Below are 133176 nucleotides of genomic sequence, written 5' to 3'. Positions count from 1 at the left end.
CTCGGTAATGAACATGGGCAGCAGCCCATGAACGCAAGTATCCCGAGTTTCCTCACTGCCCAACTCTCCTCCCTCCCCTGTCAATCTAGTCCGTTTATAATCCGTTAAGTCTGTCCCCTTTTATGAGTATGTTAATTCTGGTTGGTAAATATAACGGTAGGTCATGAGAACTTGACCTCGGCTGATGCTGTTTTGGTCTGGCAGAGCCTTATAATAAAACATTAGGAGCAGCACCCGATGCTCTCGTGCCGCCAGGCTCGAACGTCATTTTCCCATGTGTTTCACGTCCTGAGTTGATGTAGTAATGTTTTGTACCACCCAATTCGATATTTGTTAAAACCAAGTTTTACGAGTAATAAAACCTAGATCTGAGTTGTGCTCAGACTCCCAAATGAACTGTGTGATTCGTGAGCTGCTTGCCCACTGACTACTTAGACTGCTCGCTACCAGGAACGTTTGTGTGTGCGGATGTGAGACGACGCTGTTGTGATGGTGATGTTGGTGCTATAGTTATTGGGAAATCGTACGGACATAGACACACATCCCAGAGAGACACGAGTATACATAGGCACACAGACAAGCATATAAGTGATATATTCTTCGCCACGTTGGTGGTTATAAATCATATCACAGAGGACACACACACGACTTTTCGCCACAGTATTTAAAAAAGCCCTTTGGAAAACTATGATTAATTTCACAGAGATCAACTTTTCATTTTAGGATGTTCTACATTGGAAAGAACAAAACTGATTTAATGAATATGAAGAGAAGGCATAATGAGTGCACATTGTACTGAAACACAGACTTAAGAAATTTAAGTACCAAACAGAAAACTTCACTATCTTGGTCTTTTTTTCACAAATAAAAATTTCTCATAGTAACTATCATTTCACAAAATAAATCGGTCTTGTTTTATCCAGCTTTTTTAAGGTTTTTTAAGCTTTTTTTTTAGAAAATAATAAAATACTTTAAAAACAATATTAAAAATTTAGCGAATTCATAGTTACTATAACATTATTTAATGGACTTTGATGTGACATAATATTTTTGTAAATGTCAGAGCATCTTGTATGTTCAATTTGCCTAAAACTTTCTTTGCAATTATTGTTCACGATGATTGGCAAATATTGCAATTTTAAAGTTAGTTTTGTTCAATTATTGGAAGGACTTTTTTGAAGCATTTACATTAAAATGAATTGAATTCAGCGTATTTGTTTCACAATATTCATATCTTAAATGATTTCTTCCTAAAAACACAACATTGAATTTTTAGCATACACTGGAAAGAAACGTAGTAAGCTGCTCTCTTAGTAGCCTTGTTGCCCATGCTCTTAATTGCAGCAAGTCAATAACAGATGTGATTTTTGTATTTTAAAATGTTCTTTCTTTTTAAAGCTGAAGGTTAGCTGATATTTCTTTTAAATCAGTTACTAAAATGTTACATAAAGTTTGTAAACTCGTGCATTTGTGAACTACACCACCCCCTTCCCCTCCAGGATATCAAAATCATGAAAGGTTTACACCATGCACTTTTTAGGCAGAGGCATAGGATAAGAGACCAGACTCATTCATCTGTATTCTTTTCACTTGTGCAGGAAACCCAAGCTGGCTGAAACAGCAGAGTCCTTGATGGCAGTAGAGGACACACTTCTCCAGTTGGTGGAGTGTGCCTCTACTGCTGCTTCAAAGGATAAGGTGTCTGTCATGCTTTCTTGAAGCCTAACTGACATCCGCCACCTGCAGGACTCTCTGTCCTGTGTGATCCGCAAAGGTACTTGAAAGTCATATGCTATGTTGCCTTTGCAACTATTAGGATTGATCACTTTCCCTTGAAGTTATTTTTCATTTTGAAGATGTAGATATGACATGTTACCATACTGGCTTTTTTTTCTGGGGGGGGGGGGGGCATGGAGGCAGACTGACTGTAAAGCACTCTTGCCCCATAAGGAATTATCTTTATCAAATACAGCATATCATTTCATATTTTGGTTTAATTTCCAATGATATGAATGTTGAGCATAGATTTGGATTAATACCTTCTAATACATTTAATGCTACAGATCCTGATGGTGATGCACAAAGAACCTGGGGTCTTGGTTATAGTTTCCCCTTGCTGACAAAGTCGGGGGGGGGGGGGGGGGGGGGGGGGGCTATAATAACATTGCTCTTTGTCCTCCCATCCGTACCAAACTGGTTTCAATTCAGAAACTTTAGTAATGTTTTGACGGATTTAAAAAGACCTAGCATGAGGGGTTACAGCTCAGTTTTGTTGTTACACATTTCAATTTTTTCTCTTTTTTGTTTTTGTTTCACAGAACTTAGAAGTGTTTGCCACATGTTAAACCAATATTTTTCTTATTCATTTATTTATCATCTTTTTTTCTTCTTTTTTTGCGGGCGGGGGGGGGGGGCACAGTTGTTATTCCTGTGGAATTTTTTCTGTGTGTAACAGTACAAGTAAAGGCATTGTTTCAATGTTGGGGCTCATATTCAAAAAAAAAAATATGAGAAATGTGTTATGAAACTTACATTACTGTTCATGATGTTTCTCATTTTTTTCATTCATTCTTAGGAAAATTCATCTTGCTGCATTAGAGGGTGGGCACTTCAGATCAAGCAAGATACTTCTCCTTGCTCTCCGCACAGGAGAGTTCAATGTAGAAACAGTCAAAGAAAAAATACAGGAGGAGCTGCAGTCCCCCGACACCTTCATCCTCCTGGATTCAGGAAATAAGGAGGTAGTGGACTCTGCTGCAACTCGAGGTACAATTATGGTTCATGATTTCTTGGGGTTTATTAGATGGAATCAAGGCATTGATATTTGTTGCGTTCACAATTGCAATGCTTCTAGTACCTTGATTAACATTCCGCCGACCAATCACCTCCACTTTTGGACATGACCACTCGCGTGACCAAAGCGTCTCCTGAATTAGCACTGTCACTTCTCCTCATGTTCGCATGTTTTAGGAGCTCATCACATTGCAATTACGTACCACTCTCATTCAGTTCTCGTTCTGTTCAGTGGGTATACCTTTGAAGATTTGAACTTTAATTCATCTGTCCTCAATCTCGAGTTCATTTCACATACAACATTCTTTGGTTTACAGGAAGAGTTCCTTAACGCAGCTATCAACTCTGCATACAAGGCTAATATCACACAAACAAGAAGAGAAGTAGGAGGAGAACAGGTTGTAGTGTGTGGGGATGGGAGATGCAATTCTCCTGGCTATAATGCCAAGTACTGCAGTTACACCCTAATGGAGCAAAAAACCCACAAAATTTTGGCGATGAACCTTGTCCAAGTCTCAGAAACAACAAGTTCAAACGCCATGGAGAAACTAGGGTTTCAGAGGGCGATGGAGGACCTGAGGGAAGCCGGGATAAATGTCAGCACAGTCGCCACTGATCGCCATATGGGCATCAGAAAGCTCGTCAGGGAAGAGTTTCCCGAAGTGGAACACCAGTTTAATGTATGGCACGTAGCAAAATCGATCAAAAAAAGATTGCAGGCAAAGAGTAAGAAGAAAGAATGTGAAGAACTCGGGCCTTTCCCGTTTCCTAATTTCAAGCCATGTTCGTGATCAGGCTTCTATTATGAATCACGGTGCATAGGTAGTCAAGACCAAACATACAAACTGCTTTGCCATTGTATTCCTGGGTACTCCATTCTAGAGCTGTCACCTGATGAAAAGGATATGCTTCTACTTGGGATGATCTCTACTTCGATTACAGACAAAGCGCAAGAAGCATATGACCAAGCAGCGGAAGCCGACCAAAATCTGTTGGTTCTTTTATGAAGATAAAGGAGTCTGCAGAGATACCTTCCTCTACTTGCTGAGCATTTCCAAGGACAAGTTGACAGCTGTAAAATCTTGGTACTTGGAGCATGGACTTATTCCCTGCAAGAGGAAATCTGGAAAGTAGACGTTTCTCAGTGTGATTACTACTTCCTTCACACAAATAAGAGGAAAATATGCCACGCCATCCATGATTTTTCTGTCCTGTCTCTGTATATTACTTGCAAACATTGTCTTGCTTTGCAAGGTAAATGCTCACAAATGAGACAGATGCAGAGTTTGCTTGTGTAACAAAATTGGCCTTTGGCCTGATCATGAGAGGGCAGCAGATAGTTAGAAATCCCCTGTACTGTGTAAAACCAATGGGAGGATAGACACACACATGTGTAAATGAATGCTAGTGTGTCCAGGGGGCTAGCACCCCTTGCCACTTGGCCTAGGGTATAAAAGGCCACGTGTGTGCAGTGAAAGTTCAGTTTAGAAGAGTTCTGGAGTACAGTGGCTAGCTAGTAGTCGTGCAGTGGAAGGTGGGGGCTCCGCTGCATGTGGTGCGGCTAGCAGATGAGCTGCTGTGCCTGCTAGGAATGGGGCACACGGTCCACTGTTGGTTAGGGAGGCAGACCTGACAGGCAGCCTCCAGCTTCAAATACAAGTGTGACTGCTCTTCTTGTACAAAGTATGTTACCGCTTCGATTGCTACCACCGAATAAAGACGTTTGAGACGGTATGTACTAGTTGCTTCTGGTGCACATTATTATCGTGAAGCTTTCTCATCTGATCACGCTGATGATTCTATGACGTGTGCCATGCCAGATTGCAGAGTTCTCTGCATGTGAATGAAGAGTGTATTTGCCAACAGCGATGAACTGCCTATTAGATGAGGTGAAGTGCGTGTGTGAAAGGGATTATGAGTGCTGAGTTGGAGCCTCCTAATTACCCCAGCAACAAATAGCACATCATAAACATCAAACATCAAATACCTAAAATCGCTACACTATATTGTCTCCCTCTCTTTTGACTTTATTACATTATAATAGCACTAGGTCATCAAAGTTAAATATTTCTGTCACCTGAGTGATATTCTTATTACTTCAGCGTGAGAAAAGTCTGTCATTATATTATGTGTACGTGTGTAATTCTAATTCCCTTATGCTTATTGCATATTTGATATATCTATTTTTCTGAAAGTAGGAGGATGACATGGGACAGGACCCCTGACATACGAGCAAATCCGCATGGTTGCAACGTTCATCATGAACTATACAGCAGACCATAGCATCCCACTCCCAGGAAGAATTCCCGGACTAATCATCCGATGTGAAACTGCTGCCAACATGCGTCACCAAGGCACAGGTTTGGCGCTCGAATCCAGAATCATCCTTTTAGCTCTTCAACTTACATGCACATCAGATGATATCACATCCGTCTTTCAAGCTATCCTCGTGTTGTGACTTTATGATCTGTTCTACAGTGTCTGCATACCAAGTTATTTTCCAGCTTTTATCCTTCTCAGATATCACAGTGCCTTCTGACATTCACCTTCAGGATCATTGCTACAATTCCAGTTTGGTCCCATTCGTCTATCTCCAGAAGCATTTCCCTTATCAACTCATTACAAAAAGGAAAGAGACAATTACCTACCGCAGAAGTGGAAGTGTCTCAAGGCCAAAAAATTCCTTTCATTGTGCAAAGCATCCATTGGATGCATTCGCTCACCAGGCAAATGCAATCCTACAAAGTGAAGACGACAAAGAGGCTACATATAAAGGAGCCATGCCCTTTCAGAAGCCTGGAGAGAGCAGCACCCAAGCACTACTAAGAGCAGCCAATAAACTATTCACCAAGGCCATGAGCGGAGACAACATGGGTCTTGAAACCTACCTCCATGATAAAGGGATTGCTGGCATGTTTGCCATGTTGGGAAGGAAAAAGATTCAATATTCTTGAGAAAATTCTATTCTTGATATGTGCAGAACTGCTTACAAATTCATATAAGGGAACAAAGGAGTCTCAACAAATCCACCTTCACTCTGAGTGAGTCAGACATCCAAGGTTTCTTCAGTGCAGTTCGCTCATATCATGTGAAAGCCTACAATTACATCTTCAAAACCTTGCCACTAGATGATAAATTAGCCAAGCTCAGGTGCTGAATGTTAAGCCACACCAAGAAGTGGGGTTTGACTGTGCGGAGTTTTTCACTAAGAAATTCCTCTGTCTGTTGGGTGATGGTGGTAGTGACAATGACAGTCTTGAGAGTGAATTTGCTCACTGCCGGTCAAAAAGTCTACCTTCTACGATCGTTTGTTTTGACATTACACATTACAGTCTTAATCTCCAGCTCAGTATATTCAAATGGATATTCAGGTCCCTTCAAACTATATAGACATCTTTCTCCAGTTCAGTATGTTCAAACATGAAATTTGGGGTCCCTTGCATTTTTTTAATTTTTTGTATACAAAGCTCATTTTGGCATTGACAAACTTTTCCTTTACCCCCCTTTCACCAAACCACATGCAGGTCACCCAAACAACAACCCAACTCATCCAGAATATATACCGAGCATCTTCACTCACACCAAAACTTCGAACAGTGCTGAGAAGGTGAAACGTTTCAACAGTGCACAGAGGAGACGCAAGATGACATTTAAAAATGCCAAAGGGGAAGCCACTGTCAACCGCATGTGATGAGTGTGGCACAGCTGGTACACCATTAAAACCATTAGTCCATGCATGGTTAGATAATACGGACAGCTCTACACACGGCCCTAGTACAGTAGCAGCCCCATCTGAAAACAAAGTGGAAATCAACATGCCTTCAGCATCATTTGCAACACCAGTCATGGACAGTGAACGAAAAATGCTGTATGATGAGATGGATGCCCTCACAACAGAGAGAGATGTTGCACTCAAGAGGGCGTCGGAACTGGAAGAGAAACTTAAGAAGACATCATTCACAGCGGCCTCTGTGGAAGGAAATGATGTGAAATGTAGAGTGAACACTGGTTTGTCTTGGGTACTTTTTATCGCCACATTTAATTTTTTGAACCAATCTATCGCTGACACACGACGTAAGGGTGTGGAACGTGTGAACTTGCAGAGAACTGGTTCGGTAACATAAAAAAAGACTTCCTTCATGGAAATAATCGCCAACATCTCCTTGCTGGACAATTCATCAGGAAAGCGTACACAAATGTCGTCGGAACATTCAAGGAGCTTAGAATGAGACAGCACAACAGAGGTAAACCAAGGAAGAGGAAAATCAAAAAGAGCAGATACTTCTCTCCACCGAGAAAAATCCCAACTCCAAAGAAGAGACCTGGGGTAAATGAGAGAGTAAAGCATGCCAAGCCAAAAACAACCAACTCAACAGACAAAGGCACAAGGAAGAGAAGGCACAAGGACAGTGAAAACCCAACAGAAAACTGGCACAAACGAAAAAGAAATGGAGAAAATGTGACTGACACCACATTCCAGAGGAAATTGAAAGAAATACGAAAAGGGAAGACAGCACAGAAGTCTACACTCGAACCATCACCTTTACAACAGAGGTCCTTTGGGGAAGAAGAAAACAACGCCAAACAGCACACAGCCCACAAAATGGCTGAAGGTACAGAACTGTCATGCAGAATGGACAAGGGAAAAAACACCAAACCAAGCAATGACAAAAGCACAAACCGAAGAAAGCACAAGAGGAAGTCGATAGTCCAGAAAAAAAAAGAAAGAAACTGAACAAGTCACAAATGAAACCTACATGTGCTTTCAAGAAAACCTCAGACTATTCCTAAATGGGGTGGGTGAGTGAAGTACAAGGAAAAGTACTACCACCTCCAAAATACATGAACCATTTACAACATGCTGCTCATTATCTCAAGCCTGGTGCATTCGCATGTGAAGGTTGCAGACTTCATCCGCCAGCATGGCAATGCCACATGCCAGCTATTTCTAAAAATCCTTCAACTCTGCAATAATGGGAAATGGGCGATTGCCAAATTCAAGTGGTTGCGGGATATTCATCATGTGCACCTAACAACTGACAGATAGCAATCAGTTAATGCGTTCGGATCGGAACACAATTTATTCGTGCGCCACATGGAAATGTTTCAATCTAACACGCAAATAACGACATGCAGCAATGCTGAGTGCCTCACAAGAAAGAGGAAAGTCTCCAGCGGAACAGTTGAATTGGGGTATGTATATAAATCAATAAATTGCTCAATGTTTATTGTTTTCAATTCATAGAACAAATTAAGAAGAGCAGATACTCCTCTCCACCAAGGAAAATCCCAACTCCAAAGTATAGGCCCTTTAAGGAAAGAGTACAAGATGCAAGGCAGAATATGGAACATGTAACTGTGAACAACACAGAACTAACAAATGGAAGGTGAAAGTCAAAAACAACCAACTCAACAGACAAAGGCACAAGGAAGAGAAGGCACAAGGACAGTGAAAACCCAACACAGAACTGGCACAAACGAAAGAGAAATGGAGAAAAAGTGACTGCAATAAAGGGATTGCCCTCAAGTTTGCCATGTTGGGTAAGGAAAAAGATTAAACATTCTTGAGAAAATTGGACTCCAGTCCAAACCCAACAAACTGGCAACGAGTGGGTCTTCAAACATTGAAATTTGAATTTAAGTGGTATCAGGAAACTACTAGAGGAAGAATGGCGAGTGCAAACGTGTTTTTACAACCGTTAAACGCGAATTATGATGGTCACAAAGATTGGGGCTGCTACATTGAACGATTTGAATTGCATCTCGTAGCAAACAAGTTCACTGAACCATAGCCTGCTGACACTGTATTTAGCTATAGCAGACGAGAGGGGCAGAACAGGGAAAAGCAAGTTACTGCCATGTCTCTACAAGTGATTGGGGCACACTTCTACGGCCTTGTTAGGGGTCTGGTTCCTCCAGAGGAACCATAGGTGAAAAGTTACAAGCAACAGAAGGCTATTTTGCGCAAGCCATCTGATACAAACATCCACTCACCTGATAGGTAACTCGATCACTTTGCCACTTTCAAATATTCAACACATTCTTCATTAGGTACTGTGCGAAAGCTGTTTTACCAGACGACTTCCTCACACTTGATGAAACATTCCATCGAGTATGGACCAACACTGCATTCAAACGGTACAACTAGCAGAAAATGGCAAAATATGGAGCCCTCCTAAAATCTATCAATGCAAGCAGGTATCCATATACATTTACTTCTTTCTTCTTAACCTTTCTGACCCCAGCACTGATTGACATAGGGCAGACATCAACACTTTCCCCCAAACATAAGGTCTCTGAAAAAATTATGTTAATGTTGCTCATTGTGAACATGAGGCTTTGAAGAAGAGCACTAGTCATAAGATGACGACTGTGATGAGAGAGCAGTGTCCTGACTCACAAATATTGTTAAACGGATTTCATAGTACTTAATTGATACAACTGTAAGTCTAATCCATTTTCATGTAGTAAACTTGTTTGAGTTGTGAGCATTTGACTTCGACATAAGTTTGACATTTGGACAATAATGTTTGATTTATCAGCTAGAACAGCTGCTTAAAGATGCAGACTTCTCGGGAATCAGCGAGCTAGGACTGGACTACTCCGTCCCCAATTCTTGATGGATCATCCAGCAGGATCTCATGGAAAGAATCCTGAAAATTGGAGCCACTGGAAAGGTGCAAGTATTGCATGTACGTGGGGAGGTTGTGAACCAGCAATGCAGGGAACGTATGCAGAAGCACTGTCTGCCGAACACACGGATCCACTTGCATTGTTGCACCGGTTCCACCGCTCAGGTTCGACAGTGGATGGAGGCATTCCTGGAGTGCTATTTCAGGTAAACCATGGCCATTACCCCAATGGGATTCCAGGCCAAGCAAGCACTACGGACTGCTCGCCTCCGGCAGTTGCTTCTGGAGACAGATGCCCCCCATCTGAGACCACCCTCTGCGACTCATTGCAATGCGCCTTCCTATATCGGAGAGGTAGTGGAAGCAGTTGCTGTGATCCGAGGGGAGTTGGTGGAGCTGATCTGTGAGGCTGCCACAGAGAATGCCTGCAGACTTTACAGAAAGTGAGCATTCTCTGGAGCCAGGTTTAAGAGAAGAGACGAAGAAGAGACCTCGTGTCTCCTCTTCGAAGGAAAGACAAAGAAGATATAGATCACATAGCAATGTCATATCGGTCTCCTCAGAAACTGCCAAAACACTAAGGGCAATCGGAGAAGAGAATGAGATAACAAGCCTGCACGGGGTCATATCCCTTCTGATTTTGAGGTAAGTAACATAATAAGCCTGGGCCCTAATTAGTGTCTGTGAAGTGTGATCTACCCCGTCTAGTGACGTGACTAGTACCAGTGCAGTAGTAATTTTTACATAGGCTCTAGTAGACTAGCTGGATCATGGATGGACACTGTCATGTACACTAAAAACTCTAACATTGTCACAGTACTGTCGTCAAGTCATTATTTATTGTACACTAATAATGTACTGCAAGTGCAAGACATTGATGCCATGCATCGCTGATTTCTATTTTTGTTTCTCTAGGCACCTATGAACCATGCTAACTATAAACAACAACCAACTTGTTAGAGAAGTGTGAAAGTAACAAGGTTAGATCCAATCTATCTGTGCAAATACAGCTCCAACCCTCCATAGATTAGATACACACGTTATAAAGGTTACAGGTAGGCAGATATTTGCAGTCATTTTTGTTCTCAGTGACAGTGTGCAGTAAAATTTACTTATTATTTACAACTATTGATTCTAGAAAATCGAACAGTTTAGTATCCGAGGAAAACCCCGACCTCTCAAGAGATAGAACCTGACCCCATTCCAATTCCTAACCGCGACACTGGTTTTACAGAAGTTTCACGAAAGAGACAACGGCCAAATTCCCAACCCTACTCCGATGACGAGTCTGGGGGGCATTTCATAAAGCACTTGTCGCAGTGACAAATGGCTATTCGACACATATTGTGACCGGGAAATGGTGAAGGAATACAGATTCACCAGAGAAGGGGTAATTTCTGCAATAGATCTTCTGAAGGATGACGTGGAACCAAACACAAAGAGAAACAGAGCCCTGCCTGCATCACTGCAAGTCTTTGTAGCTTTGCGATTTTATGCTACTGGCTCAGTTCTAGATGCAACTTCTACAATACATGGAATCTCAAATGCAACAGCATCTCGAACCATTAGGAGGGTTACCCAAGCATTGGTTCACAAGAGAAATAAGGTGAGTTTTTTTTTTTCTTTTTGTTACTATTCTTTATTGATGTTAACAGTGTCATGCTATCATTGGCCCTTTAACCTTTCCTACTATGTGCGGTGGTTGTACACACTACAGTCATAAATGTACACTGTATTAGTGAGCGCTAGCCGCTAGCCTGCACACTGACTGTGGAGACTGTGTATACATACGTACATTGTAGGGGAGAGCGGGGCAATAACGGACGTGGGTTAATAACGGACACTAGTACTTCACCATCTTGCCGGTAGGTGGCGTGATCCAGACTCCGCCCATATTTCGCTAGACGAATAACGTAGACATGTGCAAAGTGTCAGCTCCACTCGTACTTTATTGGCGAAATTATCACAATTAACGGTAAGTAAACCCATCAAAATAAGATATTAAGCATTATATAATCGATCATAAGTATATATTGTTATCGATAATGAGTGATGACCCTATGTTCGAAAGATTTGGTGTGGATTGGGATTGTTGTCAATGAGATGTGAGCAAATATTTCCGTGATTGTTTTAGTGTAGCCAGGGATTATTAGTCGAACGTCACTTGGGGCAATGACGGACATATGTCCGTTATTACCCCAATATGTCCGCTATTACCCCCTAATTTTTTTCTCTTGAAGTTTTCTCAATCAAATCATTTCATGTGATGATTAAAATACCTATTACTGTTTTTCAGATGGTGAGAAAGTATAAAGCCACAGGGAAGAGAAAGTCGTGGACGTCCCAGGATCTTCGAGCCGCATTACGGCAAATCGAACTAGGAGAATCCGTGCGCCGAGTGGCTGAGCGATCGGGCATCCCAAAGTCCACACTCCATGATGCAAAAAGTGGGAAAAACAAGCATGCAAGACGACAGCAAGATGAATGTCACCTCGGAAAGTACAGCGTTTTTACGGCCGAACAAGAAGCAGAGCTTGCAAATTATGCAATGGAGGTTTGCCGTTCATTCTTTGGACTCTGTCCCGAGCAAATACGACACATGGCGTATGAATACGCCGAAAGAAACAAAATCAAACACCCTTTCAATCCTGTGACGAAGTTGGCTGGGAAGGATTGGTTTGCGGGGTTCCTTCGTCGAAACGCACAGCTTGCTTTGAGAACCCCAGAAGCCACTAGTTTTGCCAGGGCAATTGGGTTCAATAAAACAGCAGTTGGGAGGTTTTTTGACAATGTCAACTCTGTTCTGAGTGAGAACAACATCAGCCCTTCGCGGATCTATAATGTCGATGAGACTGGACTGTCAACATCGCCCAACATAGCAAAATCTGACAAAGTTGTGGCTGGAAAGGGACAAAAACAAGTCGGAAAGCTGACCAGTGCAGAAAAGGGGCAAACTATAACGGCGGTTGGCTGCATCAGTGCATGTGGCACATATGTTCCACCCATGTTGATATTTCCGAGGAAGAATTACACTGAAGCACTCATGAATGGATGTCCTCCGGGATCTACAGGGAAGGCCTCTGAATCGGGTTGGATCAACAGTGAGCTATTTGTCGATTGGTTGAAACATTTCATTTCGTTTGTTGGTGCTACTCCAGAGAATAAAGTCCTCCTCATCCTCGACAACCATACTTCTCATGCTACACTGGGTGCATGGAAAACCTGCCGCGACAATGGTGTCGTGATGGTCTCGATACCTCCACACACATCACACAAACTGCAGCCCCTTGATCGAACAGTATATGGCCCCCTAAAAAATGCGTTTGCCAGACAGAGCTCCAACTTCGTAAAAACATTCAAACGCAGGATCACTCCTTACGATGTTGCAAACATATTCAACAAGGCATACTCCAAGATTGCGACTGTAGACAAAGCAGTCTCTGGATTCCGATGCACTGGCATATGGCCAATAAACCCTGATGTCTTTGATGATGAAGAGTATGCACCGGCAGATACACTTATGCCTCCAGAACCTCTGCCCGTGAATACGGCTCCTCAGGTCACAGCTCCTTCCCGGACGAATGACGTTACTTCGGTCACAGCTCCTTCCGGGACAAATGACGTTACTCCAGTCACGACTCCTTCAGGGACAGACAAAGCTGCTCCGGTTACAACTCCTTCGGGAACAGACGAAGCTGCTGCAGTCACGACTCCTTCAGGGACAGACGAAACTGCTCCAGTCACGACTCCTTCAGGGACAGACGATACTGCTCCAATCATGACTCCTTCAGGGACAGACGAAGCTCCCTCAAGGATGAATCTGCATGCAAATGAAGCTGCAAACCTCAATGCTACCCCACCTGATCTCCACCAGAATGAAGAGGATACAGAATCAGATTGTTCTGTAGGCGAAGGTACAGCTGAAGTCAGCATGGATACCAGTGATGATAGTCAATCCTTTTACGAGCTCTTTCCTTTGCCTAAAGGGCAAGGGAAACCATCGAGTAGGCCAAGAAAGCGTAAGGCGGGACAATCCGAAATCATCACATCCACGCCAGTTAAAATAGTTCTCATGGCAAAACAATCAAGAAAGGACAAAGTACAACAAAAGAAACAAAATCAGGCTAAGTCAAACAAACAAAAAGGAAAGATACGCCACCAGACAAACAAACAAACTGTGAAGAAACAAAAGGCGAGCGTCAAAAAAGCTGGAAAGAAGAACATGAAACCAGCAAAAAGATGGTTCTGCATCTTCTGCAAAGAGGAGTATCTTGACCCCCCTACGGAGGATTGGATTCGATGTGTCCGCTGCAACAATTGGGCCCATGAGCATTGTACAGACTACGGGTCAGGTGCAGGTTCTGGTGGATATCTTTGTGACTTATGTCGCTGATCAATCCACTCGGTACTGTTTCGGAAGAAATTTAGATCAAAATAAGTAAATCTAATTACTTTCCGGCTCTGCTGAGATGCAATGTGAACATTGATTGAGTATGTCCAGTACAGAACGATATGATTTCATAATTTCAGTTGTACTAGGTGTTTCAAAAAACATTTCCCACTTTTGATTCTTAATAATTCAAAAACTATATAACAGATAACACTGTCATTGATATGAGTGATAGCTGAATAGTTTACAATTTGGTTGAAGGTGGTTTAAATATGAAAGCATAAATAAGTTTCATGAAATCCACGATTAATTTCACAGTTAGGTTCCAGACTTTGCTCTATTTTCAACCCTCTGTACAAAATTTCACTTTGCACAGGGGTCAATGGGTGTGTATGGGAGTGTGTGGTTAACACCCTGACAATGGTCCTGAACAATGGCCAGGGTTTGAATGCTTCATTATTCATTCATGAGAAATTCCACTATCACAGCTAGTCTTTATTCAGCCCCTGGCAGTGTCTGTGTAAAGTCAAACGCCTGTCGATACTGTCGTTGAGTCGCGTCAGTGCTCTCCCTACTTCTGAAAAACAAAATTACAATGAATACCTTCTGTTCTATCGTAAACGTGGTGACAGGAAGTAAAGAAAATCAATTAGAGTATATATACACTCGTGTATATGGAGCCTTAAATAAATCTACTCTGAAACAAATCGCCCCAATGATAAATGCTGCCGAACTCCAAAAATGATCTCTTTTTATCGACAAAGCGAAAGATTTGTCAGACTATTTAATTAGTAGACAGTTGTATTAAAATGAGGAACTTTAGATCATTTATGTTATTTATATCCCAAATTTAGTGATATGTGAAGCAAAATTTGAAAATGATTTCCAGCTGGAATGAAATGTGGTGTTTGCAAGCACTTTACCGTGCATGAATTCAGACTAGCAGTGCCCAGGGCAATCCACATGAATGATTGATTAAGCATTCATGTGACAGGGAGCGCCGGACTGACGCCTAGTCAACAGGTGGTTCAGGCATGTCCATTGTTCAGGGCCATTGTCAGCACACACTCACATACACATCATTGGTTCCTGTGCGAAGTTCAATTTTTGTACAGAGGGTTAAAATTTGACCAAAATCTGAAACCTTACTTCAAAATCAATCTTAGATTTAATGAAACTGATTTATGCTTTCACGTGCAAATTACGTCCAACCAAATTGTACATTATCCAGCTATTACTCATATCAATGACAGTTTTATCGAATGAATAGTTTATGAAATATTTATGATCAAAAGTGGGAAATGTTTTTTGAAACACCTAGTATTTCGAGGCAAATAACTAATTATGTGCTCACCTCTCATTCATTATTTATGAACTGCATGCATAATTAGACATATTTTTTTAATAATCAGTTTGACTGTTAGGCCTATTCGTCATTAAAGGTAGTGGATCTCATTTGCAGCCCCCCAAAAAATGATACTGAATAAATATCCTGGTAGGAAGAAGCAAACACCATTTAGAAACTCACCTGAGAAAATCAGAACTGGAAACTAACTCTAAGTTGAATTATTATCAATAAATGTGATTTTTTAATCAGTATGAGTTATACTTTGTCTCCCATTGCGCGTGTGTTAAAATCAGTAAAAAACTACTTCAGATTTTTATATCGCATTTAAATGTTTTACAACCTACAACTTTGAAAATTCATACATTTTATCAGAATAGTACTTTCTTCATTCATGCCAAATTTCAAGATGTTTAGAGCTGGCTTGCAAATGAGATCCACTACCTTTAACAAGCCTTAAAATTTATGCTTTTAAAATAATTGTTGTCATTTTCAAACTTATCATTTATCCTATCCACAAATTCGAGGTAGGAGGGGGTGGGTGGTTACATCCCCAAATTAGGGGTATGAAGTTGAATTTGTTATTGTGTTGGGTTGTTTAAAGTTGTATTTTACCTTTCCGATACTATTCGTAATGTAGTTCAGCAATTTTATATCAGTTGCTTACACTTGAAATATGAATAAGAGTAAAATAGTGTAGAAAAGTGTGGAATTTTACAACTATGGCCGAATAGTTCATAATGTTTAAAACAAGCGAAATATTTGCATATAGTGTTCCCGACCCATTTTCAGAATTTCTATCATCTTGAAATGACTGTAGCCTGTAGGTGTACTGAAATTAAAAATTTTTAGGAGTCGTCTCATAATTAAGTGTACAAAATAATGTAGTTTGAATTTAAAATGATTTTGAGATGAAAAAAAAATGCCCGTCTTGACCATTACACAAACTAAAAGAATGAGTCAGAGACTTGGAGATGGAGGAGTGGGGGGGGGGGGGGGGGGGCAGTGGCGTAGAAAGAGGGGGGGGGAGGCGTGTCCCTTTTTCTCCCACCCCATTATTGATCATTACGTCGGAAAAAATAATTTAAGACCTGCAGCCGTGTTACGTTCTACTTAGTCGGTAATTTTGCCAGTTCATAAATAATATGCCACCCCCTCCCCTATGGAATTCCTAGCTACGCCACTGTGGTTGGGTTTCTTAGATATAAGTTACACACATTAGAATAGTACTTGTATTTTACCATTTTTGAGTTCAGATGTGGATTAAATGCAGTTATCAACAGCTAAAAACAATACAAGGGTAAGCGTCCGTTATTCCCCTTTGTGTCCGCTATTCCCCTCATAGCTGTCCGTTATTCCCCAAAGAGGATGGGGTAATAGCGGACAATGGCAATTTCTTTCAACAAAGGTAACTCAAAATTAAATGAGCAGTTTCATCGGTTGTACATGTCACACCATGCGTATACCTAATATGTATATCCCACAAAAGAATAAAGAGTGAGGGCCCTTTTGTTGGCTCAGAATGGGAATTTTAAAAATTTGTCCGTTATTGCCCCGCTCTCCCCTAGTTGTTCAGTGCATTGACTCGTGATAATGACAAAAAAAACAACTAGGCCTATACTCAGACAATACCTTTTTTTTTACTATTCAGTCCGGTGAAATGAAAAATGTATATCTCAGTGTTTAAAACGATGTCCAAATAATGATGGCAAAGTCACTGTTTTAATCCAAACAATTCATAAAGTTTGATTGTTCTTCCGAGAAGAGAAGAGTTCGGTACATGAAAACTTGTACCTGGTGCTACATCGTAATTTACACCAACTTGCCAACTGCAGCATACAACTTAGCCAAAGTAAAGTTACTTACAAGGCTAAGGTACTCTTTCAAGAGTTGCAACAGCAACTGCTGCAAACCATCAATCCTTCTTGTTTCAGGTTTCTCTCGCGGATTTTGTTTTCACAGATGAATTTTTTCAAAGAATTGATTTCGTAAGAGGTGACGTTCAGGACGGTTCGTCCCTCTGAACGCTGAATGACTCTCCAGCCCCCATACCCAGCTCAATTCACAGTTACCTTTTCTATTCTTCTGTACTAACGTGTCGGTGTGGTTGTTTTTTGCTTTGGAACATTGCCCACAAAGGGCCCCCTCTCTTGTTACAATCAACTTAATGCCATGATAAAAACATGTGATATAATGTGACATAAATTCAGCTTTGAACTTTTTTGGCGAGATTTTCATAAACCACTTTATTCAACAATTATTTCTTTTTTTCATACTCTTAACAGGTTCAAAAAAATTATCATCAGAAAAAAAATTTTGAAGCTCAAACTCCATCAAAACCGAAACTGTAACACCTCTTTAAGAACTGACAAGTATGGCCTAACGGTCAGTGAGTTTATCCTAGTTTCCTTTGTGTATATTGGTTTATATCGTTCACATTTGACAATGTTGGTGTTGGAGAAAATAAAGTTGATATGTTAAGGAAGAATATTCATTTTCCTCACAGTTTCGTGGGAAGAATGAAGTGGTACCTATAATTTCAAATCAATATGAATAAATAAATATAGACTACCTACATCATGATCATCAAGGAAATTAGCATATTTCTACCATGTTAAAATAGAAAGTTGGCTTCAACTGAAATTCAAATTTGTTTATGTATTTCACAAATTGCTGTAAAGATAATGTCATTACTACAGCAAAGTAAAAGTTTCCAGTAAAGTCAAAATGAACATGCAAAAAGACAGAAAGTGAGAAATTACTTTTTGTTTGTATCTTCATCTCTCCAACTTTATGTCTTTCTATGACAGACTTTTATAAGGTCGCTTTGTAATACACAGTTCCACTGTAAAATATTTTTTTCATCAGTGCAAACGATCTACATTTATCATTTTCGTCAACTGACTTGTTCAACATTGCCCCAAATACATGACAAGCTGGAAATGCTTCTTTTGATCTACTATCCGAAGAGTTATAAAGGACTTAATCTAAAAAAGAAATATGTATTAGAATTGTGAAAAAACATGATTCTTTGTTTAAAAAATGTCTTTTCATGGCAGATATTGGCTACCCTACTGTATAAAATTTCCTATCTCTGTCATTTTCATTATAAAAACAGCACATCCAGTTCCCCCAAACAGCAGAAGAGGTGAGGGAATCTCAGATGCAATTTTACGAGATTGCAGGTTTCCTTCAAGTTGTCGGAACAGTTGACTGCACACACGTCCACATCATGGTGTTCACCTAGGACAAGCTGAACATTTCTACATCAAAAGGAAAGGGTTCCATAGTCTAAACGTGCAACTCATCTGTGACTCCAGATTCATGATCACTAATGTGTCTGCCTGTTGGCCAGGTAGTACACATGACAGCAGAGGGACAACCTTCACCGGATCGTGGTAACCTGAAAAGGACGGTGGCCGACGGGGACCGGATCGCCCGTCTGAGACAAGGCAGATCAGAAAAGTTGAAGGTGAGTTTAGCTACAATCTACATGAAAATGAATTTAGGACGTCTGTACATCAGTAAATACTGTAGGGCACATTCATTCATTAATGCTGTTTGTTTTTTTTCGCTCTCGACACCCTTCTGTATACCTGTAGTGAGAAACAGGACTATGCACCTCCAACGTACGGCTTATGTTAGTCCCTATATTATCGATTGAAAATGAAAAAAACAAACAAACAAACAAAGGAAAAACCAAAGAGCAACCATCCATCCTGCATGAGCTGGTAACCACCCACCTCCAGCCCAAGCAGGATCCAGCCATCCCACACAAGCCGGTGTACAGCCACCTCCAGCTCAACAAGCAACAGGCCGTCCTCCACGAGCTGACCCATCGCCGCCTGTAATAGCTCTGGGCCCAAGCTCAGAAGGGCTAGGGGCGGCCAAGATAGCAAGAGGTACTTAAGCGCAAACACAAACGAAAAGGTCATCCAGAGCGAGATGGGCGTTGATGCGTTGAGTGTTGATGGAATAAAGTGATATAAAAATGCATGGTAATTGGTATTAATCATATTGGAAGTCCTTTTAACCACTGCTATTTTTTTTTTTGTCCAGTGACATTAGATATCCATGACCGAACTTAATATGAGACAGGTTCCAACTTTGCGTTTGTCAACTGCCTGGAAGATGAAAGATGCGTTGAGGAAAAACGTGGCATCTTGTGCACTTGTCATTCAGGCTGAGCTACAGTTTCCAGGACAAACGACAGGAAGCAAATTCACAACAGAGCTCACAGATGCGGTAAATGCAAAGTGCAGGAAGAGTGCGTTCAAGCTTGGGAGGCAGTGACTGTGGCCTTGGACTGATGACTATCTGACCTGCTGTAAAGAACTTTATTCGTTCTTACGTGGACGTCACATGGAAAGCCCAGCTTGAACTAATCGCGTATAAACTTCGACTGATTTATTAAGCACCAAACATTCATATGCCTCACAATGTTGTAATGTAGTGTTGAAAGCTTTGTAAGTTAAACTTTTTTTCCCCGTACCCAATACGGGAGCATGGATTCCCATGAAAGTTCTGAATCATCACCAACATTGACCAATTGTTTAGTCGTTATATAGTGGCAATGTGAAGTGCAAGAATCCTCATGAGGCCCACTCTCTGAGATTGTCTCGAGTGCTTAGGTCTGCTCAAGGATCAGGGACCTCTCTTGAGCAGATTTCCTGGATGTTATAAATTTCTGAGGCTCTTTTTGCTACAAGACATAACTGTAATAAATTACCCTACACATGTGTAAGTTGCTTTTATGGGCTGCAGATGAGCAACAGCTTGAGAGAATTCCAGTCTTTGTTTGGCCTTAGAAGTTCGGGACAAGGCCGGGGACGAGACCAAGGCTGAAGCAGTATTACTAGAGGTTGTGGTTCACACTCAGGTTAGTTGTAAACACAGTATTACAGAAGTATTGGGGGGTGGGGGGGGGGGAGGGATCTGACACTTTTTTTTTTTTGCATCTTCTAATTTTTTTTTTTCAAGAAATTAGCATGATGGGGTAGGGGTAGTAACACTATGTAAATGACTGTCCACTGAGCTGTCAAGCAAAAACAACCAAAAAAGTGATTCCATCACATGCCGTAATTACTGATATGGGGGTTCATTTGTGCCATTCCTGACCGAGGAGGCTAGAAAATACAAAAGATCACACATTTTCCTTCAGTTTTTTTTTTTTGATTTTTGCCTAGAATTAATTTTTAAGTATGTATTATGTATACGTACTGTTTAAAGCCAAACAGATTCTATCCTCACTCAACAATAGAGCCTAACGAGCCTTAGGTGGCTATCACTGCACAAAGCGGTATGCTGGTTACTGGAGAGTTGGGATGCACTGGAAGAGTTCTTCAAAAATGAAAATGCAACTAAATCCAAGAGAAAGGCAGAAGGGTGTGTGGAAACTTCCACAAACAAGAAACAGAAGATGACAGTAACAGTTCCAAGACTTCATCATCTGCATCTACCTTGCTCAAGAAACCTGAAACTGTTGCTGATCTGAAAGCTGATGTAACAGAGTTACGCGCAAAATGCCAGTGCATATACAGTATATGCATTCAGTTCTGACAGGGCACAGGTAGGAGAGTTTGTCAGTATACTTTTTGCTGTTCTTGAAGTACACATAAGAGTCATGATATCTCCTGTTTACAAATCATTTTGAGAACAAGTTGACTTTTAATATTTCAGATATGTTGTATTTTTCTGTCTTTTTCCCCCAGCCTTTGTCCGCCAGATTTTTCCTGGTTATTCAACTGCCAGCTTCAACCAACATGGCAGGGAGAAGCTTTCAAACTTGCAGAGAGGAAAGAAAAAAGCTGTGGAGTAGAAAATATCACATTTACACATACTTTTACTGTTTGAGTAGTAGCTCTTAGTTTCCATAAAGTCAGAGTGGGCATGGGTGAGGGAGGGTTGATGGGCGGCAGTTATTGTTTTTGTTTTTGTTTTTGTTTTTTTTAAACACCAAATGTCAAATGTATTAATAACAGAAAATATGTGGATGTCTGTTGGATCTCCCTGAAGGAATTTTTAAATCTATGTGTGTGTCTGTTATTTTTTTTTTTGTTTAATACATTATTTCTGTATCCGTGTATATACATTGTATTTGCATGTTTTTAGGAATATTTTATTGTATATACTATATGTGCTTTGTAAGAAGCGAATAAAGAGTATAACAATAATAATAAAGTACAAAGTTTTTTTTACAATATTTTCTCCTGTTCAGTGCATTTGTGAACTCACTGAATACTGTAAAACGAGGAATTTTCGTGTGCATTTTAATTTCGCGAATTTCGCGAGCGCCGAAATTCGCGAAATTAAAATACACGCGAAAGTTTTTGTCTACACTACATGCATTGAACGCCAGTGGCAATTCGCGAAAATTTCATGCCACGAAAAAGGCTGTCGGCTCCAATTCGCGAAAATTTCATGCCGCGAATATATCATGTTTTACAGTATATGTTTGTGGATTCCTACGTATGCAAGTGTGCCATCAGTTCAGTAGTAAGTATTGCCATAGTTTTGTCTCTATACCCTTTTCACATACTTGCCATCTTTCTTCTAGATATATCATAATTTCTTACATTTTGGTTCTAAGACATTGGCAAAGAAAAATCCTGTTTCAGCATTGCCTGTGTGCAAGACCAAACACACAAACATGTACATGTACCGAACGAGACAGAAAGACATTCAAGATCATAGCTTGAAATGAAGATGAAATGAGTCTGGTAAATATTTCCACTGGATCATCTTAGTTGCTGGAACCTAGAATATTTTTCGAGTGCAATTCTCAGTGAACTTCTGTGAAACTTGTATTTTTATTTTTCCTCTTTTTTTTAAGCTCACCTGAGCCAAAGACTTATTGAGCTCTTGTGCTCATTGATCATCCCAAGTCCAGTGTGTGTCATTTTCTGTCTTTCATTTGTAAGCTATGATATGTAAATGTAACTGTAACAGGGAAGATTAAGTTATTGAATATGCTGAAATACATAAAATTGTAAATGATCTTACGGGTATCATGGTGAGTTTGACCTACTAGAACCCCAAACTAACTTGCCCTGCATTCCCTATGTACAGTTTTCCAAGATAGGGCAATTGATTGTTTGGCCCATGCCATATTTTAAAGAGGCCCATCAGGGCAACAGAATATAACATGAGTGAGTATGATGAAAAAATATGGTAATGGTAGGGGTATTTTGGCATGTTTGAACTACTAGAACCCCATGGGCCACCCCAAACTAACTTGCCCTGCATTTCCTACAAACAGTTTGTAAAGAAAGGATAGATTCAGCAAGGGTAGCACATCTAGCAACACAGCACCAGATATCAACAGGGCCAGCAATGCCCTTGTGGAGAACTGGTTCGGGAACATCAAAAAAGACTTTTTTCATGGAAATAATCGCCAATTCTCTGCGCTGGAAAGTTCATAAGGAAAGCATATGTAAATGTCATGGGAAGGATCAAGAAGCTTCGACTGCAACAACACTATCAATGAATAGTGTTCAGTGATTTCGATTTAGAAAAAAAATGCTCTAGCAATTGTAATTTTCACAAAATGCTCAGATTTCTTGTAAGGTCTTGGCTGCTAGACTTGGTATTGGACAGACGTAGAAACCTTGTCTCCCTCAAACCAGCCATTGGCCGCAGGAGCCAAATACTCAGTGATTCACCCATTGACTGAGTGTTTGTATATAGATTACCGTTGGTCTAGCCACCTTGAAACAGCAAACTACTTCACATCTATTTTCTTACCTTTTCCCTACACATTTACAGGATCTCATCAGACGAAAAGAAAAAAAAAGTGAAAATTTCTTCCCAAAGTTCCAAATACGACGGAAGAATGATTTTTAAAGGTAAAACAACAACCAAAATAAAACAAAAAGCCAGCATGACCAAAACTCGACTAACGTCTCTTGCGCTTCTCCATATTCACTACCACAAAGTGATCAACCTGGAAGAGGTGGTTGATATCTTCAGCAACACAAATCCAAGAAGGATGATGCTGAACTTGGTATAGATAATAGGTATAAGAACAATTCAGTATATAGGCACGAAGATGATCAGAGACTTTTCTTCATGGCTGATACATGTGTCAAACCGAACTAATAAAGGTGAAGAATTGATTACACAAGTTTCTAATTTTGAAAATAAAACCCTCCCAGAGTGAGACCCTATCCCGCTTGGTTCCTTAACTCCCTCAGAAAAGTCCACTATTTCCAATTTTGAACCCCCCCCCCCCCCATAAAAATCCTAGTTTCACGCCTGCATAATGATCCCATTACAAATGGAACCAGCCAGCTTCTCAGGAACATAGAAGAGATTGCAACACCTGCTACAGTCTGCCATGGACTTGCAGCAATGTTTGCAGCTTTCTATGTTTATGGGATAGAGTATCCTCAAGGAGGAAAGAACTTCTACTTCTTTCTGACAACCCAATGTGTGCCCACTAGTCACCATTCCAGCATGTCGCTGAAACTTCAGCATTTCATTAATAAGATTGAGATGACAAATATCACTTTTACCTTTACAACAATATGATGTTAATGCTTAGTGTTTTTTATTTGAATATTTTAAAATCATAAAGACTATATTGAACATGCTTTCAGAATGATACTTCATGAGAATATTTCTATCTTATCAGTATTAAAACCTTTCACTAATTTTTACCTTTAGCGGCAACCTTCCATTAAGTTATTGGAAGTAGACTGGAAAGGTTGATTACTAATACACCCTAATTACTGAATTTCTAGACATTTTAACATAATCTAAAACTTATAAGGCCGATTATCTTACTTTTTTTATGCCGTACGGTAAAACTTGTGCATGTATCATGAAATTTTTCACATTCTGCTTAAGGCAATGAAGTTTGCAATGTTTAATTCCATGTAATCAAACATTAGATAGTGTTACGTATCACATGTTTAACTCATTTCTACAGCCTGCATACCATTAAAAGTTAATGTTATTAGCTTACAAGTCTGTGACACAATAAAGAACATATCAATATTGATCACATGTGCATACGTGTAGCTAGCTGCAGTAGCATCACTAGATCTGTTGTAAAGACAGTTTATTATTGTATAATAATGCACAACACATTGGTGGATCAAGTCTAAAGTCTCAAGTCTCAAGTCATGCACTATGTATCCATTAGAAGCTGTGTGCAAATTTTTGCTGAATATTACTGACAGATGTACGGTCCACGTGCAGCAACACAAAAAATTGACAAGGGTGTACTTCATAATACAGTGAATCATTCATCCAACAACAGCAACGTGTGGTATGCAAGAAGGATGTATCTCTGGATACACCCTTTTGTCGCATTTGTGAATCAAAATCAACCATAGCAATATGACAAAAGGTTGTACCTTGAACCTGCATGAGGGCTGAGTTGGGAATACTGAAGTACTTTACAATGGTTGGTGTGCTACAGGAGACTCAGGACGACATTTGTCCACTAACTGAGGGAGGAAAATTGTCCACTAATTAAGGGAGGACATTCGTCCACTAATTGAGGATGGACACTGGTCTTCAGGACACACATGACATTGCCCAGATAATTAAAGACAAAGACTGCCTGGAAATCTTATTCATGGATCTCAACAGTTTTAGCTGACATGATCGATTGATTGATCATAATCTGCTCCTGCGTAAGCTTTAACTTTACCCACGAAATAATGTGGTTTCAAAGAGAAAGGATACATAAAATAAGGCACACATTCAAATAAGGGACCTCATACGCTTCTTGAGGAGTTGTTATGTCACAATGAATTTTACAAGATCTATCTATGACATCACTAGGTCCCAGATTTGACTGGAGACTGCAATCCTAAGCACCTTATTCTCATTGCCTGGTACATTGGAGGGACCTGAAAGCCATCACTACTCAAGGTTGCTTGCTGTACTTAAAGTATCTACCACTTCCTTAGCATTCATGCCATAGTTTGATATCAATTGAAATTAAGCAACAATGACTTGGATTTTTTGTTCTAAAGCCAAGTCTAGCCATCTTAATCTTATATTACTCATTTGTGGAGCTTGTAAGATGCACTGGAGGAATCCAGGTAGGATGTCATCTGGAGGTGGAATCCTTGGTGGCCTTGAGCACAAAGTTCCTGGGAGACATGCTTGAATCAAAGATGGGTACCAACTTGCTGTCAATGCCTGGAATAATGCGGAAAATGACAAGAAAGTAGTACCATCACTTGTACAATTGCAGAGATCATAGAGTGTGGTGTTTACCCTCTTTTTAAGACTGAAAAAGACCTTGATTTCACAATGATAATATAGGAGTTAGATTCGGTTTGTAGATCAGGGAATTTTCCTGGTATCGCGTAGCAGTTTGCTATGCATTTTTGTATGACTGCTATGCAAAATATAATTTGCATAGCAATTTCATTGCATAGGCTTGTATACCATTTTGTTCAAAATGTATCACTATCAACTAAAATTGCTATTCAATTTTGAGAAGGAAAATTATTCCCTGGTAGATGCAAAAGAAACAGCTCAAAAAAAAAGATATACTCAAAACCATTGATCAATATGAGGTTGATACTCATATATCCTTGCAATACTCAAATATCCTTGCTACTTCATAAACATTTAACCAGGTTCCTTCACCTTAAAACTTAATATTAAAGGGTATACCTAATTGACTAATCAAAAGTCAATACTATAGCAAAATTTAGCTTCAATTGAAAACAAAATTAAATGCCTGTGACCTAATTTTTCAAGTCATCTACTAGTAGCTGGTATTAATGTTATCAAGAGTGTACTTTTTATATCTTTAATTTCTGTTTTGCATTACATAAATTCTTCCGACATAGAAATTGTCTGCTTGGTCAAAGAAGGTGTGAACTGCAATAATTCTGTTCAATAACATTGAGTTAGGTTTGCTGAAATAAATGGGGCTTGCACAAATACTTCACAAAGCATTGTGCCAATTTTGGCATATATATATAAAATAGAAGGCTTGACATTACATGTGTACATGTTCTGGAATATGTATCTGCATTATGAAATTTGGCAACATTTATCTTTAAAAGCTTCATTCTGTTTGGAGATCTGTTAGCAGAGGTTTCATTTGCATTCTGGAACTTGCCTTGCTCATAAAGGAATAAGACTCTGTCTGTAAGGACCAAGCTCTCGATGATCGGACCCATCAGACTGCGTAAGACATGGAAGGTTACCACGTCGTTCCACTGTGGCTGGAATTGTTCTTGCAGTTCTGCAAGCCCGCCCTCTGTGTATGGTACGCCAAGACTGCTGAGAGCGGTGGCAGCATACCTAAATTAAAGTGTTCACAGGTTGCATAGGGAAATGTAAATGCTGATGAAGTAACTGTCTAGGGACATTTTCTTGAGATGCAACAGAAGATCTGATAAGTATCTGCCAAAAGCAACAAAATCTAATTATCAAGAGGTTTGGTGACTTCAGAGCAAATTTATTTGCATATTTCCAGAAAGAGTATATTCTTAAAAATCATGAGAATGATTTGCCAGATTGTGCATGAAGGAAACACTTACATTCAAGTCCATTTTCAGGAGGTTGGTAATAAAGACGCTACATGTATGTTCTGAAAGTAACTCCTTTCTCGGCTGATGACTCTATTTGTAATCACTCATTCATTTACATTCACTTTTAAATGCCCATAAATACTCTTTAGTGTAATTTACGGTAAGTATTTTAAAGCCAGTCCATTCAGCTTTAAATATAACATAAATATAACATAAAAAGATCAGATGGAAGGGTTTCCTGTCATACAATGTTTCTTGATAAAGATTTCCCTCATCTTCTCTTCAGTAATGATTAGATTCACAAAAGGCAGGCAAACATGTGAAGAAATCAATTAGATAGTTCTGGTGATAGATAAACAAAGCATAGTCCTGCAGTCAAATTTGTAATACCAACTATACAAATCCTGAAGTACCTCCACACCTTGTATCTGTGAATAACAATCAATGAAAGCTAACAAAAGCACTGACACAACACAGGGGGCTCACTCTTTGAATGACTTGAGGTGTGGCTTTCTAATGCTGGCTACAGCCTTCTTGATTCTGCAAATGCTCTCATGTGACTGGGTCAAGGCTGGGTCGTGACCTTGGATGAGGAGCTCTAGAGTAGCACGGTATCCATGCAGGACCAGGTTTGGATGTCCATCTGACAAATCAAAGATTAACACAAGAAATAAAGAGAATATTCTATACATTGACTGCCTTTACCCCTTCCTTACACAGGTTCCTGTGGTGTCAACTGCTATTATGAGAACCTGGCATACCCGGTTCCCAAAATGTAGACAAGAATGTCTGCATTCGTGGCCTAACTTCATGCTTATTTGCATTATGCTGCCCAGAAAAAAAAAAAAATCCTTCGAGAGAAAACAGAGTTTCAATCAATATATTTTTTCTTCCTGTAAGAAAATTGCAGGTATTGCACTATTATTTGCATTTTTCCAATGTAATGAATATAACTCGCAAGTCTGCTTGAGCACTTTTTTTTTTGTAATATAACGATAGATTTCTCAGAGCCCAGAGGAACATATCATAAGGATTACATGCTCAACCAGGTGTGTCTCCAAAGGTGTAGCTATGACCAGTAAAGAATGAATTGCATGCATCAACTGTAAAAATGGTTCGATAGTTTGTTCAGTGCCTCAAATACAGCTGTTTTTTTTTTTTTTTTGGGGGGGGGGGGGCTCACAATTAATATCTGATGGATTCTCTCTATCAAGCTCATATAAACTTGTATCAATTATCTATCAAGGCAAATCACTTCTTGTCAGAAGAAAGACTGAGGCAAATTGTTGGCCTGGAAGTAAAACTACAATGCCATCAACATGAGCATGAAATTGATATGTACCTTTTAATCTTTGCTTGTAGCTGGCCAAGGAATGACATGCAAGCTCCAAGGCTTCAAACTGAATTTCACTGTCTCCAAGACTGCTCAGACACTTGCTCATGGGAAATCCCCTTGAAGTGATAGTCTCAGAACTAGTCATCCCATTGCTACTGCAACAAAGCTCATCTCCTCTTGTAGAATTGCCTCCAACAATCTCCTGATCGTTCCCACAATTTTGATCAACCTGTTGGAAGGACTGGGTGTCTGTTTGAAACTTTTTGTCTGAAGAGGATACCCCAGTCTGCGTGTCTCCGCCAATCAAACTTCCACCGTGTGCTGAAGGCAGGGCAGACTCCATTTTCATGTAGCAGCACGCTACGGATGCCAGCGCCCGTGCCTGCTCGCACTTGGCGAAGACGCGGAGCATGGTCGGGGCCAGGTCCCCGCAGGTATGGAGTCCAACCAGTGCAAATGTTCCTGCATCCTCCCTTGGAGTCATCATCAGATTTTCATTACGATTCTGTGCAACTTCACTCATTTTCTGGTCTGTCCTCATTTCTGAAATGTTGGAAAATTTGTAATTTTCAGATCTTTGACCTGACAAAGTCGTATCTGATTTGTCGTCCTTGACGTATTTCTGTTTTATGTCTGCATACTCGGGAGACTGCACGTCAGAGCTCCTCTTGGCCGAATGATGATGCATAGACATTCCTTTTTCCATATTTCTTTCTTCATTTTGTCCCTCACTAGAATGCGCAGAGTGGAATCCCTCCTCCACAGTGAATATAGACTTGTCCTGCTCCACACTGGCGCAACCTGATTGGTTGTTGATGACACCGAGGAATTCTTCCACTGTGATCCCAGGGTGGATAGTGCTCTCAACGTGTTGAGGTAGTGTGTGAAGAATACCATCAGCAGGTTGAGATTCCAGCCGGTTAATCTATGGAGAGAAAGTAGCAAAATATCTCATCCGATGATGAACAGTGCATTAGAGCCTTGTTATAATGAGGTCAGATAAAGAGAGATACCCGATGAGGTAATTTTGCAGGTCCCAGTCCCAATATATTCTTTTGTTTTTTTATCCCTGGTAAAATGAGCTACTGATATAATTAAATAGGTATTGATTAAATTATTTTTGTCATCATCACTGCGATCATAATTACACTGTATTAGATCATCAAAATAATTATCATTGTAGTGTATTACATACATTTCTGCAAAGTGAGTTATTCTACATTACACTGTACATGTATACACACACATATACACTGCCATAGCCAATGCTACGCACAAAGGTGTACAGACAAACAACTGCCGCAAGTATTTTTTAAGGTAGATACTCACCCTTTTCTGGATGATGGTCTTGATTTTCCTGTGAAATAAAATGAGAAAGGGATAGGTACAGCTATTGTGCAGTGTGTCTTCTCAAATTCTTGCTGCATATCTACCAGCAGAAAATCACTTTTCCTCATAAAACAAAGAATGGCATGAACTGAAATTATCTACAAAACACTGAATGGCATGAATTAAAATTGTCTTCAATTTGTGTTCCAGAAATCATGCAATCTGGGAACCACAAACCAAAACTACATAAATTGTAGTTGTGCCTTTATCATCCTGTATACACACTGCATATCAGAAACACCTTCAATCAAGATACAAAGATCAAAACCAGTGTCTATTGGAACCTGGTAGGTCCTGTGTGAAAATTTGACACTCTTTGAATATGAATTAAAGGTAAAACAGTTCTGGCACGCCTGCAGAATTGTCAAATTTCGCTTCAAAATGTACACATATGCCTAAGAAATGTGTGGAATAATGCTGTAACGACAAGATATTTGTTGGGTAACGATGAAAATGCAAAATATTAATCAAAAACTTTTGCCGGAGTTGCAATCTCAGAACAGGGTCAGGCTAACCCAGACTCGCTTTGATGGCAGGGCCAAGTTGTCCCTTTGGATTGTACAGTATTGTACTATGGGAGCACTTCGCGTTCTGGCTGGTTGTAGTTATGGGCCGAGTTGATTCAAAATGAATGTGCGCCTATAGAATATGGTGATCACAAACTGTGTGTAAATTCTCTGAAATTGGGCCAATTTGTCCTGAGACCTAGTTAGCCTGGATCCTTCTGGAATAAAAGTTAATACACCGACTTTTATTTTTGATATCAAAATACTCCAAAACAATTCATCATCTTGGCAAAATCACGTCAGCCAGTTAAGTTTCTTGGTTGACTCTTTTGATATATTGCAAGCAAATATTAAACGGTGCAAGACGGGTTCTCAAACCCTTACCACAACTATGTTTTCACTTTAAATCCATCTGCTGCACACTCATGATATGATCTGAAATTTGCCAATACACTCACGTGTCCACTTTTGCTGCCCCAGTCAAATGGCAACCAACAGCCTCGATACTTGTGACAGGAAGGCCGTAGCCAAAGGAGAGCAGCCGCGACAGGTGACCTTGACCGGAACCAACGTCCACTACTCTCTCAGCACCACTGGCACGGCATGTGGCGTTTATCACCTATCAAGGGGGCAAAGATATGTGCTGGGATAATGTACATGTAGTGACAGAATATATCACAGTGGACTCCCATTATAACGAAGTCCATGGGACCGGCAATTTTCTTTTGTTATTTTATACCGAAATTTTGTTATAACTGAACAAATAAATAATGAAAAACACAGAAAGGATAACGTTGCGACCTGAAGTTTTATTTTGTTGTAATCAGAATTTCTTACAACCATGTTCAATATAAGGGAGTGCACTGTACTGAAGCGCCCATTTGAACAAATTGAGATCCTATCCATCTGAAGGCTTGCTACCTGCGAAGGTTGGTGAAAATCCACGATAGGGTTTTCAAGGAGCCAAAAATCTGAAAATTGGGCTCCAATTGCCCCCCCCCCCCCCCAGACAACCCATGCCATGCCAGATGATGAATACAGTGCACTCCTGTTATTCCTGTTAATGAACATGATTAAAAAAAGAAGTAAAAATTCAGGCTGCAACATTATGCACTCTATGTATTTTTGTTGTCTATTTGTTCAGTTATAACGAAAGGAAATTGCTGGTCCCGAGGACTTCATCAAAATGGGAGTCCACTGTTATCGCAATAGCTCATTCAAGCCTTTAGTTTGGGGTGCTGAAAACAAGCTGCAATTGGATCGGATAGCCATTTTCTCCTGCATTATTGACAAGACGTGACTCAAGCATCTTAAGTCAGAAGCCCTACAGTTCAACCAACCCTGTGTCTGTTAGAGAATGGTGTCTTGCTTCACTACAACAAAAGAATTACTATATGATCATTTCTGATTTCTTGCTTACATTACTTCTTTCAAAGATGCCCAGATATCTCCTTCATGGCAGACGGCTGTGCCATACATTTTGTGGGGGTTCTATTTTCGTAAATTTTGCAAGTCAAGTGCCATTAACAAATTTAACAACATGTTACAAATGTCAATTCTGGTCCTGATATGAATGCAACATGCACACTTAAATTTCTCCATTCATTCCTGTATTCCAAGATCACAAATTTTACCACTCCTGAAATTGTTTCGAAAGACTGATTCATTAAAAAATTAGACTTGCTATTAATATGGCATATATTGTTATAACAATAATGACTGAAAAGCACCCAAGCTAACAACAGAGACTCCAACCCAAAGCACCTTCTGATCGGGAGATTCCCCCTCCTGAAACCCCTAGCAAACGGGAGACTCCAATTTGATGTGTGCGAAGCGCGAAGTTCCTTGTGGCCAGGGTCCACGGCCTGGAAGCTCTAGGGTTCTAGACGCTCTCTCGTACTATCTTTAAGGCTTATTTTTCAACATACAATGATATTAAGTGAGAAATCATTTCAAGCGGGAGACACAGAGCCAGGGCAGGAGAAATTAAATCTCAAGCCGGAGAACGGGAGATTTGCAAAAATTGGCTTTTGGCGGGAGATCTCCCGTCGAAAACGGGAGAGTTGGAGTCTCTGTAACAACCAAAGGAATACTGTAAAACACGATATTTTCGCGGCATGAAATTTTTGGCGAATTGGAACTGACAACCTTTTTTGCGGTGTAAAATTTGTACGAATTGCCTCTAACATTCAACGCGTATAGTGTAGACAAGAACTTTCATGAGCATTTTAATTTTGCGAATCTTGGCTCTCCCGAAATTTGTGAAATTAAAATGCAATGCTGCATGCGAACATTCCTTGGTTTACAGTATGGTACCTTTGCCATCCTGAGGATTTCATGGCGTTTCTTGGCCTTGACGTGTAGCCTGCAGAGAAGGTCTATTGGCCTCAGGGTTGGATCCTCCTGAACTCTGTTGCATTGGTCTTCCCTTGGGGTGGGGTCTAGGGCAAGTCCGTGTGCGGCAGCACGATAGCAGAGTAAGGACAGGGGCCATACTGATGGATATCTACAAGGAACAAACAAAAACCAATCAGACTTTTGCTACAGTTATGAAGTACAATAGGACAGAGCAGGCATTACCCCAGATCATGAGTGAGGCTATAAGCTAATAAGATACAGTACAAATAAAGACATTTCAATCCCTCCATATATACATACATGTATGTATGATAATAATAATAATAATAATAATAATAATAATAATAATAATAATAATATACATCTAATATAAATGTATATATATATATATATATATATATATATATATTAGATTCATCTTAAATCTCAGATCTAATGCAAGCTGCCCATAATTTGACCAAAACATTGTCCATTTTGACCACCTGCTACACATGGAAACCTATGCTTTTGCACACGGTCGAACCTTGGTGCGGGTGTCAATACACAAATTCATAAATGTCAATACTATGTTTGAAGAAGAGTTTCTTGAAACACTGTTATTGCATGTTGAGATAACTTAAGACTTCACATAATCTCTCTCTCTCTCTCTCTCTCTCCCTCTCTAAAACTCACCTCTCTGGAGCTTTTTCATCGAGGAGAAACCTCACCACTTCTTGATGTGAAAGACCCCTTAGTGCCACATGCCACGACTTTGGTAACAGATCCCAGTGGTTCTTCACAAAAAATTCCTGAATCATGAGAAAAAGGGCAACACAGTCAAATATCTTTGCTACACATTGGATCTGTTGTATTTTTCACTTATAAATATGCTCTTATTGTTTTTGAACTATGGGTACCTCTTGTAGCAGTCCTGTTCACAATAAGTGATGACAAATAGGGCCTACAATTTTCAAAAATGCTTTCATCACAACACACTCTTTTGTGGAGTAAATAACCTCACTCCACAACTTCTTACAGTAACGTGGCCTTAAAATCTTTGTGTAACGACCTGATGATACACAATATGATTTGACTTGAAACCTCACCAATGATACAATCCATATGTACACGTCACAATACTTCATCATAGACTATATTTTACAATGTGGGTGATTTGTAAACAAAATAAAAAGCCTTCCTTTGAAATCAATCTGAAATGAATACAAAGCAGAACTAAGAGGCTCAGAGGTCTTGTTTTGAAAATCCTTGTTAAAGGTGCATAGTCCCGGTAGTGTAGAGGGCGCTGTTGATGTTACTGCCGATCACCGTTAGCATTGATACGAAGATTACCGAAGTTGAGCTGAGTAAAGTGCGTACGTGTTGCTAAGTAATGTTGCCTTCATTGTCTTCTCTGCGCATTGCGCAGTCTGTAGTAATGCCAGGGTGCGTGCATATGTGCTTCTTATTATGACTTCACAAAAGAAGGTTGTTAAAGATAATAAAAAGTTTTGGTACCTCAAAAGCTTCCCTGAATTTCCTTGTCTTGGTTTGTGTTTCCCGTTAAAGTACGTTGTCTGTGAGAATTACTCGCCCCAAAGTGCTCTCATGTCTTAGTAATCATGCAATAATGGTTTCGTACCAGAGCCGACGCTGACCAGCGTCGATAAATATTGTACGAAACCACTGACTGCGACCAGCAGCGTGCAGCCCATTGTACGCATAGCTAACTGCGACCAGCAGCCCCATACGCAGAGCGTAATGGGGCTTCGCATTGTAGCATTCAGGATCATGACAGATTTAGTATCGCGGGTAAATGTCAACTTAAAATCCAAAAATTTCTTCGATTTGAAGACTTACCAATTAAGTTGAAGTATTGAAAACAGGCTTCGAACAACGTTTGGTTCTGCCAATAGTCCCTTTCTGTTCGAATTGATGACTGAATGTGACTCGGTCGAGAGGACCTTGGGAGAGCTACATACACTGGATACTATGGCCAGCGCATGCGCACACAAACATCTTATCCGTTCATGGATTTGAAATTTGTGTGCGGACTGCATATGATGTGTTCGCAGGCACTGGCTGTAATATTCAGTGTACTGTATGTAGCTCTCCTAAGGTCCTGTCGACCGAGTCACATTCAGTCATCAATTCGAACAGAAAGGGACTATAGGCAGAACCAAACGTTGCCCGAAGCCTGTTTTCAATACTTCAACTTAATTGGTAAGTCTTCAAATTGAAGAATTTATGGGATTTGAAGTTGACATTTACCCTGCGATACTAAATCTGTCATGATCCTGAATGCTACAATGCGAAGCCCGATTACGCTATGCGTATGGGACTGCTGGTCGCTATGCGTATGGGGCTGCTGGTCGCAGTTAATTGCATGATTACTAAGACATGAGAGCACTTTGGGGCGAGCAAGTCTCACAGTGTTAGTTATATGAAAGGTACTTTAACCTGAAACACAAACTAAGGCAAGGAAATTCAAGGACACTTTTGAGGTACCAAAACTTTTTATTATCATTAAAGCTGTCATTCCTCTTATTCGAATCATGAGCCGAACTGTGATCCGACCACTGACTACAGTGGATCGGACTTCTTCGGACTCGGGGAAGTGGGCCAAAGCGTAAGCGCTAAAGAGGAGTCGATAGCATAGGTCTCTATAGGAAACTTGCGCCGTGCGCCCGCATACGCATTTGACTACAACACCGGGACCATGCACCTTTAAAAGAAAAGTTTCTCATTAGACAGTTTAGAGACTTCTTATCTCCCTGCTACTTGCACTGTACATGATGTTCAAATCTTGCATGCCACCTAAAACCACACGTAGACCAATGAAATTTCACCAGCTCATTTATGGCTGCAATTGCAGTCTAGGGTGCCCATAACAAGCACAACTTCGTACCACAACATACGAGTCAGTCAGCCCCTTGTAATGTCTTGCGAGGGTATGGAGCTGGTGTACATAGACCCGGAGTTGAGACACCGTCTCCGTTGAGCAGGCGACCTCTGTAGGCATTCTGATTTCCAACAGATTGTCTACACTCAGCACATCACTCTAGGCTAGCAGACGCAGTAGAAACTAGCATGTCTAAGGAAGCAGATCATAAGAAGATGCAAATGAAGATGAATTGAACTCGAAGAAGTCTGGTATGGTGTGACTGCGACCAGCAGCCCCAAACGTGTAGCGTAGTAGTTAGTATGATGGGGCTGCGGACTGTAGCATTCAGGATCATGACAGGGGTAGTATCACGGATAAATATCAACTTAAAATTGAAAAATTTCTTAAATTTGAAGACTTACTACGTGTACAGGTAAAGTTAAAGTGTTGACAACAGGTAACGTGCAATGTTTGGTTCTGCCGATAGTCCCTCTCTGTTCGAATTGGAATGATGACTTAATGTGACTCAGTCGAGAGGAACCTGGGAGAGCTTTATCCGGTCAATGGATTTGAAATTTGTGCGCATGTGATGTGTGCGCATGCGCTGGCCGTCAATTTAGTGTACATAGCTGTCCCAGCCAGGTTCCTCTCGACCAGGTCACATTAAATAAGTCATCAATTCGAACAGAGAGGGACTTATTGGCAGAACCAAACATTGCACATTTAATACCTGTTGCCAACACTTCAAATTTACTTGTAATGGTAAGTCTTCAAATTGAAGGAATTTTTCGATTTTAAGTTGAAATCTATCCGTGATACTAGTTCATTACTACCCCTGTCATGATCCTGAATGCTAGTCCACAGCCCCATTAGGTCAAATTAGGTGTGCAGTTAGGTGTGGTGCCACTGTGGTGCTCTGCCTCTGATTTTATAACACTAACAGTCAACACTCACAGGGCAACTCACCATGCAGCACTCATCCTCACTATCTCAGTAACACTAGAGCTCTAACAGTTCATGAGTTACACATTCCAAATGAATATTTCTCATAATTTACATTGAAGTTTGAACTATAGAACCCTACAATTTAGACATTAAAAGGAATGCCAACGGAGCCAGGGCAGAAGACTCTACTAGATCTAGACTATTCCCTTTAATAAATACAATATTATTAATGAATATTGTAGTAGTAGCGCCCCCTAGCGGTTTCACCCTAACCCCCCTGTCTACACAGGGGAGGTATAAAAGGGATTGCCTGTACGCGCATCCCTCAGTTGTGACCTGGAACCTGATTGAAAGACATACTGACTGAGCTACAAGACAAGTTACAGTTGCAACTCGCCAGTAGTGCCGGTAAGTACTACCGTTACTACAACAGTGGCGTCACGGACAATTGTCCTACTTCCTGTGCCATTGTTTTCGTGGACATAGAGCCGCATTTTAGGCTGACTCCGCTGCCGCTATTATTTTCGCCAACAGGCGTTGCACTCCTATACCGCACCGATACGCGAAGGGTGGAGCACATGCGACGGAGCCGAGGCGAGAGCTCTTGGCAGCGCGAGGGAGCTTGGCGGTGTCCACGTTTGTCGATTGTTCCTGTAGTGTAACTCGTTTTGTGCTTGTCTTGGTGTAATCGTTTTCATTGGTAATTTTGCTTGTTGGGGAGGAGGAGTGTGTTGATTGTTTGAGTGACAGTGCGTGATTTGTAACATCTTGCACTAGACCAGGCCCACCTGTATTCAGGGAGCTCCAAATTCATTGAAATATCATCTTTTCTGATTGTTCTAGTTGCAAGCGTGTTTCGTTTGTTAGTTTGATTGTCGATGGTGTTTGCTGAAATTATTCTTCGGCGTGATTTCAGCTTGTGAGTGCGATTGTCATTGTTTGCGTGGTGCGTTTTTCTTTTTAAACGTGGTCCAGGTCTAGATCTCGGTCTAGCCCTGTATACGCGTTACGTGTATTTGCGTGGTGGTCGTCTGCGTGCTAGATCTACAGTTGTCATAATTATTTCACGTGTTTCGTTCCACACGTGTGTCTCGGTGGCTTGGGTAGGTGGACCTCCCTTGCCCCATTCGTTGCGTGATATCACTGTATTCGTTGCGTGTTGTATCCCTGTGTATACCTGTGTGTCCCAGTTCAGGCGAGTTTTAACTTGCCTGATATTTCGCGCGATAGCGTTGACGGATAGCTCGTGTGTGCGGGGTGTATTCACTGCACTCGCTAGCCGTTCCGTCAAAGCTTCCAGTGTGTTCAGGCTCTGGCGTGCACAGTTCTCCACGTCCATCGTGTGTAAGGAGGGAGGGTATTTCCCTGCGGTGAGCTGCGCGCCTGTTGTGCTGGACCTCTCCGGCATCGCGTTCCCCTTTCAGTGTGTATTCGTATAGCGCGGCTATTCGTGTTCTTCTGTTTTCTCTGTCGCGCTCTCTCCTACTTTTCGCAACCTGCGAGATTCGAAGCGTGATCACCTTCCTTTCTCGATCGCGTTTTCTATTGTCGCGCTCATTCTCTCTTTGTTTGTTGCGTCGACATTTTCACTTTCTGTTGTCATTCTGACTGTTCTTGCTACCTCTATTCTGCCCTTTCCAGTGCTCTCCTCTCTCTCTCTCAAGCTGTTAATTGTGGAACGTTCGTGTTTTTCTATTTTCGCGGGAGTATTTTGCCCCGCGATTAGTTAGCGGCAGCGGAAGTCTGTGCATTTCCCCACTTTTTGTGGGAGGTATCCCCCTCTACGTACGTGAGGGAGTGCTACGTCCTCCTTTTCGATTGGGAAGGAGGGAGGAAGTTGGTGGGCACCATTCACTCCTCTTGGTGAGGAGGGCCTGTCATTATTTTCTCCTTACTTAATAGGAGGATTGGATTGCATTTCTCCTTTTGCTGTGCGGAATTGCAACCGTTTATACAATAATTTTTAATTGTTTGTGTGACTGTCCTTTGCCTGACTGGTGCTACAACTTGGCTCATTCATTCTGCATCATTTTGCGGTGCTGAAGGACATCATTCCGGTGAGTACACTGTATCTGATACATTACTTAGTTAACTTTTGATTTGTTTATCCGGATAACTATTTGTTTTGAATATCGGTAGTGTATAAACCTTCATGCTTTTACTGTCATTTTGGATTGTTTTGCAGATACAAAAATAGTTCTGTATCCGTAACCACATTTGACTTGGGCCTAGTTTCTACTGCTTATGACGTGTGCTGTATTGCTGCTGTGCGTTGGATGTGTCCCATGATACATTTATTGCGTGTTGTCCTTTTCACTTGTGCTGGTGGTAAAGTTAATTGTGACTGATTGTTTTGCTTCTGCCTTTGTGTTTGTACGGTAACTTTTAGCGTAAAGAGATTGTGTTTTCATAAATATATGTTTTTCTGCAAGCACAGATTTATTTCTCTAGCATTGCCATATTCTATTTTGGTTTTATATTTGTAGGTCCTAGACTCCTGACTCTTACCCAAGTTGAGTTGTTACTGTGACCTCCCTATTTTTTTGATAAGGGAGGAGTGAGATCGGAACAGCTGTGATTATTTTTCAAGTGACATCAGGCAAAAGAAACGAATTGTAATTTCCCATTTTAGGTTCGTAATTAGTAGCCATATATGTTTACAATTGTATCTGGTGTTTGTTTTGAATAGTATTTTGTGAGTGTTTGAGTAGTAAAAACTAAAGTGAGTAATAGTTTGTGTGTCAAATGATGTGTTGCTGATTATGATAATTACAGATTGGGGTAATTGGCATATCATTGGTCAGTATTAGTGAGTATATGTTTAAGATCCTTTCTTCATTAGTACATGTTGATTTAGTCTAGTTATTGGTACCTGTTTTAAACATATTCGCTGAGTGAATAGGTTGTTTGCATGGGTGCTAGTCATGGCGATGCCCATTAATTATTTATCCCGTAGTGAGTTTGTACGTCTTGGATTGTCGTCAATCCAAGTCAATGACATTTTGAAGCTCCGGAATGAGCATGGGAATGTCACTCAGGACGTGTTGGAGTCCTCTGACATTCCAGGGATCGAGGATCTCATCCCGAAATTTGTGTTCTGTCCGCAGTTAGAGCCTGAAGAGTCTTTACCTTCAGACACTGCGACTGCTGATCCCATTGAGACATCAAGGGGAGGAGTCCAATCTCGGGGGACTTCCCCGTACCCCCATGATGCATATCCTCCCCCCAGGGAGGATCAAACAGGGAAGACCCCATCTTCCCATGCAGGGCAGTTGCGTCACTGCTCAGTGCAGCAAGATAGATCCCGACAAGACACCCTATGTGGGAAGTCATATGGAGGTGCTTTCGATCATGACACCTCTGCCTCCGACTCCCAAGAATTTGAGGGTGTAGCAATCGGACAGAAAAGGTTTCAGCGACGTGGAGCTCCCAGAGGGAGGAGTTGGAATGATAGGGAGTACTCCCGAGATAGGGAGAATATTCACTCCCTACCCAAAGAGCATTCATACACACGTATGGGTGGCAGGGCATCGCAATGGGATTACAATGAAACCCAGTGGGGTAGGCAGGAGGGGTACCCTCCTAGCTCTGCCAGGAGAAGTGATTCCCATGACTTCTCCAATGATAGGCCTGGGATGGACCCACCACACCACTGGGGTTACGAATACCTCCCAAAGACTGTTACCTTCGATGGAACAGGTAATTGGAGGGCGTTTTGCCGCAAATTTGAGGCTTTCGCAAATGCGAGAAACTGGAGCCCGGCCCAGCGTTTGGATCAATTATGCTGGTGCCTATTGGGCAAGGCTAGCAATTTCTTTGAGTTCCTGATTAGTCGCGAGCCGGAGCTCAAATATTGTGAAGTCGTGTACCGCTTTGCAAAACGGTTCGATCGTCAGGAGCCAGCGGAGGCCGCGCAATTAGAGTTCAGCACTGCCAGTCAAAGCGCGGAGGAATCTCTTTGCGAATGGGCGGATCGTTTGAACGAACTTGCTAGTCGCGCATTTCCAGAAGTCCCAGAGAGAGCGGTGCAGCAACAGCTGGTACTCCGTCTATGCCAGGGGTGTACTGACAAGGAGGCAGGGTGGTATGCCCTTGACCGACACCCCCTGAATGTAGACGACGCAGTGGAAGCCTTACGGTGGTATCAACACTCCCGTATAGCAGTGTATGGCAGGCCACGCCAAGTCAAGACCATGGCCCTCAACCCAGAAGATGAGGGAGAAGCCCAGGACTGTAGGGTGGAAAATGCCCCCTTCCATTCAGGTCAAGGAGGTACACGAAATGGCCAACCTTTGCCCACAATGGAGCGCCGATTATCAAATTTAGAAGGCTCTGTTGAGCGACTGAGTAAGAGGTTGGATCGCCTAGCATCCATGGAAAACATACTGGGATCCATGGGAAGGAAGCTAGACAACTTGTCCTCCTTAGGAAAACAGTTGAATCAACAAGTGGAGAGACAGAACCCCCGTAATTCTGGGGGAGCTCCAAACTCTCCAGGACAGCAACCCCTTTGCGTCCACTGTGGAAAGGAAGGGCATGTTGAAAGGAACTGCCCAAATATGTCCAGACCTAACAACAAGAAGGTGCCACTCAGGAAAACCGAGGAGTCAAACTCCTCGGGGTCGGAGGATTAGGCCCTGCTCCGACCTGCACAACTGAGGGCCAACCTTCCACTGATATCCAGTACAGTGCTGGAGATGAGGATGGCAGTAGCCAGCCTGAATTTATCCCAGTATTTCCTATATTGTCACCAGACAGAGAGGGAGTAAAGCAGGTAGGCGATGCACCCTCTAGTCAGAAAGGAAATACAGGTCAGTCAAGAGATGGAGATAAATCCTGTGGGGTGAGTCCCTTGAGGGAGTTGGACCCTCAAACACCCCTAGATGAGGTGGCTGTATGCAAGGTGAGATCAATTCCCTTGTTTGCAGTACCTATAAAGGTAGGTAACCACTCTCTAAAGGCAGTGGTGGACACTGCGGCGGAAATATCAATCATATCCCACAAGGTGTATGAAAAGTTACAACCTTGTCCACAAAAGATCAGGGATGTGTTTATTTCCGCAGATGGCCGTGATTTGAGGATGCCAGGTATGATTGTAGACCCCATTCGGATCAAGCTAGGGGGTTGTGAGTTCTTAACGGAGGTTTATGTGGCCCCTATTGAAGGTGAAATGCTGTTGGGGTTAGATCTCCTCCGTAAGTATAGAATTATACTGCACCTACAACATTCACGGCTAGAAATTGGGAATGTTCGCATCCCAATGATGCATGGTGAACAGTCACCATATGGACGAGCTTCTTGCGTGTGCTTGTTGAAACGCGCAATCATCCCTCCAAACACCTTGAAGAGGATTACTGGTGTGATACACCAGCCAGAGAAAGATCTTGGGATTAAGTTTACCCAGGGTATGCTTGGTAGTATCCCACGCTACTTATGCAGTAAGGTGAAAGGGATGGGATATGCATAGATATCAGGGCCACCCCCCTGTAAGGTGTTAACAGAGGTGTAACAAACCACCTCTATGCTTTCTCCTGTGATTGTGGAAGGTGGATTTATCACACCTTCCAGGTAGGGGTTTACCCTGCATAGCTCCCCAGCATGCTGGGCGAGTAGCTTCCCTGGTGGTTAGGACACTAGGCGATGAGGAAGATCCCATCACCTTTCTTGGGTGTAAGAAGTACACCCATGCCCGTTTGGAGCTGATACAGCCCAATACCTGTAAAGAGAGTGGTGGCTGCCACCACTAGATATTAGTTTTATAACCTAATGGGAGGATCAGACCCCCACGCAAGGATAAAGTATAGTTTGTATAGGATTTTGTAGGATAAGAAAGATTTGGTTAGGTATCTGTTTGAAAAAAAAAATTAAAGTATTTTCGGTTTATTAGTTTTATTTTTTAAAACAGATGCTAGGCTAGGGAAGTGTTTAATTCATTTTGGTCACACATTAAGGTTTTATGAGAGTTTTGGTGGCCAAAACAACATATTTGTTATGGTTCGCCAACTAAGCTTCTGCTGCATTCTATGCACGTCTTTGTTTTAAGAAGGTTTTCTTTGGCGGTTTTTATTTGTATATTGGTGTTCCTTGTAATAGGAACAGTCTTATATTTTGGGACTTAGGTCATCCCATGAGAGGGGTGTTTCCCCTATTTTAAGGTGTTGTTTTTAATGCTAGTTGGGGCTATAGGGTCTTTATTCCCTCCCAACATCAACGGTCCCTTGCACCTCCACTCAGTACATGAGTGACCTAGGCGGTGGCCCGCTGAACTGCCCTCGGCAGACCCCCGAGGGCTGGTCAGATTGTGCATTCCCATGGGTGGGGCTCTGCGAGATCCCCGGTTGTGCGGGATTTGGGGGTTATAGTTGGGTCTTTATTTTGGCCGGGGCTGTTTTTTTTTCCTATTATGCCCCTTGTTTTATAAAACGGGGGGGAATGTAGTAGTAGCGCCCCCTAGCGGTTTCACCCTAACCCCCCTGTCTACACAGGGGAGGTATAAAAGGGATTGCCTGTACGCGCATCCCTCAGTTGTGACCTGGAACCTGATTGAAAGACATACTGACTGAGCTACAAGACAAGTTACAGTTGCAACTCGCCAGTAGTGCCGGTAAGTACTACCGTTACTACAACAATATGGATGACCATTGTTGTGATGGAGCAGTCTAATTCTGAATTCAGCAAGAAATCAACCAATAATAGCTGTAGACGTCTAAAGGAGAACATGAGCAGACTCTACAGAAGGCGGAGATAGTCACCATGCGTTCATATATCATCAGAGCAAGATAATCAGTTCCAGCATACAGGATCTTTGGTTCCAGGAAAGCGAAAGTCAGGTACAAATACAACACGTGGGTTCCCCGGGCTCCGCTCCCTCATCTCTCATCTCGGCCTCCCCACCCAGCCCCCGGGCCCGCGCCTCGCGGCTCGCGCCGCATCATCAAGATCCGCACGTTCAGCAAAACGAGAACGAATTTGAGGAACGGCCAGCGTGTTTTTTTTAGACGGCACAGATTGGGGAAACTAAAAATCTATCGGGGACCCTATCCCTAAACCTAACCCTAATCCTAATCCTAACCCTAACCATCAAACCCTATAACCCTAACCCTAACCCTAACCCCAACCCTAACCCTAACCCTAACCATAACCATAACCAAAAACCCTAACCCAACGTTTTTCCCATAGGTTTAACACGCGCCATGCCCCAATCTGTGCCGTCTTAAAAAAAAACGCGGCCAGCGCACACGGAATTATGGGCCGCCAAATGTCGCATGGTCTGTTTCTTTACGAAATCAGTCATTTCGTTGCGAAATGATTTATAAGTAATATTCGTTACGAAATGCGAAACCGTTCTAGTTTTCGGAGAAACGAACCTTCAGAATACCGATCCTTAAACACTACATTTAACTTTCGAATCAACAAACCTTCGAAATAACGTAACTTTGAATTGCTTTTTTCTCTTTCATTTTTGGAATAACAAACCTTCGATAAACTAGGGCCCTGTTTAACCCTCGGATATAAACCAGCTTTCAAAGTGACGAACAGTAAAACAGCATTATTTTCGGGGAATTCAAATGAAAAAAATGTAGAATCATGCCGTTTGCTTAAAATCCTGCCAGTGGTTTTGCCCGGGGTCTTCAACTTGAGCTAGCTTTGAAACAGTTTTTCCCCGTTCATTCACCAGGCCCCAAACTGTTTATGACCACCAGGAATGCGCATGCATGTCACAATACCCCCTTCCCAAAGTCTAGCACCTTGTCATCGTGGATTTTTTTCTCTTTGTTTTGTTCTGTTTTTGTAAAAATGATGTTCCCATGCACTCATGTACCTTCTCTAGCCTTATACCAACATGCTCTGGACTATATGTTTATAAGTCATATCCCTTTTGTGTCTGAATTGATACTAATTGCAATACAACATTGATCACATCATTTTGTTACGAAAGTGACCATTTCATCAGCAAAATCATTTCGTTGATGAAATGTTCATGACAACATGAAATCATTTTGCAATGAAATACAGTCATTTTCACAACGAAAAACAGGCATTTCATAACAAAATGTTCATTTCGTCAATGATACTCGTTCGTAATGGAATAAACATTTCATTGACGAAATGATCATTTCTTTATGAAATATAATTGTATAGGCCCTAAATATCTCATCATGGAATTAAGATATTTCATTAACGAAATGATTATTTTTATATCAAAACAAAGTCATTTCATAAGAAAATAAACATATTCGTCAATGAAATGGCCATTTCATAAAGAAATTCAAATACTTTGCAACAAAATGAACATTTCGCCAAAGAACTGATTATTTCATAATGAAATACAGTCATTTCAAAATACATTATTTCAAAAGGAAATGAACATTATGTAACCATATAATATTTCATTGACGAAATGGCCATATCATAAAGTCAAAGTTATTTCATAACAAAATAAACGTTTTGTTGACGAAATGGCCATTTCATAAAGAAATATGAATATTTCGTAACAAAATGGACATTTCGTCAAAGAAGAACGAATTACTTCATAATAAAATAGTCATTTCAAAAAGAAATAACATTTCGTTACGAAATGATTTTTAACAAAATACATACCGGTAGTACAGTCATTTCGAAAACGGCCATTTCGTCGACGAAAATCCGTGACTGATTTCGTAACGAAACAGACCATGCGACACTTGGCGCCCCATAAGGGCAGCTGTCGGAAAGGGGGCCGGGGGCGTGTTTTTTTTTAGACGGCGCAGATTGGGGACCCCAAAAATCTATTGGGGACCCTATCCCTAAACCTAACCCTAATCCTAATCCTAACCCTAACCATCAAACCCTAACCCTAACCCTAACCCTAACCCCAACCCTAACCCTAACCCTAACCAAAAACCCTAACCCAACGTTTTTCCCATAGGTTTAACACGCACCATGCCCCAATCTGTGCCGTCTTAAAAAAAACGCGGCGGGGGGGGGGGGGGGGGGGGGGGGGGGGGGGTGGGGACCACGGTGGGGACTGCATGCAGTGTGGAACGTAACGTACATTGTACAGTAGACCTCGCCTAAGTCGACATCGCATAAGTCGACAACTCGCTTAAGTCGACACAATAAAAAAGTCCCGATTTTTGCCTTTGTTATTCCTTGAAAATTTCCTCGTCTTAGTCGACATTTATAAGTCGACAACTCGCGTAAGTCGACCTGATTTTTCAGTGCCAACTGAGCTGAAATACGTGTTAATTCCCTCGTCTAAGTCGACATAATTTTTCGCTCAAAGTCTTATCGCCATTCTCTGAAAAAGAATTGTTTTCCCGCTCCGATTCGCCGCATTTCTACTCGGTAATTCGCTAGTGTACGGCGCGGTAGCGTTCGCGCCATGCGTCCATTGCCTTGTATGCCAGAATAGAAAGGGCATAGACTCATTTACACTGGAGTATTTAGTACCCAAGGCAGTTCACTTTACCCCTTTTCTCCCTCTCGTTTTTCTCAAAACGCAAAAATTTTGTACACTTAACTATGTCCCAGTAGGTATTCATTATCCGAACATGAAATGTTTTTGTAAATCCGAATATTCTGACGTTAATTATTCCGAAGCGGTATTAAAACCTGGGCCCTTTCTAGAAAATTAATAATGCAACTAAAAAAAATCAAATGCAGGTGTATCAAATCACACGCAACTTTTGCATTTAAGCGCAAGTGCGTTGCTGAAAAGACTTGCGTCTGATAATCATATGAAACTAGAAAATAATACACGAACCTGAAACTCAATTGCGTTTAAACGCAACTCTAAAAATCAAATGCAAGTCCATCAAATCACACGCAACGGTGAATTTAAACGCAAGAGCGTTGCAGAGAAGACTTGCGGTTTTGTACGAAACTAGAAACTGCGTTTAAAAACATCTCTATACATCTACGGAAGTGGGTTATTGTTGAAAAGACTTGCATTACTTTTTTATTTCGTAAGCAAAATTAGAAATAAGACGCAACTCTGAAAATCCAATGCAAGTCCATCAAATCACACGGAAAGCTGAAAGACGTGCGTTTGATAATCATACGAAACTAGAAAATTGTAGGGAACTTTTTTTAACTCAATTGCGTTTAAACGCAACTCTAAAAAACAAATGCAAGTCCATCAAATCACACGTAACGCTGTATTTAAACGCAAGAGCGGTGCAGAGAAGACTTGCGGTTTTTGTACGGAACTATAAGAAACTGCGTTTAAACGCATCGCTAAACATCTACGGAGTTGTATTATTGTTTAAAAGACTTGCATTTTTTTTAATTTCGTAAGCAATATAAGAAATCAAATGCAAGTCCATCAAATCACACGGAGCGCTGAAAAGACTTGCGTTTGATAATCATACGAAACTAGAAAATTGTAGGGAACTTTTTAAAATTCAATTGCGTTTAAACGCAACTCTAAAAATCAAATGCAAGTCCATCAAATCACACATAACCCTGTATTCAAACGCAAGAGCGTTGCAGAAAAGACTTGCGGTTTTTGTACGAAACTATAAGAAACTGCGTTTAAACGCATCTCTAAACATCTGCGGACGTGTGTTATTGTTTAACAGACTTGCATTATTTTTCATTTCGTAAGCAAAATTAAAAATCAAACGCAATTCTGAAAATCAAATGCAAGTCCATCAAATCACACGGAACGCTGAAAAGACTTGCGTTTGATAATCATACAAAACTAGAAAATTGTATGAAATTTAAAGTCAATTGCGTTTAAACGCAACTCTAAAAATCAAATGCAAGTCCGTCAAATCACAAGCAACGCTGTATTTAAAAAGCAAGAGCGTTGCAGAAAAGACTTGCAGGTTTTGTCCGAAACCAGAAACTGCGTTTAAGCGCATAAACATTTACGGAAGTGCGTTATGGTAGAAAAGGCTCGCATTATTTTTTATTTCGTAACGGAACTTTCGCCGTGACCGAACTTAGTCTGCACTTGCAGGGGAAAGACATCACAACATTCACACGTTTCAAACTGCCGAAACGCATGCTGCTTCACAAAATGTCAATGAAAAAATGACAACGAATTATTGTTAAAGTTCGCTATGCCGAAGGTTTAAATCTCAGTCCAAAGTCAAATTAGTCCGACATAGGAAAGAGGTTTGTTTTTACGAAGGTTATAGTAGTCCGAAAGATGTCTTTTTCAAACAAACTTTTCTTCTTTTTATTTCAGACGGGTTCCGCGCCGTACAGAGCGGTAATGTTGCGAATCGGAGCGCGAGAACAATTCATTTTCAGAGTATGGCAATACAAATTTAAACAGAACAAATATGGCGACACATATTTCAACTCAGTCGGCACTGAAAAATTATCTCGACAGAATCATGCGAAATCACACGCACATCTTCGGAGCAACGCACTTGAATTTAATTCGCAAAGTTTAATGCAATTTGGGGGAATTTGCGTTTGATATTTCAAATCAAGTTTAAAACGTAAAGTGTCTAGAAACGGGCCTAGGTTTCCGATCCCGTTCTCTCAAAATCTCTCTAGAGATTTGGGAATTGTGCGTTGTCGTTACTAACCCGCGCGAGATTTATGCATGAACTAAAACATTATTGTTGCTGATGTCAGTAGGCATGTTTTGGCGGCAAAAGGAGTAAGATTTGGGTAGCGATCCGCATCATGATCAAAATCTTACTCTGTACAGGGGAAATTAGTTTTCATTTATAAGTCGACAAAATGTCGACTTACGCGTAAGTCGACATTCGCGTAAGTCGACGTGTTTTGCTCAGTCCCGATTATGTCGACTTACGCGAGGTTGACTGTATTTATAAACGCGGGCTCTTCGAACGAACGGATGTGTTCTCGGTGTGGGTTTCCACTGCTGAATCTGTCGTGTAAGTAACAAGCAATGAAACTCGATTTGCACTTTTGTAAATGTGCCATTAAAGCTTCATATTTTTTCTACTTGGATATTCAACTTTCTTCTGAAACGGTTGTCAATACTGTTGTAAGTAGAGGCTAGAGCTCATAATTAGTGCAGTGTAGTGATAGCCGGCCTCGCCTCGTATGCAGGCCTACCAAGCCTTGCCGTAGTCTAGCCTGACCAGACACTGTGCTGCGCACAGGGTCTGACATGTGTTAGCCTTTTGTCAAGGCCCTCTCGCTGTATGGTGAAGAGAGCCCAGCTGAGTGGGGTTGCGCGAGGGCCTTTTGAGATCTGCTTCGCATCCTTTTGTTAGCCCTTTGAATTACCGAGTTTTGCTCCCCGATTTCGGGAGCAAAAGTCGGACCAATCAGCGTGTCTGTCTGCTCGAACCCGATTTGAATGGAGCGAATGCACGCCGCAGACCACACAGAACTCTACACACACAGAGTGTGTAGAGTTCTGTGGCAGACCTCTGCGGGTGGTCAGTGATGCATGCGAACAGACATGACAACACGTCCAAGACTGAGGATTCGGGGAGCGCGCCATTCCATTGGTTGACCGGAACCCGATAAAATGAGTATTCAGAGGGTTCACGTGTCATGAATAATAATGTGTGAAGCAGATCTCAAAAGGCCCTCGCGCTGGCGCGCTCGGCTGGGCTCGCTTCGCTCGCCCATTACAGCGAGAGGGCCTTGACAAAAGGCTAGACATGTGTTAGTGTTTCAACGTTGTAAACGACCGTCACTATTGACGGCAAAATCACATAAAATACCTTTTATTTTGTATGATTTTAAGAGTAATATAATTTGCAACACTTACCTACAGCGTATTTTCCTGATGGTTGAGTTGAATTCGGCGTTTTGTTGGTATCCAGACCTTATTGTTGAATTTTTCGGAGTAGATCGTGCGGTGGCATCTTTTCCTTCGAGAGCTTCACAAAAGCAACAAACTACCACGCATGCGCATTCAGAAGTGGTTGCTTTTTACGTACGCCCGTGCGCCCGTGCGTTTCATGTGTTACGTAAAGCTTGTAGTAGATCCGCGCGTGCTGCACCGGCAATGATTTGAACTTTTTTAGTCGGGGTCATCCGACTATCTCATCACTTCCGCCCCGACTACCTACGTTGTAGTATACGAGAGTGAATGCCATTCATATAACACGCAGATGAGGAGTGAAGCAGTAAGGACGTTTACAGACCTGATTTCAGCCATAGATTTCGGTAAGTTTTAGACGTAATTAAAAAAAAAATCGCATACCGGTTATTGAATGATGGTCATAGATTACGATAATTCCTTGTATTTTAGTTTTCCACGATTAATAAAGATATTCATGAAGGAAACAGTGAACGATAACAACGTCCGCGAAGGAATAGAGGTGCAGCGCTGTCGCCAGCGCTGCGTGTAGTTAGCCGTAGTCCTACTCGTAGCGTGCTGCGTACTGTTTAAACACTAACACTAGAGATTTCGGGGCCGGGGTGCGTTTTCACACTTCACTAGCACTCACCGCAGCATGAGCAGTGCAGTGACTAGAAGTAGAATTTCTAAAGTTTACAGTAGTCTAGAATGATACTAGATAGAAGAACCTTAACTATCACAGCCCTGTCGCTGTACACAACGCCTCACAATGATCTTGCCTTGGGGCCGAGGCTTAGACTACATAGAAGAGTTCTAGCTAACACTTTTTGCAGGCCTAACACATTGTAAAATCATTTGTTTGAGAATAGAGTCGGTCGTACGTAGGCCCTGGCCATAGCATCAGACAACAGTTAAACTAGATCATGTAGAACTAACGTTAAGATGGGGTTCCCAAATGCGAAACACAGCCCAAACGCAGAATGCTCCCACAGACAGTGACAGTGTCAGTGGGCTGGGCCACACCGCACTGGCACCGGCACGGCACATAACCATACACATGGATTCTCTCTGGAACTACAGAATTCCAATAGTACAGTAGCCTGACTAGTAACCGCTCACCCCTTTAATAGCGCACGAGTGTAGTTGATGATGACCGTGAATATCTGCCCTACATTCTCGAATACGCACTGTACGCTCCGCAGTACGCGTGTGCGCAATGCTTAGAATTCGATGCTCAAACAAATTGCAATATTCAAAGTATTCACGATTATTTTATGATGTTTAAATGCAATTAGCCACATCTGGAGATTCCCGATGGCCGGAAAGGTCTCGTCTACTGAAGTTAGTGAGTAGGCCGTGATTTTTTTCGTTAAAATCCCGCAAAGTTGAGATAAGTCGTACGAATAGGCGCTAGTCGTCGACCTGACAACTGTCGGCAAATAACTGAACGATAGTAGTGTACGTATTTACGTGGAATTGCGCACGCGAACAAAAAAAGTTCGAAACTCGTACAGAGATGGCTCTTGACTAGTAACCGCTCACCCCCCCCCCCACTAATTACGTGTGTACAGTATGTGGCGCGTGCGCTTTCAGACCACTGATTTATTACCTTCCCCCCCCCCCCCCCCCCCCGCTAACTATCCTCTTGGATTTCCGACGAAGTGGGAGGCCCCCGAAAATTCAGATTTTGAATTATAATCAAAGCAATTGACATTTAATGCATTCCTCTATTGTGACATTGCTATAAATAAATGTATAATTATATACATACATATAATTATACATTATGTAATACATGTATATATACGGTTAGAACTCGATCGTTATTCGTAAGGTTCGTTAGTCCCAAAATGAAATTAAAGGTTTCAAATAAAAATGTCCCCGTCTCTCGAACATTATATCGAGTTTCCCGAAGTACACGTTCCAGGAAGTCAAAAAAGGAAATTGCAGCTACTGAAGCAATATCAGGAGATGATTTCATAACTCACATGAAATCCAAACAGAAAAGAGAGTTGAAGAAAAGAAAGGAAGAGAAAGAGAAACAAAGAAAAAAAAGAAGAAGGCACAAAGACATTGAGATAGAAGAGGGAAGATCTAAAGAAGAAGATAGAAGAGATGAAGTTGGGTACAGGAAATAGAAAGAAAGATCACAGAGACGGGATTGTGACGAGGATAGAAGAAATGAACCATATATTAGAAGAAATAAAACAGAAGGAAGAAATGAAGGTGGAAGAATCTGAGTGCAAAAAAAAAAGAGAGAGAAGTGAGTTTTGAAGAAGAAATGTAAAACAAGAGAGAAGAAAACAAAGAAGATGACTCTACGAAGGAGAATAGCGTAGAAGGAAAGGAAAAAAAAGAAGAGGAACAAAAAGGAAGGAATTGAATTAGATGATGTTAGTTACTTATGTCCAGCATGCAGGAAAGAAGAAGCCGTAGAAGATCAATGGGTTTCTTGTGATTTTTGTGACACATGGTTGCACTTGGAATGCAGTGAATACGAAAAAATAAGGTTGAAGAAGACATGTATTGGTGTCCTTTCTGCTGAACTGAAGTGGGAGCATGATCGCAGTCTCTCTCTTTTCCCTTCTTCCTTTTGGATAACCTTATACGTACCAGTGAAAAAAATGATATTGTTTATATTGTATTTAAATGGAATTTTCAAAATGATATTTTGAATAACTGTATATTCAAAATAGTGTTGAGGTGTGTGTAGATTATATTGACTTTTTCTTTTCTCAGAAGTAATATGTGCGTCGACATTATAAAATAAATAATACGTATGAGCGAGCGGCTGAGAAATACAGGTATCTCACAGGATTCAAAAGTGATATTGCTGTTATGACTATATCCCATATAATATTTTTGCTGTATATATACCAAAAAACATGTATATACTTATACCACTGAAGTTTGTTTTTATGCATCTTTATTTCAGACATATTTAACGAAAATTAGTAATATGACCGAAATTTTAAGCACAAACATACTCTTGCATTCGTAAGATTTATTATCATAAGTATTACATGTTTGAAGGTATACAATGTTTGAAAAGATCGCCAGCCTTGCTGTAGATTTGCCTGTTTATGAAATGTTTGCAGATACTTTTTTTATGATAACATTTTTCTAAGTGCTCATAACTGGTATGTTTTTATTCTTTTTCTGCATTCCCTAAATTCACCAGAATGTCTGGGGGACTTTCCATTTAATACATTTTAGATATAGAATTAAAAGCTTGTGTGGTGAACTGTATAAATATGTATACTTCTAGTCCTTTTTCATACTTATAATTAATTCCATGGAAATTGGGATGCAATGATCAACAAGAGATTATATCAATGTGTGATCATAAAGGTACGAGGCAACCCCCACCTATTATACGCTTTTAATGGATGTGTGATATAATGATGTTTATAACGAAAGCTTTGTTGGAAAAGTTGTGAGACATTGGTATTATAATGAATGGATTTCTTTGTAAAGTTCCTTGTTTGCCAAATTTGTACAACTTGAAATGATCTTAGAAAAAAATGGAAGAAACAGAAAGCAAAAAAAGAAAAAGAAAAAAGAAAAGGAATATTAGGATAAAACAGCGGAGGGCATATAATGCATGTGAATTTATTTGCATTGGATCTATTCTGCGTTTTAAATGTTTTAATTGATCGCTATACATCAAAGACCTCATGAATCATTCAGTTCAGTACATTATGAATAATGGCTATTTCATAACTTGTATACAGGGGAATCCTGTTCTAACGAGATCGGATACAACGAGAATCCGCTTATAACGAGATAAATCGTCCGGTCCCAAATAAATTTGCATGTTAGCCTCAATGGAGATTTGGAGTTCCGGCTATTGCGAGATAATTTTCGGGCCTAAAAACAGAGAAAAACAAAGATGAATTTGTGCGGATCTTTATACAACGACAACTTATTCTCTTTTAAGCCGAACTTAACAATGGGCAAAATCACGCTTTATTTCATAACCAGAAAAGGTTAATTCTCCGTAAATTATTTGAACTATCGTTTCGTGCAAACAGACTAACATAATTATGCCAGTGCCAAACAGAAGCAATCAAGGTGATAACAGCGCCACAAGTTCATAAAGTCTCTTTCCGAGGGCCGTGATGGAACAGCATCGGAATATTTAGAAGCTATAGCCTTCGCTATTTATGCCGAAATGTTATCACAAACGCTACAATTCGAATTAACGTTATCTAATGGCTTAAACAAGAAAAAAAAATATGGTGTACAGTATATGTTTACGTATCCGAAATGTGTCCAAAGATATACGTAACGGGAATATCTGTGAGCTGCGAACACAGCGATTTGTATGTTTTGGGAGCTTTGAACATGTTCAAAAATCCTTTGCGATAAGAAAGAACTGCTTGTTAAAATTATAACAAGAGACCCGCGGGTCTAGCGCTCACCTGAGTATCGCAAGTTCACCTTTCACGCAGTCACTAATCTAAATTATTCACAGCTCTACCAAAATTTGACCAGGCACTCTCAAGTAGAAGATGAAAATGTACAATAAGGTCCCATTTTTTTAAAGATTCCTTAATTTGGGGGGATTGGGGCCCCCTGGGGCCCTCTGGGTGGGGCATGGTGCTCATTTTGATAAATTGTGATCCTGATCCCCTAGGGATGCTACTTGCCAAGTTTGACGAAAATCCATCATGAGGTTTTCAGGAAGAAGATGAAAATGTACAATTTAGGCCCCCATTTGGACCTTCCCAACCACCCCCCCCCCCTCCCCGAGGGGCACCCCTGGATCTCCTATGAACAAACTTGAAACTACAGTCATTAATGTACTCACTCATAGTATTATCTTAGCTCTATAACTTCTGATACTAGAGAAGATTTTAAAAGATTCCTTCATTTTGGGGGTGTGGGCCCCCCGGGGGCCCCCTGGGTGGGGCATGGTGCCCATTTTAACAAATTGAGATCCTAACCCCTTAGGGATGCTACCTGCCAAGTTTGGTGAAAATGGGTCATGGGGTTCTCAAGAAGATAAAAATGTACAATTTAGGCCCCATTAGGATCCCTCCTCACCCCCCTCCCCTGGGTCCCAAGGGGGGCACCCCTGATTCTGCCATGAACAAACTTGAAACTACAGTCATTAATGTACAAACTCATAGTATTAACTTAGCTCTATCACTTATGGTTCTAGAGAAGACGATTTTTACAGATTCCTTAATTAAGGGGGGTTTGGGCCCCCTGGGGCCCCCTGGGTGGGGCATGGTGCCCATTTTAACAAATTGGGTTCCTAACCCCCTAGGGATGCTAGCTGCCAAGTTTGGTGAAAATGGGTCATGGGATTCTTAAGAAGAAGATGAAAATGTACAATATAGGCCCCATTAGAACCCCTCCCCACCCCCCTCCCCTGGGTCCCAAGGGGGGCACCCCTGATTCTGCCATGAACAAACTTGAAACTACAGTCATCAATGTACTAACTCATAGTATTAACTTAGCTCTATCACTTCTGGTTCTAGAGAAGAAGATTTTTACAGATTCCTTAATTTTGGGGGGTTTGGGCCCCCTGGGGCCCCCTGGGTGGGGCATGGTGCCCATTTTAACAAATTGGGTTCCTAACCCCCTAGGGATGCTAGCTGCCAAGTTTGGTGAAAATGGGTCATGGGATTCTTAAGAAGAAGATGAAAATGTACAATATAGGCCCCATTAGAACCCCTCCCCACCCCCCCTCCCCTGGGTCCCAAGGGGGGCACCCCTGATTCTGCCATGAACAAACTTGAAACTACAGTCATCAATGTACTAACTCATAGTATTAACTTAGCTCTATCACTTCTGGTTCTAGAGAAGAAGATTTTTACAGATTCCTTAATTTTGGGGGGTTTGGGCCCCCCTGGGGGCCCCCTGGGTGGGGCATGGTGCCCATTTTAACAAATTGAGTTCCTAACCCCCTAGGGATGCTACCTGCCAAGTTTGATGAAAATCGGTCTTGGGGTTTTCAAGAAGAAGATGAAAATGTAAAAAGTTTACGCACGACGCACGACGGACGACGCACGACGCACGACGCACGACGCACGACGGACGCCGGACGAAGGGCGATCGCAATAGCTCACTTGAGCCTTTGGCTCAGGTGAGCTAAAAACTGTTCTTGAGTTTGATCGCAACCGTTACCGAGCCCTGACGAAAGTTAGAATCTGCCATTATTCGCTGCTTTCGCAAACATTTGCCGCTCATATACCCATTTACGTAACTTTGATAAGATTAATTGAATTAAATGTCAAAATTAAAATACGATGGGATCGTATGCTAAAATTTTTATTAAGTCAACTATAGCCTATCGAAATACAAGTACTATTTCACTCGATTTTGCAATCCACAGTTAGCCGGTATCTATACGTGGTTTTCGTTTTCTTATAAAACGGCATTGACCCATCAAAGTCGTCGGGTAAAACATTCACGCAAAGCACGCATTCAACATCATGCATCACAACCGGGCCAGGAAGCTGTTTCCCTGGAAGGAATAAAAGATGAGAGAGTAAACTGTGGTGTAAACTTTCACCATAGTACACGTGATTTATATCAGTATTGTCATAGAATGAAGGATACGTTTGGATTTTACTCACAGCTTTCATTCACGCGAGTTACGCTAAACGCATGCAGCGTTGATACTTTACCTGCATGTAGTTGCATAAATTTTGCTTCATCTCTCTCTCTCTCTTCTCAGATGTGCAGATTGATCAGCATAGGGCTAACAAAAGGAAGGCCCCATATACGATATGATTATATGATTTGTCAAATCTGAAATATTTGATAACATGTGTCTAGAACAAAAATAATTGTAATTATCGCGAGAATGCTCTCTCATTTTCCTGTCGCATTTCTTGTTTTTCTGTTCATCAATATGACGTCGTCATAATAAAATGCAGGTAGCCCAATTTTAATAGAGCATTTTATACATAAAGTGTAAATTCCACAAGCGTTCGGATACAACGAGAATCCGGATATGACGAGCAAAATCACCCGCAACCGACGATCTCGTTATAACGGGATTCCCATGTATATCTATAACATTCTATTTTCGCAACTATAAATAAGCAGACCCGTCTTCCACATAATAATAAATACGACACTTAATGTCACGTCCAATGCAGCATACTTACACAATAAAGAAAATGAAAAACAACAAACCGAACATTAATGTGATATTAGATTATTCGAATTCGGACATGGAAATTGAATACAATTATATAGAATATCCACCACACCGTATGCTGCCAAAAATTTATGTTTATCTCAGCCTCGGCACACGTGTTGGCAGACTTGCCCTTTGCTAGTTAGTTAGCATCCTTCAGAGCCTTGTAATGTGCGGCGCGCGCGCCATGTATTATAGTGAGCGGCTACTAGTCAGGGGTGAGCGGCTACTAGTACAGGATGTAACGACGGAGGTATCGCGCGTTTATTCCGTTATAGGACTCCGTGAGCAGATGATCGTAATATACATAAGAAAGAACAATATCGCCAACCACATTTCACAAGGTTGGATCGGGAAGAAGATAATTTGGTAAAGTTATTCACAATAAAGTATCAAAGTGAGGGGTTACTAGTCAGGCTACTGTACTAGTACTAGATACTATCTAGACCCAGAGAATGTAGCTCCTGGACCATGGTAATTGGTATAAGTTTAAGTTTAATTGTGTACAAGGACCAAGGAGTGCCCCAGGGACGTAGGGAGTAGAGACATAGAATTTGTTATGAACAAATGTGACGTGTTTAGAGTCTAGTAAATTTAACGTAAAATAACTCTAACATTAAAGTCTAATCCTGTTGTGTTGTGTAGTGTTGACAACAACTGAGTGTTGCACTGATTGCACTACCAATAATCAATATCGCAATAGATAAAACGTGTAGAACTAACATTAGAATCTAGTTTAGAGAGGTGTAAATCTAAAATCCGATTATTAATTTTTACCTCCACCAGGCCTAACAGTTAAATTAAATCAATTTGTTTGAGAATAGGCCCATTTACTATTTAGGGTTTGTTATAGACATGTATAATCCTGTTTTGCAGATTGCCATGGCATAGTCAAAATCCAATTTTACCTCCGCCAGCTAATGTTGTTAATACGATAGGGAGGCTGGAGGAGGTTTACAGCAGCATGGGTTTGTCTGTTGTGTTAGCAATATAACTCAAAAAGTTGTGAACAGATTTGAAATTTTCAGGAAAACTAGATAATGATACAAAGAACTGGTGATCACATTTTTGTAGTGATCCAGGAATTTTTTATATGAATATTTGAATGATTTTGGGAATGTTTTCTATATCTTTTGGCATATACCACCTTTACCAGGTCAATGAACTTTGGAGTTCAAGCTGCACATACTGGAGGCTTTACTTCATACATGCACTAGTGCATGCTCTGCTCTGCATGCTTCATCGGATAAAATGGCCTTCAAACTTTGCTCACATGCAAAAAGCAGCACTCGCATTCAAACTGTTGAACGTGGGAGTTTGTAACTATCCTTTAGTGAGATCGCATATCGTAATAAGGGGCCATCAAACAAGAGGCAGATTTATCGGTTTAGGAATTGTTTAAGTAATTTGGCCGAGATCTAGGCCCTATTTCAAATGTTTGTCTAGACTAGCTAGAGAGTTTAAAGGCATAACTTGCCATAAAAAACTCAGGCTTAATGCTTTAAAATAGTTCTAAAATGTGAGCTAGGGATAGAAACAATCACTGTAAAAATTTGAATCCATGTAATCGATGCTAAGTATTGTTAAATACACAAAATGTGAACAATAGTTATGATGAAAATGTTTCCAGACTAAACCATCCGTTACATACAGTTTATTGAGAAAAGTAATTCTTATTCTTCTTTTTCTTGGTTACTGTCCAACACCCCTTAGTAGGGGCCAAGTGGACAGGGGTGCGCTGGTGTTATATTGCGTGGAGAGAGAAGTGTGGGATCTAGTTGCTTTGCTCCTGGATGTACTGAAGGATTGCTGCTTTGAAGGAGTCTTTGTTTGTGATGTCGGTAACTGTCAATGGGAGTGTGTTCCAGTCTGTGATCGTTCCTGGGATGAACTAGTATTTATAGCAGTTTTTGTTTGTGGCGATTGGGATGAAACTTGTAGAAGATGATTTCTGGAGAACCCTTCGGACCAGACGCACGTCTTTTCGAACTGGGATGGATAGGCGACCCGCAAGCGCTTCACAGAATGTGGTAATGCGTCCTACTCTGCGTCAATGTTTCAGCAGTTCCCAGCTGAGCTCACACTTCATATTTGTTACACTACTGTGCCTAGAGTAGCCACCTCTAACAAATTGCGCTGATCTGTTCTGCACAGCTTCCAGCCTGTCTATCAAAGTCTGAGTGTTACTGAGATTTAATAATATCTCCTCATATGTTAGGCTTTATTGCAAAAAATTTATATGGTACAATGCTTTGTGATACAACAGACCTACACATCATATGCATCAAATATGATATCTTGAACATTTTTTAAATCACTGTTCCCAAAGGTAAACAGGACCTTTATTTTTATAATTTCAGCTGGGTTACCTATCATCAGCTGCAAAGGAAGCAATCGCAATGGCCAGTGGAGACTTTCAGTCAGTCAGTCAGAGGATGGAAGATATTTCTCAGTCCTTGGCGTCAGATCAGGGCAAAGGAGCTTCGCAAACGTTGCAGGAGAACATTCAAACCTTTGCAAAGTATGCCACTTTTTCTTCTGTATTGTTTTTGTCTCTTATACTCTGCACTTAAAATTGACTTCGTATTGATAAATTCACGGAGATGACATGTTTGCTGTTGTATAGCACAAATTATGTACAATATTACAAACACCTATGGAATTGTTCACTTTGCAAAGGAATACACCTTTTTGTTAAAACAAAGAAATAACCTCTTTTCAAAAACTGATTTTGCTTATATGCTTATCATCTTATGAGGGTTTGAATAGAAATTTCAGCATGAGTAGTTACTTTCCGGTACTGCAGGATTGATGTTTGTATCAAGCAACTTTGGCAATATGTTAACGGATTGTAACATAATTTTAAGGAGGATTGAACCTCCAACTACAATTGTATCATTGTGGTCCAATTGTTGTTTTGACTATGTGTGTGTACATGATATAATTTCCAGAATGGGCCCAATCAATGCACATCCACAGGCAATTTCCAAATGCACCGCAAGTTATGATATACACTGTATGCAATATTTTCTTGACTGTAAATTGTCTGCAATAAGGGTAGGGTACAACTCTTAAATCTTTGACTCACAGTGATATAATTTGATGCCACCCAGTTATGGTTCAAATTTAGGAGGACTGGTTGAATAATGTTATCTGAAAATTGTGGTTTTCCCCTGAGGTGCAATGGTTGGCTTCAAACGTTGCAACAGATGCAAAGAGGAGCAATACGAGTGTCTGCAGACAATAATTCTAGTACAAGTGAAAATGACCAGGCAGAAGATCTAAACAGCAAGTAAGTATTTACTACCTTAACCCTATAGATACATAATTTTATGTCTGTTCATATTATCATTCATGATGTTGATGTAACAAAGCATTTCATTCACCTGCTCCCTCAAAGTTAAGTTCCTTGGTCAGGAATTCGCTTAATTGTTGCTAGATGGAGCAAGCCTCTGGCAAGCGTAGTGGTTGTGTGATACAGGATAAACGCACTCACAGAGTAAAGAGTTACATAAACTCTACTCACTGTCTAGAAAATACATGCATGTTGATACAAATGATCTAAAAAATAAACAATCATCTTTATGAGACTCACCCTGGCTACCTAGCCTGTGCCCATAAGGAATGTACAGTAACTGGCGACTGAATGTGTAGTTACAGAATTACGAGAATTCTGCTGGCTCCATGTTTGCAGAACCTTGCAAATTAATAACACAGCTTGAAATCATAAACATTTGGTAAAATTGCAAGTGGCAAAGGACATCAAAACTTTTACTGAAATCACATGCAACACAATACCACTGTTTTGGAGATTATATGTTGTAAACCAAATAAGTCGTTAAAGGGATCAAACAGTTTTGGTTGAGACCTAATTTCAGGTTTCTAACATTTTTTGGTGAGATAATGAGAAGCCTCTTATAAAATATGAAAGAGCATGTAATTCTGTGAGGAATTCAACATTTATTTGATGAAAATTGGTTTTGAAATAGCTGAGATATCCAAAAAAGAGCGATTGTAATAAGTGTGGGGCCCACACTTTATTACGATCGCTTTGTTGTCCCTGCCGAACGAGTTCGAGCAGGGGACTATGAAACGGGCTCCGTACGTGTGTGTGTGTCCGTGTGTCCGTCTGTGCGTCCGTGTGTCCGTCCGTCTGTGCGTCAGTGTGTGATCAAAATGTTCAATTTGCTACTTCTCTGTCAAATATGAGCCAATTTTGATTCTGTTTGCTTTATATGATAGCACTACTGTACATGGGAGCTTTGAAAATTCTACGCAGAATTTCAGTTGTGACCTTTGACCTTGACCTTTGACCTATATTGTACATTTTGCTTCAAAATGCTACTCCTTCGCCATTGCTAACCCGATTTCGATTCCGTTTGCTTTAAATGATGCCACTAGGTGAGGGCTTCAAAACTTGTACACAGAATTTTGACCTTTGACTTCTTTGACCTTTGACCTTGATTTTTGACCTATATTGTACATTGGCTACAAAATGCTACTCCTTCGCCATTTATAACCCGATTTCGATTCCATTTGCTTTATGTGATGGCACTAGGTGAGGGCTTCAAAACTTCTACACAGAATTTTGACCTTGGACTTCTTTGACCTTTGACCTTGATTTTTTACCTATATTGTACATTTTGCTACAAAATGCTACTCCTTCACCATTTCTAACCCGATTTTGATTCCGTTTGCTTTATGTGATGGCACTAGGTGAGGGCTTCAAAACTTCTACACAGAATTTTGACCTTTGACTTCTTTGACCTTTGACCTTGATTTTTGACCTATATTGTACATTGGCTACAAAATGCTACTCCTTCGCCATTTCTAACCCGATTTTGATTCCGTTTGCTTTATGTGATGGCACTACAAATGTAGGTGAGGGCTTCAAAACTTCTACACAGAATTTTGACCTTTGACTTCTTGACCTTTGACCTTGATCTTTTTACCTAGATATTGTACATTTTGCTACTAAATGCTACTTCCGGCGGGGACATATATTACGCACCGCGTAATTTCTACTTTTCCTTGTTTTACTTTCTTTTTGGATGTTTCAGTCATTCCAAACCCGATTTTTATCAAATAAACTTTGAATTCCTCTTAAAATGGTATGCTCTGTACTATATCATAAGTGTTTTCTTGGTATCTTGCAAAAAGTTAAATGCCCAATTCTCATCTCCACCAATGTACCATCCCTTGAAACAATTCAGTTTGACAGAAGGATACACAATAGCATTAATTTAAGAAATGCTACAAAAAGCCATGAATCCAAATTCATGCTAATTCTTTGACTAGAAATCATGCATCTTGAAATTGCTTCATGAATACATGAATGGCTAATCTTATCCTATACTCCTACTAAATGACTGATAATATACAACAAAGGTACATGTGGAATCTAAAACACTAAATGAAATTGGCAAACTAATATCCAAGAGAGTATTAACATCACCCAGGGAGGTGGCACCTCCTTGCATTGCCTGTCCACAACTCTTGGGAGTGTACTGTACTGATTTAGGTAAGGATTCATGTTTTGAACATTCCCAAGTGAGATAATGAGAAACCTTTTACGAAATATGAAAGAGCATGTAATTTTAAGAAGGATTTAGTGTTACTCATTTGATGAAAATTGGTTTTCAAATGGCTGAGATATCCAAAAAAGTGATAATAATAAAAGGTGACAGGCCACACCTTTTATTAGGATCTCTTTGTTTCTCATTGTTTTTGGATATCTCAGCCATTTCAAAACCAATTTTCATCAAATAAACTTTTGATACCCCTTTGAATTGCATGCTCTTTGACATCTCATAGAGTGGTTTCTGAATATCTCACCAAACGTTAAAAGCTAAATCCTCACCTCAACCAGAACTGTACACACCATTTAAACATAGCACACCCCTTCCTTTGCTCTACTGAGTCTTATCTTGTTGCCATAGTAACAAGAGGGACTGGTCAGAGAGAGTAGGTACACAAAGTCACTGCACTCTGCACTACTATGCCCTATTACCTTCACAAATACTGTATCTACAACGCCTTCCCACACACACTGAGGTAACCAATCTCTCTCTCTCTTCCTCTCTCTCTCATCCTGTCTCTCCATCTCTCTACCAGCTTGCACTCTCCACACACATCCAAGCTTCCACCTAATCTGCATATACTTCTCCCTAATTTGCATAAGCTTCCATGTAGTAATCAGTAGGCCTACACATATAGCCCTATGAGGCAAAACATATACACACTCTCTTTCATACACACAGATACACACAGCTTAGCATCAAGCACAAACAATCCTTTGTTCTTGCATCTCAAAGTTCCCTGCAACTTAGCATGGTGTACCCTATGGGACAACTCTTTAAACTCTTCAAAAGTTTCATCAACTACATACACATACTCTACTAGCTACAAATATATATCGCATTGGCATACATTATTGTACTACTATGTAACACACTAATATATATGACTAACACACATATTCAATTTTGTTCGCTTATACTCTAGTCATATAACACATAACTATACACAGGTTATGCAGCACATCACTCAAACTTGCATGAGTTGGAAACTTTCATCATTCATACTTGAAATGTTAAGTTGAACAAGTATACAACTTTCAGTATTCATACTCTGTTAATGGAACTGACAGAAAATTAATAAAAAGATACAGAAGCATACCTTCGGGCTGCAGATTTTCTGGGCAATTTTCGAGTTTGAGGAGATGCTCAGTGGGAGATGTTCACCTTGGTAGAGCAGCTAGAACAATGGCAAATTTGGGGTCTTTGTGCACCCACAAAGAACTCTCTAGCAGCTCTTGGCTATCTTGGGATTAAATATGCAAATTAAGCTACTTGCAGACTGCTCCACTCTTGATGATGGGGGGAGGGGGTTACTTATCAGAAGGGGGCATCTGCAGGGTCAAATATACTGGGGACAACTTACAGCTGCACTTTTGCAATGATACAGTTGTTATGGGCAACTTTGTGAACAAGGCATGCATAGAATTTGAATACATTACAGAAACAGTCTACTTACCATGCTGCCTTTTAGAAAATGACTTTCAAACCTTGTTCATTCTGTTTTGTTATTTGTGATTTTTATTTTCCAGCAAACATGTTTGTACTATATATTTTAATTGTTACAGGTAGCCCCCTCTCCTTAAAGCCCTTTATGTTGTATTACCTCACTCACTGGAATCAGGCCTGTATTTCACCCAGTCTGCCACTTTGTAGTAAGATTGTACTAAATCTAATCACAATAGATGTTCAAATTCCAACTGAATGTCCACTGGTTAACGAAGCTAGAATTAAGTAATTGCAGACAGATTGTGTCATTTTTAAGGTGCAAGGGTTTGAATCTTGCACTTACTTTTCAAAAGCACAGCCGGGAACCTTTTGAACCACAACAGGTCTTATTGTAATCAAAATAAAGTCAAACCTGTCTAGAGAGGCCACTCTTTTTATTTCTATTTGATGGCTGCTATAGACAGGTTTGACTGTAAATCTGTCACAAATTAACCCATCCATTACAGAAATCTACTAGACCCTTGAAAAGCCGGTAGACATTTTAGAATCTTGTTCATGACAGCTTAAAAGTAGATGTTGTGCATTGCTGAATGACAAGCTCATAGTACGAAGGGAGCTGCTGGAGATTTGCCAAGGCAAGAGGTCACTACTAATCTACCAGGTTGCAAATTTTAAGCCTCTGGTCTCTGTGTCTATTGTTTGGAATGCTCAGGCTGGTAGCCCTTGAAGAGGAACTCCTTACTGCATCCATGAATCATGGAGTCAAGCAGCAGATTATCACAAGGTGAGATGAGATGCAGAGTACAGTGGAACCTGGTTATAAAGAGGTTTGATACAACAAAACCCTCTTTACAATAAAGTGATTTTGCAGGTGACAAGTCAGTATATTCCTCTGTTTTTGTACCTTCATGTTATTATTATATTATATTCGTATGTTTATGTAATACTGTGTATGTATATTTCTCATTTTCGTAAAATCATTTGTGACCGTGCATCACAAAACGAACAAAAAGTCGCATGTACTGATAATGTGTGAGGACTGAAAATAGGTGAAATGGGGCAGGTCTTCTTCTACACTATGGTAAAATTTGGGACCATATAACGAACAGGAAAGTGTGTTTTTTAGCAGTTTGTCTTGACCATTTTTTGATAGATTAGTGTGATTAGGTGTGTCTGTAGAATCCCCTTTTCATTTCTTAAAAACCTTGTACACACTCTTCGTTTCAAACTCTAATAACTTTTGAAATAATGATGCTATTGCGTTGAAAGTTGGCATTAATCATGCACAGAATGTGTTAATGAAGCATTTATAATTTCAACTGAATCTAATAATCCCTTCATTGTTGTTGCTCTGGTGGTCAACATCCTGTTTTTTGTTCCATTTATAGCACAGCCAGCACAGCTTGGTACAGATTATGCGCTTGAATACACTCTGTACTTCAGAGACTCTTTTCTCAGTTCACACTTTTCCTGAGTGTGTGCTTTCTTTCCAATATTTAGATAGGTTAGGAGAGTCCATTTGATTTGAGTTAAACATCATTTTAAAGCTTAGAATCTGATCTTTCAGTATCTGTCCTTAACTAAAAATCCATGTCTGGCGACTTTTTGTTTGTTTTGTGGTGCAGGGTCACATTTGTAATTCAGCTTCTGGCTGCAATCAATGATTTGTTGAATAAAGATACCATTAATATATATTATTATGATTATGATAATAATAATAATAGTAATAATAATAATAATAATAATAATAATAATAATAATGATAATAATAATAATTATAATGATGATAATAATAATAATAGTTGTCGTCGTCGTTATTATTATTATTATCATTATTATTATTATCATTGTCATCATTATTATTTATATGGCTTCAATTAGAAATATCAACCTTACGTAATACAAAATGAGAACATACAATGGAGAGGTAAGTGTGTGCCAAGTTGGGCAGCCCAGGTCTGGAAGGAGTGAAATAAACCACTTGGGCCCTCAGGCCATCCTAATGTAGTGAGAATCCCGATAGTATGAGGTAATTGTCATAGTTTTTTAGGTCCTCATTATAACGAGTATCCCCTGTACGAACAAAGTGGCCAAATCCACAAACAGTTTAAAGGTGCTATCATGGAAACTGCACTTTATCATATACCGCAATTCTTTTGCTACACACTCTATAAGAAGTTGGACTCTCAAGAACATGATTTTGATCAAGATGGATGCAAAAACCTCGTGTTAAGTTGAAAGGATGTTATGAAATTCTGTATAGATGCAAAATGAAATGCAAATCGCAATTTAAAATGTGGGTTCCTTGTCCATGCCTGTCATGCCTTTTCTTTATTTTTGTTTGCCTTTTTTTCAGCGCCCAGCTCTGCAGCAGACTTTTGGAGTTGTTATTTCCACCAGCCGATGCCGATGCTGCTCCTGATGTCGAGGATGGTGCTAAAGCTGAAGAGAAGGAGAAGAGAGCGTGGGCAGGAGAGCTGGTAGATCGACAGAGGACTCTGGCTTCAGACATCCTGGCCCACCACGAGTGCTGCCAAACACTTCAGGACAAGATCGACCAAAAGAAGAAAGAAATCAGAGGTGTGTGTGTATATTTGTCTGTCTGTCTGTCTTTCTACACATACATGTATGTGTATCCATATGTGTGTGGGTATGGGTGTGTTTCTGCTTTCCAGCAGTGTTTCTATGCAGTGGTGGATCCAGAGGGGGCGCGCACCAGGTGCGCGCCCCCTCTTTAGTTTTGGTTAAAACAAAAGAAATGCAAAGAAAAAAATAGGGGGGGGGGGTGTGCTCCTCTTTTAATTTTGCAAAGGTGCCTCCCCTTTATGGAATTCCTGGATCTGCCCCTGTTATGTGTGTATACGTGTGTGCGTGAGGGTACCAGTGTTTTGTAACACTTCAAAAATCCATCGGGAAGGTTAGAATTTCTGAAGTTTGTTCGCATAGCATTGATGCACTTAAAGCCAATTCTTTAACATTTGGGAGGTTAGGGCAAAGGGAAGGTGACAGATTTCTTTGTTCCTGCATGTCATAATGATGGAATATGTTTGTCGGTGCATTTTTGCATTTTTTTGAATAAAAATTGAGGAGCCCAAACGTTTTCCTGGTGTTTCTCATCTGCACATTTATTTTGTAGTTGACATGGTAATAGTTAAATGTAGCAAAAAAACTGCTTAAAATTTCTTATCCAATGAAGGCGAGCCAATGGAGTAAAATGGAGTCAAAAGGGGCCTGAGCTTTCGATCCTTGCAGAATCTTTGTCAGAGGCAAAATGACAAACAAGCAGGGAAAGCAATCACATTTATTATAAGGACTTAACACAACAAGAACAGACAGGGACAGGCTGGGTACACAGAACAAAGAAAACAAAGGAGAGGGTGGGAGGTCATGGGCAAGGAGCCCAACAGGTAAAGGGAGGGGGATTAGAGCAGGAGGGTGGACAGACAAAAGGTAGAGGAGAGCAGACAGACAAAAGGCAGAGGAGGGTCAATAATGATCATGAGGATCAAAGGGGCAGCCATTGAAGGAAAGGGTGAATAGGGAGGCAACATCAAAGAAGAAAAGGAACACCAGAGGGCTAAAGAAAGGGAAAGAGTGAAAAAGGCAACAGCAAGGGGAAGGGGGGCCTAGCAAACTAGCATCCATTATGTTGTTATTTCCTTCTTTGTCATTCACTTTGTGTTTGTTGAAACACCTTTTGGTGACTATGGTATCTTACGTGTATTGTTCTTTTAGATTGTATATTCCAACTGATGTTTATTATATCACATTTTATGTATCCTTTGTATCCTTTTAAGGATTATGTGGAAATAAAGTTGAATTGAATTGAATTGAAAACAGTGAGCCCTGAAAGGTGTACCAGGAGTAGGCAACAAAGGAAGTAATCAAACATATCAAATTCAAGTATATACACACACAGAGTAATGATAATAATGACAGTGAAATAATAATAATGAAAAAGATATTTAGCAAGACTTGCTTCATTTTCTACCAGTTTGTCAAGATGCCACTTCATGATAATCTCAACCTTTACAGACTTGCAGGCTTCAAATGTGGAGTTGATGACAAGATTACAGAGTATAGAGAAACAGCAGCAGGACGGTGGAAGTGGCACGTCTAGCCGGTCCTTACAAGAACAGTAAGTTTTCTTCTGTGGTGTGATGTTCATGGTTTAGATTAAATGTTTTTTGGTTGAAGTTTGTGGAAAGTTTTGATGATTGTGTTCCTGAGGAGATATTGATATTAGCCTTGGTCTAATTGTGCAATTTTACACAATGGTTCTAAGGTCACATCTTTTTGTGGAGTTAGTTTAGGCCAGTGGCTTTCTACTACACTGTGGATTAGGTTCAGGTAGTGATCCAGGTTGAACTGAAGTTCACAATGAAATAATCTCTATCAAGATCTTTGACAAGGTTGGCTTTCATGATTTCAAAGACATCTTGCCATTACTCCTGACAAATAACCGTTTCTATTCATTTCCTATTTCGTGTTTCAAAATAGCCTGTTTCATGGACAAGTATTCTCATATCACACCATCAATTCATTCAATCGAGTGTGAATGTTGAAACACCTAGTGTACTGCTGACCAATAGGCTTGTCTTTAGCATATCCATATTAGTCTTGCATCAAGAATTTGCTGCACATCGGCAGAGGTGAATACACATACCTCCAAATGCCAGCCAGATGACAAGTCTAGGACTCAAAATGTCTCCTATTCTCCTGACCCCATTACCCTTACAAAAAAGAACCATGGCTTTACCATGGTAATACCATGGTATGGTAATGAACCATGGAAACCTGGTAATTTTGCCCTGGTAAAACCATGGTACATTACCATGGTATTACCATGGCAAAATACCATGGTATTACTGCTCTTACCATGTACCATGGTATTACTGTGCTTACCAAATACCATGGTACCGGTACCATGGTACAATACCATGGTATTTCTGAGGTGATTTTACCATGGTATTACCATGGTATTACCATGGTATTACCATGGTTAAATTACCATGGTATTTACAATTTGAAAAGAAAAATAACATTAATGGTTGTGTATTTACAGCATGCAGTACTAGTATGTTACCTATATAACCTGGCCTCGAATCACATACACCTGTTTCTACACTATTGTACAAGACCTACATTCTAATCTATACAGGTCTACCTATCTGTATACCTAGAGTATACTTCCTATTCCTAGATACATTGCTAGTGTATCAGTTCTTTATATATGGGCTGATATCTGAAAAGGTTTAAGGCATGGTTACTAACTACATGTCATGCATAATATTAGTCCTATCAAAATATGAATATGCATTGTCATAACACAAGTTAAAATAGTTGGTAACAAAAGAGAAATTTCCCAACATACTTCAAAGTTTAAACCCAGAATATATACTGTGGGTTTTTATGTCTTTTATCTATTTTCTCACCTTTTGCATGTTAGATGCTCTCTCATGAATATTCATGAGCGATACAGAAACCAAGTCAAAACATGGTTCGTGCAACTTGAATCAACTTGTGTTACATTTTCCAGTTGGGTTGATGAGGTTTAAACTGCATGGGAAGAAGTCAGTTCTTGGTACCATGGATATATTAGTACTAACCGGGTGTTTGCACTCACCCACACCCCCCCCCCCACACACACACAAGCACACACATACACACATACACACACTACACACATTCACACATATACTAAATACAGGCTGTAGTATATTTATTACATGAACGTACCGGTATAATATTTTGGGTCGTACTTGGAATTTGTATGAGATGACACGCAATGTGAATTAGTTCCAAAACTTTGCTTATCTTTAACGGGCCAGGCTTATTTGGCTATAAATGCTAAAAATTGCATTTTGGGAGGGAATTTCGCCTCCCCCCCCCCCCCCTCCACAAGATCTCGACCATTAGTATTACGATCGTAACGAAATTTGGCCCAAGTTACAACCACATTGTAATCTACAAAATTATGTGTTATATGTCTTATAAGATTTTTTTTTATTGTCAATTTCTAATTTTAATTCATCAATTAATTATTTGTGCAAATTAGGCCCAACATCTTATTTTAGCCTAATTAAAAGCATTAAGAGTCTATTTCTTAATCATTTGTAAGTCTGTTTTTACATGTTTAAAGACCATGCATCAGACATTAAAGGACTTCCAAAAGCCATTTTTTTATGTATATTTTTTTTGTTTCAAATGTACTTCTTTGTTTTTTTATTGTTTCCTTTGTTTTCTTATGATTGCGGAAGTGGCACCATGACAGATCCCTCCCCCACCCCCTCTCCCCCCCCCCCCCCCCCCCACCCCATTTACGGAATTCCTGGATCTGCTCCGATAAAGAATAGTCAGATTTTTAAAGAGTTTCTTTGTTGCTGTTTTCAATCAATCTTTGCGTCGATTTTTTTTTTCAATCGGAGAAGGGACCGTACTTCACAAGCTTTGTCTTTTCAGTGGGTCCCTCCTTTTTTCACACAATGCATATTTCATTTATTTCACTTTTGTTACCTCAGCAACCACTGCATTGTACCCCTACTTTAGGTTTTCAATTATTGCTTTCTCTGTACAAATTACATGCATTATACTTTCATTGAAGAAAGCGAGATTTATGTTCACCAAATAGATTATTTTGCTGTGGAAAAAACAACAATGAATTTGAAGTTGAACTTGAAAAAAAGTCAGGAAAATGTCTCATGACATGGTCTCTTCCATCGCAGACTCGAAACATCGAGGGTGGATTCCGCCCTTCCCTCTCCTGCCACGTCCCTTCAGAGTTTAAGGGGTTTACCTTTAGAATCGGTTGATATATATTTTGATTTTTCCCATTCGTTGCAAGTATACTCATAATGGTCCAATAGTTTTGACTGTAATGTACATTGTATTGGTACGTTTATAATCGTTTAAAAAGTGGAATCAACTGGTAAAACTGCCAGATTTGATGAACTGGTATGAACTTCCCCAGTCATGCCAGTTTGATACATTACCCGGCTGGGTTCTACTAGCTGTTACAGCCTAAACTTTATCAAAGTGCATGTAGGTTAAATCTGCATTGCTTTCAAGTTGAATAAATCTATCAGTTGTGTCAAGTCATTTGCAACAGGTATACAAGAGCCTGGTTCAAAAAAAGTTGAATCTGCTGGAATCATGGAGTTGATGTTTTAGTATGCCAGTTGTGTCCAGTCGATTCAACCTGCACCAAATTGGTCCAATTTTTTCGGGGTCATCCCACAAGTCATACGGCCCACAAGCTCGACATTGCATCATGGGGCTTATTGTAAAAGTGTCGTGGGCCTTATTTACCTAGTGTCGCAGTCATATGGGCCTTGTTCGCTAGGTGTCAAATTCATGGGTTGTTTGATTTGTTGGCTGTATGATTTGTGGGTGTCGAACTCGAATGTGCACTCATTGTTTCTACTGGAATCAACTGGTTGTTGTATGCCATTTCACACAATTTCTTTCAAGTGGATCATCAACTGAAAAATCTGCTTGTTGTGTCCAGTTGATCCCACTTTGTCTAAGGGCATACTTTGGTCTATTTCTTCCTACTGGAATCAACCAATAGGCTTTAATGTTCCAGTTTACACAATAGATCTAATTTTTTTAATCTGTCATTTTCATTAGAACAGTTCAACTGTTAGTGGTATGGCAGGGCCCTGTGGTATAGAGCAGCGACAACACTGGAGAGGCTCTCCTGGATAAGACCTTATTATTATTATTATTATTATTATTATTATTATTATTATTATTATTATCATTATTATCATCATCATCATTATTATTATCACCAGTACCACTATGCTACTACTATTAGGTATGTTGTTATTACACACATGTAACTCACTCATCACAGTTTGATCCATTTGTTCAAACTGGAGTCATCTATGTTTTCTCAGTGTACCAGTCCATTCCATCGCTTTCAAGTGGAATCAACTGGTAAATCTGCCAGTTGTGTCTAGTCAATTTCAATACAATTATTGTATCTATACAGGAATCGAGTAGTTGATATTTCAGTATGACACTTTATTCCGTTTCTTGCAATTGGAATCCAGTGGTGAATCTGTAGGTTATGTCAATGAATTCTAATTGGTAGACAATTGCCTAGTTTATTTCATTTGTTTCAGTCTGTCAGTTGAAATGAAATGTTAGTTTGGAGTCAACTTGTCTAAGTGGAGTCAACTAGTGAGTCTGCCAGTTGAACGACATGTTTTCCAGTTGGTACAAATAAAACTTCATAATCAATGATTTAGAGCCAGGCCATAATATTCAGCTGGAATTGATTGGTTTTTTTTTTTCAGAGTGTGCCAGCTCATTCAATTTAGTGTCAGCTGGAATGGCGTGAGTTGGTATTAATTTTCATCTTTAATTGTATGGTAATTCACACCATGGTAATGTGAACGAGTATCGGCCTACTTCCAGTTTGCAACTATTTGAACAAGTTGGGTCAAACGGATAGCTATAATGGGACCATTTTTTCCTTGTGATACCAGTAGAGAATGTACCTTTTTTCATCATTATTTGACATTTAAAAGGAGTATACAGTACTGGATGAGATGAGGATTCAGCTTGTAACATTTTGCGAGATATTTAGAAACCACTCTTTGAAATGATAAAGAGCAGAAGAGGACTCAAACGTTTATTTAATGAAAACAGGCTGAGAAATGACTGAGATATCTAAAAACAAAGAGCTCCTAATGAAAGATGGGGCCTGTCAATTTCATTTTGATTTTTTTTTTTTTTTTGGGGGGGGGGTTGGTAATCTCAGCCATTTCAAGACGAATTTTCTTCAAAACGTTGAATCCTTCTTGAAATTACAGCTGTATATGCTCTTTCATATTTCATGAGAGGTTTATCATCTAACAGAAAAAAATAAGTTGTAAATCTGAATCCTCATCTCAACCAGTACCTACTGTACAGTCCCTTTCAGCTGTAAGAATATCATAATGACTATGGTTATTATGCTGCGGTACAATTAAAGACCCTGTGGTTGTAGTACATGGTATGATGGTTATTATATGGTATCTCCGTGGTTATTCTATGGTACAAGTAGGCCTAGTAGTGCCAGAACCGTGCCATGGTATGATGGTTATTACATGGTATATCCATGGTTAATTAGTGCAGCGAAACTGAGGAAATTCCTTATATACCATGGCTATTTTATGGTACAAGTGGTAATACCGTGGTGATGCCATGGTATGATGGCCATAACCCGGCATCACCATAGTTATTTTATTGTACCTGTATAGTTATACCAGGCAAATACAGTAGATGGCATGGTTTTTCCATGGTACTGGTAGTAATACCATGGTAGTGCTATGGTATAAAAATTATAACATACTATTTCCATGGTTATTTTGTGGCGCCTATGGTAAAACCATGGAAATACCATAGACTTCACAGTTATTCTGTAGTATATGTATCAGTACCATGGTCGTGTCATGGTAATGATAGTTTACCATGGTTTTTCTGTGGTATCACCGTGCATCACCATGGTTTTCCTGTGGTACTCGTAGCAATACCATCGATACCATGGTTTTACTATGGCAATTGAGGTTTTACCATGGTTTTTCTGTGGTATCACCATGCATCACCATGGTTTTTCTGTGGTACTCGTAGTAATACCATCGATACCACGGTTTTACTATGGCAATTGAGGTTTTACCATGGTAATACCTTAAATTTCATGGTTATTTTTTGTAAGGGTAGTGCAACCCTAACTCCCAGCTCACCATTGCCCTTTGACTGTCACTATTTGCCTTCCTTACACTCTCCCCTTGTCACTTTTCTCCCTCACTCTCCTCTTTCTAGGGTCCTCTTTTACCATACAACAGTCTTTGCTGAGGCTACATACACATGTCAATCTCTATTTTCTTCCTTCAACTGCATCTTGCACTCACACCTGCAACTGCACTGCACCCACCTGATCACTTTCCTCCAAGAGAGTTGTGTCATTGGATAGTCCTTTTATGAGGCCTCCATCTGTTTCAGGCTTAATCGCTTATGATGGTGGTCTCCTGCATTCAATGATCTCTGTTGTTTACTGAAAAATACTGTATATTTTGTTTTATGTTTCTGTGTATCTACATTGCTCAATGCAATCACCTATGTGTATCTATTTAGTAGGGGCTACTATGTAATCCCGTGAGATTTTTGTGCCAAAATTGATTTTTTTGGCTAACTGTGTCAATTTGGGGGTGCTGAATCCAAAAAACTTTGGTTCCATTTTTTCTGACCACGTCTTCAGTCGCCATTTTGAATTTCAAAATGGCCGCCATAGCAAACTGTATTTTTATCCATATCTCATTAAGTGAGCATTGTAGAAGCTTCAAATTTGGTGCAAAATGCATGGTTGTGATGTCAGACACTCTGGTATATCTTTTTCTGATATTGTGGATTGTTTTGATACAATTTGTAGGCTGCCATCTTGAATTTCAAAATGGCCGCCATAGCAAACAGTATTTTGAACCACATCTCATACACGAGCATTGTAGAAGCTTCATATTTGGTGCAAAATGCATGGTAGTGATGTCAGACACTCCGATATATCATTTTGTGATATTATGGATTGTTTTGATACAATTACTAGGCTGCCATCTTGAAATTCAAAATGGCCGCCGTAGCGTTTTTATGCATATGTCATGTTGCAATTACTGTAGGAGCATCAAATTTTCAGTAATGCACATGCTTGTGGTGTCTAACGTTCCAGTACAGCTGTTTCCTATTGTAGATCGTTAGATAGGCCACCATCTTGAAATTCAAGATGGTGGCCAAAGAAATGTAATACTGTAACTGTGGTAAGAGCCATAGATGAATTTGCCAAAATTGACCTAGTTAGACCGAATTCATTTTCAGGTCACGCAGAACGACAGCCATTTCTTAATTCAAAATGGCCGCCATAAATTCAGACTGTAAGGACGAGGTTCCAGTGACGTCATCAAGCCATCCTGAAGGGCAAAGACTGCGTAAGGAGGGGGAGGGGGGGGGAGGGGAAGGGTCCCATACCACTTCCCATAAGTGTTGGCAAGTGTGTAAGCGTTACATCCCTCGTCCCACAATAGCCAAGCGGGTATGTGGTTCGCGTACACGTGATTTGTTTTGCCTCTCAGGCAAGACATTATTTGTTGTCATGGAACCTCATTGATATTTATTTTTAATCCCAGTTATTAAATAGTTGAACAAAAGCAGGCATTGATGCGATTAAAGGTGATCTTCAAAAACTTGATACCGCCTCGAGAGAATAAAGACAAACAAGGAAAAGTCTCGCAATGGCAAAAAATGCCATAGTCACCCTACCAGGCATCCCACTCACAAGCGTGTTTGTTGACCACAAAATGAAACAACTCATCAGGGAGCTCATAATTGCTGGATGTATTTCTGGAATAACACAGAATGAATAAGGAATGCCAATGAGTAGATTTTACCTGATCGCCCTTGTGTGGGTCATCCTCAATTATCAAGACTTCCAAGATGATTACTGATGTACCGCCAATGATTCTAAAACTACAAAGGAGCAATAATAGCTCAGTTCTGTTGCACTTTGGATGCATCAGAATTCCTCAACAATTTAGAACACAATCTCACGAGGGCAATCTCAAAAATTTTCACTGCATTGAAGCTGATGAATATGGTGCTTGGCAATCAGATATCGGAAACATTCAAGGAGGATATTCTAGAAAGCGATGAAAAGGGAAGTTTTCATGTTCTGTACAAAGAATTTGTATCTGAAAGAATTTAAACAAGAAAAAAAAAAACCTGTCTGGGATAATATGAGAAAAGATCTGTCTGGGATAATATGAGAGAGGCCAGACATTCAGCTCTTGCAATTGAAATACATTGTGTACGATTGGATCAAAAAGTCATTAAGCTTAAGAGGACCACTATCTTCTTATAACGCTTCTACCGGTACAACAATCTGATAGACTTGTCATTATCGAGTCATTACTGGACGATACAATTATCGGAAGTTATATGAGTTCTACTGTTCTAAGTAATTCCACAGTGACTCTTCATCTAACAATTCCATGGCCTTCTCTTCCATCTGACACAGAACGGGGGAAAAAAGAAACAAAGGGTTCATCAAAGATACCATTGGAGTTGTCACCCGTCACAACGAGGAAGCTGATATCCTCATTCCATTGCATATATTAGATGCTACTTCAAGAGCAACAGAGAATTTCAGAGATATTGATGATTATTACGTATTAGACACTGACATTTTCATTCTCCTAATGGATCTTTGCTTTACTTTTAATACTGCATCGCATGTTGTCTGCTCCATCACTGGAAAAGGAGATGATAAAGTACAATTGACACTGTTGAGAGATTATGTTCTGCAAATTGTTGCGAAAAACAAAGGTCTGCTCGGTCATGCCTTTCATGGCACAGGCTGAAGTTGAAAATTTGAGGATGTCTCAAAGAGCAGATGGATCAAGAATTCTTTAAGCCTGGAATCATGCAGAATGTGCAATGAAACAGTCCATGCTTTCCAGAAGTTGGGCGTGGATGACTTCAACCTGGACAATTTGCTCTCGTAGAATCTTGACACAACACATCCAGAGAACAAAACTCGTAAACCTCCACAACCTAATTTGTGCCTCTACTTCAGGGGAATATAATATGGTACATTGTACATTGTCATTATTTCCAGCGGATATACATAAACTGCGCAATTAAATTCTTTGAGCTCCCTACACCAACGGTATATAGCCACAGAATTCATTATCTTGTTCATATGGCAAGAAATGTAAAAGTCATTGTTTCTGGAAGAATTTAGAACCAATTCTCCCCTGTGTACAGCCCTATACAAGTGCTGTGACTTCAAAAACACATGCAGGGAATGAGCCTAGAAGACATTAACTAAGTAAATTTCCGATAAATTTTCGAGTATACCCACACTGCTAATATTGTTTATTTGAACTCCACAACCAAATCGTCTGAATGGGGGCATTTAGTCACTCAGACACAGTATTTTATTGAGGCACTTTTGAAAGTCATTTGCTTTGACACCAGAATCACATGATTTCCCATTCACAAGTTTTACCCAAATGCAATGCTCTTGAAGGATTGTTTCCCATGGCAGCCATTTTGCATTTCAACGTGGCAGTGTACCTGCAGGAAACAATCCCGTCTATGCAATGATAATACTATTTATTGAAGTGATTGACTTCCACATATTTGTAGGTCCTATACATGAAAGTGCTCCAGCATGCTTGAGTTTGCAGGATAAAGATCTTACAGCACAAAATATGGGTAGAAATCTATCTTGAATTTCAAGATTGGCAGCCAAAGCGAATAATCCATTATAACAGAATGTATAATTATGTGTGTGTATGTTTGTAAAAGAATGTACAATGTACACCTTCATAAACTTGATATGCCTAAAAGCTGCTTGTAACCACAGATATTAGCTGAAAAGCAGCCATTTTGAAAGATAAAATGGCAGCCTAAAAAATGATCTGCAATTTTAGGGAGGGGATCAAAGTGCATCTGAATGTTCAACATCATGAGCCAGGTTTATGCCCGGAATGTGAACTTTCTGTATTGTTTACAACATGAAATATGGGTCAAAATATGCATTCTGGTATGGCGGCCATTTTGAATTTCAAGATGGCCACCTACTAGTATGATATCAAAATGGACAGAAAAAGATGTTTCAGAAAGTCTGATAGCATACGCATGCTCTTTGCCCCTAGTTAGAACCTTACACACTGCATACGATATGAGATATAGGCCCAATTACATATGCTATGGTGGCCATTTTGAATTTCAAGATGGCCGCTAACCAAAATGATCCATCATTTAAAACAAAAATGTATGTGTTAGCATGTCTGACATCATAAGCATGCTTTTTGCCTCAAATTTATACTTTCCATAATGCTTACAACCTGAGATACAGGTAAAAACACAGTTAGCTATGGCGGCCATTTTGAATTTCAAGATGGCAGCCCTCAAATTGTATTAAACACTCTACAATATCAGGAAATGGTGTATCAGAATGTCTGATGTCATAAACATGCTTTTTGCGTCAAATTTGAACCTTCATTGATGCTCACATTATGAGAACTGGGTCAAAATACAGTGTGCTATGGCGGCCATTTTGAAATTCAAAATGGCGGATGAAGACGTGGTCGAAAAAAATGGAACCAAAGTTTTTTGGATTCAGCACCCCAAAATTGACAACGTTAGCTAAAAAAATCAATTTTGGCACGAAAATCTCACGGGATCCAATATTTCGACATAGCAGACCGTACTAATTTGTGTACTGTTATCGATTTATTTCACTGCACTTGCTGTTCTTTGTCTTTGTACTTTCTGAAATTTGTATTCAAATTGTATCTGATTGAATGCAGAAATAAAAACAAACAAACAACATGTTACAGCAAATCTCTCTTCCTCAGTTTACATCACTCTGCAAACTTTTACACGACACAAGTGGAGCCCTTTCAGATGATAGAAAATTGCTGTTGTAATTATGTACCTGATATGTGATTGTAATCTTGATAGGAGTTTGGGGGTTACAAGATTCCTGATATGTCAATCAAACTCACAAAGCATGCACCAGCTACTACAAAGCAGGCAAATTGCATTACATTTCATGTGGTCTGTCAATGGGATCGAGCTAAGCTCTACCTCCCCAATCATGTTTTGAAATGCAAATGACGTCACGTCAGGTAATGTAGTTCCACAATTTGACTGGCTGCCAGTGGGGCAAGAATAGAATGATGTGTATTTATGCAGGCCATATGATATAACAAATATTACCTTGTCTATCATAGTTATTATAATACTTGACACTCAGTCTCTAGGTGTTATATTTTCCCCTCAAGACAATATTTTCCCTCAGCTGTGAGTGCTTCAGGGAAATATATTTTCTTGGAGAAAGTACAAATCCTAGCGGGTGTCAAGTTTGATATTACACCTCTTTAACAGGCAAACGCTGTACAGTGGACTCCCATTATAACGAAGTCCTCAGGACTGGCAGTTTTTTTCATTATATCAAAATTTTATTACAATCGAACAAATAAGCCATAAAAGACAAAGAACAGATAATGTTACGGCCTGAATTTTTATTTCGTTGTAACCAGAAATTTCTTATAACCTTGTTCGTTGTAGTGGTAGTTCAATGTATGATGTTTCTCTCCAACGATTCCCTTACTCCCCAGACAGGAGAAGCTTGACAACCTCATCTCCCACATCACCATGGAGAGGGGCATCCTCCAGGGATTGGTCATCGGGAGTGGTGTCAACTGGGCAAAGGACGAGCACCTCCGAAAAGTTGTCATAGGCCTCGGAAAACCACTTCAGTTGGATTGAAGATTAGCTTCCATAGACTGTCCTTTCAGAAGGCAGTCAGCCAAAAACACTATGTATTGCAGAAACTGGATTCCCTGTGGTATCTTTATGTGTACATGGCACACCGTGCTCAAATGTGTAATGGACTTAAAATTCATGCAGGAATAGGAGGCTTGTGGAGGGACAGACAGTTGGACTACCATTTACCAGAGATGTGGTCAAATGATTTGATGAACCGCAGGAAGTGGTCGAGGATTCATTGCTGAAGTGTTGTGGGAGGATTTTTTTCTATGTAAAGTGTGGTTACGGATTCATCCCAGAATTGCTGAGGGAGGATCTTTTGATATAAAGTGTGCTGATGCAGTAATGTACAAAACCTTTGTGATGTGGACAATTTGGAGAATAAAAAGATGAGATAACGGTCAGAGGAAGTGATGTTTTGGCCTGCAAGAGAGTCGTATTGTAAAATGAGTACAGTGTAACCTTGTTATAAAGAGGTCAGATATAACAAACCCTCTTATTGCAGGGTGATTTTGCAGGTCCCAACCATATATTTTCTCTTTTTGTACTCTAATACAGTGAAAAGCCTAATAAAACAAAGTATTTATCATGTTTTTAAGGTCAGTATAACAAAGTTCTCCTGCCGTTAATAAAAAACAAACTGAAAAATGTACAAGAAATGGGACTTGCGAAATTGCCATGCCTTATCATACTTCCAACCTAGTTATGACAAAGTTCCAGTGTAGTTAGCATGTAGCAAAGTCATTACCAAGGCACACACACACACACACACACACACACACACACACATGCACACACACTCATTCATACTCGACCACACACACACATGCATGAACACACACACCTAGGCACAACATTCACAGTTCTGTTGACATGAGTAACTCTTCAATAGGAAACAAACATACTTGCAATATGTTTGAATATATTCTTTATAATCAATGAAACATAAATACATTGTATCAGAACTGAGAAAAATAAACACCAGCAAAGTCATATATTGAAAGCAAAAATATGCACAAGAATATGTCCACCCTATTTTGTATATAAAAACATTTATATAAACTTGTATAAAATATGCTATCTATGACTGAAAAATAAAGCTACCAAATTGTTCATGAATCCAAGCATGAGATTTTGGCCTCAGTTGATATACTGTAAAGAGCTATATGCATGCTTAACTGTTTTCACTCATGTATCAACTACACTTTCTTTTGTTTCTGAAAACAGAGGTCTGTCCATTAAACCCCAGATTTAGCTGAATTACGAGACATTTCCATTGACTTTTGCAATTTACGTTTAACATTTCACATTCTCTCAGCATGTAGGAATTTAAAGGGATCGTATAGTTTTGGTTCAGACCTAATTTCAGGTTTCTAACATTTTTGGTGAGATAATGAGAAACCTCGTATGAAATATGAAAGAGCATATACATGTAATTCTATGAAGAATTCAACGTCTATTTGATGAAAATTGGTTTTGAAATGGCTGAGATATCCAAAAGAGAATGACTCTAATAAAGTGTGGAACCCACACTTTATTACGATCGCTTTGTTTTACTTTGTTTTTGGATGTTACAGTCATTCCAAACCCGATTTTCATCAAATAAACTTTGAATTCCTCTTAAAATGGTATGCTCTGTACTACATCATAAGTGTTTTCTTGGTATCTCGCAAAAAAGTTAAAAGCCCAATTCTCATCTCCACCAATACTGTACCATCTCTGTAATGTATATTGCTGGCACTACGTCATGTGTTCTTTTTACCTGAAACGCCAATTAAAACAATGAGAAAGTGGGAAGCGGCGTATTGCACACAAGCACATATAAGAATACAAAAGACAATGTCACTTCTAGAATCTACAGTTAAAAAGCCAAAATATAAATGTGGATTGAGTGAAGGTGGCACTATTTGTAGAACACATCAGAGAAAGTTTGAGAAAAATTGGACAATCCATTCAAAAGTTATGGATTTTAAATTTTCAGTTCCATCATTGGTGAATATGGAGACTACACTTAATGACATCATTTTGGACAATATACAGAAAATATAAGGAGAATTCCTCAAAATTTCATTTTTCATGTAAAGTACACATTCAATTGACTAGTTACGGACATACACTGTATGTTAAAATTAAGGGTAATATTCCCCCTGCTTTCTTAAACAGGTAAGCCAAGTGCTCTTTCATTATGCTAGTAACTAAAAATATGTTGAATTTTCTTTAGACTTTCTTTATATTGTTGTCCATAATGACGTCATGAAGTGTAGGAGTCAGCTTATGCAGCAACGATGGCACCAAAAAATTTTAAATTTCATTTCTTTTCCCCTGTACAATTTTCTTCAAAAGTTCATTGATGTGTTCTATTAATACTACATGTACTATTCTCACTCAATCCACACTTTTATTGGGGTTTTGGTTTTCTTTAAAGTTGATCGAAACGGTGCATGTATAAATGTACTTCTGGTCCCAAATGGAGATTATATAAATATTAATCTGGGGCAGGTCCATAGCTACTGACTGTAACAAATGCTGCATGAGGTAGACAGTATTCATCAAACTTCATGACATCATCCTGTGAGACATATTAATAATAAATTTGTAATTAAGTTTGTGTTCCTTATTCACACAGTTGATGACTGTGTGACATGTAAAATGTAAACATTGCATGACATGTTTCTCACAAATTCTGTATAATAGCAGTTAAACGCAACAACAACGACAAAAGTCCTCATTATGCAATTTTTTTTTTACCCATTCTCTTCCCAAACAATCAAAATCTTACACAAGGAGTTGTACGGTTTAGTGTTACGCTACTACCTCACAGACCACTGAGTAGGACTGAACAGTACTGTCAATTTTATGATTTTCTATTTGCACTAGTCACATTTTATCACTACACCTGTACTACAGTGGACTCTTATGAAGAACACCGATATAACAAATTCTGATTATAACAACACAATTTTCTCCTGCCCAATGTGCAGTTGTCTTTGCATTGTATTGCCTCTTAAAGCCACTGGAAAAAAAGTTTGATACAAGTGATTTAATGCATCCCAATTAGGATATTTTTAATGAGAATTCACTCCCATAAAGGCAAGTAACAAATCACTGAATTCCACTACATGTGATGAAATTCAGAGAATGCCAGACACTAAATAGCCAACATAATCATATCTCTCAGATCCATTAGATTACTTTTACAGAGTTTCCAGTAACAAATTTAAAAATCTAAATTGAGATAGGATGAAAACTTAAGGTTCTTTCTCACTAAGGCTTTAGATGATTTTTTTTTTAATTTGTATGGGTCAAGACCACATCTAGTAACACTGCTGAAAGACGGGATTGTTCCCTATAGGTGGGAGGTGTTCCACATATGAATGCCTGTGACAGGTGACAAATGAAGATGTCTAAATAGACACTGTGTTTGTTCCACGACAGAAGCCAACACACACATTGAGCAAACTCAAAAGAGAAGCACCATGTCACCTCTGGGAGTTGTACTCGATAAATAAGCATTATAAGGAGTCGGGATCAGGGTTAACGATTGTCGGCCAACATAGAGAAAATATTTCCAGCACCTCCTACAGATGAAAGTACAGCATTTTCTCTTCATTCATGGGATTTTGGTTGTCTTGTGTGCTAGAGAAAGCTTGCTTTGAAGTATAAATCACTGCACTTTGTGCCATATGCAAGTTACAATCAGATTTCTTCCTAAAAAAGAAAGCAAGAAAACGGAGAACTCAATTTGTTTTCATACTAAAAAAGCCTCTATACACCAGCTGCCCAAATGAAATCACTTCACTCCCAAAACTGTATGCTATACTCTCTTAATTCCCGCCACAAATGCTTACCAGTACATAATTCCACATCAGAGATAATGATTTGTCTTCAATATACCTTAACCCATTGAGGACTGGCTGATTTTGCGACAACATGCACTTCCCATGGACACCTGCCCAAGTATACTCCGGACTCGTCCTCAACAGGTTAAACACAGACCATCTACATGCTGTACATGTAGGACCTACTAGAGAGGTATAGAGCAAGTTCATTGCTTTTTTAGTAGCTGCATATCTAGTGCCTACTGTCATCAGTATTCCCAGCCTAGCTTTCCAGTGGGTGGCAAGGGTTGACTGCAGCAGGATTTCATGTCCTCTAGTGGCACTGGTCCTGTAGAAGACACTGTGAAAAAAATGATGGACAAACGAGAGAGACACATATCAAAGGGATGGTACAGTATTATATTGGTGGAGACGAGAATTTGGCTTTAACGTTTTGCGACATACCAAGAAAACACTTATAATATAGTACAGAGCATACCATTTTAAGAGGAATTCAAAGTTTATTTGATGAAAATCGGGTTTGGAATGACTGAAACATCCAAAAACAAAGTAAAACAAAGCGATCGTAATAAAGTGTGGGTCCCACACTTATTAGAATTGCTCTGTTTTGGATATCTCAGCCATTTCAAACCCAATTTTCATCAAATAAACGTTAAATTCCTCATGGAATTACATGCTCTTTCGTATTTCATAAGAGATTTCTCAATATCTCACCAAAAATGTTAGAAACCTGAAGTTAGGTCTCAACTAAAACTATATGATCCCATTAAGATTCATCTATCAACTGGCACACAAAAGCCACAGTCCAACTAACATGATGATGATGATGATGATCCACAGCATTTGCATAGCACCATACATCTGTTTCAGAAACATTCAAAGACGTAGATATCATAGACAGTTTAAACTGTGATGCCCAATCTAACTTGATTGCTGCTACTTTACAGTTAATTGCAAAACAATTGAAAATAAAAGGTCCTAATAAGTTGACAGATGTTGCAGACAAGAGTCAAATATAATTAATCTAATACCGACAAGCTACTAATGGATGTGTTGCTAAGCTTTTCTATCCTTAATCTATAGTTCTACCAAAGAGGAAAATATGTCAACTGGATATTTCTTACAGAAGAATGCTTAAAAATTGTTCTAGTCCATAATATAGGCTGGAAGGAGAGTGGGATCACTCTATTTCCTGACCACTTCACAAGACAGGGGCGGATCCAGGAATTCTGTACAGGGGAGGCGCCTTTACAAAATTAAAGGGGGGGGGGGCATGTGCCCCCAATTTCTTCATTTTGTTTCTTTCGTTTGAAAAATTTATAAAAAGGGGGCACGCGCCTGGTGCGCCCCTCTCTGGATCCGCCACTGAATGAAGCATGGTAAGTCCTACATGTAACAGCATCACGTAAGTGCAATAAAGTCAGTTTACAGAACTTTGCAAAATGCTGAGAAATGTCTATTTCCAATGGCAAAATCTGATGACATTATGAATCATTACACGGTGGGATTATACAACCAGGGAAGCTATGAAAAGGACAAAGAAAAATGTATCGAACATTAATCAGACAAACATACTCCCATTGCCTTATGAAAGCCAGAGACATTTTAGTGACTGCCACTGTATGGATAATGTATCAGACAAGCGTAACAATGTCATTTTGACTCTGATAAAGATTCTGCTAAGATCGAAAGCTCAGCATAAAAGCATAAAAATGCTATGTGACAGACACAGCCTACCTTTTTCTTCCTTGGACAGTAACAGCATGCCCTGAAGAAGGAAGGAGAAAAATATGGTCAAGAATAATATTATTCACAGGAATTGACATTAAAGGTTCCAAACAATTGTAAATCAGAGCTGAAATGTGTGTGTTTGGTATTTTACACACAGCCACAGCCCTTAACAACTTGGCAGCACACACCAGTACTATGGAAAAAGTTCACTGGTATGCACTATGACAGATTACACCAAATTCACTCTTGCTTCAAGACTAGCAAACAAACACTCAGGACAAGTGGTGTATTACAGTGCACTCCCGTTATAACGAAATGCTCGGGACCGGCAGTTTTCTTTCGTTATAACGAAATTTCGTTATAACCGAACAAAACCAATATATAACGAAAACAAGGAACCACGTATATATATCATATTATGTTTGCTGAATACTCATCATACACTGGAAAGCTATGTGAAATGTGATGGGATAACTGTATTACAATAATAAACGCAAGTTCCCCTCAGAAACTGTGCGTGACACAAGGAGCGAACACACAGTGGTGTGAAGCATTCACCCATGCAGAGACGCTATAAATGCTTGTTCCGCTACGTATTTTCGAAAGCAATTCGCATTTCGTTATAACGGAGCACATTTCTTTTGTTTCTCTTTGTCTGTGGAGCTCAGAAAAGACTTTGTTATAAAGGAAATTTTGCTATAACCGTGTTCGTTATAAGCGAATTTTGTACCATAGACTTTAATGGTGATAATTTTGGGACCAGAAGATTTACTTTGTTATAACGAAATTTCGTTATAACCGTGTTCGTTGTAACGGGAGTGCACTGTATAGCCATGCAAGATTGATTCACAACTACTTTTAGCATATATACCATTCTTGAGATTAAAGATACAAATAATTTTACATATTAGATATAAAAAGTAAAAATTTCACACACTTTTATTTTTGCACTAGTTTCATGTCTCACAAAATGTGTGAAAACTTCCACACAACAGAAAATTACCACTTTTACAGTAATTACGGGATCACCAAATGGAGTGTCTCCACACCACACAACCCAAAGTTTCTACTACAATTGTATGTCCCGTCCCTTCCCACTGCAAACGACTGTCTCACCATGTCGGCTGGTGTCCCATCACGTACGGCGCAGTCTCATGGTCCTTGTGACAGTGCTCCTTGCATGAGCGGCATATCCCTGCAGAGAGAAGAGGAGTGGCATGGATGAATTAACCCCTTTTCTACCAAACTCTCAAATTGTCAAAGACTTTCGGCAGGATTCTTCAAGTTCTGGTAGACAATGGATTACACAAGATATTGTTAGGAGATTCCTACTAGACTACAAAACAGAGGAAATCATAAAATGGAACAAAAACCCCTACATACTGATACAGAGGGGTGTGCAAACCTTGTTAACAGCACTGTAGTATTCTGAAGGCTAAAAAGGCAATTTTTTTTGTGGAACAGTATTTTCACCTTTCATGCATTAAACATGTGGTATACAATCTGGGGAAAACAGTATTTCCTAGGAAACCTGCAAGTATTTACGGCTTTAACAAAAACACAAAATAGCGCAAAAAAGGTCACCAGTTGTCATCTCTACATATACAACATATGCTATTTACTCTTAGAACTACGAGATGAACTTTTGTGCTACCAATGTTCCTGCAACCAAGACATTTTAAGTTGTTTCACTTAAATGGTGTTGACAGACCTTCCTGAATTCACAAATGATCTCTAAAATGCTTGCCAAACAGTAGTCCATATCAAAATTGAAGTAAAGACAGAATTTTATCACCAATCCAGGGTAAGATAACCTAGGCCATAATAAAGATATCTGGGAACTGCTACATGACAAACTCTCATGGTCAGAAAAGCAGTATTGACTAGTGTGATAACCAACTTACCTGTAAAAGTTATGAACTATGTTAGTTTTGAGTTATAGCTGTAATTGATTATCATCACATATAATTGCACACATTCTTTACCAATTAGAAGAGATAACCCAAAAATAAACTGTCAGCAAAATAGACTTTGTATTCACCTAGTTCCTTTCATATCCCAATGGTCTTTTCATGGGAATGGCACACTTCTTATATCTGACAGGGTTTTGCAATTTCTTCTTTGCCCAAGGCCTAAAGGCATAGGAAACCAAGGATTGGAACAAACGGCTCCATAAATGACTAATAATTTGTAAGTCATGGTTGCACTACATGTACGTCTAGAATTGTTGTACATCTTTGTACATGTCACTGTTAGGCTTGTATGTGCAGGGCCCCCAGGAGGAACAGTACCTGCCTACTGATGGGGCTGACCTGTTGTAATAAGACTAAACGAATGAATGAATGAATGAATGAATGAATGAATGAATGAATGAATGAATGAATGAATGGATGGATGGATGGATGGATGGATGGATGGATGGATGGATGGATGGATGGATGGATGGATGGATGAATGAATGAATGAATGAATGAATGAATGAATGAATGAATGAATGAATGAATGAATGGATGGATGGATGGATGGATGGATGGATGGATGGATGGATGGATGAATGAATGAATAAATGAATGAATGAATGAATGAATGAATGAATGAATGAATGAATGAATGAATGAATGAGTGAATGAATGAATAAATACATAAATAAATACATAAACAAATGAAGAAATAAACATCTTTTACTTACAGTTGAATTTACACTCTTTGCAGGAGAAGTAGTCCGTCTTCTCTTCACCCTCCTCGAAGAGAAATGCAAAACACGGCTTCGGAAGCTCACTGGAAAATGGAAATCATATCTGACATTTCAATTGCAGGTGTGGGATTTGTGGAAAAAGACGCCTAGAAGATGCTAATCACACCGACATCGGGTGGCCATTTCAAACAGTACATTGTATTCAAGCGCGATACTGTTTACAGTAAGTAAATTCACTCAAACTCCCTCACACTACCAGTATAATACAGTATAATAGATAATAGATAATAGATTGATATGTTTTAATATCAACTTAATATTCATTTAATAGATTATTTAGGTCCGTGCAGCAAAATGACATTAAGCTCTTGCAACACAGTAAAATACAAAAATATAGTTTGTGCGCTCAACAATGATTTCTTATCATCACCATTACAACCCATAGCGCAGAGAATTGGACCTTCATCTCCACTGAACATTAATTTTGACTTGTACAATGTCCATGCATCAGAGACTCCAACCCGAAGCACCTTCTGATCTGGAGATTCTCCCGCCTGAAACCCCTAGCAACCGGGAGACTCCAAGTTTATGTGTGCGAAGCGCGAAGTTCCTAGGGTTATAGATGCTCTCTGGTGCTATCCCGAACATACAATAGCAATAAGTAAGAAATCCTTTCCAACGGGAGACATTGAGCCAGGGCGGGAGAAATTAAATCTCAAACGGAAGAACGGAAGATTTTGCAAAAACGGGTTTTCGGCGGGAGATCTTCCGTCGAAAACGGGAGAGTTGGAGTCTCTGATGCATTCTTTTATGTTGATTTAGATGAGATAGAATGACTAATGAGTCTATGAAATCTCATTAGAGTTTATTATAAAATGGGTTCAAGAATGTAGCCAATAGGCCAGAGGAAGTGCTGAAATGAGACACACCTCCTTCCTTTACTTCAGTACAATTGCACCGCCTGTAATCCTATGGTAAATTGCCGATCGTCTGTGCGCGCGGCTCCTTTGAATTGCAGTGCCTGCAATGCTAAATATGCGAAGTCCAGAGGTTAGATATCGCGATATCGATAGCCCAGCGAAACGAACGAAAAATGGCTGCCTCCAGCTCGGATCCGTTGCAGGCGCAATTTGAACTGTTAAATGACGAGGAATTGGATGAATTAATCAATGGAACTGATTCGGCGAGCACGAAGCGGTCTCTGAAATTCGGATGGCAAAGATTTGAGGCCTTTGTGAAATTTACCAAGACTTCATTGACTGATATTTCCCGTGAAATATGGATCAAGGAAGGAGGACGGCACATCGTATGTACAGCAAACGTAGTATTCAGTCAATCAGGTAGACCTATGCAGTACAGCGTCACTATCTAGACGAACAAGATTTTGACATTTGTGACAAAAGCACATTTCCGAAAAGCAATAGAGTGTACAAGGCAGTTCTTGTAAAGCTGAAATAGAGTGCACAAGGCAGTTCTTGTAAAGCACAGTCCAAGAAGAGCGTAGAACTTCAAAGACATGATCTTTCTGATGCCAGTGTTACTACTGTTAGATCTACTACTATTGCTGGTGAAGAACATAATCGTCATGATCATGGAACAGAGTCAGAGGAAATGTCAATTTCTATTCAGAGTTCTCAGACGCAGAGTCAGGTTCAGGAGTATCGGTATCGAAGTGTCTCCATTTTACAAAACTCACCTCAAGTTCGCACTTCTAGTGCACCTCACTTCCATTTCCAGAACTGCGAGGTGCACTACGAACTTGTACATGAGTTGATGTTTGTATTAGTCTTCATTTCACTGTTCATCTTCAATTTGGTTGACGTTCACTTCACTTCGACGTTCACTTCACTTCGACGTCTTCACTTCACTACTTCTTCATCTTGAATTTGGTTGACGTTTACTTCCCTTCGACGTTTATAGGTAAGTAAATAACTCATAGACCCATTTTATAAAACTAATGATGACAGGATTATTTCGTGGCGTAAGTGAAGGTGCGGCGCACTCTCGAGTATTGACAATGGTGTCAATACTCTCGAGTGCGCCGCACCTTCACTAACGCACTCTTTCCTGTGCATCATTAGTATATCATCTCATGCAATCCTCCACCCTGAGAATTCAACATTTCTGCTGTACCTGCGCAGCTTGACATCCCCAAAGATGACGATGTGGCTGCCAGGCTGGATGCTGTACTCTAAGACAGGGATGCTATCCTTGGATAAGAGACAGACGAGGTCGGAGGGGTCACTGGAGTATGGGTTCGGTCTGCTCAGTAGCGTGGCCACCAGGGCTTCGTCCACCATGATGTGACCCCTGGCATATGGCCTGGGGAACCATGGGAGGGGGTGGGGAGAAAATAAAAATCAAGCAGCTGTTTCTTCACAATTTTCACAGACAGCTGCAAGATGCTAATACATTTACAGTGGACTCCCATTATTACAAAGTCCTCAGGACTTGCAATTTTCTTTCATTATATTGAAATTTCGCTATTACCAAACAAATAAACAATTAAGAAAACACAGAGTAGATAATATTGCGGCTTGAATTGTAAATTCATCGTAACCAGAATTTTGTTATAACTGTGTTTGTTATAATGGGAGTGCACTGCATATCATTCAAGCACTGTACTTGCATTTGTGACCTCTAATGATATGAGCCGAACTAGGCTCGTTTGTAGTTTTATTTATTTTAGAACATGAACGGGGAAACCATCTCACATTCAATTTCCTCTGGTTACAATATACATAAAAGTTTAAGAAACTGTATTTGACCACAAACTACCATTTCAAGTTCTCCAGGCGAGAATGGCATGTCTCCTGATAAACTTGGCTACTGATATAATGATGGTCAAATATATCCAGCCAAAAATATTCAAATTATTTTGTTTAAAGACTGATCCTATCCCATAAAAAAATTACAGGAAGGAAGTACAGGTAATATGGCTCCATATAAATGCAGTTTCATCATCATCATCATCATCATCGTCATCTTTATAATTTAAAAAATCAAAGTGACATAGCAAATGTGTTTTCCACTACCTGTTTATTCCTTTCACATAATATCAGCTTTCTGACCACATGCAGAAGAAAGAATCGAGAGAAGACTACAGCTATTAACCCGTTGATGCCGGACTGATTTTGCTACAACACACATTTCCCGTAGATACCTGCCCGAGTATACTCGAACTCGTCCTCAACGGGTTAAAGGAACAATGGTAATTAACAATGACCGAAATTTACTTGGCTTTGTGAAATGATTCTCATAACAAATCATGTATGGAGTGAATTGGCCATGCCTTGGGAACTCCAACAATTAGTAGCAATCTGTATATGCATCCGATCTGAATGTTTAGTGATCTGTAGGTAGAATCAAGCTGTGCATCACACCTCATATCTGTACATGCTGATATTCTCACAAATAGCAATTGATCACACAGATTTTGCGATTGGTAACTACACACTTTGTCATCTTCTCATTATAATGATAAGAAGAAAAAAAAAACACAAACATTCCAAAGAAAGCATGAATTCTCAAACAAACAATTTTGCTCAAACACTGCTTGAAATGAGATCAAATCACTACCTACATGTCTATGGCATCAGGGCTCTACTACTAGTAGTCACTTGATATTGCAGCACTAGTGTTCTGGTCTGGGATAGTTCATGCGGGACATATTTTTGTTTCCATTGTCATTATTTTCGTAATCAAAATAACAAAATCAAACATTCCAGTCATACACAGTACTGCATAGCTTGGCTCCTTGTGAAATGATTTTACCTGATGAGGAGGTAGTGGACGTTCTCATCCTTGTACACTGCTACTCGGTCTTGCTTCTCTCTGACCTTCATGAACAAGTCCTGTTTGATGGATGACAGACTGACACACACACAGACACACACACATGAAAGGAGAGAGGGTAAAAAAAAAAATCATTATAAATTATTCAAGAAACTATGCAATGCAAATTCACATCAATTTGTATTTATTTATAATACTCTGATCATCACTTATATGTGGTCAAAGTGTAATCTTAATATGTGTTATACAGTTTATAATTTGGAACCTATTTTTTTGCAGATTACTTGAATATGCCAACAAAAGACCTTCCGAGCCAAGATTCTGCCAGTGACATCATCTGTCAATCACTGCTCAAGTAATATGATTAACAAAAGACATAAGCATGCACCTTTCCCTTCTGTTATTAGTGGCATAGAAGCATGCAAGTTATGCTCAATCTAGAAAAAGGTGCATTCTAATATTGATAAAGAACTTCTCCCAAAATTTTGGTTGAGAACTACTAGACTCAAGTTAAATCAGACATTCAAATGAAGAAGAAAAAAATAATGTATTCAGTCATTTTGAACTATGTTGTAATACAGACTGTCATCATAAGATATGTGCAAGTCTATGGTCATCTCACCTAGCATGCGGCTGGATGACCATGTCGCCAAGGGTCACGCTTTTGCCATACAGGCGGAAGAAGATGGTGACAGGCAGTGTGCCGAGGGTTGGTAGATGGTCAGTGAGGTACCTTAGGGGGCAGAGAGGGAGAGAGAGAAACAAGAGGGCACTATGACACAAGCATACCAACATCTCTGCACATTCTGCTTAGTTTAGATCACGTCCCTGCCTCACATAAATTAGTCTTTATCCGTGTGTGTGCTTCCATACTTTTGCTTTTCTGTATAGATACGTGTAGGTAAACACACTATGCAAAACCTATCACAGAGTTTTGTTGAAGTATGCCTAAGCATGAAAAGGACAGTCTCTACACACACTTGCACACATACACTCACATATTTTTCCCCCAATTCCATCGAAATAATACAAAGACAGTAATCTACATTGGTATCACTGTAATAAAATACATGGACAATTCATAGCAGATGCACAATTTAGAAAGACACACCCAATCTCAAATCCATGTTCTGACCATGGTCAGCCTATGTGTCTGTCTTTAATAGCCACACAACTGGTCAACAGCCTCATCAGTGGTCAATATGTGGAGGCATTTTAATATACATATTATACACATAAAAAATGATACTAAGAGAGAAATATGTTTACAACAATTTCCAGACACACAACTCTTGATTGCCCGGTCAAAAACTATTAAACTCAAAGGGAAAATCCAGAACAAATCTAAGTTAGTCTGATAAGAAAGAGTAAAATATTACGAGTTCAACAGTATGATTTCGTTCGAAACTGGATGACAAATAAGGAAGTTATGACATTTAAAGTTTTGCTATTTGGGGGGAAACAGTTCTTGAACAGTCAATATGAATATGCAAATGGCAAAGTGAGCATGTCATCCCCTCACAACTTGCAATATAGTTTGCACATAAAACTTTGAAATTTCTAGTATTTCATTCAAATGTAATTATCTAACTGATCTAACTGATCACTATTCTGAAGTTATTCAACCAGGAATAACATCATGTTTCAGACTTCAATGACTGAAACATGGAATTTCTGTCATTTTTTTTTTTTTTTTTACACGATCATTGGAAAATTGTGATGGTATGACATGGTCAGCTTACTCATTTGCATATTCATATCCACTGTACAAGAACTGTTTTTGCAGAAAAAGGCAAAATTTCAAATTGTCACCACTTCCTTATTTTTCATCTGATTTCAGTCAAATTCTTACCGTTGAACTCGTAAGATTTTACTCTTTTTTATCAGAATAACTTATATTTGGAATGTATTTAAGGTTAACTAGCAAGTGACTCAGACAAAAATAAGGAACAATGAGAGACCAGGAGCCTATTTCATAAAGAGTTGCGATTGATCTTACGCTTGATTTATTGAGCGTAACTCGGTAAATCGAGCATAAGTTCAATATTGAGCGTAAGTCCTGTTTCATAGAGACACTTGCACTTGATTTAAAGAAAAATCAAGCATAACTTAAGTAGATTGAGGGTCATTTGCAATCCATCACAAAGTTGTTTAAGAAATGCAATGTGCGATTGATTGCGACTTACGCTCAATCTTATGAAGCAGGCCCCAGTCATGCTCATCATCATAGACTTTAAAGAAAAATGAATGACTTGTCATGAATCTCTATCTTGTGAAGCTGTTCTTACTTGTCATATGTCTTCGCCAAGAGTTTGACGCATCTCTCGAACTCCTCTTTCAATTCCTGCCTCTTCATCAGCCAAGAATTTTCTGTTCGAGCCAAAGAAAATACAGCAAAACAAGAAAAATATCAAAAGATGAAGGGCTCCTCTGAGGGCAGATAGTAAAATTCGTGGACTAGATCTTATTTACCACAGGGCGCTTTCATTCTTGTGGAATAAAAAAAAAAAAAATGTGTGTATGATATATGACAATGGCTTATGAAATCTCATCTGTACAGCGGTTACCTTTGACTGAATGATGTGGATTAAATTTACAATAAAATTTTTCATGAAGTTTGAGAGTTGAACTTTGTTCATATTTCCCTTCCAAGTTATTTGTGTGCATGCTGAACACTCCATACCCTTCATCTCCCTTATATCCAATTTCAATGTGTGAACAGCACAGTGCAACGATGAAGTCAAAGTACACTTTAATGTACTTTCCAATATATTTTCAACATCTCAAAAGTAAGCAATCACCAAACAATATCAGTAGGACTTACTTTATTTATGATCTAAGCCCACGACTTAAAATTTCTCAATGTTTGAACAATCTTTTATTTTTGGTCTTCAAGGCAAACAACTATTTAGAAAGACACTGCCACAAGAATCGACACTATGGGCGACTTTTGCCACTTGTGATGATGCTACAGTGATTAACCTGTTGAGCTGAGCTGATTTTGCTGTAACACGCATTTCATTTATGTACATGGGACTAGTCTTCAACAAATTAATCTTGGGCAAATCTTACTTTCTGCAATGGCCGCCTCGTCCGTCGCATTTTCTAGTTGTCTGATCTCCATCTGTGCGTTCTCGAGCTGCCGCTCAAACTGGCGCTTCAGCTTACGGTAGTACCTCTCATGCTCGACAATCCCTATGCGTATGTGCTCTGGAAAATGGAACAAAGTAGGCAGGGTATTTTATTCATTTTAAACACCTGAGGATTTTTCAATGTTTGTGATCGAAGTACATGTACAATCAGGCGCGCATGTTACGTCAAAACCAAGTACTGTAAAAGTGGATATTTTCACGCGACTTATTTTTCGTGCTTGGCCAGGTCAGAAGAGTTTCGCGTTTTTTTAATTCCGCGGAATCAAGACGTCAAGCACAGGAACATTATGGCAAGCAAAAGTATTCGCGGGCTTTTATTTTCGCGCTAGTTTCTGGTTGTGCGAAATGCGCGAAAATTTCAACACCGCAAAATTTTCCACTTTTACAGTACTGGAAAGTTGATGAAAATTTTTGTACTTCAAGAAAACAAAACATAGTCACTTGTAGAATGAAATGGCATTACTTAGTGCATGCTCTCGATGCTAAAAATTACATCACAAGTAAGCATGTATACATGCAGATAGGTGATACTGTGGCAAATTAATAATGCATACAAAAAATGTGTGTTTCATTTAAAATTGTTCTGGACTTTACTCAAGGTACAGCATGCATACATGTTATAATGCTGAAACAAATCACTATGTGTGCTTAAGTTCAAAATCTTCAAAAGAAACTAACAATGTCACATGTGATTTGACTGCACAAACAATTTAACGGCCATCAAAGAAATAATTTTAACAAACATTCAGCAAATGTGTTGATTGCCTCCCCCTTGCTACTTTGGAATATTACTCTCAAAGAAGAAAAAATTCTCCAGAATTAACATCAATTGAACATGAAAAAAAAAATTGCTATGAATTGCTCTGTGCAAAGGTAGGTGAAGTGCGTATAATTCAGGTTCTCTGTGAATGGGTAATTTGAAAGGCCACTGTCAAACATGTCAAACAAAGGAACATTGCCAAACATATAAAACGAGACAGCCATCATTAATAAGCACTAAATACTCACTTTGTAAGATCTCCTCAACAGGAGACAGCTGTCGTTCACTCTTCTTAGGAATGTCATCATCCATGTCTTCTTTGTGTGACACAAAAAAAGAACAAGAAATCATAACTGAAAGCTGTTTCATCAAAACAGCAAATTACATAAATTCCACACGGTAATTAGCAGCCATGATGAACAGTACCAATAGTGGTCAATATAATGGCATAAACTGTGCATTTTTGTATTTGTACCAGTAACATGGTAGATTCTGATGTATTTGTAATGAAGCAGTTTTTTGTGTTTTTTTTTTTTCGTTTTTTGGTCTTTCTTGAAATTGCTCAAACCTGGCATCCACTGGGGCATGGACAACACATAGACCCCGCTTACAATGCAGGGCCGGGCTGAGCTGCAGCCAAGCTTGGCCTCAATTGCGGTACTTGGCCCAGCAATTTTGTCCATTTACAGTGCCGGGCTCGGCCCGGTCTTTTCATTCAACCCTTTCAATATTTTGTCATAGTGGCGCTCTGCTTGTAAACAAATGACTATTATTGGGAGCCCACCGGTCACAATTTGGTACTGCATTTGACCCAGATTGCGTTTACAGTGAGGGAAGGCTGGGCTCGGCCGCAGCCGAGACTACCTCCAGAGCTTGGCCAAATGCGCAGCCGATTTTGGTACCGCATTTGGCCTTTGCGCGTTTACAGTGAAATGAAGGCTGGGCTCAGCCGCGGCCGAGCCTGGCCTTTTCACTCACTGTAAACGGGGTCATAGAGTGCACATATAGACAACACTGCTAGCAGACGTATGAGAAAAATCCAAAGTTGGTGCAGAATTTCTCTGTATCATTTCCTCATATTGTCTGCCCTGATATCTAAACAGCTGTCAGAAAGTCGTCCTGATTGTCCTAGTCCATGATTTTAGCATTCCTGGTGAGATCCCAGATGTGTCTGCTCTTTCCAGCTACAATCAGCATTTTGCTCGACAATTGTGCCCTGAACAACTGATTCCTTGAAAACTTCAAGGTATTTCTGTAGTCAGTGCGCAGTGATTCATAGTAATGTCCCATGAAAAAAAATGACTCGCCCACTTTTTCTGTGTCTCAAACAGAAGAATGCCAAAATGACATAATTTGCTTCCGCAATCTTACCTAATCTTTTCAGTGCTCTTAGTGGATGCTAGCCCCTAGAAAGAGTGACAATATATTCTGATATCATCAGCATAGCAGCAAGAGCAAATTTTCAGAGATTTGCATGATTAAAAATGAGTGTAACCACATCCTAGTTCTGAACAAACACATTTATCAGTACACAGAAATTAACTATACAGTATGTCCCCAAAAAATTACAATAGGATTTTTGCATTGATAACTTCCAATATGATTACACTGTCTGAATGCTATTTCAGGGTATAAAAATATAACACCTTACCTACATTTTGCAGAAAACACCACTCAATTTGGTTAAGTGGTCACAGAGAAATATGAATCGCTGTGAAGCATGTCGTGGATGTGATTCTTCCAAGTTTAGCACCTGGATGCTCTTGGAACTGCATAATAATGTCTGAACACAATAAACAGAACTTGGAGGGAAGGGGTTCCTGACATGCTCTACAAAAATCCTTATTTCTCTTTGACCACTGAAGCGAAGCGGATGGGGTTTTCTGCAAGACGTGGGTAATAGTTTCATACCCTAAAATTGTATTTGGATTGATTCACTATTTTTAAAGTTATCATTGCGGAGGTTCCCGTTGTAATTTTTTTGGGGGGACAAACGGTACACATGTACAGACTTTCCTTAGTTTCTTCATGTCACCGGCTTGGCACGCAACATCAAAAATAAAATAGCATGGGAAGAAATGGACACTCTGCACAGAAGCTGGTATGTGCTTTTTGTACCACCACCTGGACAAAAGACTTCTCCTATCCTGACACAGTAATTTTCACCCCTTACCACTCTGAACAAATGATGCTGGAGCACCTGCTGACGTCCCCTCCCCATCAGAGCTGGGGTTGCACTTCTCGATGAGACTGGTGAAATATGCCTCCTCCGCCCGATCTCGCTCCTTTGTGATCACGCTGACTAACCCATCGAATCCCGTGTCTCGGACCAGACCGCTGATCTTGACCACTGCATTACAGCAGGGGCATCGGTGCCTAAATTTGAAGAGTTAACATTGAAATGGTATTGCTTTTTTTTTATTCACTTTCAAATTGTACTCTTCCATATTCAAGACAAAAACAACAAGCAATATTACATCCAATAAGCACTAAGACATACTGCAGCATAATAGTAATATAATATCAATAACGATTATATAAGCAAAAGATAGCATTTCCTTAGTTGGTAAGAGACAGTGAGATATAAAGTGGAACAAAAAGCACAACAAAAAGCAATGCTTGTTGAGAATAAGATCCTCAGAGAATAATTGCACTGTAGTAATAGAGGACAGAGAAAGCACAAGCATTACTCAGAGGACTACTCTTTATTAAATATGTTTCAGAATTTGAATGTTACTACAATGTATGTAGCAATTTTCTACAGTGCAACACCACAATATCAAATAAACTGCAACCCCCTAGTGTCCTTTCTTTTAAATGATAAATGAACCTCTTCCATCACACACTGGTCTGTGTACACTACCTTGCCGCATATGAACTATTTTTTATTCTCTGCCGGATTGGGGGGATGTTTATTTGTGAGATATCTTATGATGTGTACACATCTTTCTTTGGGGCAAATAAAAGTTGGTAATGTAAAGTCATGATTTCATTCACTATACATGGCAAAATACATGGCATTGCAATCAAATCAACTACTGTATATGCCGAATATTTTGCGAGGGTTTTCTTTTTTTGCGAATTTCGCGAGTCAGGTGCTATTCGCGAAATTAAAGACATGTGAAAATATTGACTCTGCCCCCAATGTGTATGTGACGTAAGCGTGTACACTTCTCCGTTCAGTACAGAACTCCACGATCGTGAATTTAACCACTCGCGAAATTATTGGGAATTCCCGATTCGTGAAAATTTAGACTCGCAAAATATATGGCGTATACAGTAACTGATTTGTACTTCAAGCTTGACAAAACAGAATGTAGAGTGCAACCTGCTAAGTTTGTGCTTGCTGACTGAGTGTTAACCCTTCATGACGGATCTCTCCACCTTGAGTCTGTTATAGAAGAAAGGTCTGCAACTAGAGCTGTGTCTCACCTTCTGTCAATCCACTCTAGGATGCAGCCCTCACAGTAACGGTGACCACACGGCGTCATCACCGTCATGTGGTAGAGACACATGCACACCGGGCAGGTGAAGAAATCCTTCAAAGGGTCCAGCTGTGGGGGTGGGGACAAGAGATATTATAATAATAATAATAATAATAACAATAATAATAATAATAATAATAATAATAATAATAATAATAATAATAATAATAATAATGTAATAATAATAATAATTATATAATGATAATAATAATAAAATAATAACAATGATAATAATGATAATGATAACAATAATAACAATAAGGTCTCATTTATCCAGGGTAGCCTCTTCAGTGTTGCCACTGTTCTACCAAAGGCCCCTGCCATTATTATTGAATATTAGGGCCTACCCTAGCGTTGCCAGCTACCCATTTATACACCTGGGTCGAGGGATATAGTGGGTAAAACATCTTGTCCAAGGAAGTAAGCACTGGGCGGGATTCGAACTCGGGTCCTGTGATCGGGAGTCGGGAGTCTTATCCACTATGCCACAACGTCCCAACATATTATAACAGATAGAGAGATAGATAGGGAATATTATACAGAAAGAAAGAGGAAAGAGACAGAGCAAGGGGTTGTTGGAATACAGCAGAAGAAAATGAAGGAGAAATGTACCTGTCGGAGAAAATATTTTCATTTTGCAAATCATGCAGCAATGTACGCGATAGCAAGATTGGCCAGCTGTTGGCACTACACTGCAATTTATACTTTTTGGATCTATCTATTATACACAGTCTGACCTCAATTACACGTACGGCCGTTGATTACCGGATCTCTCTATTCTCAAGACATCCACCTGCTGATTTTTTTTTTCTTATATTTTCGGCGACAAATCTCACTAAAGACAAACACACGTACCACGTTCAACCCTACCAGGGAGTGAAATAGATCCACGGAAATGGACGTCAAATAACAACAAATAACTAACAAATAGTAATATGATTATTAGTAACATGCATACCTAAGTTACTTAACTAGCAAGAATCTAGTAAACTAAATCATGGTTTGTTAGCTTGGGGGAATAAAGTGGTAATAGATAGTAGGCAGGCCAAGTTAAACTGGAGAGGTTGAGTAAGTTTGAACATCCAACTCCCAACGACTTACTGTAATCAGTGGTAATAATACATGTGTACCGGTAGTGATAGACTGAGTGATACTGGATACTACTGATACAGAAGCGGAATGTCTAACATAGTGTGTACACAGTCTACCTACGTACAACTACAATTCAACAAATTAGAAGTAAGAAAATGTAGCTAGGGATCGATCTAGGCCCTACTTACAGGAACCGTAAGATTCAGATCATCGTGGCAATCCATCGTCTTTGCCTTTATTGCCGGATTTCAAGATGTTCGGACAACTTTGGGCAACTTTGTTTGAGTACGACAGCCTTGTTGATACCAAAGTTTGAGCAGTCCCACGGCCAATTCGTAGATACACACACCCGATATCCAATGCACACAACGTTTCCCTCTTACTAGCTAGCTCTCTACGCACGGTTGACTTCGACTGGTGAGGAACCAAGCAATGTTTTGGGTCACTGCATTACGTAATGTCCCGGAAGTTAGCAGTTTCTCTTTCAACCTATACTGGTACATTATGTGCTGTTCGGTCGGAAAAATAAAAAATCGAGATAAACATGATGAAAACACAAAGGGACATCAACTTTAGTTATCATGCAAATTGCAACAAAACCTTTACATAGAACGTGAACCGGACGATGTGTTAGTCTTTCTTGCAAAGTAGGTAACTAAAGGTGTCAACAAATCTCCTCTTCCTCCTCCTCCTCCTCCGATGATCCTCCTCCTGAGTCATTCTTTCTTCTTCTAGGCTTCTTCCTTTTTTCTTTCTTTCTTCTTCTTCTTCTTCTTCTTTTTGTTGTTCTTCTTAATTCTTCTATGCGGTTTATTCTGCCTCCTTGATCAGTCCTAAAGATTAATCAGCTGACAAGAAAAAAAAAACCTAAACCAGTAACAATAACAACAACAATAACAATGACTTAACATTTTCTGGCGCAACTTATCGGTTAAGACCCTTATGTATTCCTGTGTAATATGTACAAAGCAAAGCAAAACAAAACAAAACAAAACAAGACGGGGGGGGGGGGGGTTGTGCCCGCCTTGCTAGAGTGTGACAGAAGCGACAGCTATAGCCTCTTGTAGAGTGATCAAAAGAGAGGGGTTCACAACTAAGAGTGAAACCGTGTCCCAAATTATGCAAATAGAGCAGGAACTGAGTGAGAGAGCAGCCATAGGATGCACACTTCTTTAACAAAAAAAAAAAAGCGGCAAATATTCTCCATTATAGATCAGTCTGATTATACATTCTACATTTATTTCCAAGGCATGCACATACATTGCAAATAGAGATTTCTCAAACTAAATTGCAAAATTCTGAAAACTATGGTCCAATCTAAACCTTTTCCATTAAAAACCGGCAAATAGATAATTCATTCATTTCAATTTTGTTTGTCTTGTTAGTTTTCTTTTTTTTTCTTTTATTTCTTTGTATAATTAGGAGCACTATACTATGTTTCTGGAGGCACCCACGGGTTGTTTGATTGTTGTTGTTGTTGTTGTTGTGTTTTTTGTTGTTTTTTTTTTGTGGTGGTACGTGTGTGCGCGCCATATGGATGGGGGCGTGGGGGTCAATAGTAGGCCTATTCGTGGCTGGGACAATCATGGTGCCCCCTCCTTCCGAAGGATGAGGGGCAAGGTACCATTGACCGTTGAGGAGAATTTGGACGGATCCCTCAGATAGTCATGAGTTTGGGTACCTGGGCAGTATCTTCCCCATTTTTTTTTTTTTTTTTGAAGAGCCAAAGGTTAATAGAGAAATACAGAGGTAATTTAAAAACTTTCATGAAGATTAGGGAAAACAAGTATGTATGGGGTGCATTGATAGAAATAATAGAGAAAGAAGAGGAGGAAAAAGGAAAATTAAAAAGAAAATGAAAGATTAGGAAGAGGAGAGTGCCGCACTTTTGACAGAGGATAAAATCAGTGATACGAATGCCACAAGGCTATGTTGAAAAGAAATTTAAAGCTACCCGGAATAGTTCGTCGTGGATTTAAAGGTCGTTCGTTGTGCATGCCTCTATGATCCTGTCTGTGCATGGTTCTGTGTGTAGTGCAATGTGTGTGTAGGGATATGTGTGTTATACGTTAGTTGTCCGACCGTGTGAGCGACGGGTGCATGCATTTTGTAGACGAAGAGGACGGATCTCATCTCAAACCTGAGCCCGTGTAAGATCAGATAAATTTCTTGATTTCCAGGAGACTCCGATGAAACGACACTGTTCTCTATATTTTTGGTAAGTGATTTTGTCTCACCAAGAGAAAGCCTCATAAAGTAATTGCCAGCGGCAGTGATAATCTATGATCGCTGAGCTGAGTTGAGCTGAGATGCCATCGCTCACGAAGCCCCCCACACACACCACTGCACTGCAGCCTTTTCCGCCCGTGTAATCTGTAGTGGACGTGAATGTTGAACTTCGCTCCTCAATGCAATGCAGAAAGCAGCTAGCAGAGCAGAGGCGCGCTTTATTTAGCACCGCCGCATGCAGTAGCGGTAATCACTTCTAAGACAAATTTACTGACTACAGTGTCGTTCAAGGTTCGGATTGCACGGGGAATCCCACATCCTCAGAAACAAGTAACCACAAATGTGCATACTGAATGTAGGTAGGGCCTACGTGCGGTCTGTTCCAGCAAGCTAGCTAGGCGTTTGCTTTGCAGAGTGGTTGATGATGGTAAAGCAGCAGAGCAATGCAATGGCGATGGGGCAACTTCCCGTTCGCTGGAAATTAATTATTGCGCAATATGGGGAAGGCAGAACATCACCCATCAGTCATCCATCAGCAAACCCAAAAAGTGGAAAACAGAGCCTTTGAAATTATTTATGTCAGGGTCTCCCTATTTCATATAGACCTAGTTTCCTCCATAATCATGGTAATGACTAATAAACAAAACCAGGAGTCCAGGACCATCTACAACACTCCAGTACGTAGTCCAGATTCTGTCAAAGCAATATATTTTGAGACTGAGTGAGTGAGCAGTTTCAGTTGGTCTTTTGAGTTTCATACACCAACCACCAACACAACAGTCTACTAGCTGGAGTGAGAGTGACATCATGTATGTAGACCTACTGTCTACTGCAGAAACCTAGCACAACATTTGATGTCTACTTCACCATAGTCGTGATAGTCATACACACTGCTACTAGTTTAGTGCTAAACTAGTTCCACAGAGTGAGGCTGTCACTTTACAAATTTAGGGTCAGGCAATTTAGAGCGTAAAGAGTTTGTTTATGCAGTCTGCATCTAACGTTAGCATCTTAGCTGAGACCACATGACTTCCTGTTTCACTGATGCAAGGCTGGTAGTGCAGTGGTTTGTACATGTACGGTGGCTGGTAGACTTCGTCGACACTAGCTAGCAATTCAGCAAGGTCTTGGTCACTACAAAGTTGGTATCACTAGGCTAATCAGCCATGTAAGTTTATTGTACTGCCTGCAATTCAATCATAACTCGCATCTGCCAAAATATTACTATAATGTAACACATACCAGGTTTTTGTTTGTTTTTGTTTGTTTGTTTTTGCTTTTGTTTTGTTTGTTTGTTTTTGTTTTTGTTTTTGTTTTTGTTTTGTTTTGTTTTGTTTTTATCCCACGTGGTAATTATTCATACTGGTAATGTAGTACTTCAGTATGCACATATTTGATCAATTTTGGTGATAGTTACAGGTCAGTTTGTGTTTCTTTGTCATGTTTCCGTGTGAAGGTTTTCTGTAGTCCCATAGCTTTATTACTGCAGGTACCAGAGTTCAGTCTACCTGTCAGAGTTCAATTTCCCTGTCTACTCAAAACTAGTTCTAACTGCATCTAGCAAAGGGCTGATTTACTGTACATTTAAAATGGCTGAAATGTTCTTTGAAATCTTCTAGATAGCGTAGATTGACATTGTTATTGAAGTTTTAATTTTTGCCAGTTCATGTTTTGCTGAGTTTCAGACTGTTTTCACAAGAGTTCAAGCAGCTTATGAAGGAAGTAGACTTCCACTCAGCATAGTCTCCCACATATTAAACTGCATGCGGTGTTCCAATGCAACACACAGCAGATAACAGGCATGAGATTTCTCCGCGGATCCGCGGATTTCCGCGGATTTTGAAATTCTGGGGAGAAAATACACAGTCGGGAAAATTTCCGTGATTTTCCTCTTTTTCTTTCTTTTTTTTTTATTTTGCAGCCACCATATCTCGCCGTGTGTGAATGGTGATGAGTGCATTTGTCAGCGGGCAGCTGTGCGATGTTGCATGTTTCATGTGTGAAATGGATGTGAAACGTGCGTGTCGATCAACTTGTAGCTATACTATACTGTAGCTTGCAGTGTGGTGTGATATGATGCACACGTGTGTGAGGCTGTAACTGCGTATTACGTGTATCATTACTATCAAGGAGCTTCGGCATGCATGCTGCCGCAGCATTCAGCGCGATGCGTTGACCGAAAGATCGGTCTGTATCTGTCCGTCGTCGCGGGAAATGTTCCGCGGAGACTGCGTCTGGCTTCACGGATCTCCTCCGTATAATGGAGGACGGACAGCGTTATAACTTATGGCAAAATATAAAAGAGTCCTCCGGACAGACGGATCTTTCTGGAGCTGTCTACGCGATACGCTGCTTTTGTATCCCGCTGATTACATTGGCGTGATCTACATTTGTCATCGTGATTTCGTGGACCAGTGAGAATATTTCTTTCTTCAACGAGAAAATGAAGACCTTCGATAAGGATGACCCTCGTGTAGCGGATATTGACACAGATGTCTCCAATACAGTAAGTTCAAGTGGCAGTGGTTGGAATATGAAGTTGATCTCCCAGAACCAGTTTCGTCTTCTAACCACGTTAGGCCAGCGATTCAATCGACTTCCTCGGGACCTGGAACTTGTGATACATCATCCGCCGCAAGGATTCGCTTTACATTCTGGACTTCATCCAACAATACTTCATTTCTTTGGTCTACATTAGCTGTTTATGGACTTAACCGGGTCTACAAATTTTTGTACCTCCTGTAGACAGAAATCCGTCTGTCCGGAGGACTCTTTCATATTTTGCCATTAACGCTGTCCTACGGAGGGGATCCGTGAAGCCAGACGCAGTCTCCGCGGAACATTCCCCGACGGACAGATACAGACCGATCTTTTTGTCAAAGTTAGCTGTTGCATGGACGTAGAGACGGTCAACAATGCTGAGCTGCATGTATGATTTATTTTCAGCTGTCTTACATACTGATTCTCTACTAGACTACATGGACCAAGATCAGCAATACTAGTACTTTGCCTGGTCTGCGCACTGTAAACTGTTAATGGACTAAGGTAAAGACAGCCAACAATGGCAATGCTAAGCTGTGATTTATTTTAATTTTTTTTTTTTCACCCGTATGAACTGAATCCAGCAAGACGTCACCTGGGTGTACATTACCGTGATTTATTATGGCCTCACATTTGAGTAGGTCCTAGGTATAACAGTTAAGCATACTTTTCCTTCCTTTAGATTTTGCAAGTGTCATTCATGAGTTCAATTATCACAATGTTTCTCTGTAAAATGTACCTCATAACAACAGTAAATTTCAGTTGTAAAATGCATTAAAATGAGTTTTTTCATACCTTGAATTTCAAAAAGTCCTCACCGTGGGAGGGGGGACACCCCCCTCCCACACCCTCCCCCCGCTCGGTCGCTACGCTCCCTCGCAAACTCTCTCCTCTTTTTTCAACTTTTCTCTGTCTCATGCCTGAGATAAGGTTCTGTCTTGTATTCAAGATCGTCTATGGTCATGGTGTTTCATTTGGTCTTGTTCCTGTTAATTCTGCTATCTCTCTCATGCCTTGGTCTTGGTAGCACAGTAGCACACACTAACAAGGTAAATATATTATGTTACATATTATTCTCTCTTTTTTTTTCTTTACAAATGCCTCTTTCACGAACAGGGCTCGCCAAGCATCAAGATGTCTATACCCTCCAGAGATGCCCGTCGCTCTGGCTTAAAGCGAACATTTGCAAACAGGGATGTTGCTTCCAGAAACCCGTAAGTACTAGATTTAAGAACAATCCCCTTCCCCCACCCCACCCCACCCCCCACCCCCAGAAAAAAGATAAAATAAAATGAATTGAGTCAGATGCAAGCAACTGAATTTGAATGATATCAATAAGAATACTGTGAGGGAAATAAAATATGGGCTAAATCTCTATACAATTGTGTACATGCGAGATAGTAACACCCTGATTCAGTACAAAATGTTAATGTGTGGTTTATAATGCAGCAACTTGCAGTATTGCGTGTGCATAAGATACATTGATGGTCATCTGATCAGAAGTAAGATTATTACAGTACAAATTTTTGCAGAAGTTTGTATTAAAGATTTATTACTTCCTGTGAGAGTGTCTATCATTCTAATTTTCTATCATAGCTACCATGATGGATGGATGCCCCCTGGTAGGTCATTGAAGAGAATGGGAATACCGCTAGAAAACCACCAAATTGCCCCAGGGCCACGAAAGATGCAACGCCTGGATCATCATCGGTCTTACTCCACGTCTTCAGTGCCACCGTCATCGTCATCATCTTCACCATCCACGTCATCATCGTCATCCACTTCATCGTCGTCGTCTTCACCGTCATCCTCGCACTCACCGTCAGTGCGTGACACACCACGAGAATTTACCAAAAGTGCTGCACTTAATAGCAAGAGGACAATGTCTGCATCGGAGGTCCAGGACCGAACTCGTGATTCTAAGCAGATTGTTTCAAATAATTACAAAGGTTTGCCCAGGAGTACTGGCACTCATAAGAGATTCGACATACACGACAGCATCGAGTCCCAAACTTCAGATGCAGTTGCAGCCAATAAACTGAAGAAGAACATCAATGAGTTGAGGACGGAAGGAGCAAACCCCAAAACAGAACAGTCAAACAAGGCAGCTGGTACTAGTAGTGCTTCAAAGGCAAAATCGGATCGTTTACACTCAGAATTGGTGAGTTTTCTATCAAAATACTGTAAAAGTGTAATTTTCACCCATTTCTGGTGACCAAAAACTGGTGCGAAAATAATAGCATGCAACTATTTTTGCTTGTCGTATGTTCCACTAATTAATGTCTTTTGCAGACGTAGAAACACGCAAAATTTATCATACCCGGCTGAGCGCAAGAATATATCCACTTTTACAGTAGATGGCAAAGAATTATACTGTTACCTTTTTAGAAACTTTTTATTAGTAATAACCAGAATACATGATAGGAGTGCCTTAAGCTCACCTTTTGTGATGTTGTTCAGCCTGAAACAACTTCAGTTTTCCAGGTTCTTAATCCATTAGTGTATGGGGTGATTAAATTGACTAAAAATGTGCAAGAGCTGTCACAGTTTTGCCACTTTGTTAGAATGTGATCTTTGCACATAACAAAGCAAACCTAGTTCAAACTTGTGGAAATTTACGGGAATTTGGTGCTCTACTAAAGTAGGTTAAAATGAGAATATGTGAATTTGGAGGAAGATTGGTGGAACACAGTACAATGTAAGTACAGAAATTCTGTCATTCTGTAAAATACAAGCTTGTGAGCAAAATTGGCCCAGCACAAAAAATTGATTGCACAAGGACTTCACTTGTACATATTGACTTTTTCCCCGCAGTGGACTGCAGGAATGAATTGAGTACAGAAAAATGGTTTGTGAGTAAGATGCAGTCACACCAAATGAGTGACCTTGTCACAATCATATTGCACATCGCATTAACCGAGCAATCAATTCCATACCAATATTAGCTTATTAATATTTGATATCACTCGATATGAAATCAATGTATAGAGACCTTGATGTACATCAGAAAATTCTGTGATAAATTGAAAATTTTCAGGCTCTGTCACAGATATTACAATTTCTTATTTGAGAGAGAATACCCTGGTACTGATATGTGAAACTGGGTTGTACTTGTGGGAAAAAATAAGAATCTGTGGAAATGAATGTTCTTATCAATTTAATTTGTAGAGGGAGACTAAGACCCCGTTCACAGTGAGTGAAAGGGCCGGGCTCTGTCACGGGCGAGCCCAGCCTTTATTTCTCTGTAAGCGCACAAAAAGCGAAATGCGGTACTAAAATCGGCCGCGCATTTGGCCAAGCTCTGGAGGTAGTCTCGGCCTTTTCTCACTGTAAACGCAAACTGGGCCAAATGCGGTGCCAGCTTTAGTCTGGCTTCCGGACCCTCTGCCTGTACTATTTCGCTATTCAAGATATTAATGCCCTCAACGTCGAAAATTGGTATAGTTTAAGGTGGTTTTGTTCTGCAGAGGCCTTTGTCGTCGCGGGGCTACGACTTTGTTGCCGCGGAGTCCAGTTGGCAAAGGGTCTGAAAAACAGACTATACCACATTGTGACCGGCGCCCTCCCAATAATAGTGTTTGTTTACAAGCAGAGCGCCACTACAACAAAATATTGAAAGGTTTGAATTAAAAGCCCGGGCCGAGCCCAGCACTGTAAACAAACAAAATTGTGGAGCCGAGTACCACAATTGAGGCCGGGCTCGGCCCAGCCCTGCACTGTAAATGGGGTCAAAGTGAAGAAACCCGCACCTGAATGTTCTTCTTGCGTAGAAAAAAAAAAAAGAGTGCAGAGTGCATTGACCTCCTCTTCATTGCATGGATTGTTTTATACAGTGTTGCTTTGTGGCCTCTTCATAGAGGTGGTGCCCTTAAAAAGTACACACAATTGATATGCAATTCCATTTCTTATTCAAGTTGTTCTTTGTAAACATGGTGTAAAAGATTCATTAGAATTAGCATTAGATAGTAAAGAGAGATATATATTAGATTTTTTAAGGTTTGTGCTTTTTTCAGAAAACAATGATATCTCCCACAGCCACAGGTATGCATATCAAACATATCACACAGGATGCATGTGTCACATTGACTACCAGTAGTACACAAATCTTCTTTGAATTTACTGTTTTGACATGAAGTCCGGAAGAATTACTTGTATCCTTCAGATCAGATCATTATGACTTTGTTGAAAATCTAGCAACAATGATTCTCATGGGAGAAGATGGTGTAAGATATTTACTAAATCATTAACCTGTGACATGATTTGTGTCATACTTTTGTTTACAAACCAGGGGAGTTGTGATGGTATGATATTACCACCTTGTAGGCAATTTGATTTATGTGTGTGATTGTTTTCAGTATTGCTGATTAATGTCCACATTGGCTGAAACTTATGATGTTCTTCTTGTTTTATTTTATTCTATTTATAATGAATCAACTATATGGAGTTACATTGTTTTCCACAGGGGATACATAGGCAAGGGAAGACTTTGTTTGTCTGTTTTTGCTTTCAGAACACATACCAATGAACTATCTATATAGCATGATTGTACTTCTGTGAAGAAAAAGAAAAAACAAAAAATAGTTGGTGGTATTTATAGAATTTATCAAGTATAAACTCTGTGCATGAATTTTGTCTATTATTACCTCCGCCAAGGGAGGAGGTTATGTTTTCGTTACCGTTGGTTTGTTCGTTCGTTCGTTCGTTCGTTCGTTCGTTCGTTCGTTCGTTCGTTCGTTTGTCTGTGTGCAAAATAACTCAAAAAGTAGACAACGGATTGGGATGGAACTTGCAGGAAAGGTTGAGAATGACACGAGTAACAAACGATTAACTTTTGGTAGTGATCCGAGAATTTGGGGGGAATTTATGAAGGATTTTTGATATTTTGGCAGGGAGGGTCGGTGAACTTGGGAGTTCATGCTGCGCGTATTTGAGGTTTGCATGCGCGCACTAAAATGCGTGCTCTAGTTTCTGCTGGGGTTCGGCACGCTGTGCAGCTGAGGGTTTATGACGTAACAAAGGCTTCTATATTGGGAAATCGGCGACTTTCAGCACAGCATGGGTGGAAATATCTCTATGGAAGAACAAGATCAGTGGTGAAAATGATTTGCATGCTTGGCGGAGGTCTGCGCTCTCAGTTGCTTCATGGTACTTGTACATTCAATTTATGAGATAAAAATAGTTTTGATGCACATTCAGTAAATGGTGTATCATCTGTCATTCATACACTGGCTAAAACAAAGTCCTTACCAGGGGTACCTTTTAAATGCTTGTTGAGCAATGACAAAAGCATTTATACAGCGTATGATTTTGTTTCTTCTGTCTCCAGATGTCAAACAAGATCTGGACATACTACCAGGAGAACAAGCAATCTGAACAGCAAGCAATAGCAAAAGAGTGCATGAGGAGTGAACTGGAAGCCTGCATCAGACGTCGCTTTCCGAGTGAGTCGCTTTACATGAAATTTACCTGTAAAATCATGAAATTTTAACAGACATCCTGACCAATCAATAGTGTCCTGCTCTAGATAGAGTCATCATATGGCCGATCATGTATTTAGGCTGTCAATGAGTTACAATGGACAAGTTATTCAAGTGACAGTAAAACAGATGTGATGTTGCAGGGTGGTCCACGAGGGGTTTTAGCATGTCACTGCAACATGCTCAAATTCTTGTGCAACATCCTCTATTCTTGTGCAACATCCTCAAAAGCCAGCAACATGTTGCAACATCCTCAAGAATTTGCAACAAACTCAAAATAAAATGTATTCAAACATGTGAAAACCATGTTCAAAACGTAAGAAATATCAAACTACCTGGTACTTAGATATTTGTGTGCAAAATATGAGAGAACATTGAATGTAAGTAGCACAAAAAGAGATAAGCTGCGAAATGTTGCGTACTATGTGCTTGTAATGTGCGCTCTGTGCACATACAATTTCTGCAGTATTCTCAGTTTCTGAGCTTGCAACATGCTCAATTTTAAAGTTGTGGACCACCCTGATGTTGCAGATTGTGAAATGAAAGCCATTAATACCATCTGTGTGGTGAATATTCCATAGAGTACTGCCTATTGACAAGAATTCCTCGATTTACTTCTATAAAACAAGTCCTGCTGATTTCACTACAAGTTATGAGAGCGTCTTGTACTGTCAAGCAAACTTTTATCTGGAATGGTCAGAAAGCATCCTGTGAAAAGTAATGATTTCTTCTCTGACTGTATGGTATGTGGATCATCAGATGTGAGCAGGGAGAGGTAAGGGCTTAGAAGGATACATCTACAGCGTGTATAAGATAAAAACTTTAATATCAAAAGGTATGTTTTGATATGATATCACATCATATTGTGTCATGTTTTCAGTATTATTACTGGGCACTCATCTGTACAGTGGCGTACGATTTGACAATTTGATGCATTTTGTCAGACAAGGCCCTCAAGTAAAAGCAGTGCTCAACTGGTAGCATTGATATAAAGTCATCCAAGGTGACATTTGATTGGCATTGTTAATTATGTTTCTTATTTGCATGGCTGTGAGGTATTTCATACAGTCTTCCTCACTATAAACATGACCACTTTTGCTTTAAACAGGGTTCCTGTGGTCATAATGGAAAACCTGGAAAAATCATGGAATTCTGAAAATGTTTCTTCAGGCATTGAAAAGTCATGAAAACTGCAGATTTAAAGATATCTAGATCATGGAAGAGTCATGGGAGTTTATAAACTCGTATTTTTTTTTTCTTGTGATCTTCTTTTTTTGCAATGTTATTTTGTTTTTAAGGAAAACATTTCATCAAATGAAATTGGACCAACTCGTTCACTACATACAGTGTGGGTGTGGTACACACACCATAACATTTTACATGGTCATAAGTTATCTAATAGCAATTTCCATTTATTTAACACCAACCACTTAGTTTCTTAAAAAGATTATCTCTGTAAAAAGAGTCCAGTAAGGGCCCTGTTTCATAAAGCTGTTCGTAAAGTTACGAACAACTTACGAGCGACTGGTGATCACTTCTGAAGTGCTATACTTATCAGAGTTTCAATAATTCAGCACAAGAACTGATCACCAGTTGCTCGTAAGTCGTTCGTAACTTTACGAACAGCTTTATGAAACACCCCCTGCAGGGCCCTGTTTCATAAAGCTGTTCGTAAACTTATGAACAACTTACGAGCGACTGGTGATCACTTCTGAAGTGCTATACTTATCAGAGTTTCAATAATTCAGCACAAGAACTGATCACCAGTTGCTCATAAGTCGTTCGTAACTTTACGAGCAGCTTTATGAAACACCCCCTGGATTTCTAAACTTTTACATGGAAAAGATCATGGCAAAGTTATGGAGTTCAAATTTTTTTTAAAGTGCAGGAACCCTGTTGAAATGCTCCCTCCCTGAGGGATACCAGAGATGTTATGTTTTCAGGTTGTCCATCCTTGCATTAATCTTTGTTCATTTTCATATTAACCATTTGTGTGCTTTGAGTGCTGATTGGCACAGAAAACCTCATAGCATTGTACACACTGTCCAAAGTCCCTGGTACAGAAAGGGTTAATCTCAATCTATCCACTCCTCTGTGTACAGACTCTGACCTAATCCTCGGCGGTTCCTCCATGAATGGATTTGGCAGCAAGTCTTGTGATGCTGACCTGTGCTTGTGCCTCTGGGATGTAAGTAGGAACAAAGACAGCGAGTTTTCATCATACCTGCCGTGCTAAAGCCAAAACCTTATCATAAACAAATAAGCCATGCACTGAGAGGCTCTAGTTCAAATTATGGATGACAAGGAAGAGGGAATAATTCGATTTCTGTGTCACCGAGAAATCCATAATTTCACTTGTTGCTTGAAATAGTGCAGGATGTATTTGTTTTATATCCCTCAAATGAAAATATGAAAAGGATAGTAAACTTGTTAAAATTGAATTGTTTACATATTGCCAGGCAAATGAAGAGTGCAATGTGGTTGACATGATTATGGAGCTCTACCTCTAAGGCCAGTACAGATAGCAATTTCATCACAATATGTATTGTCACATTTTTCTCTCTCAACATTTCATCTTCAGCATTGTAGCAATGTTATGTGTGGTCACAGGGCACTATGTAGACCGATCACTGAGCCGGATGTCATTAATGAAGGACAAAGAAATAGTGTTGATAATGTTGAATAGCAAGAACTATGATGGAAAGATACACTTCATGAATCCACGGAAAAGTGTCTTCTGGGATATGATAAGGTATAGAAGACAAGTTTGACCTATTATTCAGACTGGTTGCTTTGAGGGGTATGATACTGAAAGCAAAAGGCCAAGGTAATGCATTATCCAGTTACGCTGCTTCTTCTTCTTCCTCTTCTTCTTCTTCTTCTTCTTCTTCTTTTCTCTCCTTCTCTCTCTCTGTCTATATGTAGAGCGGATGTGTTATAAAAATGTATTTTGCAGTATTTTTGTTGTTATCGATGAGAATCTGTTGTATTTTGTAATCTTTGTCGCCCATTTAAACGAAATACAGATTTCACCAAGCGCATCAAGGAGTGTCCTGCCAACGCTTAGGTCCTACTTACAGAGTAAAATGTGTAAGTATCAAAGGCTTATTTTAAATAATTACTTTACTTTGCTTTAGAAATTTTTTGTTCAAAAATAAAGGGACTAGAATGAAACATCCGTGTTGTCTTAAAAAGCCAAATGCTTTGAATGCTTTTATTTCCATGTACAGTGTGAATAATTTCTGATGTAATCTATCAAAATTATTTATTCTGCATTATTCTTTGCTAAGCTAGGCATGTCCTATGAGTGAATGACTGTGATTTATCGTGACTATGCAACTGTATAGTTTTGATTTTGCAGTGGAAGTATAATTTTTAACCCAATCTTTTTATGTTTATTGGAATGATTATGTAATCATGAGTTGCAGCATTTATTCTCTTTCTCCCTCTTTCAGTAAAAATTGCTGAAGTACGAGTCGGGTCTCCAGTACTTTTATTATAGTGTCGGCTGAGAATGATAAGGGCGCTACGTTGCCACTAAAGCCATAGTGTTCGAGGCACCTTAATGCCCTTCTCATGCTCAGCAGACGATAGGATATCAAAATTAGTGTTTTATGGCAGTGTTATTGGTGAAGAAATAAACAATAGCGCTGTCTTTGAGATCAATTTTAATTTGATCTTGTATTTTATATCTGACTCCCGTCTTCCTCATGCAGCTAACGTCCTCCTAACCAACATGAAGATCATCTTTGCCAAGGTTCCTATCCTCAAGTTCAAGTATCACCACGGGTTTGTATTGAAATCTCAGATTTTCTTTTACATTACATTGCTGTAAAATGAGGAATGTTCGCATGCATTTTAATTTTGCAAATTTCGCAAGAGCCAAGATTCATGAAATTAAAGTGCATGTGAAAGTTCTTGTCTACACTATATGCATTGAATGTTAGAGGCAACTCGTGAAAATTTCATGCCGTGAAAAAGGCCATCAGCTCCAATTCACGAAAATTTCATGCCGCGAACATATCATGTTTTACAGTACTTCCCTCAGAGATGTCTCCCTTGATAGCATTTTTAGCTCACCTGAGCCGAAGGCTCAAGTGAGCTATTGCGATCGCTCTTCGTCCGGCGTCCGTCGTGCGTCGTGCGTCGTCCGTCGTGCGTCGTCCGTCGTCCGTCGTGCGTAAACTTTTTACATTTTCATCTTCTTCTTGAGAACCCCATGACCGATTTTCACCAAACTTGGCAGGTAGCATCCCTAGGGGGATAGGATCTCAATTTGTTCAAATGGGCACCATGGCCCACCTGGGGGGCCCCAGGGGGGCCCAAACACCCTAAAATTAAGGAATCTTTAAAAATCTTCTTCTCTAGAACCAGAAGTGATAGGGCTTAATTGATTCGTTGAGTAAGTACATTGATGACTGTAGTTTCAAGTTTGTTCATGGGGGAATCAGGGGTGCCCCCCTTGGGACCCAGGGGAGGGGGTGGGGAGGGGTCCTAATGGGGCCTAAATTGTACATTTTCATCTTCACTTTGAGATCGCCATGTCTGATTTTCACCAAACTTGGTAGGTAGCATCCCTAGGGGGATAGGATCTCAATTTGTTCAAATGGGCACCATTGCCCACCTGGGGGGTCCCTAGGGGGCCAAACCCCCTAAACTTAAGGAACCTTTAAAAATCTTCTCTAGAACCAGAAGTGATAGGGCTTAGATGATACTCTGAGTAAGTACATTGATGACTGTAGTTTCAAGTTTGTTCATGGGGGAATCAGGGGTGCCCCCCTTGGGACCCAGGGGAGGGGGTGGGGAGGGGTCCTAATGTGGCCTAAATTGTACATTTTCATCTTCACTTTGAGATCGCCATGTCTGATTTTCACCAAACTTGGTAGGTAGCATCCCTAGGGGGATAGGATTTCAATTTGTTCAAATGGGCTCCATTGCCCACCTGGGGGGTCCCTAGGGGGCCAAACCCCCTAAAATTAAGGAACCTTTAAAAATCTTCTCTAGAACCAGAAGTGATAGGGCTTAGATGATACTATGAGTTAGTACATTGATGACTGTAGTTTCAAGTTTGTTCATGGGGTTGGCGGAATCAGGAGTGCCCCCCCCCCCCCCCCCCCCCCCTTAGGACCCAGGAGAGGGCTGGGGAGAAGTCCTACAATACAGTTGTAATGGAGCCTGAATTGTACATGTTCATCTTCTTCTTGAAAACCTCAAGATGAATTTTGACCAAACTTAGCAGGTAGCATCCCTAGGGGGATAGAATCTCAATTCCTTCAAATGGGCACCATGTCCCTCTTGGGGGGGGGGGGGGGGGGACTAGGGGGCCCACCCCCCCCCCCCACATTAAGGAATATGTAAAATCTTCTGCTCTAGAACCAGAAATGATAAAGCAAAGTTAATGCCATGAGTTTGTACATTGATGACTTTAGTTCCAAGTTTGTTAATTGCAGATTCAGATCCAGGACTGCCTGCCCCCCCCCCCCCCCCCGAGTTGAGGGGGGGGGGGGGAGGGATCCATATGCAGACCTAAAGTTTCCAATGTTCTCAGGTAAGAGTGTGCCAGAATGCATGAAAGGTGAAATTGCGATACTCAGGTGAGCGCGTGACCCGCGGGTCTCTTGTTGTTTCATCAGTTTCATCAGAGAAACTAATTTGCAGTTTCATACTATGCTCATCTATTAAAAGGAGAATATGTAAGTCTCTCCAGTTGTAGAAATGATATGTAACACAGTAGTATCTTCCTGGTTACTGTATACGCCATTATATTTTAATAGTGAGTCTAATTTTTCGTGAGTGGTTAAATTTCCCAACAGCGTAGCAGAGTAATGAATTGAGAAATGTATTTGCGTGCATCGCATTCATGTCCAGATCAGCACTGATACTTTTGTGAGATTTGTGAATAGCACCTGGCTTGCAAAATTTGCAAAAATAAAAGATGTAGAACTTACACAGTACTCTTTAGAATCTCCCTCCTTTTTAATTTTGTGGTGACATGTTACATATGGTTTGAAGAGAAATGATATCTATCTATCTATTATTCACTAATTTATCTATTTGCTGATATCTTTTTTATCATGTCTGCCTAGCTATAGTTGTGCATATATTATTTTTGAAGAGTTGTGAGGATTATTGTTTGGAAATTAAAGGACCTTTAAAGGTTGTGAGAGAGTAGTACACATCATTTAAAACCATTGATTTTTACTGATGTCTGACCATTGATTGCTTCCATAAAGTGATTCATATATTTTGATTTGTTATTCTACAGTTGTTATTCTACAGTCCTGTTGTTCTGTCCTGTATGTTTCATTGTACAAGTTGTTCTTATTGTTTCAATGCTTTTGTGTGATTGATTAACAGGGATGTGGAGTGTGACCTCAATATCAATCACCTCACAGTGAGTATAAACAGCAAAGATGACAACTGTCAGAACAATTGGCGTGTTTCTACAGAACTCCAAATTCTGGGTCTGTCGGATTCTATCCGATAGGAGAGCCTATGGAAACGCACCAGTATTGGATTTTTCAGCTTCCGATAGCCACAAAAATTCTGATTATGGTAACCGTCTCATGAGGTAGTTCTTTCTGGGTGAGTTCCCTGTTTCAGCGCTGTGGAAACATGCCAGGTTCAATAATTCGATATAGCTGATGTGAGGTCATGGTATGACCCGGAAGTTTTATCTAAACTCAATCACCATTGACATGATCATGCTCCATCAGACAGTGCCAAACTAGACTGCAAAAACACCATCCAAAACGCAATTGAATCCATCAGTCAGCAAATCATAACAGCCGCCATGATGAAGGTTTATTTTCCTACAATGCACTAGACCAATTTTCCAGACATCCGGTCACATCTGCATACAGGCGTAGAATTGGATTCTAACCGATTATAGGCTTTCTGTGGAAACAGGCCGGGTCTGCATTAGTGTGGTATTTAATTTAGAGTTTACAAAATTCCAGGTCTGTGATATTCTCTTGTGGAAATACACCAATTGTTACCCTTTGCATACAAGATTTCAGTGATTGCCTTAATTTGAACTGAATGTGCCTTGTGTCAACCCGTTCAATACACGATCTTGATATCCCCATAGGATTTGTAAATGTCGCCTCAGGCACCCGGTAGGAGTGGGTAAAATCTTTTGAAAATTGCCCTACCTCATAGGAAGTAAGTTAACTCTGATACCAACTTCCAATTTGACCAGTTACTGTAGCAGCAACAACAATGACAGCAAAACTCCTGAAAGGAACTTGGTCAAAGCCATGTTAGTTGCTGTAATGATATGGTTCTGTCTTCATACATTGGTCCCCTAGTAAAGGGTAGCTGTTTAAACAAGTCTTCAGTCAAAGTCTTTGCCATGTACCATAATGATATAATTTGCTCTGTTAGAACTTGTTGAATACAATTTTTTTTCAGACCTAGAAATGGTATTATCATAATGGTAGAATGTGTTCTCACTTGTTCCTTGTCTAGGGTGTTCGCAATACTGCCCTTCTTCAGTGCTACTCTAAAAGTGAGTATGAAACTATTTGTAATGACACTTATTAATTACCCCTTCATCCTTGACAGGTCTATATCATGAGATGCTTTGCATTAATTGCAGCTGAAAAGAAAACGTGATTGCCATGGTTACAAGCCCGTCAGTAATCAATCAGCTATGACTATGAGAGTTGTTGCTATGGTACTTTTATTTTCTGTTACTTGCAAGTATGGCCAAGCATCTCATGTAATGGGTTCCCATATTTGTTGGTGAAATGTCAATTTTTGACATTTTTCAAACAGCAGGCCCTACTCGTGTTGAAGCACAGATATCAGAGTGAAATGATGCAGTTGTTGGAGCTGGGTGCTTCAAAGTGTCCTTGTCTTGGGGCAACGAATGCTCACTGTTAGGCAAGAAAAATGAATTGGCACCAAATGTCCATTTGTGCAAGTAGGAGAAACATCTTTGTAAGACCTTGTTTAATTGTTTATAGGAAAGGGAGATATTCATCATTCCACATTTGCTTTGTTTTTATTGTTTTGTTGTCTTTTTTTGTTTCTTTAACATCATTTGTCTTTTTGCTTTCTTATACACTTAGATTGTTATTTCTACATATACTCATATACTGGTGTCATTCATTCAGTTTTGTTGATGATGTATTGAACAATGAGATTTTTATTTTTACATATACTGGTGTCATTCATTCACTTTTGTTGTTGATGTATTGAACGATGAGATTTTTATTTCTACATATACTGGTGTCCTTCCATCATTCATTCATTCATGGAGTCATTCTATCCAATGTTGCTCCCCAGTGGACTGGCGTGTGGCACCCCTCATCCTCATCATCAAGCAATGGGCCAAGAGTCGGGGGATCAACGATGCCAGCCAGGGCACGCTGTCCTCCTACTCCTACGCCCTCATGATCATCAACTACCTCCAAGGTCAGTTAATGGTCACTTCACTGTGGGCATGGCTGGATTTCTGACCATCAGAATAATGAATGGAGATCACAGAGCTGCCAACTATTATATTTTCAGTGACCTTTTTTTTCATATTCAAAGTAAGATGATACAACTTTGAAATGGAAACAAAAAAATGTCTGAAATTCTGTTAGTTTGCTTTGCATTTTTTTTTTTTTTGGGGGGGGGGATATGTGACAGTGTACAGTTTTTACATTTTATTCAAGCTGCATATTTTTTTTCCTGAATTTTGGCTGAATTTCTGACCATCAGAATGATGAACAGAGGTCACAGAGCTGCCTAATATTATACTTTTAGTTATTTTTTTTTTCATATCCAAAGTAAGAAAATATGGTTTTGAAATGAAAATTAAAAATGTATGAAATACTGTTAGTTTGCTTGGTGAATAGCATTCTTTGAACATTTGACAGTATACAGTTTTCACATTTGTTGCAACAAACTGCATATTTGTGCCTGATTTTGATGCATGTGAATGCTTCCTGCAGCATGTCAATTAAATCTATATATAGTAGAATCTTACAAACATTCCTTCATATCTGAATGGTGCAGTAGGCAGTGGATAATAATGTTGTTTGTCTGTGTAGTGGCGTATTCGGTCAAGTGCTGACTATACCTACTGCTCTACACACTGTATACTGGACATGAAGGAGACGCACAACGATCTGCTGGGAGGGCAAAAGAGAAGGGTGAGGGAAGAATGGTGTATCTCTTCATCACTTGACGTTAAAGTGTTTGATGTACACTGTAACAGTGTATTCTAAAGCTGCCATTCTGTGTTTCCTGGTTTGATTTCCAGTGGGATGCAAACCTCCTGTCCTCTCTTCACTACAGTCTGTGCAGTCGGTAAGTCTACCTCTTCTTTTAGTTACGTTCAGATGGTGATCCTTAAAGGACAAGTTCACCTTCATAGACATGTGGGTTGAGTGAATGCAGCAATATTAGTAGAACACATCAGTGAGAGTTTGAGCAAAATCGGACAGCCCGTTCAAAAGTTATGAATTTTTGAAGTTTCTGCGCAGTCACGGCTGGATGAAAAGACTACTATAGCTTGTGATGTCACATGAGTACAACGATATAAAGAAAGAATAAAGCAAATTCAATGTATTTCCATTTTTCTCGCATAACAAAAGAACACTCGACTTCTCTCTTTCAGAAGGCAGGGGGAATGATATTACCCTTAACATACGTCAGTAGCAAGTCGAAGAAATTTGCACTTTATTCAAAAAGTAAAGTTTTGTAAAATTCTCTTTTTGTTTTCCTTATATGGTTGTACGCATGTGACATCATACACTGTAGTAGTCTTCTCATCCAGCAGTGACTGCGCAGATACTTAAAATATTCGTAACTTTTGAACGTATTGTCCAATTTTCTTCAAACTTTCACTGATGTGTTCTACTAATATTGCTGCATTCTCTCAATCCTTATGTATATGAAGGTGGACTTGTCCTTTAATCTCTAGTATAGCTATCTTCGAGGGTAAGCTCTAGCCCCCTAACTTCGACACGTGTTCACACGTCGAAGCTTTTCTTCGAAGGTAGCTATCCTCAAGGACAGGGGCGGATCCAGGAATTCCGTAAAGAGGGGGCGCGTTTACAAAATTAAAGGGGGGCGCATGCACCCCTCCCCCATTTTTTTTCTTTTTATTTCTTTTGTTTCAACAAAAAATAAAGGGGGGGGGGCGTGCGCCGGTTGCGGTCCTCCCTGGATCCGCCCCTGTCAAGGATACGTCCACTTTTACTGGAAATGCTTTCTGTAACATAATTATGCCAAATCACACTACTGAAAGATAGAGTCAACTTATGCTAATGTGGGTATGGCCTTCAGTGCTGTATTGTGTCCTAGTCGTCCAGATGAATCACGAAGTTGAAGACAGTATGACCTCATGTCAGCAAACATCCTCTTGAAAATCATTTCTCTTCTGTTCATCTTGTCATCGTCTAACCAGGGTGACGATCTGTTCAAGATGCCAGCAAATATACGCCACTACGTGCATAGGCTGTACGATGGAAGGAAACCTCGCAATGCCAACCAGTCTAGGAATACTCAGGGTCTCTTCTCACTACTCAAGGTACGTCCTCATCCCCAAATCTGCAATTTCTTGGGTGGTAGGTTAGAGTTTTTGAGGATATTTAGGCTGTATCGTCACCCTTTGCTGGGATCCATACTAACTAACCATCCTGATATTCTTGACAAGTAACATTTTTATCATTAGTGTCTGTGAGCCAGAAATTTGATATAAACAAGTTTGATGAAATCTTATTGTCTGTGAATGCATATGAAAAACTTACTGTGCTGTGATTGGACAAGAAAGAACCTGACATTCTATCTGCCATTGACAAGCAATCACACACCCGCTATCTGTTGTCTAATGGATATTGGACGCAATAATCTTTTGAGTTGTATTTGCCCCTAGAGTTTATGTGTGACACCATGTTCAATTTCCTTTGCAGGATTTTTCTATCAATGAAAGACTAAGAAGTCAGTGAACTTTTCCAATTGTGATTTTGGCTCGTGGGCATTGAATATGAGATACATGTATAAACTAGAAAAGCACTCTGAGAGCAAAGACCTCCGCCGTGCAGCTACTTTCCAATGATGATCTTGCTCTTCCATAGAGATCAGTAATTTCCACCCATACGTATGCATGCTGAAAAATCGTCCGATTACCCAGTATAGAAGCCTTTGTTATGTCATAAACCCTCAGCTGCATGGCACGCCTCGCCCTAGCAGAAACTAGAGCACGCACTTTAGTGCACGTATGAAAACCTTATAAATGCGCAGCTTGAACTCCCAAGTTCATTGACCCTTCCTGCCAAAATATAGAAAATCCTTCATAAAATCCATAAAAATTTCCGGATCACTACCAAAATGTAATCATGTGTTCCTTGCGTCATTCTCAACCTTTCCTGCAAGTTTCATCCAAATCCGTGCACAACTTTTTGAGTTATTTTGCACACAGACAAACAAACAAACAAACTAACAAACAAACAAACCAACGGTAATGAAAACATAACCTCCTCCCTTGGCGGAGGTAATAAATTATATTTTAAGGTCAGAATTGTGAGGGAAAATGACAAAGTCCTGAAGTGCGTAAATATATTGATTACATACTAATTTTTAGACCTGAATTTTGAGTTTGTTGTTACAAAAATTTGTTATAACCATGTTCATTTCAGCACGAGTGCACTGTATACCTACAGCAAGGCTCAACATCAGCGTTGGCCTGGGGCAACCAGAAGTAGTAAAGATATGTTTTGGTGGCCTGATCAGGCCACCAAATTTTATTGTCGGACCACGAGAAGAAAAAGTTAGTGTCAAGCCTTGCCTACAGTGATCCCTTTAATCCTGGCATGAAAATGAAAATCTGCCAATATTGGGGTAGTAACAATAGCAGGGCCCTTTCCAGAACATTTGTGTTAACACTGAAGAGACTCAACTTACAATGTAGTTGACCTATATATAAATAAGGCCATATTGATAAGTGATGTCTGAGTATCATCAGTCCGTTTGTTTGTTTGTTTGTTTGTTTGTTTGTTTGTTTGTTTGTTTGGTTTTTGACAAACCCCCTTGTGACAAAGTTTTCATTCACCTCCTCCCCTTCTTGACAGGGTTTCTTTGAATATTATGCCAAATTCCACTTTGAGAGCACAGTGATCAGCGTTCAGCAGGGCGACTGCTACTCCCGTTTTCTCATCTCGCCAGACCACCCAGGTTGGAAGCAGAGATTTATCTTCATCGAAGGTGAGCTCTCCAGGGATCCTGACTGTCTGAATTGTGACCTCACAATAGTCTTTGATGCATTTCTGTGACAACTCTCTGCCTGATTGGCCACACTGTGATTTGTTGTTGAAGATCAGTATTTGGGAGAACCAATCAAAACAGCTGATAGTCCCAAGATTTATTATTTAAAAAAAAAAAAGAAGCATTGAGCATTGAGAATTAAGGGTTTCTGGGACGAACACTGAACTAGGGCTTTCTATAGCTTAGTCGGTAGAGCACCAGGCTAGCAATCCGGAGGTCTCGGGTTCTAATCCTGATGGAATCCCATTTTCTTTGCTCATTTTTCCACTAATAAAAAAAACCAAAATGGAAAACAAGTCTTGTGAAAAAATGACAGTAAAGTCGTATTCTGTATGTAGTGCAGTATTGATTGCCCCTGCTATTACAATAATAGCAACCACACTTATTGTCTTATGTCTTCTTTGATCTTTTTCAATTTCAGTTTATTTTCATATTTCTCACCAATACCACTGAAAAAGATATACGATTATAATATAGTAAAATATACAAGGCATAAATTAGATGAAACTTCACCAGAATATACAGCATTAAAATGTCTAGCTCTAATTGAAGCCAGGTCAAAATTGGTGTTGTGTGTCTAGGATGAGCATTTGATGATGCTATTCAAGAGAGCGCTTCCTACATGTGTCAAAACTGTCAATGAATATCATCAACGAAAATATCATATCACATGACTGTAGTGTTGGATTGTGTGATATAAGAAGTTCAAGTTCATAGGATGATTATGTGTGTTCTTCAAAGTATGACAATATCACATCTTGACAGGGATGGACTTCAGTTCATCGAGTACCATGTAGAGATGGCAAGCACATTTATAACTCTTATAATGTCAGCAGACTTGATGTCAGCTTCTAAATCTAACACAATACTTGTATACAAAAACTTGTTTGAGTAAATAATAACATTAGAGAGAGGGCTTTCTTCTGAATTTCTTCTCATTTGGAACCCAAAGAAGTCAAACTGTCCATCCAAAAGCTGTGAAAGTCAAATCTTGTGTTGTTTTGTATGATATGAGCAGGATGACCTCATTCACTCAGTAGCTATTGTCAGCAGTATGGTGCTTTTTCCTAACCACTGTAAGTTTTTCAAAGCTTACTAGCAAGAATAAGATGTTTGTGTGCCTGTGAATTGTAGCAAGAGTTCGCACACTTATTGCAGTCGCAAGCGTTAGCACATTCAGCAAGCGCTTGCGCATTCAGCAGACGTTTGCACATTCAGCAAGCGGTCGTGCAACACATGATACAAAATACAGTGTATTGCTCGGCCACTAACAACAGCAGCCTATGGGGAATCGATACATCAGTGTGTGCATTTTGTTCAGTACGCTCTTGTATTGTGCAGTGAAAATTGAGCGCGCAAGGATATGCGTTTTTTTATGCACTGCTGAAATGTCCTCTAGAGATAATAATTGTATTTATGGTTCCCTCTTTTTCTCCACATCTCTGTCAACACTACACAGAGCCGTTTGATGAGATCAACACAGCCCGCTCCGTCTTCGACTGGTCTCGTTTCCGTCAGATCGTGGAGGCCTTCGAGGAGACCCACAAGTTGATTCTATGCAAGTCGGACAAACTCGACATCAGCCACATCGTCCACCCCAGATGATTACCGCTTCCACCCCGCCCCGCCCTGCCTCGCCCCGCCTCGCCCCACCCCATGGCTGGTACTCCTGCAATATGCACTGAAGAGACACACCATTCTTCCCTCGTCCTTCTCTCTTGCCCTCCCAGCAGATCATTGTGCGTCTCACAGTACGTCTGTCAGTGTGTCAGTCTCTCTGTGTGCACCTGCTCCCCTTCCATCTTTCTCTCTGGCTGGCTGGCTTTGTGTATGTACGTACTCAAGCATGTACACATAACGTATGTATGTATGTATGTATGTATGTATGTATGTATATGTGTATGTGTGCATGTATGTGTGTATGTATGGATGTGTATGTATGTAGGTATACATACATCTATGTATGTATGTGTGTCAGTCTGTGTCTCCACTGTGGTTGTTACTAGAAGGACATCGTACCTTGAGGGTGAGTGCAACTCAGCTTGACAATTCTTGACTCCAGAATATTTTGTATCTTAAAGTATTTCCATTGATATGTTTTCGTGCATGTCAATCTTTTTTAAAACCAGCTTTGACAATGTGACTGCTGCTAAAACTTGCTGTTCTGTGATTAAACTGTGAGAGACAATGCAAATTCTATCGTGGTGTGACCATATATCAAGAGTCGAGATGTAGCTATATTATCACTTTCATAGATATATTATGCAAAAGTTTGGAATATAGAGTATTCTATAAAATGCCAAATTTTCTTCCTGTCAACGGTAGTAAGAAAAAAAACGCTGGTTGATTGTAGACTTGATAGGGGGAAATATTGGGGCAAAAGGGAAAACACAATGGAAAAAAAAAAAAAAAAAAAACCAGAATGAATTGTTTGTTTATGTCAGTGTATGTGCTGTAATAATATTCAGCTGAACTAATCTCAGAGGATGTTTTGGACGTTCATGTCGATGTACGTTGTAGAGTCCTGCACAGTGCAGGGCCATGCCATGGTACGCGTCCGTAGAAATTTGAGATATGTATATTGCAAGTATGCCATGATGCCAGCGTGTGTACAGATCTTAAGAGGATTATAGAATAGATTTTGTGGGACCACTGATGAGTTGTATGCATAATGACATTCCTTGCCCTTTTGGCAAGATTCACAAATTTTCTGTTAATAGATCCATGCAGAATAATTAATATTTCTGCCCAAGTAGAAATGATTCATCCCCAGAGAAGTAACTTGGTAATGACATATTGGACTGTGCTGCCATGTATGCAGAAAATAATCAGTATTTGATATAAAAAGAAAAAGTCATACAGCTAAGATAGTCAAGAGGTATTACATGAAGATAAATAGCTGAAGATTTTATCATCAATGCTTTTTGATATAATAAGAATTCCTGTATTGCTTTTTTTTTTTTTATGGCCTAGTAGCATAAACTTTATTGTTGTGAGATATTTACCATTTGAAATGGTCAGTGGTGAGCACTTCCTTTTTGTATTCTTTTAGTGGAAATTTATTAGTTTACATTCTGATACTTAATAGATTATAGACTTTGAACTGAATGTAAGTTTTATGCCAGAGCCTTATCGCATGATATGGTAATATCCCAATTATGACGCAAGACAATTTCCTTCTTTTTTTTTTACTGATATGTGAGAGCCTTATTACATGAAATCATCCAAACATCCCAATCGTGATGCAACATGATTTCCTTTCTTTTTGTTGTTGGAGAAAAAAAAATCATGTCATTGATTCATTACATTTAGCATTTCTGATTAACTCAGTCATAACCATTACCTCTGGCAAGCTTCCGGAATGTTGGTGTTGATAGCATTTTAGAGGGCCAATTGGTGTTTTCTTTTTTTCACCACCAAGAGCGCTTGATTTAATTTAAACAAATTGGCACTAATTCATTGTTTTGTTCGCTGCATTTCGTAACTTGCTGTGTCTCTCAATGTTGTGGCCCTTATATGTAAACCTTGCCATTTTCTATAAGATTTTGACTGAAGAAGAATGTAGGCTTGATATTAGAAATGCATGTACCTAATGTCAAATCAAAGTAACGATGCTTGTAGCAAGGAGAAGTGTGTGCACTCCCTTCATTTCTTTTCGTCAGATGTTTCAGAAGTGTAATTCTTCTCTATATTCAAGTATAGTTCGAAGAAATAGAGTTAAATAAAGCAGAGTACAAAATTTTGGAAGTTAGATCTAAATTGGGCAATATTGTGAAAATTGATAAATTTTAAAGTTTCACCAAAATTGGACATTAAGTGAAAATTAGTAAAATTCTAAGGTTTGACATGTTTTCATGGAACAGTGATATTAGTTGCAATCAATTATGCAAATTAGCAGAGGTGATGATGTCATGGTCTGGCAATCTCCCATTGACCTCTCTACAGTCTTCACTGATTTTTATGCCTCTGCCAACGAAGTGGCCGGAGGCATTATGTTTTCGGGTCGTCCGTCCGTCCCGTTTTGTTTTTGTCGATATCTCAAGAACCGTGTGGTGGTTTTACATCAAACTTGGTATGAGGGTATATCCTGGGTGGATAATACTTTGTTTGGATTTTAGGGTCACAGGGTCAAAGGTCAAAGGTCACAGGTTATTTTGTGAAAAAAAAGGTTGAAAATTCATGTTTTTCTCCATATCTCGCAAATGGTTCAAGGTATCTTCATGGAACTTAGTATATATGCTTGTTCCAATGGGCAGTGGTTATCTAGGGAAGTTGGGGGTCATGGTTCAAAGGTCAGGGGGTCAAAGGTCAAGGTCAACTCCTCAAAATATCACTACTTTCCTTATATTTATGCAATGCCTGAAGGTTTTTTTGTTTTTTTTTTAACTTGAAGTATACATGTATTACCCAATATATATTCTGTGGGAAGTTTCTTGCCAAAAGGTCAAAGGTCAAAAGGTCAAAGGTCAAGTGAAAGTGCTGAATTGCACTTTTTCCTCCATATCTCAAAAGTAACTCAAGGTATCATCATGAAACTTAGATATTTATGCATGTTCAACCTAACAGTGATTCTCTTTGGAACTGTGAGGTCAAAGGTCAAAGGCCAGGTTTAGATAATGCTATTTTCCCATTTGATACTGAAATTATACTTTTTCTCAATACCTTGAAAATTACTCAATGCATAAACTTATAAAAGGGTCAAAAGTCAAGTAAAAATCATCAGTTCCCCAAATACCTGCGCTCTGACATTTTAATCATTCATCCAATTGAACCTAGTTCTAGGAAAGTGAACATTCAGCACATTTGTGGCAAACCTGTCATTTTAATATTTTGCCAATTGTGTGAAACTGTCATCACACATTGTCAAGACATTGTACTATAGACCTATTAGGAGAACCATACATCATGGCGGAGGCATATCAGTCGCCGTAGCGATATATCTAGTTTTTTTTTATTGTTAATGAAATATTCCTGTTGGTCAGATTATTGTTATGTTGAAATAGATATTTCGTGTACAAACCAGTGGATACACAGTATGTTGTGTGGGATAATGATGTCATCACCCTGTCTGCAACTGTATGTGCCGTATATTCGGCTGGGTTTTTATATTCGCAAATTTGGCCAGTCAGGTGATATTAGCAAATTTATGAACACCCTAAAATAACTCTGATCCTCACATGAATGCGTCTTGCACATGTACATTTCTCCATACATTACTGTACTCCGTTTTCACAAATTTCGCAAAATTGTCGGGAAGTCTTGGTTCGCAAAAATTAAACTCGCTTGATGTATGGTGTAGACAGATTACACTAAGATACATGGTAGTGACCAGTGTCACTGTTTGATGAAAACATGAAGTATTGTTATTTCGAATGCTTTTTTATTTTACCGTATTCATTAATATCCGCACGTTCATGGTCAGCAATGCACTTTCAGGAATTCTAATTTGTCTCAAGGAGAGTTGATTTCAAATCCCCCAGGCGAATCCAAGAGTCTATCCATCATTCCATTTTTTTCAATATTCATGCAAAGTCCACCTCGAGAGCTATCATTCCGCACTGCACACGTCCTCTTCCGTTAAAACGACTCTCGTATGCACAATAAGTAGCTCAGTTACATAATGTGTTTGCTGTTACTTGGCATTTTGGACAAAATTTCACTACTGTTCCCTCCTTTTTACTAGTGGAATGAGGGTTGAAGAATACAGACCCTTCAATTGTAGACTCGTTTCGTTTTAAGGCTGTGTGTTAATGAGTCTTTGATTGATAGGCCATGTACCCGTAGTGTGTTTTTCAGTCACTTATTTCTGTTTCTTTGTGTCAGCTTGCTCTAAGCAGGAGGAGGTGATATATGTGAATAATATGTGGTAAAGAAGGCGTGGTTTACGACAAATTGATTTATATAAGTATATCTGAGCATCACCTCTACAAAATAGGGTGTGGTCAGGAGATGTTGCACATTTGCAGATGTATGAAGAGATATATCTCAGAGAGATATATTATGATTATTTTCTATGGCACATCACCTCAGCTAACTTGCCGAAAGAGAATTATACCTGAAATATATACGCAGTATTCATCTATATCTGTAATGCAAGATATTTCAATTGTTTCTCTCCCCTGCCCACCCCCACCCCCCAAAGGGGATGAGGACATCAAGAACAATAAACAGAAAACAAAACTGAGATCAGCAAAACGTTTGTCATGTACTGCTGCTTGGAAAGATAACTCTTAGGAAATATTTTGTATACATTTAGTCAGTCAGTGACATTGCAATTTCATAGATAGACATCTCTGAGACAGATGGGTGGGTTTTGTTTATCCTTTGAAGTTGCAATGGGGGAAAAATGGGAGAAAACTAAAATAACAAAAGAGCTCAGGATGGGGTAAGTAGTGATTTGGTACATGCAGGGTGGTGAGTATTATCTCTTACCATCTTTTGTTTATTTAGTTTTTTAAATCTGTCTTCTTCTCTCCTTTTCTGTTCATTTTCTTTGTCTTTTTTTATTGCTGTGGGTGACCAACAGTGTATAATCTCGGCTGAGAGCCAGAAATCCATTATCACAACTTTTTTTTTTTTTGGGGGGGGGGGGGGGGGCGGAGAGTATTGAGTTCTTGGTATCACATTGTAGATCTTGCTCTCCTTTACATAATGGTGTCAATTTTAAATCACTTTCATTTTTAGTAAAATGTTAAAAATCACTACCACAAGGGTACTATCTTACCCAATATTTGGAACATTGCTTATAAATCTAGCCACTTATGATTGAGTAAACTTTTTGTTTCATGAAAATTGACTGTTTCATCTTTATTTATGCTCAAATCCTACAATGTGATAGCACCCTCTGATTCTCAGCTGACAATATTTCTGGTTGATAGTTACGTACTTGATCATCTCATATGAATTTTAGTGGCATCACCTTGTTTGTGTTTTTTCATTTCTTTTCGTGAATTTGGTCAGGGCTAGCTCCAAGACATTCCGGACTTTTAGGCATACATGTTGTAAATTCAAGTTGTGGATCATCAGGATTTTAATGAAGGGATTGTATAGTTGTGGTGTAGACCTAACTTCAGGTTTCTAACATTTTTGGTGAGATAATGAATCACCTCGTATGAAATATGAAAGAGAATGTAATTCCTAGAGGGATTCAACGTTTGTTTGATGAAAATTGGTTTTGAAATGGCTGAGATATCCGAAACAAAGCAATCCCAATAAAAGATGGTACCCACCTTTTATTAGGATCGCTTTGTTTTACTTTGTTTTTGGATGTCTCAGCCATTCCAAAACCAATTTTCGTCCAATAAACTTTGAATTACTCTTAAAATGGATTGCTCTGTATTATTTCACAAGTGTTTTTTTTTTTTTTTGTATCTTTCAAAAAGTTATAAGCCCAATCCTCATCCTCACCAACACTATACCATCCCTTAAGAGGCAGAAATGTGTTGCCAATTTTTTTTTTTTTATCAAGAGTGAAAGGAGCCAGCAGTTTGCAGATGAAACATGATGAGATTGATCAGTAGTATTTTGTTGTTTGGTTGTTTTTTTTTTTTTTTTCAGTTAAAGTTATAAGCTATGCAAATACAGGTGCCATCACTGTCGGTAACTTCACCTGTTGCACCAGCACTTCAAGTCTTGCTGACGTGAAAGTAAGAATGAACCTGATGTTTTGCACAATTTACAATAAAGGGAGGTGCAGTTAACTAGACATCTGAAGTCACAGTAGTGCACTAGTATGAGTGCAAGCAAATAGAAATCTGAAATTCAAGCTTGTATAGAGAGTAAAAGTTATGCTCTGTGAGTCCTTACAGTCCCCAGCGAAAGAAAAATGAGCTTCATCTTTTTTTGCTGCAGGGTGAGAGAGCAGCTGATTGATGGGTTGAAAAACGCTCTTTCAATTATTTTCTTGTGTATTTTTATGTTTGTATGTTTTTGTGGGCGTGAATCTGTGTGTGAGTGGGTGGGTAGTTGTGTAAACCAAAGAAATCCATATATCAGGTTGATTTATATTGTAAACCTCAAAAAGTCAATGTGTGGGTCTTGCTAGACGTTTGTTGATTCCTTCTTTATACTTCAGAATAGATTTTGTCAAAATTGGCTCTGCTTAAGCTGTGAGTTACTACTGTGCCAAATTGTCGCATTAATCTAAAGTGGGTGTGTTTGTGTATCAATGTCTCTAGATCTTGGACTACCCCCCCCCCCCCCAATTAGATTACTACCAAATTTTAATGATCTGTTCCATGTGTCATTATTATCTTTCCCTGAAAATTTCATTTGAATCTGTTCATTTTTTGAATTGTTATTTTGCAAATAAACAGACAAACAAACCAATGCTGGCAAAATTATGACTTTTTTGAGGGAGGTACACACTGTATGTCAAAAAAAAAAAATTACAACAGGACTCTCTGCAATGATAACTTTAAAAAAAGTGAATAAACCCAAATACAATTTCAAAGTATGAAACTATAAGGTATTACCCACGTCTTGCAGAAAACCCCAGTGGTCAAAGAGAAATGAGGGTTTCTGTAGAGCACGTCAGGAATCCCTTTCCTCCAAGTTCTGTCCATTGTGTTCACACACAAATATGCAGTTCAAAGAACATCCAAGTGCTAAACTTGGAAGATTCACATCCACGACATGCTTCACGATTCACATTTCTCTGTGACCACTTAGCCAAATTGAATGGGTTGTTTTTTAATTTTGCAAAATGTTGGTAAGATGTTAGATTTTTTGACCCTGAAATAGCATTCAGGCAGTTTAATTGTACTGGAAGCTATCAATGCAAACATCTGATTGTAATTTTTGGGGGGACATACTGTTTGTAACTATAATAAGGACATGGCAATTAAATGTAGGACCATAACTGCCCCCCTGGAGATGATAGTATGCTGGCCCATAGCTGCAATGGGCCACAAACTCTCAAAATCAAGCAAATGTCCAACATTTATGGGATTTCTGACCCATTTCCCTTTCAACCAACCAAAACCCAACCTTCCAAGACTTGTCACAGGTGCTCTATAGAAAGCTTCTGCTTCAGTTTGTTGAAAACTGTCCCTGTTGGGCACACAAATTTGTTTAATGACCCACTAGTCATAACCCATGGCATGGAATTGGCATGGAAGGGTCGAAATATTTGCATACTAGTTTATGCAATGTGATGCTGGTTTAAAACTAAAGATATAGAAATATTTTGTGTTCCAGACTTTCTCAGTGTAGCCTTACACCGTCAATAGTATTGTAATTTTAACAATGCTGTATATTCCAGGGAAATTTTATGAGGGAAAGACTATCAAGGTACATATTCATAGTTTTGTTTTTGTGTTTGTTTGTTTTTTCCTAAAATGAACAGTTTACCAGTATTGGTAGACCACAAATCTTCAGCCAAGCATTGTATATGTGGCTTAAAGTGCTGAGTAAATGAAGAAAATTCTTCATGTTCAAATGTTTTTGGTTTGGTGGTTGTTGTTGGAGGAGGGGTTGGGGCGTGGAAGAGCTTTCCAGATTTTTACTCTGTCTTGCATCTTGTAGATGTAATGATGTGAATTTAACTTATATCAAAGTGCAGTGAATAATGCGTTCCCTCATTAAGGATTTCATTAAAAACTGCACAAAATTGTGAACTTTTTCATGGTATATGTAGCTATATCTGCTCGTCAAATTCTGGTTAGGTCAAGGACAAATATCAAACCACCATGACAGTTGATAACATGAGAAAACTACTTTTATATTTTTTAATTCACAGAGACGAGCAGTACAGTGAATCTGCAATGCTGATGTAGCATCAACATTTTATCCATTTTCTCATGGCATTGCAAAATAATTACAGCTGGGTTTTTTTTTTTTTTTCCATGATGGTACATGTATCAGGGAACATCAGTTTATACTCATCAACTTCTGATATTAAAGCTGCCGTTCAATAAAACCCAAAGCAGGAGCATTATGTGATAAGCCCTTCCCCATGTGTCAATATCCTGTAAGTTTTTCATTCATTCATTGTTTGTTGTCAAGGACTAGTATATTGCATTTTTAAAAATCTCGGCGCTACTTGCATTGAGTTTTTGCATTATGTTTTGCCTTGTTCTATCCGTGCTATCCATATGAACTGGACAGCTTAACAATCAGACATTAGTACATCTCTGTCTTTTTCTCAATCTATCTATTTATCAATCTATCAATCACTCACTCACCACAGTGAATGAATGATATTTCTTTGTCTTTTATCCTGTCTCCCCAGGATTATTTTACGACAATGTCTTACCACTGTCGTCCCTGCATTAAGTCTAGTCAACAGACTGAAGAATTAGCTTTAATTCCAGCGATATTCAACTTCTGTGTTAGTATATGACTTAAAGCCAAAACATAGTTCTCAGAAGGGCTCATAATTCATTTTCCACCATTTGGAATTTGCTTGCAATACATTGAAAGGGTCTACCAAGAAACTTGTCTGGCTGAAGTGATTTGCCAGGACAATAAGTTGGGATATCAAAAGTATAGAATAATTTCGATCATATGCATATGGTTTTTATTCCTGAAGTGCCCTCTCTATTCATTGTTGGGTGGGTAGAATGTTATGTAATGATCAATTGTTCCCGAGCAATTATGTTTTCAAACAAGCTGGGTGCGATTCCTTTTAAGGGCATAAAATCAGTGTATAATGCTTTGGCTGGAGTTGTCGATTATTGATAATAGATTATGAAAAAATATGTAGCAACCACGATAGGGTATGCTCTGAGACCATAGTATTGCTGGAGAACCTCTTTGGCTAATATTTTGCATTTTCATTGTTATCCTACTGAAATCGTGTTACTGTAAAAGTGGATATTTTTGCGCGACAAGTTTTTTGTGCTTGGCCGGGTAAGAAGAGTTTTGCGTGTTTTTAATTGCTCGGAATCAAGGTATCATGTACTGGAACATATGGCATGCAAAAATATTTGTGTGCTTTTATTTTCGTGCTAGCTTCTGGTTGAGCAAAATGCGCGAAAATTTCAGCACCGCGAAAATTTCCACTTTTACAGTATTTCAGCATTATTCCACACGCTTCTTATGCATATATTGTATGTGTACATTTTACAGCAAAATGGACAGTTCTGCAGGCATACGAGAACTATGTTTTCATTTGAACGGACACCATTCATACTTTGATCTCATGTGCTTTCGTCTAGGCTGTCTCCGCTGTCACTCAAAATGATGGCTCTTATCTACTAGGTGTGAACTTGAAAACAGAGTACATTGCAAAAAGTGACTGACAGATGAAATAGTTTATATTGTTGATAGTTTGTGCTTATTGAAGCAGTAATTGTTGTGGAGGTATTGTCTACGTGTATGCATCGAGGTAGTAAATTATAAATAAATCTCTCTTATTGTTTCCAATGGATCATTTTAGACAGAGACCATGGTACACTATTAAAAAAAGTCTCTTATGGTCTCTTTGTTGTATTATTTTGTTAATAAAAAGTTATATTTACATCATGTGGCATTGTCACCTGTTGTGTATAATTGATTTTAGTCCTGGCATCTGCATGTATTGTACTGAAAAACCAGAAATTTGCATGTGCACGAAACTTTCATGACTTTCCAAGAGCCAAGAATCTCAAAATTATAATGCATGCAAAAGTTTTTGTCCGCATATTACATTGAATACCCAATGACAATTTGTGAAAGTTTAATGCCATAAATGCGTCTGGCTTTACAGCATTTTGCTGCTTTAAAGGGTGTGTACAGTTTTGGTTGAGGTGAGGATCAGTGAGATATTCAGAAACCACTCTATGAGATGTCAAAGAGCATGCAATTCTAAGGGGTATCAAAAGTTTATTTGATGAAAATCGGTTTTGA

At 39.6% G+C, this 133176-nt stretch overlaps 4 protein-coding genes across 4 annotated transcripts; 2 read left to right on the top strand and 2 right to left on the bottom strand.

The window, feature by feature from the left end:
• Positions 1-25223: 25223 nt before the first annotated feature.
• On the bottom strand, positions 25224-42946 carry LOC139717086 (methyltransferase-like protein 25B). Its single transcript, XM_071628593.1, has 10 exons — positions 42814-42946; positions 35141-35326; positions 32929-33044; positions 32215-32404; positions 30357-30517; positions 29333-29360; positions 28010-28928; positions 27154-27310; positions 26253-26437; positions 25224-25315 (listed from the first exon to the last, which is right to left on the bottom strand). Exons 2-10 carry the CDS (start codon positions 35252-35254, stop codon positions 25224-25226), a joined length of 1962 nt encoding a protein of 653 aa, XP_071484694.1. The 5' UTR covers positions 35255-35326; positions 42814-42946.
• Positions 42947-58323: 15377 nt separating this feature from the next.
• On the top strand, positions 58324-78290 carry LOC139717084 (uncharacterized). Its single transcript, XM_071628592.1, has 6 exons — positions 58324-58468; positions 59126-59239; positions 63685-63756; positions 65329-65552; positions 67008-67110; positions 78140-78290. Exons 1-6 carry the CDS (start codon positions 58347-58349, stop codon positions 78288-78290), a joined length of 786 nt encoding a protein of 261 aa, XP_071484693.1. The 5' UTR covers positions 58324-58346.
• Positions 78291-82340: 4050 nt separating this feature from the next.
• Positions 82341-99204, bottom strand: LOC139716930 (uncharacterized). The gene is made up of 13 exons (XM_071628456.1): positions 99028-99204; positions 97695-97816; positions 96436-96638; positions 94511-94579; positions 93423-93560; positions 92639-92720; positions 90973-91083; positions 90330-90428; positions 88689-88877; positions 86550-86638; positions 84977-85055; positions 83867-83897; positions 82341-82469 (listed from the first exon to the last, which is right to left on the bottom strand). The coding sequence occupies exons 1-13, from the start codon at positions 99061-99063 to the stop codon at positions 82443-82445; spliced, it is 1275 nt and encodes a 424-aa protein (XP_071484557.1). The 5' UTR covers positions 99064-99204; the 3' UTR covers positions 82341-82442.
• Positions 99205-105491: 6287 nt separating this feature from the next.
• On the top strand, positions 105492-121425 carry LOC139717083 (poly(A) RNA polymerase GLD2-like). Its single transcript, XM_071628591.1, has 11 exons — positions 105492-105770; positions 108936-109050; positions 111189-111274; positions 112113-112176; positions 112803-112875; positions 115444-115480; positions 116557-116596; positions 117379-117507; positions 118343-118389; positions 119492-119614; positions 121155-121425. The coding sequence occupies exons 1-11, from the start codon at positions 105492-105494 to the stop codon at positions 121353-121355; spliced, it is 1194 nt and encodes a 397-aa protein (XP_071484692.1). The 3' UTR covers positions 121356-121425.
• Positions 121426-133176: the final 11751 nt, after the last annotated feature.

This window comes from Diadema antillarum, unplaced genomic scaffold, assembly GCF_040938485.1.
Source record: "Diadema antillarum isolate AM-2024a unplaced genomic scaffold, OU_Dant_1.0 scf00000071, whole genome shotgun sequence".
NCBI classification, from domain to species: Eukaryota; Metazoa; Echinodermata; class Echinoidea; order Diadematoida; family Diadematidae; genus Diadema; species Diadema antillarum.
This window is presented reverse-complemented; position numbering and strand designations above follow the sequence as displayed.

Excerpts from the sequence above, each read along its gene's own strand:
- LOC139717084 (XM_071628592.1), top strand. The coding sequence starts at position 58,347 with ATGGCCAGTGGAGACTTTCAGTCAGTCAGTCAGAGGATGGAAGATATT. Across the intron at positions 59,240-63,684 it reads GCAGAAGATCTAAACAGCAA|GCTGGTAGCCCTTGAAGAGG; the intron begins GTAAGTATTTAC and ends TGGAATGCTCAG. Across the intron at positions 67,111-78,139 it reads AGCCGGTCCTTACAAGAACA|ACAGGAGAAGCTTGACAACC; the intron begins GTAAGTTTTCTT and ends CTTACTCCCCAG.
- LOC139717083 (XM_071628591.1), top strand. The coding sequence starts at position 105,492 with ATGTCTGCATCGGAGGTCCAGGACCGAACTCGTGATTCTAAGCAGATT. Across the intron at positions 111,275-112,112 it reads TGTGCTTGTGCCTCTGGGAT|ATTTCACCAAGCGCATCAAG; the intron begins GTAAGTAGGAAC and ends AACGAAATACAG. Across the intron at positions 116,597-117,378 it reads TCTTCAGTGCTACTCTAAAA|TGGACTGGCGTGTGGCACCC; the intron begins GTGAGTATGAAA and ends GTTGCTCCCCAG.
- LOC139716930 (XM_071628456.1), bottom strand. The coding sequence starts at position 99,063 with ATGGATTGCCACGATGATCTGAATCTTACGGTTCCT. Across the intron at positions 93,561-94,510 it reads TGTTGAGGAGATCTTACAAA|AGCACATACGCATAGGGATT; the intron begins GTGAGTATTTAG and ends TCCATTTTCCAG. Across the intron at positions 90,429-90,972 it reads GTCATCCAGCCGCATGCTAG|TCTGTCATCCATCAAACAGG; the intron begins GTGAGATGACCA and ends TGTGTGTGTCAG.
- LOC139717086 (XM_071628593.1), bottom strand. The coding sequence starts at position 35,254 with ATGCCTACAGAGGTCGCCTGCTCAACGGAGACGGTGTCTCAACTCCGG. Across the intron at positions 28,929-29,332 it reads AGACCATCATCCAGAAAAGG|ATTAACCGGCTGGAATCTCA; the intron begins GTGAGTATCTAC and ends TTCTCTCCATAG. Across the intron at positions 26,438-27,153 it reads CACCTCAAGTCATTCAAAGA|GTATGCTGCCACCGCTCTCA; the intron begins GTGAGCCCCCTG and ends ACTTTAATTTAG.